The sequence below is a fragment of the Hirundo rustica genome, chromosome 3, assembly GCF_015227805.2.
Source record: "Hirundo rustica isolate bHirRus1 chromosome 3, bHirRus1.pri.v3, whole genome shotgun sequence".
Taxonomy (NCBI): Eukaryota; Metazoa; Chordata; class Aves; order Passeriformes; family Hirundinidae; genus Hirundo; species Hirundo rustica.
In genome coordinates this window covers 10,782,478-10,904,459 of record NC_053452.1, presented here as the reverse complement: position 1 = coordinate 10,904,459, position 121,982 = coordinate 10,782,478, and the positions used below count along the sequence as shown (strand labels likewise).

Below are 121,982 nucleotides of genomic sequence, written 5' to 3'. Positions count from 1 at the left end.
GGACACCCCCTGCCTGCGGAGGACAGCCCACCGCGCCCGGCTTCCAGCCATCAGCGCCGGAGCTTCCACCGTTTGCCCTTGGGGTTTTTGGTTCTGTTCTACTGTTGTTATAATTGCTGTTGTTTTTTGTCTGTCCTGTTATATTTACTAGTAAAGGACTGTTATTCCTTTTCCCCATAGCTCTGACTGAAAAGTTTTATTTTTAATCTTCCAAATTATAATAACACGGAGGGAAGGATTCAAATTCCTCATTTCCTAGAGAGGCCTGCCTCTCCTTAGCAGACACCTGTCTTTTCAAAACCAAGACAGACGAGAAAAGCTGTTGGAGGTCAAAAGGAACTATAGGATTCCCTGATAAATTTGCTTTTAAAAGGTTGAGAAAGTATTCACTTTCGTGTCCATATTTGATAAGAGCTTTGCATAAATCCAGAATCGCTTGTTGGGGGAAGGGGTCCCAATCACCATGGACAACACCCCCTCTTTTTGACCGTCGATATGGGACAGAGGTGGCAGAAAAGCCGGGATCGGTTCCTGCTTCCAGGTTCCTGGATCCCCACGCCCCTCCCTTCCCAGAGGGGTGGGAACTGGGATTGTGGGCGAGGAAACAATGGGAACTAGAGGCAGGGAGGGGCTGGAGGCTTGACTCACACAGGGAAGGGGTCGGAGGGCAGAGGTTTGAGGGTAGGGGGTGCAGTCAGAGGAGAGGGCGGTGCCGGGGGCGGCACTGAAGGGAAGGTGGGGTCACAAAAGGGATTGTGGGAAGAAGGAGGCGCAGACAAAGAAAGAGGCTCCTCATGTTTCGGGGGCATGCAGCTTTGGCCATTTTGGGGAACAAAGGAAAAAATGCAGCATGATCTCTGCCATCTTGTGACCCCCCCCAGAACTGAAACTAGCTTGGGGATCACTAAAATGGGGATTTTGAGCACTCAAAACTGTCTGCAAAAGTAAACCAAACATGGGATTTACAAACTGGGAAGAAGGGAGGTTTGGGGAAAGTTTAGGGGTTTTTCGAGGAATCTGGCCAGAATTACTCAAGCAGGGGAACTCAGGAATTCAGGGAAAGCCAGGGGAGCTGCAGCTTCCCTGCCCTGTCTGGTGGGCTGCTTTCCTTAGAATACCCAAGCTCGGGGAAGGGATTTTGGGGTCAGGAGAGGGAGAAACTGAGGAAACTGGGAAAGAATCAGAGAGAACTGGCTGTTTCCCCCCCTCATTTTGCTTTTGAAATGCAAGCTGAATTTGCAAGCTCCAGAGAGCAAAATTTGCAATTTCTGTATCCTTAGGAGTGCCTGGTTCAGCCAATTTATTTGCAACAGCCTCCCAAAATTCCAGGAAGCTTATTTGTTCTAATGATACATGTGGATAGTTATAAAACAACCAGCGTATATATTTCTTCAACTGTCTCTTTGAACAATGCGTTCCCCCATCATCCAAGGCATTAAAATTTGGTAAAAGACTCTTTTTTGAGACACAGACAGCCTAGCACCCATTTTTGGCTCCAATTTTGTTTCTATGTCCCCTTTAACGGCAACTGGGAAGCCGAAAGAAAAAAAAAAACCACCACCACAACAACAATAAAAACCAACCAACCAAACCAAACCAAACCAAACCAAACCAAACCAAAAACCAACAAAAAACCAACCCAGAACTTCGCTGGAGAGAAAAAAAACGGAGGAGAAACTGTTACTTTTTCCACCCCAGGGCTGCACAGCCTAAACCGAATTGCTTTTAAAAGCACCCTGAAGGTTTGCCCTGAAGTCAAGAACCTTCCCCCAAAGGAAAATACCCCTCCCTGAGGCTTAAAGCCTCTGAAAGATTTTTCCTAAGATTCCCAAGGCGGGAATATTTACCAAAATCCAGCGTGGAGACGAAAAACTTCCCTGTAGCTCCTCTGCCTGAAACTGAGCCTTTTGGTGCAAAAAGAGCTTCCAGTTTTGGTTCCCAGGTTCAGCTGTCCACAAACACGTGTTCGCCTTCTCTGGGAGCAGCCTGCTGTTTGGGTGGGGCTTCTTCAGAGAAATCCAGTGGGTATTTTAAGTCCAAAGGAAGACCACAGCCTCTCTCTGGGGAGTCCAGAGTTTCAGAGACTCCACAGCGAATGCCAAGCCTGACGGGTCTGTCTCCCTGCGAGGATGGGGCACGTTTTTGGACTCACGTGCCTGCGTGAGGTTCCTCTGCCACGTGCTCCATGCATGGTTCTTCGAGCCTTCTGGGAGCCCCTTGTAGCTCCGGGCACCACACTTGGGTGTCACCTGCCGTGTCTCTCTCTCTCAGAGCCCCGGCTCCATTTGTGCCTCTGCTAGCCTGAGAGAGAAACCACAGCTGGAAGGATTTTTTTCCTCAGGGCCTGAAAGATCCCAGAGAGGCTGCAAACCTATTCCTTTAGAGAGAGCAGGCATGTGTCGATGGCAAAAGGAAAGAGTCTGCCCTTGGTCCAGGGGGAATCACAGCTTTATTCAGTCTTTCCCCTGCCCCCGCAGGGTCCGGAGCAGAGTCCAGTCCCCATCCCAAGAGCTAAGAGAAATTTCTTCATGTGGTCTCCTTGCTTTTATCCAGGGATAATGGGCAGGGACAAGCCAATCAGGGACAAGGTGGGAGTGGAACAGAGTTGGATTACATTCCAGTGTGGGAGGATGGGTGGGGAAAAGGAGCAGGGACAAATTTCGTGATACATTTCCCAGGGGAACAGGGTGTTACAGAAGAAACCATATCAAAACCCAATATAAAAATGAAATACAATATAAACCCAAACCTCAGACACCGCGGTGTGGAAAGGTGCGGATAGCTGGCCACGCCAGCTAATCCAGTCCTGTGGGGTCTTGGCTCCCATGCAACGTCGGCGGTAGGCACAGGTGGTACAAAGCAATGAAAGCGGAGATAGAAAGGCAGACTCTACTGAGCGGGTCACAAGAATTTACTGGAGCCCCGGCACAGGACCTCCACACCTCCAGGTAACTGCCCAGGCAGAGCCACCCAGGCTGCTTGCCAGCAGCTTTTATTTGGGTGGAACAAGGAGAAGAGGCAAGGGGTGAGCAAATCAGGGATCACCAGGGAGGGGTCACACTGGTGAATGATATTTTCATAAACCAAGCATAAATGATAAGGAGGGACCCCCTCTGGGTCTGACCCATCAGTCGATGGCCTTGGAAGAACTTTCTAGCTCCAGGGGAAGGCCCCGAGAGGACAGGCAGACTCTAGAGGAGGGGAGAGTGGGGGATTGACATAAAATGCTTGGAGGGGAGAAAAACAGGGAAAGACCATTGGGGGGAACAAACAGGGGTACATAGAATGAACCATAAATTAACAGCACATACAATAAAACAAAAACAAATCCCACACCACTACACCCAAGTAATGCAAAACAGCAATTCATGCTGCTCTTTGCAACATGGCATTACAATGGAGCCACCTACTGACATGTTTGGGGGACAATGGACACAAAATATCCTGTATAGTCTAAAGTTTTCGACCTCCATGTGTTTAGTCATTGCAAACAGCCTGGGCAAAGAAACAAGGAGAAGTGTGGCCAAATCACGAAGCTTAGCTCCTTTGCAATGTTACACAGATCTGGCTCAGAGGTGTCTTCATTCACAATTTCATAGGTAAGATAAGGACGTGTGTTTCACTGGGAAAAGATGCACTGCTTTGGAAAAGTCATCTCTATGTATATTTATGCAGCACAGCAGTCCAGCTGTGCTCTTTGCAATGTGTTTGCAGAAGGATGAATGGGGGACTTTGAGGTCGATAACAGGGGACAAGGGTTCCTCAAATCTGTGCCGCAGCTTGGGTGCCATTCAGCCCAGGGTTGTGGCATCATTTGCTACCGTGGACCAGTGCTTGCCAGCATAATGCATTCCTGCAAGGCTAGAACAAGCAATTCTTGTTCTCCAGATCACTGACAATGCTGCCTTTCCAGAAATGATTCCACCGTTTCCTTTCATGGTCATTTGAAGCTTTTAAGCTTCACAGTTCAATTTGATTTGTCTTAGGGAAAAACACTTCTGGGCCCAGTGCAAGCTGTAACCTTTGGACAGCAAAGGCCTCATGGTTGCCAGCTTCTGATGTTACAGAAGAAAATGCATGTGAATGTGTGATTAGGTTTTCTGAAGGAAAAACTCCATGTCATGTGGCTGCATGTATTTGCTTAGCTAGGGGTCTAGTCGTGGCCTAGTAGAGGTCCAGGCAGGGTGGCATGTTCCAGGGAAAACTAGTCCGTGAGCTTATGGGGTTGCCATCCCCAAGAGAGTGAATGTTGCCTTTGGGGATACCTCTGGAGACAAAATTAGGGAGCTGTTCCATGCTGCAATATTCTCTTAGATCTTTCTAAAATATCCTAGAAAAGGCACTGAAACTTCACATCTCCTTGCACACTCCCTGTTTGAATAGGGGCATTTTTGTCCCTCCTCAAAGTCATTGCTCTTGCACACCAGAAACAGGAACATCCACAAACAGCAGTGATACAAGGTCCTCCTGCTGGTGCTTCAGAGTACTGGGAAGTGAAGACCTGCGTAGCTACCAATATGAACACTTAATTCGCTTCTCATGCTCCTTCAAGATATCCCAATCTCAGGGCTTTTTCTTTCACAGCAACCGCTGTACCGACTCTAGGGAAGAACAGTAAACGGGAAACAGCCACTGTCAGCATTGCAAGAGTGTGGGGGAAAACCTGAAGTGTCTGTGTCCAAAGGTGCATGGGAAGAGAGCAATTGCCAAAGCCAAAGCTTCACTAGGATAGCAGGATCAGTTCTTTACTGCATGTTTGCAAGAAGATCATTAGAGTCCTTCTTTTTGTATCTCATGAAGGAAAGGAGCTCTTGGAAATATCTTACTACTTAAAAACAGATTGGGATGTAGCTCTCTAGTGGTTCACAATGAAGCAGATTGCCTGCTTTGGCACTGCCAGCCCTGGTGACTCCGTGAGGGACTGTAGTGTATAGTGTATCCCACGCCTGTTTTGCCTCCATGAAAGGCTGTAGTTTGCTTATTAGTGTGGAATAAATACAAGAGTAATAAAATGGACAATTAAACTGGTCTCTTTGGAGGAGACGCTCATGCTTTCGCATGTCAGCCCTGTACCTCATGCTCCCAAGGCTTGTTACTCATCATGAAACATTTTAAAAGAAAAAACTCAGATCCCATGTTCCATCTGAATGAAATTGCTTTAGATCAGCAAGCATTCTGCTGGCAGGTACAGGACCAAATCCTTCCGACACCCACGTGCAGTTGTCCTGGATTTCTGCCGCCCTGTGTGAAAAGCTGCTGTGGGCAGAGTGTTTGGAGTTGGTTTTATGGCCTTTATGAAAGATGTGTGGAACAGTATGCAGGGCTCTCGAAGCAGAAAACTGTTTGACCAAGCCCAGGGACATCGTGCTGGCAGAAGTGAAGCTGTATGTCTAACCAGAGTGACCTTGCCACCAAGAACTTAGAAAAGCGAGGAGAGATGGAATCCATAGCACAAGGATCTGCATTGTGATTCATCCACAGGCCTGAGGAAATGGCCCACTTCCATTGGGCCAGGCTTTTTACACAGCATCAAACTTCATGCTTCGGATTGTGGTGGTGAACTCCCCCGGCCTTGTCAGGCCGCAGTGGGATCTGAGAGACGCTTGTTAGGCCTCGGCCTTGCTGAGCAGCCCCTGGGCTCCGCTCCTCTTGAGCTTATCAGAAACACTGAGTGCTCCCAGGAACTTGGGCTGTCCAACGAGCTCCTGGGGTTTTCTGGGAACGGCCTTGGAAACGACTTCTCCTGCCTCAATGGCATAACATCCTTCTTCTCACACTTCCAAAGACAGAGTGACAGGGTGCTGTCCCAAAGTGCGGCCATGCTGAAGCACTTTATGACTGAGGCCCACTCTCGTGTGGCCCATCAGCAGCGGTCCAAAAGGAGGCCCTGGGAGCTCTCCTGGACCACAGTGGCTGCCAGCAGCAACCTCCCTCTGAGTGGGGCCTGTCAGAGCCAGCGAGCTCTCAAGTTTGCTGCACTCGCAGGATCAGCGATCAACAATGGATCCTGGGCCGATACCCCCACTCCTGGAGTCTCCAGTTTAACTACTGTTAAGTTTGAGTGCTGTTAAAGTTTTAGGCCGTATCCCTTTTTAGCCTTGTCCTTTCTGTCCCTTTGTCAAACACACCTAAACACAAACATATGCACACACACACACACAAAAAGACAGTTCTTGGTTCATTTCTGGTTTGACTGACTGCATTTTGTTTGCATGGTTTTTTTTCCCTTGTTGTGCTTTAACCAGCTAGTAAGTAATAGTGTGGATATTGCCAATGAGTCTTGTAGAGCTGTTGCTTAATATTCGCTCTGATTTTTCCTGATAACCTTCCTGGTGAGTTTTTAAGCAGTCTCAAACACTTGTTTGTAAGAAGCCTGGGGAGCATGAGGTACAGGGTTTGCATTGGAAAGCAGGAGAGTCATTCTACAGTGACAATCTTAAATGCCCATTATATTACTCTTCTATTTATTTCACTCTAGTAAGCCAAGCCAAGCTTTTCTTGGAGGCAGAATGTGTGTGAGATGCACTACAATATTATCCCATAGTTCTGGGCTGAATGGCATCCAAGCTGGAGTAGAGATAGATTTGAGGAGCCCTTGTCACCTGTTATTGACCTCACAGTCCCCCATCCATCCTTCTGCAAACACGTTGCAAAGAACACAGCTGGACTTCTCAGCTGGATAAATATACATGCAGATGACTTTTCCAAAGCAGTGCATCTTTTCCTATGACTTCTACTTAGCTTTGAAATTGTGATTGAAGACACCTCTGAGCCAGATCTGTGTGACATTGCAAAAATGCAAACCTTTGTGATTTGTGCACACTTCTCTTTGTTTCTGTGCCCCGGCCTTTTGTGAGCACGAAGTACATTGAGGTAGAAAACTCTATAGACTAAACAGGATGTTTGGTGTCCATTGTCCCCCAAACTTGTCACTAGGTGGCCCCATTGTAATGCCATGCTGCAAAGAGCAGCACGAATGACGAAAGAAAACAGGGCAAAAGAGGAAGAGGGGAGGCCGAATGAGGAAAGAATGTGGTGAGACATTGCCACATCGAGTGAGCTGCACATCATAACCCCGGCACATCTCCTCTAGGCTAGCAGGTCCTCGTCTCACATTCTCCACTTGTTTTTTTCCTAAATTTAATTTATTTAATTTTTCTTAAATCATCAAATAAACTATATGCAATTAAAATATATCATCAAAAATAAAAAGATACAACTAAAACACATTTATTCAAACCTACAGCTAAATATTAGAACATATGTACATCTCTAACTATAAAGCCTAATCCATAAATCCTATTCTTCAATCACTTGTTGGGAGAGGCTGCAGCTTCTTCCTGAGCTTGGAGGAAAGAGAGCTCTTCTGGACGGGAGCCAAGGGTTTTGTGTGTAACGGCGCATGGGAAGTATGCAGAGAAAACTTCTTGGTAAGAGTGGAGCCAGTCAGGTCTGCAAAATGGAGACACAAAATAGAACAGAGGTTGCAAAGCAAACCTAAAGCATCAGAAGCTCCATATTTAATGGGACACATTTCCTGGAAACTTCTAAATGGCTGCCCAGGGAAACATGCTCCTGCTGGCAGTCACTTAAGGCAGGCCAGGAAGACACCGTGACCCACTTCCAGAGAGCTACCACAGCAACAGCCTGGCCTCTGGGCTGCCCTGGGACAGCAGGGATCCCAGAGCCCTCGGCTTTCCAGGAATGGGTCAGCTGCACATGCACCCTCCTGCTCCTCTCCCTGCCCCACAGTGGAGCAGCCCTACAGCCACACGGGGCACTGGGAGCAGCACAGCTCATTGCAGGGGGACATACCAGGCAGAACTGTTCCCTGGCAATGTGCACAGGCTCTCTGGGCTGGCACAAGACCCTTCCTCCCACCAGAGAGTGGCCCAGTTCCCCCCCTCACCTCTTGGTGAGGCTGAGCCATGCTCGGCCTTCACCTTGTCCTCAACTTGAAGTTGATTCAGGCCCCCCATGCCACGACTAGGAAGGGCACTGGAGAGAGTAGGGGCAGATGCACACCCTTCTGTAGTATTTCGTCGTTTTTGGCACGGCCAAAAAGTTAAACCCAGGCTTTCCTGTGAGAGAAGTATTTGTAGAAGGTTCTTAAAGCTTGACTGGAAGCTCACATAGTTTTATACATCTGTATGCAAGCTCTGAGATAAGGTCTGCTGACTTAGAAAACCATGGAATAGAGAAGGTATTGTTGAGACAGAAATTTTACTGGAAACAAGTTTCAAATGATGGCCTTGCAAACAGACCGATTATTTTGGAGAATCTGAACTGTGGAAGATGCATTGTAGCAAGACCACGTAGGGTAAAATAATAGGTGATTTGTGTTAGAAGTATTAACAGCATTGTGTAGCAATACCCCCTCATTACCAAATACCTTCCACTGCTTAAAAGCACTGTCTAATTTTCAAGGCCAGGCTAATCATTCTAAATTTCCAGAAAGCGTTTTGCCACACTGAAGCCGTGTATTTTCATTTTGGGTGATGGTGGTCAGGAGCAATCAGACCAAAAGCCTTGAATCCCAAGTGTCTGAGTGTGTGCAGATTTGGGGGCTCCCAGAGGTGAAGAAATATTCTGCGGTACAGAGGTAAAAAATATCCCTGCAACAGTATAACAGCAGTGGAATGGTTAAATTAAAATAAGAATATGCTGCGGTGGAGGATGTGTTGTGGTGCTGTCCAAAACCCATTGAAAAGGCAGAATAAAGAAGGGCTGGAGGTGTTCCCCCTTCTCCAAAATGTGCTTGAACACTCAGTGCTCAAATTCAAAATAACCTTGTAAATACAGTAATAGCGGATAAAAACCAGAATCTGGAAATTTTATGAATGTTTGGGTTTTTTTTTCTTGAGCTGGTTAATGCTTATCCCAGTCTGGGGAAGGGAAACATACCAAGCTACTGGACTTAACATTAGCAAATAGGCTGGTTTAGGGATTTTGGCCTAGGTACAAGCATCAAATTATGAGAAGATGAATAGTGACTTAAGTGCATTCTTTTGTGCCAACAAGCTGCGAGCTTTGAGACATGTTCCCATTACCTAGGTGCCTGCAGGCAGGTGGATTTGGGTGGGATGTTGGTACTAACTGGATCCTCATTTCTTTATGTATCATACACCTGTAGCAGGTATGTGTGAGTATATTCTCCTTCATGAGAGTTTTATCTGCATTTTTCTTTTCTGTAATGTCAGTGTGGTGCCTCTCCAGCTTTTCTTTGCACTTGTATGCAACAGCCTTTGTGCAAAGCACAAAGTGAAACTTCACAGGAATGTCACTATGGCCTCTTAGGTCACCCCAGAGAATGCAGGTAACAAATTTTTAAAACCAGTAAGGAAACATATTCCTGCAAAACATTTACTTGTTAGAACTGGGTAGCTTTCAGCCTGGTGTGGTTGATTGTCCACGAAATTTCAGTGCTTTATTGGAGATATTCACTGTACAACTCAGATCTTTCCTCCTCAGCATACCAGAGCAGAGGCAGAAATCTCCTGACCCCATTAAAGTTTCATGTTACTATTTTGATCCTCATGGTTCAGTTTTTAGTACAAAATCACAGGCCTTGCAGGAGTTCTTGGCAGGTTGGTTCATGTTCCTCTGCCTACCTACCTCTGCCAGCTTGTAGAGCTCTCATGAAACAAAACAGCTCTACAAAATTTTGGGGGGGCAGTGTCTGACTGACCCTGGGTTGCAAGATTGTCTGAAACCAGGTTTATTTTGGGGAGAGAAAGCAGCAAATGCAAATCTGTTTTAATCATGCCAAAGATCAATTCATGCCTAATTAGTGTGTGCAGAAACCGGTTTCCTGGAAACACCATTATCTGCAGTGCTCTGGTTCCTGCTGCCTTCCCCCAGGCAGTGCCTTTAAACTGGGCAGAAGTGAAATTTTTCTCCCTTGAAGGTGATTTTTTTTTTTTTTTTTTTTTTCCCCAGACATTTGCTGCTGGCTGAGTTGGCTTTGATGCAGGTGTGGCCACTGCTGAGCTGGGTGTGATATCTGGGCACAGAAACCGGTGTTGGCAGCAACTACACAAAAACCTCACTAATACAGGCGATGGAGGCAGCACCAGCATGATCTGTGCAGGCTGCTCCCTTCTTCTTTTGGTGGGATTTCCAGGTTTTGGGCATTTGGCATCATAAGAGCTGGTGCTGACAGCAGAGCTCCTGGCAAGGACGTGCAACAGCTCTGGAGCTGCCGATGGCAAACTGGAAATGCTTTCCCTGTGCCTGCGGGTGCCAGGGGAATAGCTCCTGTCCAGGACAGCCACGTATTTAGTGGCTCTTGGGAGGCTTTGCTGTGAATGTGTGCAGTTAAATCTCAGCCTGGTCTGGTCTTTAACATTCCCAGCATCTTGCTGTAAGAGGGGACAAGACTCAAGCTCCAAGATGTGTTTATGCTGTAGTGCATTTGCACAAGTGTGCAAAGGTTCAGCTTCATTCCCTACTCTGATCCCCAGTTATTCCTGGTGCTGGATTAGCTTTGTAGAGTTGTGGTTTCCTCTTTGTATGGTCTGCCATAACCCTGATGCTCTCCTGGGAGATGGTGGTCAGTGCAGAGGCCTTTGCTGTTCAAATAAAGCTGGGATAACTTCCTGCATGTGCATCGCTTTGCGTTTATCCCCTTTGGTTTTATTTGGCATTTCCTGCTCAGCATTCAGAGCACTGTAAGGGCTCGGTTCTCCAGAGGATGCTCCTCTTCACCTGAGCAACTGAGTATCATTAGCAAAATCTTCTGTTCCCCTTCTTTTATCTACTCCTTACTCTGGAGCAGGTCCTCTGATATGCTGCCTGTAAGAACAGTTCTGGCACAGTGCTCTTGTGACAAATTCCTCCTTCAGACATGCAATAGAAATTTTCACTTAGGTTGTTTGGTTGGTGTTTTTTTTTTTTTGTTTTTTTTTTTTGCCATGGAATTATTGATTTTTGCTGGTTTCCCTAATGTGTGGGTCCCCCCTTGGCCCCATCAGCCTCCTGGGATATTCCTTTTGCTGTGATTGGGAGAGTTTTGATTTGCCAGTGCAGGCATTTGCAAGCTGCTCCTTTGGCCTGCCGTGTTTGTTTTCACCCATGACCTTCCAAAGCTCAGGAACATTTCCATTTGCCTTGTTCATGTACAGCCTCAGCTTCTCAGAGAATGACTTATTTTAATAATGCCTTTTACCCTGCTGTTTTGGTATGTTGGCTTCTCCTCTGCAGCCCTTGCTCCAAGCTTCCAAAATTTGTTTGTTTTCCTAGTTTCCATGCCGCCTGCAGGAATTTTGCTCTTTTGACTTCCCACTTGGGTGTTTGTTGTATATATTCTGTATAGGAAACATTCCTGTATGTTGCACAGAGATACTCCAGAAACACTCTAGTGCAAAAAGAAAATGTGGCCCTCCAGAGGAGGTGGTCACAGGTTCAGATGTTTCTGGAGTGGCACTGGCAGGATTTAAACCTTGAGGTGCCTGTGTAACTTCCACGGCTGTGGTTTCAGAGTTTAACAGCATAAATATGTTGCTTTTGTCAACCCAGCTGGCAGGCTGCTCCATTTGAAAGCCTTTCAGTGTGCTTGTTCAGGTGTATGGATGGGGATGGGTCATGTCTTTGCTTTGGGAGTTTTTGTGGACCTGCATAAGTTTTAGTGAGTGTCTTAAGGGTTGGGGGAAGAGAAAAAAAACGAATGTTTTATGACAGCAGCAATGAAGTGCAGCAGAGTGTGTTTGCAGGGCAGGAGCTGCTGGAGTGCTCAGCTGAGAGCGGCCCCTTTTGAATGTTTATCCTGTTTGAATATGTATGTACTATGTGGTTATGTAGAAATTACAACAAATATTATTAATATTGAAAATTTTTAATGATGAAGATGCATTTCTGTGAGGGAGCAGGGATGCAGAGTGCTGATGTCACTTCTGGGACCATTGTGATTGGATCAGAAAGCAAAATAATTTATCTCATGAGAAAGCATGTGATTGACAGAGTGAATGCATTTGCAAACAAAACCTGGAGCTCACCTGATTCAAGTATTTTAGTCTGCAGGAAACATTGTTGAGTATCTTGGTCCCCCATCCAGCATCAAGGTGGTTGCTGAGATAGCAGAGAATAAATCAGGGGGTGCTTTCAATGCTACCTTGTCTTATTTTTGTGACATGATGTTTGCAGTTTTTTTCTGCTGAGCAAACACATACTGTAAGTGTGAGGCCTTAAAGAGTTAACTTTGAGGTCACTTATTTAAAAAAAAAAAAAAAAATTGTTCTATGCACATAATCAATATCAATATAAGGACTTTATGTCTTTTCCCTTGCAAAAATCACAAAAGCTGTTGTACTGCCCTTCAAATTTGCTTTGGCAACTCTAACCCAACCCTGTTTTATTAAACAGCTCTCTTTCCTCCTAATATATACAGAAATGTTTGCTGTATAAACATCTTAACTAGACATCTGCTTTTCCCCAGATATAAAACACAGTTAACTTTTTGCCCTGTTCACTGAGGCTGATCACTTTTTTCTGCTGGACAGATGAAATAAAATTGGGTTTTGCAGCAGATGCAGCCCAGTTCAGTTTTGCATGACGCAGGTGTTCCCCCAGCTGGGAAGCGTGGAATTGTGCCATTTTGCTGAGATGATGGGGAGGTTTAGATATGTGAGGGCGTTAAAAATAATTCTCTGTGTTAACAGTGGGCTTTGTCCCTGGTGGGCTCCATATGCTCAACAGCTGACTGGGGCAGCAGCTGTTCTATATTTTATTAGGAGACTTATAAAGTTAGAAACACGGATGATCCTTCAAAACACAAGCAACTCTTTGCAGCCATGGAAACGGGATTCAACAACAAACTTGCATTTGTGAGCCTTCCAAGCAAAATAATCCCACTGCACTGTGTTCAGGTGGTCCTGGGGAAGTGAATGAACTCGCATTTTGATTTTCTTAAGTTCTGTTTACTCAGTCCCATTTTTTTTTTTCCCCCTCTCTTTTTCTCCCTGTTTTCTGTTTTTGAGGATATAGTAAACTTTGCATGTGATCCTGATTTAGATTGTTCTCCAACATTGAAAAATTTATATGAGAATCCTTCCTGGAGTGTGCTCTTGGTAATGGTCACGGCAGTGGGATACAGAAAAGGCTGAGCAAACACTCTGCTCTCATATAATTGTTTGTGATTTCAGCGTCCCGTATAATCCAAGTAGCTCTTCAAACTCTTCTTGAATGTTTGATGCACTTCCATACAATTTGCAGAAAACAGGTGAAGCTCGGCTTGCCTGGAGAATTGGAGGACCTGTAGGTTTCCCTCCTAAGAATGCACAGGTTTTTTGGCGTACAAAAGCTCTCCTTGTTCAGGCTCTGAACCATCTTCTCCTTCTGACTGTGGGCTCATTTCAGGCTCAGTCATGTACCCCACCCCTACCCAAAACAAAACCAACCACCCCCTGCCAGTTTTTGCACAGCTCAGCTCTGCTCCTGTTTTGGTTTGGAGGGGCTGCTGTTATTCCTGCTCCTGGCTCTCATGGAAGTGCTGCCCACACCCAGTGATCGCCTTCAGGCTCAACCAGCCTGCAGAATAATGACAAATGCCTGGATCTGCACTCCTGAGCTGTGTGACAGCCTCTGACTCTGCCAGCTTGGGCTCTCAGTGGTTTGCTGAACACCTGGATATTGCAAACAGAGGGAGCAAGGCAGCAGGACTGTTGTGTGTAAATAAAATGGATTGAGCCAAGTATCTCGCAGAGGTGTGCAGGACTGTGCAGGCTGAGGATGACCTGGGCACATTTGTGAGGTACAACTGCCTCTGCTGCTCCTGCCATTTGAGAGGTGTGTAAATATTTTTATATATAATGATCAGTTTTGGGTTACTTTCAGAGGAGCAGAGATTTAAAAGGAAGGCTTAAAAGGGCTGTTGGTGAAACTGATATAGAAACTGGTAGAGTAAATCCTTGGAGCAGAGCCTGGTAGCTTGAGGACTTCAGAGATAATTTGTGGGGTTTTAATTTGAGCCAGGGACCAACCTGATACCCTTCAAGTCTGGGGTCCTAAGGAGGCAAAGCCACTTGAGCCTCCTCTGGGCCCCTCTCAAGAGAGAACTGCCCATTTTAAACTTAAAAGCATTAAAACTGATTTTCTTGGAGTGGGCAATGCTGAATTGCACAAACTGGAAGCTAAAAGTTAGTGTAGAAGAACAGTACTGATGTTGGTGGTAGAGGGGCACAGCTCATTTGTGAGGACAACCTGCATTGAGGGAAAAAGTTAATTCAAGGATGTGTAGTGGTGAGCATGTGCTGTTTGCCACAGGAATTGCATGGAGGAACAGGAGGCTGGAGACATCTTGCTTAATGCTTGTGTCGAATGAGGAGCTGCCTTTCAGACCAAGTGGATTTGTAGTGATGAATTGGGAGGAAGGAGCTCCCTACTAGCCAAACTCTGTAGCAGAGACTTTTCACCATGGCAAGTCCCAGTTAAATCCCACTACAGAGCAACTGGATTTGTCCTGGTGAGCACCTCCCTGTGGGGAGGGATGAGGAGTGCCAGGGGTCTCACCCCACTGCCCTGAGCCCCAAGCAAAGAGAACGTGACCCAGCATCAGCACCACTTTCTGGCCTGTGCTGCAGCCATGTGCTCCAAGTTTTTTGGCAGATGAAGGGTTTGTTTAAAGCCACAAATGGCTTCCTGAAGGAATGATCATTGGACAATGCGGTCCTGCTCTGCAGTCTGCTTGGGCAGGGGGCATGTGTTGCCCTCAACCACAGTGGTTGTGGCCTGTTCTAACTTTTGTTCTGGAGTGAAGTTTTGCTGTCATTAAAACTAAATCTCAGTGGGCAGCAGGCTTGTCCTTCTGCAGAGGAATTGTGTTTTTAGTCTGCCAAGAACTCATCCTGTACGGGCTGAGATCTGGATCCCTCTGACTGTTCAGACCTCAACACGGCTTTGCCAGCTCCCACAGTACGTGACAATAACGGCAGTAGTACCAAACTAACTAAAAATAGACCAAATACAATATGGTAAGAGATCTTTATTAAAAATTTTGTACATCAGAGGATTAACTACTACATTTTAAACAAGAAATAAGATTTTACATATTACAAAAGATGTTATTAGTTCTTGAATTAGAAATAAATTTTATGAACACTGTACATGATATATCTGAGTTGTACGAGCAAGAACAGGACCGAGTGCCTGAAAAGGATATAACTTAATAAGAAAATGCACTCAATTCTTAGTATACAACACAGTATTTCTGGAAAAATAGTATGTTAACTTCAGTCTGAAAATGCTGCATCCCTCTGAGCAGTAACTACCGACAGTGTTCTCATGGACATTTGTGCCCTGCCTGGTGATTTCCCATTTGGAGTTTCTTTCTTTGTTGGAGACATTTTCTTCCTGTGGTCTATTTTTCTTGGAAAGAACATAATGTTATTCCATGGTATGGTTAACACAATCTGCATACAAAAAACTGATGCAAAGCACTTCTCACAATGTCACTTAACCTCCAACCCAGATTAGAAAAACCAACTGTGATAGCACATATATGTCTACAGAAGTAGATTTTTATTTACTGTTACCTTTTGTTACAAAGTAGTTAAAAATAAGAAATATATTTTAGCTTATCAGATAACCGTTACTTTCTGTATCATTTGTACTACATAATTTTTTTCTTTTTGAGATTCAGTGTAGCTGCATTAGAATTTAAAATAGAAACAAAACAGAAGATCACTTTTAAATTGCATGACCTATTTGGCTAGGAAGGGTATGTGAAGTTTTACAGGATAGTATGAACATACAGTTCTCATATAAAAGCATAGTATATATCTAGTCCAAGGAAGGTAATAAAAAAAGATTTAAATCTTTATACAGAAAGTGACAATGCCCATGTTATACTATGGAACACATCTACTAATTTGGAATTACAGGTGTAATGTGTGAATAAGAGATATCAACTTACTAAACAAATTCTTTTTTAAAAGAGAGGAAAATCTATAAATAAAAATAGTAAGTGCTTTCTTTCTGATAAAAATTCTTTGGCTGCTGCGAGTGCCAGTGGAGGGTTACTGCAAACACTAAAAGGCGTAAGGTCCCACGATGATCGTTAACCTCAGCACCGAGCTCGTGCGGTAATTCAGGCTGTTCACTGTCAGCATCTCCAGGTCCACAATGTGCTCCCGGGGGCCTGAGAGGGACTTCACCAGCACCAACATCGCGCTCACCGCGCTGGTTTGCTGCAACAACACAACAAAGCCCAGCTCAGTCCAACCCACAGCAACTCCCAGCGGCATCCGTGCTGCTGTGTCACCACGCTGTGCAGGGCTCTGTCTAAGCACAGGCATGCACCAGGCGAGGGTGTTTTGAACACTTCCAAAGGGCCATGACTAATCTCACACCTGGCTGTGCTGCAAGGAAAACTCCACCTGATGAGGCCCGGAGGAATAAACTGCGCTGCAAAATCTATTCCTGGTTTTGCTGACTCCCCCAGAGGATGTAAGAAGTGGTAATCTATCCCAGGATAGTCTTTGTTTTAACCCCGTAGTAGATGGGATTTTAAAATAGAGAGAGAATAAGTAAAACAGGGCCTTAATGTGTTTAACAGTGAGGTAGTTTGTTCAGTGGAGGGAAACTCAAAAGTCTCTCTTCTGTCTCGTGGCCCAAACTTCAGAAGTTGTGCTGTTCTTGATAATGCTGGGAAATTTTGTTACTAGTGTGTGCCCATTGCTACCCCCCCATCTTGGTCTGCTTCAAAGCTCTTCCCAATCTGGGGTTATGCTGCTGGTTTGTCAAACAGCTTTGTCTTTTCCAGATGATGATAAAAGTATCAACTCCATCTCTCCCTTTGCCTACTAAAAATATTTTCTCCCTGTGTCACACAAGTTGGGTGCACAGACGAATCCAATCCATCTGCTGCATCCAGGAGCCAGCTCAGCATTTTAACTACAACAGTAGGAAAAACTTCCAAGTAAGCTTTTGTTTCCCACAGTCCCCTGGCAGGAATTAACAAGTGCTTTCTTATTTAAGGCCTGTGATTTCTTGTTGGGTGGCAACAGGAGATGGGAATTCTTACTCCAAGGGTCAGCCTGAGCGCCACACTGGGGTCTAGCCCAGTTGGGACCTGCAGTAATCTTGTTTTTTATTTTAAGAAAATATCTGTTTGTATTTTGGGGGTAGTTAGGGGGTTTTGATATGTAACCTGTCATCCAGTGCTTTCCCCTGGATTTGTTATGTCACAACAAATGATATATGGATGAGTAGTTCCTTATACCCACCTTGGGTAAACATGGTATAAATGGCAATACCACTTGTTGGATGCACTATCAAAAGACCATAATCTCCAGACTTGAAGGAAAAGAATTAAACATTAAAGCCTCACAATTACTGTATTTCTGATGTAAGATTTTTGTGCTGAATCTGTTTTACTGAGTGTAAAGCCACATACAAAGGAAAAAGGATTTCCTGGGAATTTGTAGATATTATAGGGGTTCAAGAAAATGAGACTTCTTCCCAAAAAACCCCTTTAAAAAGCAGATGTTCTAGACACTTCCATTCATGTGTATCTACTTGGATACATCCCACTAACAGGAAATACTGCTATCTCAAGTATTTTGAACTTCCTTGGTTTTTATTATGGGAAATAAACGTTTAATTATGTCTCAACATAAAACCACTGTAAGTAAGCTGGCCTGAGCTTAGCTTGGGATAGGGCACAGGTTTCTAGAATGGTGTTATTGATTTCTTTTGCAAAATCAGAAATGAAATTAAGGTAATTGTACAAGTTAGGAGGAGTCTTTCTATAATTGTGTCCTAAATAGATTTATCTAAGGTGTTGATACAGAGAGGGGAAGACAGGGAGTTATTTCATGTGAATCTGACATTGGTGTCCCAGGATTGCTAAATATTCCTGAGCTGAAAGGAAGAGTTGGAGTCACAGTTTAGGGTTTTCAGGTAGTAAAGTAGAAGGCTTGTTAAAAACTGCACACTTAGTAAGGAAGTGCCAAAAAGCTGCTGAACTTTGGGGTGTTGTGGAAGCCTTATGGGGACATTTGAGGTTGTCACAAAGACAGGGCAGTGTAGAGGCAGGATTTGAGTACCCCCAATACTCACCCTCAGGTAGAACTCTCCGTTCTCATTACCAGACTTGATCCTGAAGGTGTTGATGGTGTTGGGGTAGATGGTGGTGGCCTGGATCTGGAAGATGTCGGAGGGCACGGTCCTGTCAGAGCGGATGCTCATGTACTTGTACACCACCGAGTAGGGCAGCTCCCGGCAAATGGCGTTGGACACCGGGCACACGCAGCGGCTGCCACACAAACAGGGGTAAGAGCACAGGAAAAAGACATTAAAATACCATTTTCTGGTTCATTCCATCATGTCCTCTCTTGAGGATGAGCCTAAAACCACAAGATTTAATTTTCTCCTTACTTCTCCGATGTAAGGACGTAGGGCTCTTGGCAAGGATTTCTGGGATAACAACGGAACCCTCCATGGTAATTCCAGCAGATTTCATCCTCTCTGCATTCATTAGTGGTCTCACACTCGTTTATATCTAAGAGGAAGGAGGAGGGACCGTGTCAAAGCAGATGGAAATGGGGTTGCTACAAAGATACTACAGAAAAACCTGCTTGTCTGTTGAAATCCATCAGCTTTCCATGTTTTTTGTCCTTGTCTTGTTTTCTGGGGCCCAGCTATAAAGGGTTTCTCTATGCAGAAGTGTAATAAACTTGCTTATTGGATGTTAAGCAAGACTGAATGTTTTTAGCTGACTGGAGATGCACATTAATCATATACAATGCAACTGTGGAAAATCTGTCAAGTTTATAATTAGCAAAGAATGATTTTACAGCAGAAGGTGTCCTAGAGACAGAGGAAAAATGTCTCAAGGAAGAACTGTGATTACCTGCCTTTTGCAGTTTCTCAGTTGTTATAACCTGTGTTTCATTGTCCAAGGTGCTTCATTAATGCCTACATTTTCACCAAAATAGCTTTAGAAGGAAAAGTCATTTATTGTGCAAAGCACCACTTCTTTTGCCTGGGAAAAAAAAACCCTGAAGGGAGGTGGGGACTGTGAGCCTTGCACTGTATTAATGCTCTATTTCCTCTCAGTGCCAGAGCCCTACTGTCTACCCACAAGTCTCCTGAATTTCACACAGGCACTGAAAGGCTTTATCCAAATGTAATCTCTTGGAAGGCACAAAAAGGTTTTTAGATGCTTAAATCAACCATCCTGCAATGCTCAGTGTCAGCTGCTGCTCTTCAGAAGGGAAAGAAGTTAATCAGGATTTTGTAAGACAAAATACTGAGAGAGAAGAGTTATTTTCTCATGTTTTCTGCCCCTAATTATCACACCTCTTTATTTCTAAAAATACTTACTGCTAAATCAGATTCCATATTACAGAAGCAATAGTCCTTGCACTTAATATACTGTTCTAGAGTATTCTCTAATAAGATGCACAGACTTTTAGCACCAGTGAGAAAAAAGTCACAAACTTAAAAATCCTGGCATTTGGTGGCACCTGGCCAGAACATTTATTTTTCTATACATGAATTATCTAAGCTGCTGAAGGCTTGCATTTTCTTTTTTTTTTTTTTTTTTTTCTCTCCTGTTATCAGAAGAAACATATCTTTAATTTCTACTGTGACTGGATTTAGGAATCTATTTGAAAAGAAACATGATATAAAGTCATGTTTCATGTCTGTAAAAAATGACCCAGATTTATTCAGGGATGCTTATTCTCAAATTTAGAGCCACTACCTTGACGTCGAAGACAAGTTTTACCTGCGGGTTGCAAAACGCGAAATTTTGTCCTAGGAATTGGAGTTTTGAGCTGAAGGATTCAAATGAGATTAGAAGATATTTAATGATTCATCAAGTGCTTTATCAACATGTCTTCTGCTATCAGCACAGTAATCCTGTCATGCAATACAACCATTTAGCTAGCAATCACCCTTAGCCTTGCCTGAAGTGGTGTAAATAATTCAGGCTGAGCCTGCCAAGGGGAGGGCACTTACCTTGGCATGTCCTGCCTCCTACTACCTGGTATCCTTCGGGGCACACACAGGAGAACTTCCCTGGCTCGTTAACACACTGGTACTGACATAGGTAACTTGAGGTTCTGCATTCATCAGTGTCTTCAGAGAGCAAAAGAGATTCGTGTTATTGGCTTTTGAAGTTTACCTTGTTGCAGAACTAAATATAACAGCTAAATGCTTGGGGGAAAAAATTCTAAAAAGAATTATCCGAAACCTGAAATGTGCTGCTTAACACCTTGAGAATGGAAGAGTGAGCTCTATTGGGATTTTGCTAGTAATCCTCCACAAGAAGAATTTTGGATTTGAAAAAGCAGAAGATACATTAGACTTCAGAACAGGTTTGGGAAAATAACTCTTGAAATTGTGTATACTTGCAGTGTTCCAAAATGTGATGACTTTGAGGAAGAAAACCCCACAGCTGTGAAATTAGTTAGTAAGGCAAAAATGTTGCCTTTGTACTTGTGCCCTATGCTCATGGAGTATCTCTCTGGGAAAGAGGAAAAGGTATTTTTTTGCCTTCTAATAAAAATCAGTGGATACCATTCTCCTGCTTTTTTATCCTTGTGTATCCATCAGTCCCTTGTCAGGCAAGCCTGTATGAAACAGAACTGAACACTGCCATCACCAAGAAATGAATTTAAACCCATCAAGAGGAGGGCTTGGCTTGGAAAGCACAGAGCTCCCTCCTCCTACCTCTGAGCTGAGCCCAGCTCTTGGGCTGGGGTCAGGGATGTCCTTGGAGGCTGCATACTTGCTGTTCCCTGTTCTGTTCAAATAGGATTAGCTTAAGCAGCTTGGCTTAGCAGAGGGAGCATCTGTAACAGCTCTTCCAGCTCGCTGGGGAGGGCAGTGGTGAAGCAGGGACCTCTCTGGCTCCAAGGCTGGTAGAAAGGATGTGGGCTCTAAGGGTGAGGTCATCATGTGTCCAAAAGGAGATTAGGGCACCCCTGTGGAGCCTCTGGCAGAGGAAATAAATTGTTGATTGTATAATCATCAGAAGACATGCTGTTTGTGTACACAGGCTGCAAAGCACCTCAAAAGCCCACTTGTTGCTCCCTTAAAATCAGAAATTGGAGGTTTTGTTTTCAGAGGAGCCTAACAACACACAAAATTGCCCTTGTTTTTGGTGTGCATTCCTTTCCGATTCATTTAATGATCATCAGCATTAGACCACCCACAATTCCAGGGAGTTTGTGCAATCAGGGTTCAGAAGCCTCTTTCTTCCCGCTTGGGATCTGAAGTGCGGCAGTCTCTGTCCTGTTTTGCACTTGCTATAGAGAGACCCATTCCTACCTGTACCTGAAAGCAGCTGCAGCTACTCAGGTGTGAATTAGCTCCCTTTGTACCATAAAAAATAAATATCTTAAGGATTTTGGCTACAAACTCTACCCGCAGAGTGTCTCCACTTCCGTTCTGTCCCTTAGTTCACAGAAAAGCTTCTGGGAAAACAAAAACAAACTAAAAGAAAATGCTTCTCCAAGACAAAAAAAAATAGTCCCACCTTCACAGTTGATTCTGTCACTGCTTAGCTCAAAGCCTGGATTACACTGGCAGATGAAAGAACCCAGGATATTGTAGCACTGCTGTGCACATGGGTTGTTGGCATCACATTCGTTTATGTCTGAAAGGAAAAACCAGATCTTTATCTTGTGTAGGTGGTAATTAGGCTTGGTGGATTAGTCCTTAGGCTGGGCCTGTTGCTCAGCAGAAGCTCAGTTGGCTGTATCAATGTAGATCTGCAGTCACTGGAGCAGTGTTAGATCTGTGCTTTACATTCCATGCAAAAGCCAGTATTTTTCCAGGAATGAGAGTTATTCTAATGTGTGATGAATTCTCCCAAAAATGTTTAATGTGGCTATTAAACTCCACATTCCGGCGCCTTTTTTTCAGGTATGAAATGCCAAGTCTCTATAAATAATTGATATAAGGAACACATACTGATAAGACCTCTCAGCATGCAGTGGTTAAGATTTATTTGAGCTATTTATTACTCTGAAAATTTGTTCTTTTAAATTCCATTGCAATTATAACATGAGCCTTTGAGGCCAGTAGAGTTCTGCAGAGCTCTAAGGCCTAGACCATATTGGGGGAAGGTATTTCTCTGTGCTACATTTTCTGTGGTGCTGCCCATCCCAAGAACATTTTGAGGACACTGGTATGAGAAGAGAAGCATTTTTTTAATGAGAAGTTTATATAAGTCTAATCATCTCTGGAATCTATAGCCCTTGTTTGGCACAGACTGTTGATTAACTGCTGCTCCTGCCAGTCTGTAGATTTTAGTGTTTTCCCTTGTATTTCCATCCTGCATGTTTTCCATTCATGTTTGTGTTTATCAGATATCTCCATGAGTAGAGAGCTGTGCTTGGAAAAAAAACCCTTTGAGTTCATGCCTCATAAGTGTCAGCAACACTGTAAATTTACAGATACACCTAAAAACTGACAAAGATGAGGCACTCAGAAAAATGAAATCAATGAAGAGGATATGAATTCTCTGCATAATGAACCACCTAATACTGAAAATTAATGATTATAGGGGAAAACTCATAGCGAAGTCTTTTTCTTCCTCTGAGTTAATTTCTGGCAACAGTGCAGAGGATGTACATCATTCCTCCTCTAATACTACCAGGAGGAATTGAATTAGGTGGCCAAAGCCCCAGTTCTGTTCATTTTCCAAGAAATATTGACCCGTTTTCAATATAGGCAGAAGTCATTACACAAATGTAATGTGTAAATGTAAAGTGTTACTGTCAAGTGTTGCTGTGGCAGATGTGAAAATTTATCTTCATGCAGCAACCATTCATGTATAAAACTTCTCCTTAAGCTTTCCTCCCCTCTACCTGGTAGAAAGTTGCCTGATGAGGCCAGAAGGCTGGAAAGCCAGGGAAGGGTGAAATGCTGAAAGAATCCACCTTCCATCTGAGCCATGGAAAGGCACAAATAAGTGACTTTTGTCACATGGTTCTGTTGTTTCCATGGGCAATTTTTAAAATCCTGTGATTTGGTGAGAACCAAGCAATTCCTGTCTCAGTTCAGAGCTGTGCAGCATGCCAGGGTGCTTGATGAGGTTTGGCAATGCTTGGAAGGGATGGTGGAAGCTGGAAAACGCAGCCTGATTTTTCTGTGTATATAATACAGATTTTATACACACAAATTACATCTATAAAGAACTGACCATCTCCATCATCAGTCTCTTGATTTTCTAGCCATTCTGTCTGTGCTTCTGCAGACAGGGTTACCTTTAATTATTACTCCCATCCTTCTAGAACAGATGTTACGATTTCAAACTTGACATCGGTCTTAAAGTGTTACTGCGCAGCTTCCCCTTAGCGTTTTATTTTTAGGGAAAACATCACAGCTGAAAGATCACTCTTGGTGATCCTTGCTTCAATTTTTAACTTTTCCTAGATATTCAAATGTGACCTAAGGACTTTCTTTACCCTGTGCTGAGGGTAATTACCCTTAACTGCAGAGGTATGGTATTGATTCCCTTGATTCCCAGTTCTGGCCTTTGTTGTGTGAACTGGGAATAATATCAGGAAAGCCAATAATAAAACAGAACTGAAAGAAAAATTAAATCTGGGATTACATACTGAATATAAGGCTTTAGATGTTCCTTGGAAATCTGCTATGCCAACAAAATAGCGGGCATTCAAGAAAGCTCTAAATTTTTCTCCAACCCTCCCGTAATTCTCGGATCACCCGCAGAGGAGCCTCTCAGCGCAGTCACTTTTTACTTCCTTTCAGTTTGCTCCCTGGCAGTTGTGTGCCAGTGTCTGTGTGTCGGGGGGAGCTGCTGAGGAGTCCTTACCTACGCAGGTGTGGTTGTTGGATGCCAGCTGGAAGCCAGCATTGCACTGGCAGTAGTAGGAGCCGGGGGTGTTCACGCAGCGGTGGTGGCAGTACGGGGGCAGGGTGCACTCATCGATGTCTGGGGCACCAAAAAACACCAGTTAGTTCACACGGAAGCACAGCACTTCCTTGCTGCTCTCTCCTGTCCAAGGAAACTTAATTGCCCTTGATTAAAAGCAGGAGGAAAGCTTATGTGAGCTGGAGACTGCCTCCACGGATATTACAAGATATACTTCAACTTTTCCTGTAAATGACTATTTTGTAACAAGCTTTTATGGTCCTCATCTTCAGTGTGCATTCCAACTTTATTTATTGACTCAGTCCTGCAGTAGTGCTTGGTCTGGTTTATTTTGTGTAGGTAAAACTCGGCGTTTTGTTCGGCTTTCCCTGATCCCTCATGATCAGACACGATGCTGACTAACACAGCCAATGTGGCTTGGAGCTCATTTTCCCAAAAACTTGCATGCAGCGCTCTTGGCACGTACTAAATCTTTTCGGCTCCATTAGGAACAGTCCAGATTTTCTGTGCAAGTACAGGGGAATGGCAAGGATGAAGAATTAGCGTGCCTGAAAAGGAAACAGGTGGTTGTGCTTCTGCAGGGACCCCCAGACCTTGCCTTGCTCCCCAAGGGTTTCCCATTGCTCCCATTCCCCTGGCTGCCTGTCCTGGATAACTTCCCACCCAGCAGCACCACACCTGGCTGTACCTCTCAGGCACTGAGAGCCTTCCATCGCCTCTCCTTGCAGGTCAGCCTTGCTTTTGAGGTGGAGCCTTTCCAAGAGTCAGCATTCCTGGTGTGCATTGGAGCAGGGCTTTCACCTGCCAGCCACACAAAATGTGCACCACCCCATTCCCTTACCCCTCTGCATTTTAAAAGGCTTTCTTGGAGCCTGGAGGAGAGAGTGGCTCTGATTTTGCCTGGAAAACACGTTTTCTTATTCCGTTATCATGTGTGTGTGCGTGTGGGTGCAGTGGCTGCCTTGAGCCATGGCCTGCTGGAGCTTGGTGAAGAAATCCACCACCGTGCTCCAGGCTTGTACACAATGGGACATTTCAAAGGATCAACACTCACACAAATCAGACCAGTATTCACTGGAACAAAGAAAGGCACTTCCCACATCCATGCCAGATCTTGAGTTTCCTACCTCCAGCTGTTTCCACCATAGATGTGTTTAAAAAGAGGCCAAGACTTTTTTTTTTTTTTTTTTTTCCCTTAATAATGAGGAAAGTGTTTGTTTTAATTTTAAGTGAAAAAATAATCTTTAGAAGTTAACCCTTTCTTTGTCAAATTTAGGGCTGAATTTAGTGGAGTATTTTGGATGATTCTGAATGAAAAGGCTTATGCTGGAAAATTCCTGGCTATCCATACAGTAGCAATTGTCATTGTAACTCTTGTTGCAGAGAGAAATTTGGAAGTGGAAGTGGAATAAATTAAGGAGGCACAGTAGATTTCCATCCTTGACTTTTACAGGATTAAGCTCTTTTAAGTAACTTTAAAAAAATAGGATTATACATATAAGCAATGCTTTGGTACTTTTATACACATAAAGGCTTTCAGGATCTGGCTCTTATTCAGTGGGAATTTTCCTTGTGGGATTAGGCACATCAGCTCTGGGCAGGTCTAAGGGCTGCGATTCATCTGATCAATTGGGCCAAATCTGTTTGAAGTGACGCTGGAAAACAATTCATTCTCTCTGCAGTCATGCATTTCAGAGAAGAATCATTTGGCAACATATGAACAAGCAAATTAAAAAAGAAAATTAGAAAAAATGTCAGAAATTGTTAGTGAATTTAGATTAAAATCAACCAATTGTTAAAAATGTGTCTTTTTTTCTCCCTCTACCTTCAAGCCAAAATAGTCTGGAAAATTTTCTTTCAAATTTGAGAAACATTTCCTCCCATATGGAGAACCTCTATCAAGATCTGGCCCCAAGAACATTTTCTGGCTAAGCTGTTATAAAATCCCCAAAGACAGGCTTTATTCTGAAATGCTGACAGTACTAACTGTTGGGATGTACTTGTAATTTAGGTCAGTGTGTAATATGTAACACAGGTGTTATTCTTGGTTTTGACCTAAATAGGAGAAGAGAAATTCCACTTTCCAGACATCTTAATGGATAGATTTAGATGCATAAATGTGTTCACATTTAGGTATAAGTGTCTAAGAAGTCTAATTTCTTCTCAGTTCTGTCCTTTTTTTCCAGTGAGACTTTCATTTAGGATCATGGGTCTTGATATCAGAAGTGCTGTTACATGGTAGTAATACAATTTACCTGCTTATAAAAAAAATCCAAATAAACCCCAGATATTAAAAAAAAATAAATCCATGACCTTCCAAATCTATTCCTCTACCGACATTACAAATTATTCATCCTACTCCTGCACAGAGAACTGAGAAAAATCAGATACACCTGTGTTTATACCAATTTGACTGTTTGGAGCCTGATCTACATCTCTTAGGAAAGAGGTAAGAATTTTTGAGTTTATTTCTACAGCCCTTGGTTTGGAATCCTGAAGAAAGAGCCATGCCCAGAAATTGAAGTTATTCTAGGTGTGTACTAAAATCTCCTCAGTTTCCTACCTATGGCCTTAGCAAGGCTTTCCAAAGAGATTAAGAATAAAAATTTTAAAAATCTTATATACTTTGAAATGTAGGATCCCTGAAGGAGGAAAACCTTGAGTTCTGTTGAGGAAAAAACCCCAAACCCTTTTCTCCTAAGCTGTATAAAACCAGTGCAGTGTCTTAGAAACGGCTATCTTGAATATCACCTCCTGATGTGTAGATGTGACTCCCTTCATAGTTGCTTTTATTATCTGACAAACCCAAGGCATAAGGCTGGAGTGCCTCTAGAATCAATTTATCCATTGAAATGGTGATTAAAGAGGTGTGAAATGCAGGCTGAAGGAACAGGGTGATGGCATTTTGGCATGGTGTCCCCACCTGAGGATGGGACAGGAGAGATGCAGTGTTTGCCCTGCACATGGATTTAATTCCATGCTATGCTTGCATGGCTCCCAAGGGTGCCAATAGTTTATCTTGGCACAGAGAATAAAGCCTGCTGGGTTTTAGAGGCTGCAGCTCTCCTGTACCTGCATTCAGAGTTTCTATCTCTTTCATTTGTGCTCATAAAGCTGAGTCCTGGAGCAGGGCTGGGGGAGGGAGTGGTGCGTCCCACAGACCCAGAGTTGAATCTCAGGGGAAAGATGTGCTTTGCTGCCATCAGGGACTTGTGGCAATATCTGGGACACTGGGCAATGCCCCAACACAAGCAATCACATAATGGGAACTATTAGCAAAACTCAGCTTGTGTACTCCAAGTGTTGATTACCCTTAAAATAGCTCCTCATCCCATGTTTTAGTGATTTATTACTTTGGTAAAGTGACTATTCCATTGCATTCCAAAGGAGACAGCTGTTTCACACCACACATACCCATCTACTCTATGACCAATATGAAGTTTGCAGCTGTAGACAATGAAAGAAAACCGCTGAATGGAAAGTGACACTTACCAACACACTGGTCCCCTCTTTTCTGGTAGCCTGGAGGGCACTGGCAGCTGAAGGACCCTCTTAAATTGACACACACTTGGTCAGCTCTACAATTGTGGGTTCCAGTTGCACATTCATCTATATCTTTATAAAAAAGAAAACAAGTGCAATATTAGTGGTTGCATTTACTTAAGGTATTTATCCTGTGGAAATGCTTTACACATCTTCAAGCTGCCTATAAGTGCAGGCAGAAAAGTTTAAATGCACTTCCACGATGTCATCTCAACACTTGTAACTATCAGAAATCTCATAACATTTTGATTCTTGTAAACTGCCTTCGTAGATTTTTTCAGATATGGTTATTTTAAACATTTGTTTGTCAAATTCCATTAATATTTTAGTCTAGAATTTTCTGTAAACTTCTTGCAGCTTCATTATATTTGAATCACTTGTCTGTTTTGTTTTGCTTTGGGTTTTTTTCCCAAGCTGGTTGGAATTTTCATGCTGAATTACTCCAGAAAATTTCAGCAAATGTAGTTCAGCTCTTTCTCAAGAAGGAGAAGAGTTAGAAATATGTTGTTTTGCTGGTACTAAAAGGACTCTGCTGATCTCTTGCATGGTTCCTGTGCTCCATGCTTTGAACAGGGACTTGGAACTTGGTATGTAGTGGCCTTCTCATCAGGAAGAGATTGGCCTGTTGTCATTCCCATGAAAATTCCCCTAATTCACTCAATCTGTTCAAGTCTCTGGAAAGAGTTTACATATGTTTGTATTTGCACAGTACAGCTAAAACTGCAAGTTCCAGCCCGATACTTTTCAGAGTAATTCAGGCAGCTTTTAGTTTGCACTCAATGCAGGTTTATACAAGTATAAAAACAGCATTTTCATTTTGCCTGCTAGTTATGACTGCTGGAGGTACTTAATTATAATTAAACTGCACGTGCTGACAAATGAATTACAATTTGCTTTCTCATCTGAACATTCAAAACGTTGGAGAGTTTTTATTGTAACATGACACAGTACAGTGAGATGACTTTTTAATTTTGGCATCGTACACAATTTGGAGACTCTAGGCTGAATAAACAAATTCCTTAAAACTTATGATCTCTAGTTTACAAATCTCAGCTGACCTCTCTATTTGTATAGGCACTCGGGATGTTAGAACATCACCAGTGGCAGATTCTGGGTGGTGCTTTGGAAAAAATGATGGATTCTTTCTCATAACAAATGAAAACAATTTCTACCACAAGATTCAACAAAAAATAAACCATCAACAGTTTGAATTAATTCTCAACATTTACCCTCTCCCCAAATGTCCAAATATTTTACATACGTCTTGCCTTTATTGGACAGGGAAGCTAAAGGCCTTTTATATTAGTCTGCTCTTTGCATTTCAGCAGCATCAGTGCTGAAGCCGCTGTGCTGGTGCAGGATTTGCTGAGATCACTGTTGTGTCCTGACACGGAAAAGCATGTTCCCAGGTGTGAACACTTTCGGGGATTACAACTGGCTACCTCCTGCCACCCCAACATCGGGCAGCTCAAGGCAAGCTTTTGCAGGGACCTTGTGAGCTTTGTACTCCTGGGTCCTACAAAAGCTGGAAATAAAATACTTGTACAATTACAGTCCTCTTTGTTGCAGACTGTGCCAGAACAAAGAAAGTTTATTTGGTCTTGAGAAGCTTCATATATTAGTAAACATGAGTTGCGTTTTAAGATGGATTAGTTAAAATGCATTGAATAATAAGCTACTCCAGCTAAAATGATTCATGGATTTACTAATGTACTCATGGTCTTTGGCTGTTCTTAACAGTAAGTTCAGCTGGACAGAAAAACAATTATTCCCAATTATTGCCTGCTCGCTGCCTCCCCATCAGGAAACCCTTGGAGGGTTTTGATGTTCTGGCCAAGACTTGGGTTTGTAAAAGGTGGGAAGTGAGGGCTGTCAGGAGAGCAGCCTCCTGCTTTCCCTAGGGAAGGGTGGTAAGGTTGCCATGCTTGGAGTGGGTCTTCTCCCACCTGTGCAGGGAAATCAGTGCTGGTAGAGCATGGCTGGTGGCCAAAAGGTTGTGTTTCAGGGAAACACAATGGGGGGAGAACAGCAGGCACCTGGAATGGTTTCAGTGCTGGCATCTCCAGTATTGCAGTAGCTACAGATGTGTCCTACTGTTGTGACTGATACAGGGGTGAGGAAGTGAGCGAAGATTCCCATGCTGAAAGCAGTGCCAAATATGGATTGTGTGGTGCAATCCCAGAGCAGCCCAGCCCTCGTGGAGTATGGGAAGGAGTAGTGGTGGATTGAACAGTGATGCTGCAGCTCTGCCTGTGAGTGAGGCCAGAGAGAAGTCTCCAGCTCCTGGCACTCAGTGTGACCCAGATCACTGTCCATTGCAGAAACAGTCTCTTTCCAGAGAGGTACTGGAGGAATAGAGGTGTGGGAGTCATCGGAAGGAAGCAACATCAACACTGGACTTTCCTCGGCATGTCCAGAGCAGCTCCATTTCTCTCTGAGGTGGCAGAGGCAGTTATTTACCAACATACACCTAGTTCTCTGCCCGTGGGAAATGGCACCGTCCCACACTGGGGACTGGGGATTGATTTGGGATTCCCGCTAAGTGTTTGTGGCTCTTGAGTGGGTAGATTGTCTATCTGCAGCTCTTCAGGGTCTCACCAAACTCAAGTTTCCAGATTGTTTTCCCACTTATGTCCTCCCTGTAGGGAAATCATTCACTCCCAGGTTGACATTCCATTATTATAAGGACTTATTTTTCCAGTTGAAATCAGACTTTTCCAATCCATGAGATTCCTAGATTTACCATAACCCTCGCAGTACCCTCTGACCTGACAGTGATTTTGATGTTCCATCAAATCCTGCTTTTAGCCTGTATCAAATTTGGGAATGAGATGGAAGTTACATGAAGCACATATTCTTCCCTAATTCTACCACCACATTCCATTTGATATTTCTTGACAGAATCCCTGGGCTTAAGTGTGAACAGTAAATGAGGCATCGGGAATCCAAACTTTTGGTTTCTGCCTGGTGCAGACATCCATGGCCATGATTTGGTCTCTGAGAAGACACTGCAATCTAGGGCAAGGGTGTGATACAGGGACATCACAGAGCTCACCAGCTCTAATCCTGAGAGCAAGATAAATTTATCTGACCTTTCCTCTCTAGCACGAATGTTTAATAATGTGTTACGTGCATGTGCATTTATAATAATTAAAAAAAATTAAATCAAGGCTCTCCACTGCACACACTTGTTCCTCTGGGGAGAGGGTGAGAGAACAAACATGTGACAGATGTTTGTCATGTTGCTTAATGCACTACTGGAAAGCACTCAAGATACCACAGTGATGAGTGCAGTATAAGAAACAGATCTAGAAAGAAAATATGGGGCTTTTACAAGCTCATTCTTGAGTATCTTCCCTCTACATCCTCTCTTCCAAATTTAGTGTCATCATGATAAAGTTCATCTCCAGAACTGTTTCAGCAGCTCATTCCATAGCTGAGGCTTCTGCCCTAAGGAAATATTTTGCCTGATAAGAAAACACCTGAAAACACTCCCAAATCATTCCTCATCAGCATGGTTTAAATTTCATTTCTAGATGTTGTACAACCATTTGTTTGTCCATGTAAGCCACATAAATTATACCAGTAACTAGTAATGAAAGTGATCTGCTCTTTCTTTTTTTTTTCATTTTCTAATCTCAGCTAACATTTCTAAAGGTTGTGCTGTTCCCTGCACATAAACAAGGGCTGTAAGTTTGTATTAGGTAGTAAAAAAACCTGAATGGCCTTTGATTATTGATGCATGCAACCTGCAAAATACAGATTAGTTCTTAAACTCTCTGAGTCTGATCAATGATGTTACTCAGATTTTTATTCCCAGACAGATTTCTTCTGGACAGTTACATCCTGTGTAGGTGGCAAATTCCTTTGAAATGGTCTGGGTATCATTAACAATCCTTTTGAAGATCAATCTTACTGGAAATTGGAGCTGGGTTACCTTCAGTGTCTTGATCATCGTAATAACTGAACTCAGATAATTATGTAGTCTTTCAGTAGGCCACTTAAAATCTAACTTATTAAGGAATTTATTTGTACTTTGGTTAGAAAAAATATTTTCAAAATGGGTTTGGATTGAGTACGTTCATTTCTTTCTTTTGCTTGTAAGTATTACATCCAGAATACTGCCCTGAAAGGATGTGACAAAGCACAGAATTCAGGTTCTCTGAACACTTGAATTCAGATCCATTAAGCATCATGACAGAGTCTTTAACCTCACTCTGTTTTTCCCGCTGGCTTGTGCTTGATCACACCTTGCTGTGCCCAGAACTGGTTGAGTGGTGTGGGCCTCTACCAAGTTGCTGTATAAAATCCTTAAATTAAAGTTCAGGTCAGAGTCTAAGGAGAAGTGGGGCAGAAACACAACAATTAAGGACACCATGTCTCAATTAAATGACCTGTGAGCTCCACTGCTCTTCCAGAAATGCGGATGGAAGTCCTCAGCTGTGCTGTGGTAAATAGGGCCTTCAGACCCCAGTGATTCACTCTGATGTAAACAGTGCTGTAAAATTTTGCAGCAGTTTCTGGGGCTGTTCTAGAAAGCTCCTTTTGGAAGACTTTGCCCATCCATAACTCTCTGCAAGTTAAGGGGATGCTCTGAGTTGCACAGGCAAGTGGTCTGAGGTTTGCAGGGTGCTACAGCCGTAGTGTGAGAACCATGGATGGCAGCAGAGTTTGCTCCTGTATTCCTTCAAAATATAAATCAGCTTGCATTTCACAGTTTTAATTCCACAAGCCTCACTAATAGCTGTACCCAGTGATTCCCTCATTTTCCAAAAATGTGCCCGCACTGCCTCTTGAAGTGATTTACACAATTCTGTCCCTCCACTGCTGACTTTGGCAGCCTGCTCTGTATTTCAACCACCAGTTGTGTACAAAAATTTTGCCTGACCTGCTTTTTAGCTATAGCTTTCCCAAACCCTCGTGCATGGCTCCCTCTTTTAGAGGTATTTTTTCTGCTTCTCTCCTGCACTCCATTCCCTCAGGCTCTTATCTAGATCCTTAAAATTTTCTTGCTAGTCTCTCTTTCTGAACTACAACCCTGGCTCCGTTCCCTTCCTGCTGTGACTCACTTTTCCCAAACCCCCTGACTCATGCTGCTCACTCACTTATGCAACAGCTTAATCTCTGTAATTTGCTTCATATCATTAGAAGCAGCACATAAAACCAGGAGATGCATTTCACCCAGGCTTCAGATTTTTAGAGAAGAAATGCTATCCACATCCACCTTCATCTTTTAAAAGCACTTGAAGCTTTTATCCTCCTTTCCAGCACATACCTGTATGTTGTGCTCAGAGCTGGAGAAACATTTTCTTAACTAGCTCAAGTGTGTATTACTCCTGTGACTGAAGCGTTCAGCTTGTTGCTGCTCACTGGCTCTCAAAATATTGCAATATATTTACAGCATCTTCTTGCTCTCTGTGTACATCCTCCTCTGTCCAAACAAAATGCTTCCAGGTTGCTTTTCTCTATCCTGGTCCATAGCAATCTTAATATTCAAGCACATAAAAAAGAAAGGTCTTAAAATATTTTATGTTATTGAAATTCATATTTCTGTCCCCACCGAGGAGCACTGCTGGAGCAGCTTCCAAATGGTTCACAGAAATCCAAACCCATGATGGTCCCACCGATGTCAGTGTTGCACTTGTCATGGGCTGCAGCGAACCTGTTCTCAATTTGTTTTGAATGTAAACCATAAATATTTTACTTATGGGTTTATATTTTTTGAGTTCTCAGTGTGAGCGAGGTCAGAAAATTACTTGGTCTATTTTTCTAATGGATTCATCTGAAGAACGAACATCAGCTCTCACATCAGCAATGGCACCAGACAGTCTGTTATCAGACACACAATGATCTGCATGGTGCTGCATCACCACTGGCAATTTATTTAACCTCAGTGTTCTGTCAAAACTTCCCCTTTCTGCTCATTTCACTAACTTTTATTCTGTCTTTAAGATGTTTTATACTGGCATCTTTCAGAAAGAACTACCTGAAGATAACATACTTGGAGAAATTTGACTTCTACAGTTCATCCATGGGTATGGGCTTTTTTATTTGACCAAATTAAGTATTCTGTCCCTTATTTATGTTTCTTATATTGTTCTTGCAACTGAAACCAAGCTCACTGCTATGTCGTTTCCTGGATCCTCCCTGATCCTTTCTTACACATAGGAACAACATTAGCAACCTCCAAATTCCCTGGTTCCCTCCCCAGCCTTAGCAAGCCATCAACAATTTCTGTCAAAGGCTTTTTTCTATTTCCCTTGCTACTTCCTTCAAAATTTGCGATGTTATTCATCTGGGCTGGATGCCCAGACAGCTTTTAACTCATTGGTGTTGTGAAGCTGTGGTTTGTGGTGGTAAAGCCCAGCATAAAATCTGTTACATAATATCAGGGCAGGAGGCAGCAGGAGATGAAGTATCCGGAGAAATTTCCCATTCCTGGAGTGGCAAAACCTGCCAATGCAGAGACCTTCACTCCAAGTGCTGTCACTGCCCAGTGGTATCACGAGGGACCCTCTCTAATTCTGCACAGCTCTGCAGCAGCCCAAAACCTCTCCTTTTTTTTTTGCTGGTTTTTCCCTTTTAAATTTTCCTTTGCCCTTTCATGTGAGGTATATTGGACTGATTGCCCTGGTAACAAGTTTTCACAGTTGAGCGAAAGTAACCTGCGCAAATCTTGTTTGCACAGGAAAAAGAGATGTGAGAGCCAAGACCTACATTTAAGCAAATAGGTGAGGTAGAATGTTTAAATTAATGAGATTTTCCTGAAAAACGGCACGACTCCTTTGGTGAGCTGAAACATTTTTCCCTCTCCAGTTTGAGAGTGCAGCAAAGCAAGTTCCTTGTGGATTCATCTCTTACTGCTCCTGGATGTCACGACAGAACACAGGAGAAGCAAAATATAGATGCGGTAAATGTGCAAAAAGAGAATTGGATACACCGCAACTCATTGTGTGATGTTTGTATTTGGACTGCAAGCGTGTGAGCAACCTCTGTGGATTTGGGCAAGCAACCCAAGCATGGTGATTCCAGGAATGGGAAGGTACAGGAAAAGCATTCTTCTATTAACAGAACAGAGTTAACAAGCTGTTGTAAGTGAGCCTGCCCTGCAGTTTTCTGTCACAATTATCTATTCTTTGGTATGTCCAAAGCAAATTGACTTGTCACACGGAACAGCTCAATAAAGGAGCGAGCCATAGATTTCAGCACTAGAACATCTCCCACATGCTTGCCAGTGGCAGGCAGCTGAGAGAGGAGAAAAGAAAAATGAATGAAGCTTTGAACTGATGCATTTGAAAATGCATTTCTTCCTTTCTCCTGCTCTTTCCCTCCGTGTGAGATGCTCCTTCCCTCTCCAGCACACACCAAGCACTCTGGGAGGTGCATTGCACACGGGAAATGGCTCCTAATTCCAAGATCCTTTGGAATTAGATGGATACACCTCATTATCCAACCACAGACACAGTGAATTAAATGAATGTGACACATAAAACATTGGTCAGGTGACACAGGAATTAAAATGATCACTGAGAGTGAGAGTGGTACAGCTGATAAGGTGTTAGTCTGATACAAGGCCACAAACTATTCCCAAAAGGGTTTTCTATCCAATGTTACTTCAATGTGTATCATTAAAATAAGAACATGGACAATAATGTGTCCTTGTGTTTAAAGTTTCTCAAAGGGAAGAGCACTTTAATCCCCCATTAGAAGACCACATTGTTAACTATTAGTCTTCCCACTCATCAAAAAGAAAAGTATTCCATGCTTTTGATGGATCTAGATTAATTTAAAATTCATATTCTTGGCTTTATTTTTGCTGGAGCCATAAATGGAGTCATTACAATCCACTAATTCAGAGCAATGTATCTGCGAGTCTCTTGAGTGCTTCAAAACATGAGTTGTCATAATGGTAAACTTTTTGATTTACGTTTTGCAATGGCTTATTTTTACTTTCACTAGAGTATTTCCTGCTGTTGCTTTCTTGTGATTTTATGCTAGAGGTCTAACAACTTGTGCTTTTTGTTCATGCCTGCCCAAGTGAGGATCACCCACCCATGATGACCAATACACTTGGACTGTGCTCAAAACCAACAAGGGTGGATTAAACTATTCCATTATTGCAGATGAAAGAGCTCTCCCCGACATCTGGCATATCATCTTCAAAACTGATATGGAACATTTCCATAAATTCAGCTTAACATTGTTTTTGTGAGTGTTCCAAAGTATTTTTAACATGAAGAAATTGCATGCAAACTAATTTCCTATTTGAAAGTAAATGTCTTGTTCTTATTTCTAATTCACACAGTTATTAAAAAAAAAAGTCTTAAAAAAGGAGGAAAAAAAGGGAAAAAAAGAAAAAATGTTCACTTAACTTGAAGCATACTGGTTTGTTTACTTAAGTTAATGGAAAAGCTAGTCAGTGTTTGATGTAAAGCTGCCCCCTTGCTTGAAAGGAAACCAAACAACTGCTTATGAATTATGAATATCTCCTAATACTTTCCAGAATTATCTGAAGGATGTATTTTTTTCTTAATTGCGTACACTTAAAAGTTCCAAGTTCCCTCTTCATTTCCATTTTGTTTATTTCTCTCCTTGGAAACCTCATAACCATTTTCCTTTAGCTAGGCTTGACTGAACAAAATATCACTGCTACAACCTGTAATATTGGGGAAATCAAGGCCTGAAAGCCCATTGTGGTTTTTAATTAGGAAGTTGAAGCTCATTAAAGCTCTGCAAGCCTTTTCACAGCACTTACACTGGCAGCTGCTAGACCTCTGTAAAGGAAAATATAAATATCTACCCACAAAGTAAGTTCAGGGCACATTTCAAAAATCAACTTTCATTCTGACACAGCTCAGAAAACAGTTTCTGCAAAACATGTTGCTTATCTTGTATGCTGGCATGTTTTCCACTGGTTTAGTCCCAGTCAGAAGTACAGGAACCTGATTTGGGGGGTTTTGTGGTAGTGGATGTGCAACTGATCAGAGCGGCTCTGCTGACACAAGAAACAAGGGACCTTTAGAAGGAACTTCATATGTAGGACAAGTGACTTAGAATATTTGATATGAGACCAATTTTATCAATACCATCTCATTCCCCTTCAGCTTTTGCAGGCTGAATGAGCCTTTTTAGGAATTTCAGTTTCCAAGCAGAGAACATTTAAGTTCAAGCCGAGTTCAATAGCAACTCTCCGAAGGAAAGGGCTTATCTAAATGATGATATTGTTTTTAGCACTAATCATCCTATCTGTTGGCAGTACCAACATGCTGCAATCTCCACAGCTCCCCATGTAAATAAGCAGATTCCTGATGCTGTTCCAGCTTCAGAGATGCCTTTGAAGGCATTATTCAGTTCTGAATTTTTCCTATGTGGTTATGTGATACGTTTAGCATGTGGCTGGATGTACCGACAGATGCCTTGTTTCATAGAAATGTACCTAAAATGTATTTAAAGTGTTATCTTCAGGCATGATGGGCCGTGAAATGGTTAAAAGAAATTCTCACTTTCATGCCTTCTACAACTTTTGAATGATGGAAGAATAGAAGCAAATTATAGAAATAGTACTTAAAAAAAGACACATCAGTTGATTTGGTCCAAAATATACTCTAGGGATGGGAGGGGACTGGAAGAGCTGGGATCGAAAAACATAATGTTCAGGTTGCACAGTTCAAGTGAAGTGAAAAGATGTGCAGAAGTTAAGGTTTCTGTGGCAGTATAAATTTGACTATGCCAAAACCAAGCAGTGTTAGACAGTTCTGATCTAACAAAACCACCAGGAGCTGGATTTTAGAAATTTTTGTCTGTCTGTTTTGCCCTAAGAATTCTTGTTAACTGCCTCCTCCTTAGAACTTGAGTGGAAAAGTCAATTTTCCATGTAATTCTTCACATGAAGAGGGCTTAAAATTGAATTTGAAGTTTTAAAAATTCTTTGTTTGCAAGAGAATAGATACAAGAGGTGAAGCCAGGCAGAGGCACCAGGGAAAAAACCCAATTCTTTGAAGGTTTTTTTTAAAAAAAAAAAAAAAAAAAAAAAAAAAAAAAAAAGGCAGTATGGATACTAATGAAGGAAGGAAAATGAACATGGGAAAACCAAGAGAGGAGCCATGGGGAGGCTGTGGAAAAGGGGAGATGGACGAGAGGGGTAACTGAAATAAGCTGAGGGTGTGCAGCCTGCTGAAGTTTGTAAGTAAGAACAGTGCTTGGGAAGTATTTCATGTTCTTTCAAAAACCTGACAAAAAAAATCTGAAAACTGAAAATTATTATTATTTTTGGCCCTACTCTAAAATTTTTCTGGGGTTTAGCCACATTTTTTTTTTCTGTGTTTGGGAACAAAAAAAGATTAAAAAAAACCAAAAAAACCCTACTTTGTTCTTTCAATGAGTCAGTAATAAATAAAGATGAACCTTCTGAAAACCAGAAGTTTCCCTGGGAAGAGAGAGCTATTTTTTCTTCCAAATTTCCTTTGCTTTAAAATTGGGATGTGCTCTGCTCTCAGGCTGAGGACCTGCCTTCCCAGCTGCCTTTAAGCAATCAAGTAGAAGTAGCAATTGGGACAGCTTTGCTCCCTTTTTTTTTTTTTTTTTTTTTTTTTTTTTTCCCCTGGTGTTTGGCTGGGAAGTTACATGGGTTTGCCTCAGAATAGATGCTGTGCTACCATAATCCTGGCACTTTTCACTGAAACTGAGATTTCAGCAGTGTTTCCTAGAGTAAGTGGAGAACTCCTGAAGCATCCTGAACATCCAGCTGCAGGGCTGGCGGGAGGGGGAAGTGCAGCAACCTGCTTTGTTTGCCTGAGCATGTGAATTTTTTCTGGTGTTTTTGGTGTTTGTTCTTTTTTTTTTTTGTTTTGTTTTTTTAATACTTTATGATCTTCACAGACTCCTGGCGAAGCTTAAAAGGTTAGTTTGAGAAGGGAGTGGCTATCATTTGTTTAGAAAATAAATAGCAAAAAGTAGGCCAAATACCAGTAAAGTTCCAGTTTTAAAGTATTAAACTAACACACAACACTGCTGACCTGGAAAGGTCACATGAAGTGGGAGAAAGGATGTATTTAGAGTGATTGCCAGGCAGGACGTGGGATCTCTCACTGACTTGGCAGTAGATACTTCATCTCTATTTGCTGTTTTTAATGCTCCTTATTTGCTAAGTTCTTAGGTTTGACAAGATCCATGCTTTATTTGTCAGCATTTACATGGTATTAAGCAAGTGTGTAAATCCATTCAGAGGGTAACCAAGGCCTGCTTTTCCTGCTTCATCCTTGGATATAGACAGGATGCTCAGAAACCTGGAAAAAGGGAGGCTTGGAGGGGGTTTTCATTTGGGGAGTGAGATCAGATAACAAGGTTATTTGTGACAAGTTTAAACTCGCTAAATCTGGTGGAATAGATTCAGTGCTTCCAAGTCTATCAGTGTGAGAGTGAGGAAAGAAATGCCTTCTGAAATGACAATAGAGCTTTTAGAATTCCTTCAGAAGAAGCAGGAAGATTTAATGGAAATGTAAAGATGTCAGCATCCCTCTCTATGGCCTGACTTTAGGGCTCTTGGCAAGCGTGGAGAAGAAAACCCAACGCAGCAGATAAATAATTGCTGCCACATCATCCCAGCACATCATCATCACTGCTGGATGAGATGAAAGGTATTTACAAACCAGAGGCTGCCAGCAGAACACAGGCAGCCCTAGCTTGATCCAGCTCCAGCTGTAATCAATAGGAGCCTTCAGCTAAACCAGAGCCTGAAGAACAAACTGACTGCTTTTTGAAACGTCCTACATGGTGAGTTCTGTAAGGCAAAGCTGGAGCTCAGCGGGACTGGGGCATGGAGGGATGCAGTGGAGTTTTGCTCCACACATTGTTTAGCAGGCTTCAAAGCTGTACTTTCCACCAACAACTGAAGCCTCATTTTTCATTCTCCCCCTTAAATCTCCCACTCTTGTTCTGTTTTCCCTTCCCTGTTCCTCTGGGTTCTGCCCTTCTAATTTTTCAAGGCAGAGAATGTGCCTTTGTTTGTGAAGTGCAAGGCGAGTTTATGGCACCCTATTCATTATATTTATGAATCATATCTAACTGATTTTTTCCCAGAGTCCAAAGGTGGCTGATTGCCTAAAGGCACTGCTCCTAATGCCTGTGTTTTCTATTTATAAGGTGTATTTTAGTTTACATCAGAAGCTGAGGGAAAGACTTCTGCTTGATATCACTTCTGCCAAACGAAACCCACAGAGAAACTGTGGCCAAAGGAATTCTGTACAAAAGTTGTCCGGACTCTGTAATTTTGTTCACGTGGGTGCATGGTAGTATACACCAGCTGCCAATAAAAACACTCTAAAATAGATACAGCCCTGTGCAAGTCTCCAGATGATCTTTAAACGTACAGAACACAGGTAAGGGAGCACAGGGAGACAGCCAGGCTTTGTCAGGACACAGCCTGGTGAGAAAATCAGCTTTTGCAAGGTGGTTGTGAGAGGAGAAGCAGCTCCTCCAACAATCCCTGCTACTCCCTGTAAGTTGGTGAAATTCCTAAAAGAGCACTTTAGAACCAAATTAAAGAAAATTGTTGCTTTTGAAGCCATTTGTGGTTGTGACCAAGTGCAGGCACTCCCCAGAACGTGTTGATGTTCCGTGAGCAGCAGAGCTAAGGACAGGGAGAAATGAACCCCTCCAAGGAGGGAACATTGGTCTGGGCCACTGCTCCACTGCTCCAGCAGCACAGAGCCCAGGACACAGGGAGAAGACCTGTGGGACAATCATTAGCATGGATGCCCATCCAAACTGAGCTTTTTGCCTCCAGAGAGCAGCAGGAATAAAAGGAATTGGCTTTGCAGCAACCAGAGGGACGGAACAGGCCCTGACAGATTCACTGGACAAGTTTTTTAATACTTTGTGGCTTGAGATGTTTCTCTTGCTTCTGGCCCCAGGAAGAAAGATGAGTGGGAAACTTTAGAATCATAGAATGGCTGGGGTTCGAATGAGTCTAAAAGCTCATCTAATTCCAACCCCATTTCATTGGCAGAGACACCTTCCACTATCCCAGGTTGCTCCAAGCCCTGTCCAACCTGGCCTGGAACTCTTCCAGGGATGGAGCAGCTGCAGCTTCTCAGAGCAATCTGTGCCGGGGCCTCACCACCCACACAGCCAAGAATTTTCTTCCTAATATCCGAGGTAAACCTACTCTGTCAATGTGAAAAAGTAGATTGTAAAAAATCTCTAACTTTCTTGTAGCCATCATTCCTGAAAAAGCATTGAAGGCTTTCTTCATACTTTTTTTTTTCCTTTCTTTTTTTTTTTTTTTTTTCCCCAGAAGGTTCTTTTCCTGGTTCTCTGTGTGTTCTATTCCCCTCTTTAAAAGGCATGAGATCCCAGATCCTTATGCTCTTGCAAATGGAATGTATGAGCCAAGTGCCAGGGATGCCTGTCTGCATCCTGGCACATCTGAGGGATGCCCAGGACATTGTCAGTACATTATTTGGCACTGTCTGGCTGTCTGGAGTTTTAAGCAGACAGCCATGAATGTGTGATTAAAATCCACTGTAGAGGTTAATGGCTGGGCAGGATCCACAGGGAAACATGAGGGACTCAGATGCTGCTGAACACAGGCCAGTGGTGGCTGGTCAAAAGAAATTCTGCTCATAAATTCTTGTAGGATGGGAGAAGAGATTTCTCAACTTAGACTTTCATCAAAGCTATTGGAAAAAGCTGTCAATCACACTTAGGGTTCTCAGAGATGCCTTGCTGCCTCAGATGCCTTCCAGATGAATTTAATTCCAGTGCATTGATTGTCCACTCAGCTTTGCAGCGGAGCAGGTCGGGGCAAGTCCATGCCATCCTCACTGAGCTGCTGGATGGCAACCAAATTGACTGGTGGCTCTTTCCTCATGGAAGTGCAGCCTTCCAGGAACTGATGAGGCAAGAGGTGAACTGGCAGAAGATGAATCTAGGAGAGGCTAATTATATCCAAGTAATTAATGCCAAGAGCAAAGAGAATGAAAAGGTGAAGCAAGGAGAGATGTAGCTAAGTATTAGGAAGATGGTCTATTTATAGCAGAGAAAGAATAAATATCTATGAGCACATTCATTTCTCACCCATAGGATAAAGGGGGAGGGGTCACTTAAAGTTCTAAAGCCAAAATGTTTTAAAGTAGTTTTTAAAGTAATTTACTAATCTTATTATTTATGCAATTATGGTTGTTAGCTGGAATAACCCAAACCAATGTTTAGCATTAAGCCTTATCCCAAGCTAATCAACCTCAAATTCACTGAGAAAATTTGGGAGATCTAACCTGGATTTCTCTGTGCTCTTGGGTTTCAAAAAACTCTGGCCGTGGAGAAGGATTCCCTTGGTGTTCTGCTCCTAAACCCTGAACCAAAACCCAGGACCATGTTCAAGCAGCAGAGAGGAGAGAGGGGGGCATTTCAGAGGACAGCAAGGACCAGGTAATGAAAGTTGTGCATTGTAAAGATTTTTTTTTTAAAAAAAAAAAAGCTTTTTCGAAATACAAGGTTTACAGATAGAGACTACTGAAGAGGAGGGGAAGTTTTTTAGGAGACTAAAAACATGTGGGCTTCAGTAGCTTGAAAACTTTCATAGATAGCATTTAACTAACTTCCCTGATTTAGAGCCTGGGTTTAATTAATTAGATGCTACTGATAAATATGCAAAACACCAGTGGAAGGCTAATGATAAAATTGGTTTCTAACAGTTAATTGAACATTCTCAGTAGTGAGATCTTTATCTAAATTTATTTAGGACCTAACAGACTGTGGGTTTGCTTTAGAGATTTCATGCACAGGCAAAAAAATCAGCATGAAAGAAAAGAAATAATGTCTCAGCTAATAACCAGAAGATTTTCTGAAGGGATTTCAGAGGTTCAAAAACACCTCTGACAAATGAAATCCAAGTCATGAAGGTTCTTTTCCCCTTTTATTTTCTGGACTGGGAAATGTTCAGTGTGTTTTAGGATCAAGTCCAAATGATTTTTAAGGAGTTAGGTCTTGTTTTCAATAAAAGGAAAATAAAAAGGAAGCAAACCATAATAGATAAGCAAGGCTAAATACATATTAAAACAAAAAATCTTTTCAAAGCAAAGAACAATGGCCTCTTATCTACAGAAGTTTCAGCAAATAGATTAATTCTTCATATTGACTTAAAATTCTTCGGCTTGATTTATTATTCCCCTTATTTGTGCAGGAATTTTTATTTACCCCACAAGGCTTCACACTTACTGCATGTACGTGTGCTTGCCCAAAATGTTCAGTGGTGGAGAGCAAAGGCCCTTGAGTCAGAAAAGGAATCCAAGAGGTTTCTGGAAAGATCTCTGTGGATGCACAGTCACATGTCATTTTGTCCCCAACCAGCCCCTTCATCCATCTACTCCTCAGAAGGGACAGAACAGATCTGGACTGAAGATCATCAACAAGATGGAAATTCAACTTCCAGAAGGGATAAGATTTTACAGAGAACATACTGAGGAGCCGGTTCTCGTAATCAAGCCAGGTCTCATTTCCTAGAGAAGTGGCACGAAGTATTTAGTGAGTAGAAGTGACAGCATGGCTTCATCTGGCACTGCAAACTCACAGTCCTGTTCGGAGTCACCATAAATCATCAGCGGTAAAGTATCTGGTTTCCTAAAGGAGCAGCTTTATTTCATTAACATTTTGAAAGTGACGTCGCTAATTGTACCGTAATTTATCCAGGACCACAGTGTGAACTGCTGTTTTCAGTCAGGTTTTGGCCCTCCTTGCCAAGAGTTTAAGTACAGAAAAGAGGAAGGGAGAGCAAGGAATTAAAGAGAAACAAGAATTGAAGGGTATCTAAAAGGGGCAGCAGTGGTAGATGTGAGACAAGCTGGGATTTTCATTAGAGGGATCTGAAAACTGTCCCAGCAATGGAACTGCAAGCTGAGTAAACAGCCAATTCCTCCAGGTCAAGGCTACTCCCTCCGATACTCTCAAGTATTTCCTACCCACCCATGAGCAGGATCAGCCTGTGCCTGGTATTGCAGGCTTGCTCTGGCAAGTTTTTTACTGAGGGGTTTTAAAATAAAAGATCCTAGCAACAAGGTGAAGGACTGATTAAGGCCAGCAGTGAGCAGTTGTGTAAACTGAGGCATGTGCAAAGGTGTCAGGGAAAATACTGGGATCTAAGTATGTGCTTTAAATGCTGGAATGCAGCTGAAGGTGTCTTAATATGACACTTCAAAGTACAAGCAGTGGTTTTGTTTATTAAAATCAGTCTTGATGTTCTCTCACTACTTTGAGAAGCTTGGTGGGTACTAGTTATGAAAACACCTGCAGTTATTCAGAGTTCAAGTATGCACAGTTACGGATCAGTGAAACTTCACTTCTCTCCTTGTGTGTGGATGCACATTGATTTTTTTTTTTTTTTTTTTTAACTGGAAATTAAAAACCTGCAGAGATTCACTTGTAGTGGGAGTTGGGTCATGGGAGGTTGGAAATGACATTCAGACAGTCTGCTCCTCAGGAAATGGTTTTCATTCAAACCTAGGGCTGCCCAGAATTGTTACCTCCCTTTATGGAGAACATTTCCTTACCTATGCATTTGTAAGAAAACAAACCCGTTTTACCCCAAGCCTGCATTTTTAGCACATCTCTTTTTTCTGTGTCAATCCAGAGTGAAATGTAAAGAGGGGTTCTGAGTACTGGGAAAACCTTTTTCACTATTAGGCCAGTCAAGGTGTGGAACAGATGCCTAGAAAAAGTCTGTGCTCTCCTTCCACGGGGTTTTTCAAGCCCTGACTAGATAAATCTCCCAGGTCTGATCTCAGAGCTGAGCAGGATGTTGGGCTGGAGACCTCCCAGGATCCCTTCTCACCTGAATCATTCTGAGCTGCTGTAAACATACTCTAAGCCATAACCAGAATGGAGAACTCTACTACCTTTCTTTCCTCTGACTTTTTATAGTGTTCTTCAGGCAGGAATTGAGTGCAGTGAGGTTTCTGATTAAAACTTGTGGAAACTGTCACACAACTTCTTTTTTAATGCAACCTAAGCACCAAGCTAAATAAATTCAGCCCAGCTGTGAATTAAGAGAATAACCGTAAGGAAACCAGTTGGTCACCACTGGGCTAAATTGTGAAATTAGTGCTAAGAATAGTTAACAATGGGACATAAGCATTTAATTTTTCAAATTAAGGACAAATGATAGGAATGGAAAAACCTGCATATTATCGTTCCAGTTTTTAAGGGCTGTTGTCTGTGCAGCCCATCCCAAGTGCATCCCAATGGGACAGTAATGCTGTCTTGAAGCTGGCTTTGTGTGACAGAGGCAGTTCTGGAACTCTGGGCCGTAAAGCCGAGTGCGTGTGTGTTGGTGTGTTCCGCGGCGATGGGTTCCATCCAGGCAGATCCCACGGCTGTCCCGCTCGGAATGTTACAGCCAAATTAAAAACCCTTTTTTGGTTTGTGCTGCCTTTTTGCTGTTTTTCCTGTTCTTACACACTTGGGGTTGTTCTTGCTGGCTGAACCCCCCGATAGCCAATGAGTACGTGAAAATCCCGACCGGTCCCTTTTGTCTCTTTAATGCTTTCTTTAGGTTGCTGCTCAGGGCTGCAGCAGGAGTGGGACCCCACCCTGAGGACCAGGCTGTGCAGTGGCTCCTCAGCCCCTGCTTGGTCACACATGAGGCATGTGAATGGAGCCCCCGGGGCTTCCTCAGCCTCCACCAGCCAGAATGTTCTGAGGCCATTTTTTGGCTGGCTTGGACATGACAGATACTAAAACAAAGAATCAAATGCAAGGAATGATATAAGCTGCTTGTGCTGCTGCTTTTGTCCCAAATGCACCAGTGAACACAGCAATAGTGGGGCGTGATGTGCTGGTTAAGTAACACATCACAGAATATTCCGAGCTGAAAGAGATCATTGAGTCCGACCCTTAAGGTAGGGAAGTGCATGCCCCATGAGGCTGGTTTTAGTGAAAGACAGTTCCTTCTCTGTGCACACGTTGTTCAAAAGAATGGGGCCTTGGGGGGCCCCTGGAAGCTGTGCCAGTACTCAGTGTCACTGGATTTCGGTATTGCTTGCTCTACCCCACAATAACAAACCCTGACTCCTACGATGACAAGTTCTGGTATCAATACCTGATTTCTTTTTGACATAGAAATGGATTTGACAGCTAACAATCAGATTATTTACACACAGCTCTGTCAGAATTACAGAAGCTTTTGTCTGAATTTCCTAGTGGTTTTAATTTTTAACAAAACTACACTGGTCTGTGCTCTCCCATAAAAGGCTCAACCCTCTGCAGTCTGTAGGGTCAGGAGTGGTTCCATTATGGGACTGAAAAACTGATGTCCACCAGGCTGTTTAGCCAGAGCTTTGGGGAATTGGCTTTCTGCTCAACCCAGAGGTAACAGCCACCAAATCCACAATGATGGAAAACATACAGATTCTATATGTTTTTCAAATTGCACTCAGAGATACTTCAGGAAAGTATAGATATCACCAATCTGCTCTTCAACAATCAACTACATCCTGACATTCATTAAGATCTGAGGATTGCCCTAAGCATAAATTAGGTTTTTTAATATTTTTAAAAGTTGTTGCTTTTTAACTTCTGCTTTCACTGTATAAAATGTCCAGACCTTTGATCAATTTCCTAAACTGTTGGCCCCAGTCCTAATCCATGGCAGAGATTTTGGGAAGCGTTTCCTTTTGGGGGCTTCTCCAACCATACCACCTTCCAGCATCACAAATACTCAAACTGTGAAGTTCAAAGTGGGAAAAAACAGCTACAAACATGCCTTCATTATTTCTGTATGGTTTTGCTACACTTTTATCTGCTGTTAAAATCTCTCTTCATCCCCAAGCTGCTGCTTTCTCCTGCTGCTCCTGTTTTTCAGTATCCCTCTGTCCCAGGCTCTACAAACAGCTGCCCTGCTCCTGAGCTGTTTGAGAGGGAAGGAAACCAAGCAAGTGAACTATTCCTGCATCCCAAACAGCCCCTGCATGGCTCCGGAGCTGGGGAATCCCCCAGGAAGCTTTCAGGAGGGTGGAGAAAGGAGAGACGAGATCAAGACCAGTGCTCTAAAGCTGTGGCTAGGAGAAGAGCTGAGGGTGTTCGAGGGTGTTGCTGGGTGGATCTTCTTGGCTGGTTTTGGGGTTTGGCTCTCTTACATGGCTGTGCTTTCAATTTATTTCAAAGGTGCCTGGAGCCTTATAAATCTGCATACATAGTAAGGAAGAGATTCTCCTCACAGTGGATACTGAACTCTGAGTGTAGCCAGAATGGAGAGAATGTTTTGATTTAAATACATAATGAAGGAACCTTTTCATAAATATATCTTGTCTAGAAATGGGGAATTTTCCTTTTTATAGGCATAGAGAGCCACAGTTTCTAACAGGGGAATACTTTGTCCTGGAACACAAACAAAAAAGTTTCCCCTTCCCCAAAGTCATCTTTTTTTCACATGCTGATTAATAGATTAAAACCTGTTAATATAGTTTCTGGATTGTTTAAGTAATGGTCAGTTTTTAAAAAAGCAGAAAATGGGTGGGTTTTTTTCCTGCACCCAAATGTTTCTGCACCCAACTTTTCCTGCACAAATGCTATCAGAAGTGTGGTTCTAACTGTCTTCCACCTCAGGTTAACTCAAGCTGTAAAGTTCTCCTGCTCCTGCAAACACCAGAAACCCAAGAGGTGCTCAGTGGTTTTAAGTCTATCATTTCTATCTGCTTATACAGTGCTTTCTGCTCCAGGGAAAAAGCACTGGAAATGTCAGCAATATCTTTGGGTATTGCAACCATCCACATATTATTTTGTACTCCAGTAACACGTAAGGAGAGAGTGGGAAAGAAAATCTGTCTTGATGCTTTAAGTTAAGCCAGATAAGACTGAGGAAAGTCTGGATGCAGAGTACATACAGGCAGGATGATGTCAGAGAAGAACACTTTTTTTTCTTTCCCATTGGGAAGTGGGAATGACTTTTGGATTCTGCACTCTTTCCCGATTTAGTCTCCAACAACTTCTGGGAGGAATGAAGTCCGGTGTCATCCGCAGCCCACAGGGACAGAGCAGGGGCTGCTCCAAAGCACTGCTTATTTCTGATGTGATTTGGTACTCACTGCCCTGTGAAATATCCCTATATTCCTGCTTTTAACACTCCAGGCGTGACAAACAAGTCCTTGTTTTACCCAGTTCTTGTTTTATCCTCTCAAAGTTTCGTGGAGAACTGGCTCCACAGAATAATAAGAAAGTCCCTTGAGAACAAATTCATTTATAAAGAAAGTGCTTTAAAAACTACAAGCATTTGTTGCTTCTGAAAGTGTTATTTAATTCCACCTACTCTGTATCCCAGATGCTCAAAATTTAATTTACTAACTAGTATGTAATATTAGTATTTAATTCCAGCTACTCTGTATACCAGATGCTCAAAATTCTCCCCAGAGTAAGTGTAGACAAGAAAGAGATCGTTTCTCCTGGTTTTTATTTTTCTAAGATAGGCCACATCAGCTAAAATCACACTTGAATTTCTGCTCTCTTTGCCATGTTTGATTCCTTTGCTCTGTGCAAGATTGTTATTAAATGTTTCCTTATTGGCAACCTCTTTAAAACGACACAGAACACTGTTACCTGTCAAAAGTCCTTGTGCTTCCCTATTTTAAGTACTTCTGACAACAGCTGTTACAGGATTGATAAGGATTTCTTTCTAAATTCATAATGCTAACAGATATTCAGGAACTGATTGTCCAAATTACTGCTTTTCTGAAATTATCAGGGTTTATATCCCATAAGATGCCTTTTTTTTTTTTTTTTTTTTTTTTTTTTTTTTTTTTTTTTTTTTTTCCCCTCCTTGAGTTTCTTTAACTCTGATGAATTTTAATTGAAATTGAAACTCAAACTTAACTCTTGGTATAAGGCCCAGTTTTGTACATCAATCTGCCTGGTCAAAGTTTGTCTTTGGGTTCCATCTGATAGTGGGATTTGTTTGACTGCACAGGTTCTGCCCAGCTACCTGCTCACAGGAATCCCACCCGTGCAGGTAGATGCACGTTAAAACCCTGGAACAAGCTCTGCCTGTACTCAGGAATCTCTATGGAACATCTGTTCAGGCACGGGCTGAACATGCTCACGTGCAGTGTCAGATTTGCTCAAATCATCTCACACCGCGTCGTGCACCAGACCAGGAGTTACCTTCATGTTAAATTCAGCTTGTAAAGGAAGGCTCAGCAATATCTTCTCCTCCTCAGAGCTGATCAAAACAGGCTCAGCTAATTAATATGTCTACTCAAAGTCATGGATATTTAAAATCAGGAGTTAATAAAGCCAGATTTGGAGTTTCCCAAAATAAACATCCCTTCACACGCTGAATTCTGTCATTCCATTAAAGTTCTTTTTCTTTAAAATTATTTATTTAAGCCATTCAGTAATAGCAACATACAAGAGGCTACAGAATATCTAATTTTAAAAATGCTTAATTAAGAGCTTGGGATACATTTTTCCAAAAAAGGTCTAATTAATTTCTGAGCCTCAAGAACTTTCTCTTAGCACTGTAGCTTATGAAAGTGTGTAACAAATATTTTCTTAGTCACTTTTTCCAGCTTTGATCATACAATTATACCTAAAAAAATGAGACATTTCTCTACTCTGCTTACAACAGGAGCAACCTTTAACATGATTTCAGATTAACAAATAAGACACAAATGTGAATGAGTATTAAAGGTATTTTATAATAACTATGCATGTGCTAAAATTCTCCAGAGCTCTGTAATTTGCAAACCCCTCTTGTATTTTTGGTAAAGTTAAAAGGTAGATGAAAGAAGGCACTAGCAGCGTTCTTGGTGGATTTTTTTTTGTTTGTTTGTTGTTGGTTTTTTTTTTTTTTTTTTTTTTCCTTTTTTCCCCAAGTTAATTTTTGCTGTCTATTGAATTATGACAAATAACTTTCTCTCCAAAACTGTTGCTTTCTGGCTGCTATGAAAACAGAACTTAGCAAATTAAAGGTGAAACAGATATTTCTTTGTGAAATTTCATGCTTTTTACTCATGAACTTTATATGTCTGATTACCTATTCCAGATAGTCTTGTCATACAGAGAACAGAGATCTTACAAGCCCAGTTCAGATCTTCCATCCTTGTGGACAGAAGTGTCTAAACTTTGACAGGTATTTGGCAAAATTCCCTTTGATAAGAACCCTTCAGCCCAAAGGAGGCTTAAATTTCATGTGACTTATTCTAGACCATGCATAAATGATGATAACTCAGAAAAAGTAGCTCAAGAAGCATCACAGAGGGGGGAAAAATAAATATTCTTGAAGTGTTATGAAAGGAGGTGGTCAAGCTCATCTTACAATAATCCCAATTAACACAGACACAGTACAAAGGGGTTGCCATGACAAAGCGCTGCACAAGAGGGGTTGACTACACCACAAAAAATGTGGAATGTTTAAGATGCATCGTGGTAGGTGAACTCAAAACTTACGCTCTCCTTGTGGTTTCTACCAGACCAAAAATATCTCGCCATAAGGGAGTCCTCTAATACACCCACTGTCTTTGGCAGTAGAAAAATGGCAAACCAGCAAGTCTAAACACCACTCTGAATGAGTTCCCACGGTGCTGGGGACTTGCTTGGCTGTGGGGCAGCAGATGGGATTCCCTAGAAAAGGACAGGGAGAGGAACACAGGCATCCCTGGGTGTTGCAGGGAAGAATCAAACAGGCCTCTGCTGCCTTTGCAGGAAGTTTTGTTCTTCCTGTAGGGCTGTTTTGGCACACAGAAACAGCAGCTAGCATGGGAACGGAGATATCACTTGGAAAGAGAATAAAATTAGGAAAATAAGTTTCAAATTTCAGCTCTTGAATTAGTTTTCCAGCTTCCTAAATTTGTGTCCCATCACTGGAGGTGCTCAAGAAAAATCTTGGACCTTCAAAAAAATGTGTCTGCAATGCTGACGTCCTTTAGAAACAGGATCTGGCAAAGGTGACTCAGTAACCCAGACTGCAAGAGTGAAAATAAAGCATGGGTAAGAGCATTTCCTTTATACACTAATTAATCTGAAGTAGGAATCAGGTTTGAATATGGAGGAAAAAAGTGGTGGTTGAGAGAAAATCATCCTGAGCAAAACACTGGGGAGAGGAGGAGCACAGAGCCTTTCTCAAGAGGCTGATGAGTGACTGTGCAGGAGACTGGGAGGAAACAAGTGCTCAGGGCAAGCACAATGAGAACATCCCAGTGACAATAGTGTCACTATAAAATTACCTGAGAGAGGTGCTAAAAGCAGCTGCCAGTGTGCCTTGGCACTGCCTGGGGAAGCGCCTGTATCACTGCGATGCTGTGGAATATGATCCTTTGAGAGCAGGTTTTGGCACAGGGAGCACAGCCCATGCTGCCCCAAGTCCTGTTCGGTGCCCTCTGGTGCTGCAGGTGACACCCCTTACTCCTGGTGTGGTTCTCCTGACTTGCAGGGTCTCAGATCTGAGTGTCTGCAACAGGTACAGGAATTCCTCGAAGAGAGAAATAAGTGCTCTGAGCTGTTTAATGGGGTGCCAAGTACTCTGGGATGCCAAGTCAGGATCAGGCATAAGCACATTCTTCCCCTTTGCTATCTGGTGTTATTCCTGATTGCATTGTGGAAAAGACCTCCAGCTTAGAGGGAGGAATTCTGAAGGAGGACAGATGGCTGGAGTTTGGATTTTCTTCAGGCCATGTGCCTTCTGAATCCATTTGCTGTGTTTTGTCTGTCAAAACATGAGCCTCCTCCGAGCTACTAAGGCAACAGGCTTTAAAATCAACAAATGCAGCCCACAAGGATGACAGCTGAGGTGACTACTGTGTGATCCCATTCTTCTGCTGCAAGAAGCCATGAGAACTGCTAATGAGTTTACTTAAACTTGAAGTCCAGTGCTTGCCTGCATAATCCCAATTCAGGAAGCTAAGGTAAATACAACTCGGGGAAGCTTGCTTGCCTCTAGTACACTCAGCCCGATGAGCATATGGGAGGAATCTTTAGCTGCAACACACTGAGAGTACTCCTGCAGGGGTCAGGACAATGGGAAAGCAGTCACTAACTCAGGAAAGGAAAGCAGCTGCTAGTATTTATGCTTGTGATGGATGTTCACAGTAAAATGGTCAGACAGAAGAGAGAATATCTCTCCAAGGTCTTGACTTGACACCCACAGCTGTGCAAATAGCACAGATGGGAAGATGATTCAGAGCGGCCCAATTTAAAAAAAATGCCCCAAACCAGGCCCTCAAAATAAAATGGGTTTTTGTGAACACCCCTCTAGACCCTCAGGGCTACTAAGGAGATGCTGCTTTGCAGGAGAATGCAGCAGTTTCACAGGTTAACAGCTTGAAAGGTTGGTTCAGGATGGGCTGATGAAAGATGATCTCTGCATGATGTATCTGAATGTACAAGGAATTAAGTGGAAGCTATGAAGCAGTGAAAGTGTCAGCTTGTGTCCTTCTGTGGTTCCTCTTAGATCTGCAAAATTCCTATGTCCCAGTAATGAGTATTGAATGACATGTAACCAGGTCAGTCTCTTAGAGTGGCTACAGCTGGCAACAAGTGTTCCCCAATTGCTGGAGTGCTGCACAAACACATGGCCTGAGGGAATCACTTTGAGCTACTGCCTTCCTAAACCACAGAACCGGGACTTATTTTTCCTGCCATAGGCTCTGTCCTCATCCTATCCTCAAACTCAACAGGCCTAATGGTGTTCACAGAATCATAAAGTATTTTGGGTTGGAAGGGGCCCTTGAGGATCATCTCATTCCACCCCTGCCATGGGCAAGGACACCTTCCACTATTCCAGGTTGTTCCAAGCCCCCATCCAACCTTGCCCTGGATATTTCCAGGGATCGGGCAGCCACAGCTCCCCTAAGCAACATGTGCCAGGGCCCCATCACCACCACAGAAAAGAATTTTTTCCTAATAATTAATCTAATCCTACTCCCTTTCAATTTAAATCCATTCCCCCTTGTCCTGTCACTGCATGTCCTTGGAAATCGACTTGCCTTGAGAGGAACAACTCTGGAACTAAACTCATCACACCTCAGGCTCTTTTACAAGCAGCCCTGAAGCATTTTTAGAAGCACTTCTTACCTATAGGAAGGGGTAAAACTTGGGATGGTGCAATATTTTACAAAAAGCTCTCCAAAACATTTCCATGGCTAAGGAACTTCCATAGCTGTATTTAAGGCCATGTCTGTGTTAGAAAATGGGTTGAGCCCATACAAGCGAAGCCCAGTTTGGTGCAGAGGCTCCAAAATCCCAGTCCATGTACTTCTGAGGCTCCCTGGAGTCTGAGTGCTCCTTAATGGTTGTGGCACATTAGTGGCACCCCTGGGGTGCATTTCAGGTTGTTTCAGCTGGGCTGGAGGCAGCTGCACGTTCCAGGAGCTCTTGGGGAGGGAGATCAAAGCACAGTCAGTGCAGCTCATTAGGAGCTGCAGTGCCCCAGCCAAAATGCCAGGCAAGAACCTGCTGCCAGAGCACAGCCAGGCTGTGCCAAGGGCTGCCAAGTGCACCTGCACGCACACACCTTTTATATCCTTTATAGGCCAGCTGCACATCCTTGACATATGTAAATATATATAAAATAAAGTGATTTTTCTATGGAAAACAAGTCATCATGAACTGCTCCCTCTTGTCCCTCCCTCATTAACAGGATGACAACAAAAAGCATTCTACAGACGAAAAAGTTGCCCTTATTTGACTTATTCACAATTAACTTCTTGAGATAAAAGCATCGCTTGAGTATGATAAGTTACTTTGAAAAGTACCGGAAAACAAAACAAACAAAAACCCACCTAACCTCTACAAGTGTAAAGGTACCTAAAATGATCAGGAGGAAAAATAACCACAGCACAGAAAAGAAATTCATTTGTTTTCCTCCTTCCGCAGAAGAGGAAAAAAGGCAACCAATGTCCACCAAGTCTGGGCAGAACTCTGGAAAAATGTTTTTCTCCCACATCAGCAAGCACTGATCTCTTGTACTGCAATCTCTCTCCCCCCAGTACTTGACACTGCAGCAGCACAAAGGGTTTCAAACAGGCTGGAGAAATAGCAAAAGCTAATCAACAGGGGAGCAAAAATGTTTGCTTATTTTATTGCTTGCATTGCCAGCATGATAAGAATTTAGGAAAATTAGTTCTTTTCCCTTCTCAAGTTTACAGGTTATTTGGTACTTTTTTTTTTTTTTTTTTTTTTTTTAAATTCAAGTGTTGTTAGCATTCTAGGAGAAGCCAGTACTTTCTTGCAGACCAGGTTTGACAAAATTGAATTAATTGGGTGATATTCTTTTGAAATCAATAGGAGCAGACTCAAATCACAGAGAGCCTAACAACAAAGTAAAATACACCTCAGTCCTCTATGCAGGCACAGAGTACAGCTATTTATAGTTTTTATCAGAAAAAAAAATCTGGGAACATGAGTTAACTCAGTAATTTGCTTCAAATTATTTCTTTGTTTTTTTGCTCTTCCCCATTACAGTGATACTCTCGCATTGGCAGGGCTGAACATCCCAGTGGCTTCCTGAAAGTGTGACCAGGTGCCACATATGGGAATCTCCATTAGGGACCAAATTTAGGAGTGACAATGAAGCAGAAATTAACTGGGATGGGGAGGGAGGGGATTAGGTAAGGTCATAAAATGAGAATTTAAACTACAGTTCAAGTGTTTACACTGAAGCACAACTTTTTCCACATCAGAGATCTTCCTCCAGAATAACCTCCCTCATCCTTGCTTCAGTTTGGGGGTTCCTGGCATCACTGCTCATAAAGAGTATCTTAAGAATGTCCTGGAAAATGTTTGCTACCCTCACGTCTAACATCAATGTGGTCACACTAGAAGATGTTTCTGCTCACTAGTAGTTATAAAAATGTGCATCAGCACATCACTGGAGTGAAATCCACCAGGATCAGTGTCGTTTACGGCCTTTTATTCCAAGCACAGGAGCCAAAGGAGCGTGTTTGGCCTGTCGTCCCCCCACTATTCCATGCTTTAAAAGGAAGGGGACATTTGTGTTGAAACAGAAGGCCCCTCACACTGCAGCATGATGTCAGTAATTCAGCTCCTCAGAGCATGTTATTGTTTGAAACAGAGGTCTCCACACTTTCACATTGGTTATAAAATACTTAGTGCTGCTGGACTGGAAGGAAAATGTCATACATCTGCAAACGATTAGAAGGAGCTGGACTTCATATTTGATTTACTAAACAATAAAACAAGCTTAAGTGTGACTATATCTGTAAGTTACACTCCCTAGGAGCCTCAAGCAGTTATCATAGCAAAGTCTTTTAACCATAATTAAATAAATCCGCAGCGGGACAATTGCTGATCGAGATTATCTTTTATAAGATATTTTCAGCAGTGAAAAGCATGAAGATCACGAAGCTGAATGCATGCTTTAAGTGCTCCAAAACTCTTTTATCCTTCCTTTCAAGCACACTGTCCACTACCCTTCTTCCAGCTGGAATGCATTCAGTACAATACATTTCAGCTTTTAAACACTAATATTTCCATGCTTTCTGCATTTAGATTGAAATTTTGGCATGAGGAAATGAGTAGCTTGACTCAGTCAAGCCCAAGATTTCCCCACAGTTTGTGTGCCTGCCGGTTAAAAGTTCTGGTACTGTAACAACACTTAGTTGTTGCTATAAATTAACCGAAGATTTGGGAATTGAATAGAAATATTTAGTTGCAAGTTCCAGGAAGCCAGAGCATGGTGTAAAATAAAAGCAATATATCACCACCAATTTCTCCTCAACAGAACAGAAACCTCAACCAGTTGTCAGTCTCTAAGTTAAACCTAGTCCAGAACCTTTGTTTGGACCACAAACTACGGGTACTAAATGCTGTCAAAATGCTCTACTGTATCCCAAATTTATACACCTAAAGCCATCATAGCAAAAGGGATGGTCATGTTTTGAAAATTTCTAGCATGACTTGCATTTTTTATCAAATAAAAATGTTATGTGCTGAAGTTGGAAGAGTTTGCTATAGTTCTTCAGTGAAGAGTAGTGCCAGCAGCATCACCTGAAGGAAGGAGTGCCAGACCAAACCCAGCAGTTCTGCTCCTGGTTCTGCTGCTGCTTTGCCAAGTTAAACTAAGGAAAAAGCCAATTTTCCATCCTTAGCATTGATTTTTCCTTGATGACCCCTAGTGAACGCCCAGGGTTAAGGAGATCTGACCTCCTGTGGTAGGTTCTGTACTTGACATTCTTGAATCAGAGTGACAGAAATCTTGGACATGAGCAGATAAGCCAGAAATGCAACTCTGAGGCTTTGCCTACAAAAATAACTCCTCCAGTCTCCATGATGATTACTGTGCTCCAGAATGACAGGGAATTTACTTACTAGTGATAAATAATGTCCTGTGTACATGAATACCAGGGAGAAGGAAACTACCACTGTGTGTTACAGCCTGCCCTGATTACAGTCCCTCAAGTACTATTTTATGTGATTATACTGTTTCAGGCCACAAAGTGGAAAAGATGAACCATGGGGTCAAGTTTTGCCCCCTCTTTGCACGGGTGTCCCTCCAATGTGCATGAAAAGCAAGTTTGTGAGCAAGGGGTAGAATGCATTTCTATGAAAGAAAACAAAACAATGGCCTAAACATTTGTTACTTCAGCAAGTAGAAGAGTAAACTATTTATATAAAATAATAAATGAAACAGTCTTAGTTTACAGTAGTGCTTGTGAGGCTCTTTCCTGAATGCATACAATTAACATTGCTAATGCCCTGAGAATTTTTGGCACTGTGTGTGGTGTATGTACACTCAGATGAAAGCTCTTCATCGCCATAGTTTCAAAGAGTGGCCAGGCTAGGACTGGAAGTAAACTGGCAGGGTCTGCCTAGGGCTACTTCCACAGAGATCAGAAGAGCACAGGCTGTTCAGAAGTTGAGTTCCCACTGCTGGAGGAATATTCCTTATTCACAATAAAAATACAGGACCCTTCTGCGCTGCAGCCTGCTCTAAGCAAAAGCTCATCTTGTGGTTATTTTTTGTTCATTCAGCATTCCCTTACTGAAAAATACAGAGTTCTGCAAACCTTTCCAGATTGTTTATGCCTTGATGCATTGCCCACTCTTCAGAGCACTTTCTTTCCTAGACATACTTAATACAACACAAAATGCTTCACTAGAGTTGTTTCAAGACTTTTTTCAGGAGCTACAGACAATGGAATTAATTCAAGTTTTTAGCCCAAAATAGATGGAACAGACTTCAAGGCTGCAACCAACTGCACGTTCTGATACCTTGAACAACAACAGTGACATTCATGTATTTTATTTTTGTATCTTTAAAGGTGTTAATGGAGCAATAGCCCCTTCCAGTCAGTGCAAGAGCTCGAGTCTGTCGTTCCCCTGGGTCTGGGGTCGCCCACACTGCGACTGCATCGGAAGCAGACCCGAGGCAGGCACTGGCTTACCTTGGCACACGTTGTGGTCACTTTGCTCATACCCAGCTGCACACTGGATTTGGTGGGTTGGGTTGGGAGGGACGCGCTGGGGGTCAGCCGGGGTCCGGCGAATGACGTTGTTTCGACCACTTGTGGATTCAGCTGCTGCTTCTTCTCGCTCATTTACAATAATTTGCGCCGTTCTGGGTAGACAGAGGTATCCTCCATAGTGGTTAACACATTTCATCCCACCTTTACATGCATCTGGGACTATTTCACATTCATCAATATCTGTGGTTAGCAACAACACAAGTCATGCTTTTAACAGTCGAACCTTCTGCAAGAGCCATTAACACAAAGAACACGACGAGACATGCACGCACACCTCCGTGTCCAAAACAGGGGTGTGCAATGAGAATACTTAAAGAATACCAGTGGCAAGTCTGTCTTTGAAAATTATTTACTGTACCTTTGCACCGTTGCCTAACAGGATCCCATTCATAGCCATCTGTGCATTGCTGCGGAGAAGAAAAGAAATAAATTTGATTACTCGGGATTCTTTGTTTTGGAAAAACAGTTGAGTTATTCAGTGAACTTGAAGCGTGGCACAAAGGGAATGCAATACCTTGGTAGGCTAAAAAAAGGGCAATTGGTACAGTACTGCTATGCAGGAACAGCAAAACTTGTGGGCCCTTTCCCACTTGGAATGCTCTATAACTCTGAGATACACAGAGACCCCCTCTGTCTTGGGAAGTTCCAAGATGTTGCCTGTTGTGAACAGAGTGAGAAAACCATTGCTTTCTCCTAGCCTTGTTCCTATGCCCTGTGTTATACCATCTCTCCTTGGCTGAATCCTTGGATGATCTTTGGCATGACCAAGCTGACCAGAATGAAAATCTTCTTATGAAAAGCAACAATTTCTTCTAAATTTGGATCTCATTCCCTGCCTTCCAACAAGTGGACCCCTTTCATCCCAGACTCGGTTTGCCAGAGGGACTAAGAGGACTCTGTGCCCCCAGACTTCATCCTCCCTCCCATTAGCACTCTAGCAATGGGGAAGGATCCCATAATAGCTGGAAATTCATTCACACAGTTTTTAATCATATGACTCCAGTCTAGGAAGGGCAATTTATATTGTGAGACACACAATAAATGATTAGAGTTTATAGCAGCAGGACTACTTATTTATACAAGACTTTGCAAAACTCAAACAAGGCTACACTCAGCAACTATTCATATCAATGCACACCAGCAAGTTCAGGAAAAATTTTAAATAGTATGCTCTGCATCTTCATTATTCCTCTGCCCAAAAACATTAAATTATCCAGAGGGCAGTCATTTTAATCGCAGGTCACGGTTACAAAGACTGATCAGCAAAATATCATGGTGCTACCAACTGCAGCAGAAACATTTAAAATATTAAAATATCATTGAATCAACCAGGCTGTGCTGTGTAGGTGCATCTTGGGCTTCTCAGGGTATTACTTTAATGGCCCCATACAAAAAAAGAATGGAACTGACTAATGTAATTAGTCACAGTCAAGCAAGCTAAATCTTATTGCAACTTGTCTGCTCCTGAGGGACTTACAAGTGACAAACTTGACTTTCTGATGCCAAGATCCACTTGTTGCAGGTCCTGTTCTCAAGTTATTTTGAGGGACTCATTACTGATGGACTCTGACTCAGCAGGAGGATTGAAAATATTTTCCTCTCTTGCAGGTGACACCAGCGATTTGTCAAATGTGGCAGCGAGTTGTAGCTTGGAAGGGTTTTTCTCCCCAAGGGGTAAGTGGACACTCTCTAAAGGATTGACTGCATGCTGAGTTGACAACTCCAAAGTTACTGTAGCTACGAAAAGGCAAACCCAAAGGAAAACAGCTAATTCATGCATTTACTGAATCACCCAATTCCAGTTAATGCACAACAGAAATACTGTCTGTTTAACTGCAAGGAGCCAAGTCCATCTATTACTGCAGCCAAAGGCTTTTACAATAGCACAGGATTTGGCCCTCCGTGGATACAATGTGTGCACGAGAAACAGTAGCATCCCAAGAGCAAAATCTCCCAAAGCTGGGGTTTTTAATGTTTCATTTTACATGATCCGCGTTGAAGGATCAGTGAAGCACCTAAAGTCTAAGACCTCCTCGAAAATGGAGCATAGGTTCCCAAGCCACATAGGTTTGCTAGAAAAGTTCAATTGGTATAATCAGAATTATGTGAAATGCTACATAATTAACCCACCCCCACATAATAACAGTGGGGAAGGAGGAGGGTGGGATCTCTGTTTAGTCCAGATTTTCAGAAGGTACTTACATCTTCAGTTCCCACTTACATATAGGAAAAAAAAAAAAAAAAAAAAAAAAAAAAAAAAAAAAAAAAAAGAAAAAAAAAAAAAAAAAAAAAGAAAAAGTAAATCACAGAAGCCTCTAAATAAAGCTACTCCCAGCTTTCAAAACCCTAATGCTTCTAAAGCTCAGTGTTAAAGTATTTTATTACTGACTTCCTGATGCTCACTTGAGACTTCTTTAAACCCTGACTTCTACAAGAAGGTCCAACTCTGCAATATTTACTTGCTTGAGCCATCCCACTGACTTCAGTGGGATTACTTGTATAAGACACAATCCCGGGCTTTGGCTGTGGTTCTCTAACTTTTTGCATGTGTGCAGAATTTTCTGCTTGTGTGGCATTGGGCTGATGTGTGTGCACATATCCAGAGGTCCACCCATATGAAGCAAGTTGCAGGGATTACAGCTGTAATCAGATGTGAAAATGCGGGTTTTTCCCCAGCCCTAGCCGGGGTAATTGCCACTCCTTCCATGACTCGCATTATGCAAGCCAAGCACTGAACACAAGCCGATGGAAGAGAAAAAGGCTGACAAAAAGACCTTTAAATCTCTTAGCCTGTCACTTGGTTGCAAGCAGAACCTATTTCCAGTATTCTTGAAGAATTTTATCAAGCCATGCAAAACCACTGCTCAAATCCAGCTCAGAAAAGAACAGTCCCATGATCATCCCAAGATTCAGATGTTTCATTAAGAACCCCAAATTTGGAAGTACTTACGTTTTCTTAAAAACGGCTTGAAACATCCATAAGAAAACACAAAGGAATGTTTGACCTAATTATCTGTCAAACTCCATATATTTCAAATGAAGGTTCTAGGGACTCTGCCTTTCTGAAAATGGATTTAAAAAATATAAAAACTTCCTAATTTTATTCAGTCCCTCAAACGGAGCACACAGAGGAACTTTTCCAAACAAGCAGTTGTAATGATTTTGCTCAATCTTGTCAACTTGAACTTTTAAATACTGTTTTAATGCAGGAACAGCTTATTTTATGGTTAACATTCAAACTCAGCAACCCCTATAGCACATGCTATACATTGGCAAGAAACTCGATTTTTCTTAAGGGTCATCTAGCAAAGAATCCCCGCAAAGCACTAATTATCTTCAAGTCTATTAAACTTACCGTGTACGTTATGGTTTCCTCAGTTTCCTGCGAATGTACTGTAATAAGAATGAGCGCAGCCAAGAACATAGCTGTCAACATCGTGAACCTTAAAAGAAAGGAAAAACAAATCAAGCAGGAATGCTTTTAGCGGTCTCTTTTGCTGGAAGAGGCTGCAGCACCCCTGGGACCGGGTCCTGCCGGGAGCCCACCCAGCCCCTACCTGGGAGAGGCGGTCGGGCGCTGCCCGCTCGCTCCCGCAAGGAGAGGGTGAGGCTTGGCCGTGCTTCCCAGCCCGAGGATTTTATCCAGCTGGGAGAGAGGGGCGGAAATACTCAGTCAATGGAGTTTAAAACACACCAGCGCTCACCGGGAGCAGCGCCGGACAAGGCGCACGCTTTGGGGCGGAAAAGTAATTCTTCGGTCAAAGCAAGGCGTGGGGGGCACCCCCCACCTGCCGGGCTCAGCCGGGGAGCGGCTCGGGCAGAGCCCTGCCCGGGGTTCGGCGGGCACGGACCCGCCCGCGCTGCCCGCTCCTACCTGCGGGACCGGGCGGGCGCCGCCCGCTGCTCCCGCCCGCTGCTCCCGTCCGCCGCCTCCGCTGCGCTGCCGGCGGCCGCTCGCTCTCCTTGCCCCGCTGCCGGTGCGGTGCCGGCGGCCGCTCGTTCCCTTTCCCGCGGTGCCTGCGCGGTGCCGGTGCGCTGCCGGCGGCCGCTCGTTCCCTTTCCCGCGGCGTCGGTGCGGTGCCGGCGGCCGCTCGCCGTCCCTCCCCCCGGTGCCGTGCGGCGCCGGCGGCCGGCCGTGCCCGTTCTCCCGCTGCCGGCAGCCGCGGTCCGTCCGCGCCCGACGCCCGCCGTTCCCCCGCCGCTGTCGCTGCGCGCCCGGTGCCGGCCCCGGGCTAAATAGAACGGGCGCCTGTCCCGCCGGCGCCGCGCGCGCCCCCTGCCGGCCCCGCGGGCGCGCGCGGGGCAGGTGCGGCCCCGCCGCCATGTTGGGGCCGTGAGGGCAGCGCCGGGCACGGCCCCGCCGCGGGCACGGGCAGCGCGGCCCCGCCGGCCCCGCGCCGGCAGCCGTGAGGGGAGGGCGGCCGCAGCCCCCCGAGCCGCTCCCTCATGGCAGTCGGGAGCGGCTCGGCGGCTGTGTCCCGGTTGGGATCTTCAAGGGAGCGCGGCACGGCCATCGTTCTGGGGTCGGTCGTGAGTCGTACGATTATAGAATCGTTAAGGTTGGGAAAAAAAGGACCTTTAAGATTATCGGGTCCATTACCGCCATGTTCTCAATTACAACCTCAACCAGATGTGGAAGTGAGACTGAAAATCTGGGTTTTTCTCCGGTTCAAACCTTTGGTAGTTTCCTCTCCTTCTATGACGTGCATTATGCAAGCCAAACACCAAACACAACTTTTTTACTTTTAAAATAAAATAAACTTACAAAAATGCCTTTTGATCTCTTACCTTTCGCCTGGTTGCAAACAGAACTTCCAATATTCTTGCCCTCCCATCGCACATCCACACATTTTTGAACATTTCCATGGGCGGTGACTCCACCACTGCTTTGGGCAGCCTCTTTCAGTGCCTTGCAACCCTTTCCTTGAATTTTTTTTTTTTTTTTTTTCCCCGTATTTTCTAATCTAAACCTCCCCTGGAAATTTAAAGTACCAGCAGCACTGATGTGTTGTGTTAAAATTTCGGTAAGATGAAAGCCATGAGGAGCCCTAGGAAGGGCTATGCCTGTTCCTCAGACACCACCTCAGTTCAGCAATCATCACTTCTAAAAACCCTTCCAAGTTGTGAAATGCTGTTATTTCCCCACCTAGGGGGAAATTTCATGGGCAGAAGGAAGGATGAGGAAGCATTGTAAGGGTTTAGAAGCTTTGGTGGGTTTGGGTGAGGAAAAGGTATCCAGGAATGTGTTCACCGGATCTTTATTTAATTCCCCAGCTTTGTTTCTGGCGGCCCTGTGACACAGTAGAGCAGCTCTATTCTGTTCCTGTAGTTCAATTTTGAACTAAAATAAGTTTTTGCCTCCTTAATGTAGACCTTGAAGGGCCTAGAGAACTGAAAATCTGAAAAAATATCTTACTAGGCTGCAGACTGCTGACACTGCTGGCCTGGAGAATGGCTTTCCTATACAATCCCTTAAATTCTTAACATTAAATTATAGTTGATCTTGCATAAAGCATGAGTTCCTTTTTGGACAGCCATACAGTGCTCATTAATTTTGTCTCTGAATCAAATAGCTTCTTATCTGTTCTAGAATCAGCCAAGCTGGTAATTTTAGAGTACTTGTAGCTGCAACCATATGTTGCCTTTTATTTTTTAGGTGGTTTTGAGAGAAGGCAGGATTTTCCCTCCCTCACTGCAGTTTCTATGCTTACAGGTGAGTGGGACTCCTGAAAACCTACTTACAGTCCACACAGCTCACTGGTAAATAACGAACAGAAGCAATAACGTGGTGTGAAAAAGAAATTCTAAGTTGACTACATTTTAGGACATTTTGCATGTACTTTCATGTGCATATTTGTTTCATATTTAACAGGCTATCTTTTAACATGTGTTTTCCTGCTCCAAAATGATTCATTTAAACCCTAAATTTCATTATTTAAGAATACAGCTTCACAGTGTTAGATGAGCTCTGAGCTGTTCACTTCCGTTGGTGTAAATCCGATTCCTATTTGTGATATGGTCCCTCATATATTTTAAACTTTATTGTTTCTTTCTTATAGAAAGAAATACAGCTATTTCTAATAACCTAATGAATGTAAAGTAGCAGCATAATTGCTTTTATCTACTTGGCAAGACTACTTAGTGAGTTTTGAATTCTCATTTGAATTGTGGCATTGTCATCCATGCCACACAAAGAGAAGAGAATTTAAGTTGTTGGGTTCTGGATTAAGTAAAAAAATTAAAAAGTCTTGTCTTAAGCTACCACAAGGGAAAACACTGCCTGTATTACAGGACTGCAATTGGGTTTTTCCCTTCTGGAAAGATGTTCTGCAAAGCTGAGAACAGCAGGAACATAATTTTGGAGGATGGCTGAACTCTGGCTGAGGAGGGATCCTCTTCCCTTGGCTTCAGCCAGTGTTATACATTTGCTGAAATGCCCCGTTCTGCCAAGGATCGCTGTCAGCCCTTTAAATGGAGGTAGGAGGCTCAGTCCATGATTTGGTAGTTCAGATAGTCCCTGCTGAGACAATTGGAAACTTGCCTGGTGTGGGAGAGCAGAACTTAAATGCTTGGAAATACTGATGGGAGTGTGAACGAGCTGAAGGACGACTTATTTACATATCTGGGGTGTCTGGAGATGTCCCAGTGGTCAAACCATCCCTCCTTCCATGCTGATCACGAGCAGCTTGGCACTGCTGAGGCCAACCCCTGTAACAGTTGATGAAGCCCTGTCAGGCTGGTCCCTAGTTTTCCTTTTTCCCTTACTTTTGGCTCCTTCTGAATACTGTGCACTGTACTCCCTGCTGCTTTAGTGAACTCTTTGTCACATCTCAGTTTTTGCTTTCTTTAAACCTCACAGTTTTCATAAATTCTTTAGCTTGAATGTGTTTACGACTTCAATGTTCGCATTTTTTCTTCCTGGGAGAATGTGTTGCCACCCCCCATTGTCCTCAGAAACCCAAGGATAGGTAGGCTGGAGGAAGACTGTGTGTGGTTAAAATGTCACTGCACTCCCAACTAATTCTGGCTGCTAGAATTGTCCCTGGGGGCAACAGACAGCTGGACATAATTTAGAGCAGGCTGAGATTGATACTAGAGGCTAGCCCGAAAAGAAGGAAAACAAAATTGCAGTTTAATCTCTTCTACTCCCAGATCTGACCCTCTTTTCCTGTTTCAAACATCGCTCCCTAGAACAGAAAATGAAGCACATGGAGAATTTAAGCAACTCATGTTTGTCAGCTTGGGGGACCATCGGTGTCAATTTAAGATGATTTCTGTCCCTGAGTGTGTCACATCGAGTAACACTGGAGTTGTCTAAACTCAGAGCTGGAATGGTGGAGATGTTATTTTCATGTTGGACTCACAGGAAGTTAAGAACATAAATTATTTTGATAACATGGCAGGCTGCCTTTCTGCCATGCTGCCTGCAAATGTCAAATTTTTTCCATGTTTCAGCTTGGAAGTAACATAGTGTTGGTGAAGGATAAATTGTGAAGAATTAGATGTCTGATTTTTTTATTGCTGATTAAACATGACAAATGTTAAACTTTTATTTGAGGTAATATTTTACAAGTTATTTATCTTCAAGGGAGGTATCCTGAGCATATTGTAGGTGCCATGAGGTGTTACTGTACTGTAAACTTAATTTGAAAGAAGGTCTGTGTTAGGAAATTGCTCTCACTTTTCATAGAAAGCTGACATAGAGGTAAAAATTCACCATATCAGTTTCTTATCACAGATGTTGAAATGACAAAAAGTTAATAAGGACCAAAATGTCAGTAGCAAGGGACAGAGAACAAATTCTCTCCTTCTGCTTAATCCTCACATTCAATCTAAACATTTATTTATTGTTATTCTTTATTTATTGCTTTGCAGTAGAGTTCATAGGTGACACATGATTCAAACACAGAATTAGAGAAAACTGACGAAGAAAAGACATGAGAGATGGATTAGAAAAATCTAGTAGTAGAATTTCAGCCTTTATTTTCTTCAAGTTATCTCCTTTATGAGAGATCTTGCGTGAGTTTTGTTATGCTGAGGCCTCTGGCTAACTTGGGCTAACCCGTGCTTTCATTTTTAGATGTCTAACAATGCTCTGAGGAGTTAAAGTATAACATTGTTGCGATTTTTTCTTTTGATTTTTGCTAAAGATCAAGCCTGTGGTCTGCATACAATTTGTCAAGCATGCAATTTGCTTGTCTGCTGCAATTTATGGGGATGTGATCCCGTGTTTTGTGTGTTTCTGTGGACTCCAGCAGAAATCTGGATGCCCAGATAAGGTGGTGACTATTCCCACTGGAGTCCTTTGTCATTAAAAAAAACATGAGAGAGAGAGTGAATGAGTGGGAAAGGCATCTCCCAGAGGTTGTCCATCTTTTTTGTTGGTGCAGTTGTGTAGCCCTAATAAATTGGGAATTGAAAGGCTTTGGAAGGGTGAGTGTGAAGGGTGAGTCTTCAGGTACAGCTGAACACAACACAAGAAATGAGGGTGTGATGGTGTGGGGGAAGGATGAGCCCATTTCACTTCCCATGTGTTGTTCATCACCTCTTGCATCTCAGGGAATAAGGATTTTCCAGGACTGCAAACCTCTCCTGGTGATACTCTTGGGTGATGTTGATTTTAGGCTTCGCTTTGGGTAATGAGAGAATATGGTTAATTGATGTTTTCTCAGTGTTTTCAAGGCTGTAACTTTGAGGTCTGTCTTACACAAGTTTACTCACCAGAATATCTGGTTTTATGCCTTAACCATACAGGTAATGACCTTTTGATGTGGTAAGAATTTCAGATATGGCAAATCTGGGCTGCAGCTTTAATTGCACTGTGATGATTTGCTTTTGCTAGAAAATTGCACCTGCAATTTAAATATTCCTCCTCTCTTTAGCTTGTATTTCTGACTTTTTCCATCTTTTTATAGTGTGCAGCAACTCTTTCTTTCACTATCAGTGATTTTCCTTTTTTTTTTTTTTTTTTTTCCCCCCTCATTCTCATGTCAGATAAGAGAAACAGCAGCCCAGAAAACATTCATCAGTGTAGATGTGTGGTTTTTGTAACACTGGAGTTGTCATTTCTTCTCCTTTTTCTTCTGGAAAACCAGCATTGCTGTGCATAGGAGTTAATGTCGGATGCTCCACTAGGTTTCAACCAATTTGGTTAATATAAGAACTTGTTCCCAGAAATATAACCCATTTGAGGAGTAGGCAGCCTTTCCGATATTCAAAATCCTATCTGGAATATATAGTGTTGTTCTGATTAAACCGTGTCAGTGCAATTCCTTGCTCTGGCTAAGAGGCAAAATAGAAATGTCAGAATTCAAATCCAGTATCACCCAGAATATGCTGGAGACAGCTGTCAACTCTAGTTTTGGCTTCCTGTGAAGCTTTGTGCAAATAATTTAATCTATTTCTTTGTATACTCTCTATGAAATGAGAAAAAGAGGTGTCTCTTGCCCAGGGAAGCGGGGTGGGTGCATTCACTTACCTGTCTAGGATTTCCAAAGATAGTTGATTGTCTTGGATACTCAGATCCCATTCAAAGTCCAGGAGTTTGGAAGCTTGTCTGTGAGGCTGCCTTCAGCCATGCTATGGGTACCTCAGCATCCCCTCAGCTGGAAGGAGAATCAGGCAGAACTCATCTACTGCAACATTCATGGGTGTGGATGAGTAAAAATTATGTGGCCTCTCTTTATCCTCCCCTCCATGTAGGAAATCCATTTCCCTTCCTGTGTCAGTTCTGAGAAGGGTAAATGTGGTGATACATGGTATGAATGGAAAACCTTTGTATGACCAGCATGAATTTATGATCGGCAGCTCAACTCCAGCAGCTTGTTCAAGCCTTAGTTTTCATTTTTGCAATTTTCCAGCTTTGTATTTAGCTCCAGTTTGAATAATTTAACCTTTCTTAAGAGAACTTAAGAGTATTGCTGGTTGTCAGAAACTGCTAAAGACATTCAAGGCAGACATTCATGTTTGAAACCCTTAACCCAAAGCTTTCTGCAGAGCCTCTTGGGCCTAAACCCGAGTGTGATAGTGCTGTGATCTTCCAGCACAACCGAACTGAGACCTCTCAGAAATGCTGTGGTGAAAGAGAACCGTAGAGGAACTTATTCATCAGGCAGAGCTCTTGCTAAGGACTGTTCTGCTTTTTACAATCTAGGAACATCAAGATCAGTAGATATATTAAGCAATAATTTGGTTCCATAAGCATCTTCTGAACTTTATGAATTTTCCTTTCTTTCTCTTTTGAGAAAAAAGTTAGTAATAGGGGAAAAGCAGGAACATTTCGTGTGGGGGTGAATTTGGCAAACAACCTGCCCAGTTAACCTATTAATTATTGTCCAGAGACACGACTTTTTTGCTCAATATCTGTTAATACTACAGGATGTATATCAGAGCATTTGAATTCCCTGGCATATTCAGCTTAGTGCTTGTCTTTAAGCTGTCATACAGAAATCACGATCCAAATACCAGCAGGGATTTTCCTCTCTGTGAGATTGACGGGGTTATCCTCTCACCCCTCTTTGCAGATACCTGTGGTTGAAAGGGATCAAAATTCTGGAAAAGGCTGGAAGATGATACCACAAAAAGCTGGCACAGAAATGTCCATAACCCTGTATGCTCCCAAAATATACTCTATAGGAGTTTAACCACATCAGGGAAAAATTCAGTTCTGGGAGTGAGGCAGTGAGAACACCACATCTCCAATCACTGAGGTGGAGAGGCTGCAGAGCAACCCCAACATGTCATTTGTGTCATAAACTAACACATTAGTTACTATATATTAATTTTAAGTCATGTGAAAGATGGGGATCCTTTTTTAAATTAATCAGTTCTAGTTCTCCTTCCCTGGAAGCCCAAAGCCCTGCCAAATTAATTCCTGCTCATTTACCCATTACTGTGCTTGAACCGTTGTAATTTAGAAGTGATAAAGGCCCAAAATAACCTGATGGATACAAAAAAACCCCAACCCCCCTCTCCACCCCAATGCAGAGCAGCCCAGTGCAGTTGAGTTCACTCTCTTACGTCACTTCAGAAACCCCAGAGCTCTCTTTGGCCAACAGTAGCCTCAGTGTGTCAGGGGCTATGGGGCCTCTTTGGCACCACAGCTGCAGGTCGTAAATGCAGTTCTGGAGATTAAGATATTAAAATGTGCCTCTCTGGGGGCTGCACAACAAGGCCTGAGGTGTTGCATTGTGTCGTCAAGGCAGCCTAGTGGCTCCCAGGGCTGCCAGGTGCTGCAATGGAGCACACGCCAAGAGTTTCCCACGTGAGGATCTGTCCTTAGCAGTGGCGTGGTTTGCCCTTTCCTCTGCCAGCTACGGAGTGTTGGCTGCTCCAGGCTCCCACTTCCTGCAGAAGGCTCCACAAGGTTAGTGACCGAGGTTTGCTTGAGCGGGAATTCAGTGGACATCAGGCAAAGGAGATGTAGATCCTTTGAGAAATGCAATGAATGATTTGTGCAGACCAAGCTGGAGCCCTGCTGTGTCCTCGTGGCTTTCCATGCATTTATAAATCCCAGCTAAAAGAGCAAGAGGCATGTGGCAAGAGTCACCTGCATCAGTGCGTAGAAGAGGAGTGGATTTACCTACCCTGTGTCTTAGTAGCACTTACTTCTAAACTTCATAGTTATTACTTTTAATCCCATTTTATGTAGAAAAGGTTTTTGATTTTCAGCTCAATCTTGGAAAAAAAATGCCTTTCTGTCTCGGTTTTGAAAGCCAGTTGTCTGCCAAGGAAATCTAGAGCTTCCCTTGGAATGGAGAATGTAAAGCCCTTCCTTCCCAAATTATTATAATTTTGCAATTGGGGGCTTTCAGGCAAAGATATGGAAATAGGAGTAACAGTTCTTTACTAGGAATATTAAAAAAGGAAAATACAAATGTAGTGGCACAGAAAAACAAGCAAGGAAGCAAACAAAAATCCTGGAAAGACCCTGACAGAGCCAGGGATACAACCTGACACCCTGAGGCCAGGGTGTTGGAAGCAGTCCAAATAAGTCCTCCTGGGGTAACAGATGTGGTTCTGTGCAGTAGAGATGGTCCTGTATAAAGTCCAGTGGTGATGAGGTGGGTGTGGTCTTCCTCCAGGAATCCAGTGGGAAAACCGTATCCCTAGTGGTCTTCAGTCCCAGTTTTTATCTAGGTAGGAACAGCTGTCTCCTCCCCCACTAGGTGGAGCATCTCACAATGGGCTGATGGAATGTGTCATGTCACTGGTGGGCCCTAATGGTCCATTATCAGAAGATGTCCCCCTGGAGGATGGAGGGGTGGTGAAGGAGATAAGAAACACTGCCCCACCTGGTTCTGTTCTAACGGCTGTGCCATTTTCAGGAGGCATCCACCCCCCTCCCCCCTAGAGTTACAAGAGAAGGAAAAAAACATCTCCCAACAGATAAAATAGAATATGCATTTTTAGGTTACATAACCCAAGGCACTTTCTCACTGTAATGTTTGACAGCACTTTAAACAGTGAGTTGTGGCTGTAGAAATTTTGACTTCTAGGGGCAATACTTAGAATGTGTCAGAGTTTTAGGACTTAGTCATTTCTGCTCGCGTTCATCCTTCATTTTTCAGATGTAGATCTCTTAATATAAGATATTTTACCACAGAAATTCCACCTCTGCAAGAAAACACCAGAGCAGAAAAAGCAGAATTGATTGAGCAAAAATCAAAGGAGAGCCCTTGGTTCAACATTTTGTCAGTAAATTGTGGCTGAGTTATTAATTATCTGTCTCATTTTTTAAGTACCTGGAATCTGTAAATCTTTCAGGAAGGCCTTTAATATACAAATCTCTGCATGTTACTGGAGCTCCTGACTGGTATCTCTGAGGAAGCTGTGGACACATGGAAATATGCCATCCTGAAGATGGATGATTTAAGTCTGTTGAAGATTGTTTGATTGTGTGATTATAAAATAGCTTTTTTGGCACTTGTTGCTGTTGGACTAAGGGTCAGATTCTTTCTCTGCCTTGCACTGAAGATGCATCAAAACTTGTGTGGTCTGACTGCAGTGGGTTGGGAGCCTGTTCCATTTTTGTGGGTAGCTGTGCATGTGGCATGTGCGTGTGTCTTTTTGGGGACAGGTCCTGTAGTTGCTGGTAAATTTCTTGCTGCTTTAAAAGGAAGGGCACAAAAACAGAGGCGGTGGCTGTGGTCTCAGGACCGTGGCACTGCAGGTATTAAGAGGGCCTTTCCATGTTTTTCCCATGCTTTCCTTCAGGGGATTCAAAAGGATATTAGCTAAAAGCACAGAGAAATAAAATTTTGTTTCTCTGAAGGTAGAAGATTGTGGGAGTTTACAACATTCCTTTAGAGCTAATAGTGATTCAAAGTTTACAGTCACATAATATGTGACTTGAATGTAGAGAATGTCAAAATACACATTTTTGGATAGAATTACTCCAGATTCTTCATTCAATTGACTTTCATATCCAGCAGGGCTGTCATTATTTAGTAAAAGCCTTCTGCAGTGCAGGAAATGTACCTGTGAGGAAGGCCTGAGGTGTGGCAAGGTGTGGTGTTCAAAGTGGGTTTAAAGTTCTAGAACACACTTCATTGTGTCAGTCAGATTTAGCACTGAGAGGTGAAGGGGAAGGACAGGATCATCTCCACTGCAAAATAAAGCTTTACTTGGCGTGGATTGACAGTTTCTCACTGTTAGAAATTTGGGATTTTTAGTGAATCTTAGGAAGGGAAAGAAGCATTATTGCAATACTTCATTTGGAGTCAGGAAGCCTTCTTTCACTGCACTGCTGCCTTTTCAGAATTACTTTCAGTGTAAAAATATCATGGAGGCATGGAAGAAAGTGGAATGGATTTATTTGCAGTAACCTTTATTAGAGAAAACCTCCTAATTTTCCAGGAGGAAGTAAGTTCACATACATTTCGATCACAAAAAGGTAGGGTTGGGTTTTTTTTGTCCACCTGGAGATCTGAATGAAATCTTTATTCCCAGTTGGCAACGTGTGACAAAGCATACCTTTGGTGACAGACTGCAAAAGGGATTAATCATCCAGTGAATTTATTAGCAGCATTAATAAATTAGAGCTCTCAGGCATCCTCAGTGATTTTACTAGCTTGAATTTAAAAGTATGTGAATGGTGTAAGTTAATTGCAAGATAGTACTAACTAGAGACATTTGCTCACAATTGAACAACTACTTCTGAAGCTATTGGTTGTTTATTGGTCTGGACCAATTAAGTGCTAAAAGGTAAATACTGTGAAATGTTAAACTTTGATGAAAGATATGAAGACAGAAACTGTTTCTTTTGCCAACACTGTGGTCAACAGCAGTGCCCTGACCTGATTACTAAGCTTATGTTTTTCCTAAGTCTGTCATGAATCAGTAATTATCAAGTTTTGCAATACTCAATGATTCTCTTGTGAATAGCAAAATTATTTGTTATTGTTGGTTGGTATTTTCTAAAAAGAAGTGTTCAACTCTTGCATCTGCAACCTCTATACAGTATGTTTTGCGCACTTTTTTTTTTTTTTTTTTTTGCCTGGAGAACTGTGGACTGCCACGACAAATCTTCTGAAGAGTTTCACAAAATGTGAGGAGAATTCAATCTGGTCTAATCTGGAAACGACCCCTCTGGTGTCTTATAAAATAAACTTTCGTGTCAGCGTGTTTTTCCAGTCATGCTTGGAAGATTTCCAGTACAAGTATTTAGTTATGGGGCTTGACTTTTAGGGCTTCTAATAGGAAAAGGAACTTGTACAACATATTGTTTTTGTTAGTGGGGTGTTCTCATAGCAATTTAATATGGCAGTGCCAGAAAAAATTCCCTTTTGCCTTGCACCAAGTGCCATGCAGTTGTGTGAGGTGGGTGTGCATGGGGTCAGAAGTGGGACCAGGTCCCTGAATGAAGCTGGAAATTCAATCCATGCTTCCCTAGATTGTGGTGGCATAATACTAACAGCTGGCTTTGGAGCCCCAGTAATCCTTGCAGCCCCTGGCAAAGTTTTCCGAGAAATAAGAGACCAGAGTTAGGGGAATTTACCAGATAAGGTAAATGAGGGATGTGATAACGTGATGCATTCTCTGTTTAGTCATTTCAACAGAAAAGGTGGGATGGCAAAACCTCTGTGTGGAGCTTATTTGGTGGATGTTTTGGACTCTGTCCATGCACATCTGTGGCTGCCCCCTCCTGTGGACATGGAACTGCACTTCAAGCCATATGTGAGGGCACTGTGGAGCTGCCATCGCTGGATCCTTGTCCAGGGAATGCCACTGAGGATGTGGTGAATGGGACTGTGCTCCCCGCTGGCAGCAACCAGGGGAGAACGTGCAAACAAGCAAATCGCAAAGCAAATGTTCATGTCTAACACTGATGGAGATTTATCCAAATGATAGGGGGAGTTGATAGCAAGAAAATGAAAAATAAGAAAAAACGGAGAAAATTTGAACCATCCAGTTCTTTTCGGGTGAAAATTGCTTAACTTAGATTTGTGGTTTTAAGTAAATGTGCACATTAACAGAATGCTGACCTTTAAAAATGTGAATTTAGATGATTTGCTATTGTTGCTGGTTAAAGCATATGCACTTACAGGCAGCAGAAAATACCATAAGATTGGAAATGCACCATGGAAACAAACAGCACCTCGGCAAAATAGAGAAGTTTCCTCAAAGGATTCCCATTAAAAAGCTCAGCAGAATTCCTTCTGAACCCTGCGTGCAGGGATACTCCAGACTTCTCAAAGAAAAATGCAAAGCGAAGTGGGGAATTAAATGGTATCACCGTGCTTTGTTATAAAACAAAGAAGGCTTTTATGAGAGTCTTGAGCCGAAGTGATAAGTTGTGGATCCATTGTGTTGGAATGTGATGAAATTAATTCCTCTGGGAGATAAGGAAAGGTATCTAGAAATGTAGTGCTGCTCTCTAGTGGCGGTATGAGGGGGTTTGTCTCCAGTGTTCGCAGGATGTTGGCTGAAAGGCAAACAGAAACGGGCAAATATTTCCGAAAGGACTGGGTAGTTACAGTTCAAATGTCAGGAGGGCAGTGGAGAAGAAGGGGTATGAGACATAGCCGAACTTGTCTTACTCTGGAACTGCTGAATTTGTGGCTTTACCCAAAGTTATTCTCAGCCAGAAGAAAGAACTCTTCCCTGCATGCTACATTAATCCTCTTCACTTCTAGTTAGCAAAGTCTTCTGCTCTAGTTCATGAAGAAAGGAGTGTTCATGGATGAAACGAGCCAAAATTATGAATCGTCTGAGCAGACTCACCTTAAAAAGGGAGATAATGTCTTTGTGGAGATTGCCAGCATAGTCTAACATATGCAATTAAACTCATTTTCCTCTCGTTTAAACTGTAGTAATAACTGCCCTCCACACCCCTTAAGTCAGTTTGCCTCTTTAACATGGCACGAGAAAGAAAAGAATAAATTATATAAGTGATGTAGCAAGCTGCTACCTACAAACATTGTGTCCTGTGTGAGGCTTCAGCTGTTGCCTTGCCAAAGCAATTACAAGTCCCTCTATGATATTAGGGAAAGCACAGGTAGCACAATATTAGGGAATGCCTAGAGAGGTATCTTTCCTTGTGATCTTAGCAGCAGGCTGCAGGGCTGCTGAGTGAGGGTTAAACTTTTCTGTCCTGGTATGGTGTTTTCTGAGGCTGCTGCCCTATCTTCATCTTCCATGCAAAATATGGTTTCTGTTTCTATTTGGTTAAAGTTGTGTAAGACAAATTTGGGAAAAGAATCCAGGCCTGGCAAGACTAAGAGTACAAAATACAACCATTTGTCTTAAGGTTCAGGTTCAGGGAATACTGGACTGTTTCAGACTCACAGAGTGAATCACAAGGGAATCTGTGAGGGGCTGGTTACTCCAGTGTGTCTTTTGAGATGCCAGTGGATACAGATGACAATGGATAAACATGAGGGGAAAGAGCGAGATCCAGAGGGGAAGGGTATGAAAGGCTCTTGTTGAAAAGTTTCTTTGTGTGTATTAATAACAGTGTAGATGAAAGGAGGAGTAAAGATAACATTGATGGCAAAGAGTTTTGATCAATGTGCAGAGTCTTCAAAGACCTAAATGAGAGGGAGGACTTCTGCTGGGGAAGTCAGTGTAATAGGCAAAGTCTAAGGAGTACTGATGAATCAGGCTTCCCTTTATCCATGCATATCAGGCACATCTCCTTCCTATTCATGTTTCCTACAGTCTCTTTTGTTCTACTCTTAAAGAAAGCAATGCTGCTTCGAAGATAAAAATCAGTTTCTGTGGGTGCAGAAGCCCTGGACATATGGACAGACCTATGGACATACACATACCTGCACACACACACAGAGCAATTGCAGCTGTGTGAGGGCTTTTCTCGTGGCACCTGCTCTGTTTCCAGAGATTTCTCTGTATGATACACAAAGCAGGTGCTGCAGCTCATCTCTGGGATTAGGAGTTAGGAGGAGCCCCTTTGAACCCAGAACCAAGAAGTCAGAGCATGGTGTTGGAGGCCACAGTCAAAGACCTCACTCCAGAAAATCCTGGCCTTCTCTAAGTTGCTGTGAATGAGGCAGAATCTTTTCTGTGGTGGGCTGATGTTTGATTCAGCTTGATGACTGTCCCCTCTCCAAGGGATACTCTCTTCTATTGAGGTACGATTAGACACTGTGGTTCTGTTCCATTGGTCAGGGTATTCTTTGGTCTGTCCTGAATCTGGTTGAATTCAGAGGCTGACTGTAGTATCTGATGCTGATTTTTGATGCAGGGAGATGCAGATGCTCTGCAGAAACTGCTTAGTGATTTTGTAGACACTTGGAGGCAAGTTGAATGGAAACTTCTAGGGGTGACTAAGTCCAGTTATCCACAGGCAGGGAGTAAAATATCATGTCAATTCATATAGATGTTAATTCATATGGATGTTAACTCATAATCTACTATGCTGATGTACATGTAATATTCTTATAATGACAGCCTGAGGCTTTAAACCTTATCAGACTTCTGAGCATAGAAGATTAGACAGAAGCACACAACAGCTGAAGCTGTGAAACAACAGTGAAATAGTAATTTGTTAATATTTTGTTACATTTGTCCCTTCATGTCCCTTCATGATATTTTCCTTCCACATCACTCAGTACAACTTATTCAGTAATAGGTGCTGTTTTCCTTGCTTTTCCTGTCTGTCCCATCCCCGTAACCCCACCTGGCTGTTCAGTGTTGCCCCTGTGTTACTTTGGTTCAGAGCTTCTCATTGATTTTACTTCAGCAGGTAGTCTGGGATATCTCAAACTGAAGAAAAACACACAACAGAGGAGCAAACAACTGCTCTGTGCTTAGGGACATTTTCACCTTTCATCAAGCCTTGCAGAACTGCTCCGAGACTGGAATGAGAAGTAGTGGCTGGCTCTTCTGGTGTCTGTTTTATAGATACAGATGTTCCCCAGACAAGGATGTTCCCCAGACCACCTGTGGAGGTTAATTTGCATGAGAACCACACTTGCAGCATCCTTTAGGCATCGGGTAGAATACAGAGCAGTTGGATCTCTCAGAAAGTTCCTTCTGCCCTGTAGCTATAAGGACATAACTTTTCTTCCCAGTACAACCACTCTCTCTCCTGCTCTGAGGAGGAGCGGAACCCCTGCAGCGGAGCTCTCTGTCAGTTCAGGAGCTCAAAGCCGGGAACTGTTTTCCGACGGGCTTGGCAGATCCCCACGAACACCAGGTATCTGTCGAACTTAATTTGCCAGTTCCTCCAGCTGCCCTAGGGAGCTTGTAAGTTCCTTGAGCCTCATTCCTGCCCGCCTGGAAGTTATAAGACGTGACTGCACTGCCAGCAGGGCTGGTAAATTCCAAGAAGCCCAGATACTGGATTCACAGAAATTACAGCCCTGCTGACCACACTGGTCGAAGCAGAAATGTTTTGGAGTTTCATGAGCCTTAGCTGTTTCTCCATGTCATTTACAAGTTCCAATTGTGCATCTGCGTAAAGGGCTTTGGCACAGGCAGCCGGAGCTTTCCGTGGCTGCAGTCACAGCCAGCACAGTGTGCAAGCGGCTCTTGCAGCCCTTGCAGTGCTGATGGATTCTCAGCAGAGCTTCTAAACCTGGTGGTTTCTGGCCAGGGTTGTTTGGAGTGTGTCCCTCCTGTTGATTTAGCAACTTCAGGGATGGGATATAATCCAGCACATCACTAATGACCTTGTACTTTTATTGGAGCCTAAAATTAATGATCTGGGGAGACAATACATCCTACTTCTCAACCAGCAAATCTGGAAACCTCTCTGTAGTATCTTGATGTGGAAGGAGATTGGAAGTAGAAAAGTCAAGTTATCAAATAACAAGAATATGATTTTTAAAATTTTTCTACAGAAATATTTAGATGACAGCAGTTTCTAAATTCTGTCAGTGTTTTCCTCTCGTGAGAGACCAGACACAATGTATTTGGATGGCAAAGAGAGCGGTTTTTAGTTTTTTAAAATCTGGGTAATGGCTAAAACCATGTCTTACCCTCACGTTTTGTCTCTCAGAATTTCAGAATTTACAAGTACCCTATCAACTGTAGGTACTGCACTGAGAAAGAAAAAAACAATTCAGTTTTCTTAAAATATCTGACATTTAGGGAATTTGTTAGAAAATAATATAAAAGTGCTGAACTTTTTTTTTTTTTTTTTTTTTTTTTTTTTTTTAATGGATAGCAGGCATTATATTACATCAGCTATTTGGATCCAAGGGTTCTAAATAACCTTGACGTCTTTCCCCTTCATGTTCTGTAGACACCACTGAGGTAGAAACAACTTTTTTCCCAAGTGCGTAAAATGTAGAAGTTGAATCTTGCCACTTTGTGACATTTGGAGCTTAGACTTTGCAACTTTAACGTTCTTTCAGCATTGTTTTTTAGGGGTGTAGTTATAAATGTAAGTGTTCATCTATAATATAAATTGATGAGAACCAGTAGAATATATGATATATATATATAAAAATAACATGGCTCTCACAATAGATGGGAAAACGGCAGGAGAAAGAAAAAAGAAGTTTGTAATTGGTATTTATATGGTGTATATAACAAATAAGCAGAGTAAGAAAAATTGATCCAGATGGGTTATTACTTATACCTATGTACATTATCACCTGAAACTGTGTCTGTGCCATCAGGGAAACAACAGTAATGATGGAAAAGGAGATTTCTAGTTGGTTCTGCACTTCCAGTGCCTTCCTTTGTGTTCCCTTTGCAAACACAAACAGTTTTGCTCTGAGGGTATCTCAGTACGGTGGGGAGGTCAAAGAAGCTGATCAATCATAGAAAATATTCTGGAAATGCTTCCCCTGGTAGTTGACACACAGGTTGTTAATCATTCCCCCTTCCCTGAAAAAGCGAGCATGGCAATATATCTTTATGTCAGAGAAGTTTTCTGTGTCCAGGGTCTCCCATTCTGGCTCTGCGCATCACAGGAATCATGCCAGAGTGGCGTCTTCCCTCCTGATGTAACTCTTCGTTCAGGATGTTGTGGGCAGCTCCTCTTCTGGGTGGCTCTCTGCACATGTTTTTTCCATTATATTAGTAGCAAAGTTAACTGGCACTTGTGAACCTTATGGCACCCTGCCCCCCCTTGACTGGCAACTCTGCCTCTTGTAATTAGGCATTGAATAGAATTTACTGGAAGGAGCAAGAGGGCAGATTCTGCTGATTTGAAAATTGGCCTTGATGTGTGTGACTCTAAAGTTAATTTTGTCAAAGCTATTGATAAATAAAACTTTCCTCATGTTTTCCCTTTTTGAATGAAGTTAACTCCTACTTTCCAACCTTATTACTCGTCTTGTGTATATCTCAAGTATAATGGTTGCAGCTACTAAGAGAGTAATTAAACTTCAAAGCTTTGTTATTAAAGACTCAGCAAGGACACCAAGCAGAAGAATTTGCAGTTAAGACCGTACAAATCCGTCCTTAACAAGTCCGTAGTGAATAGGGATTATGTAGCACAAGAATAGCATTTTCTGTATGGAGGATCCTTGCAAAATCTGAACATAATGAACTGCATGGAGTACAGTACACAGCTGAATGTTCCAGGATTATGATTTTGGGATTTTCTGTATTTCTTTTAATAGACATGGCTTTGCCTTGAAGGGCGTAGCTGAAAATCATTTCAGATAAGCAGGACTCTGCAGTCCAGGATTTTGCCTTGACAGTCATCTGTAAAAAATGTTAGTGGATATTTCATTCCAAAATAACGAACAAAAGCCTTGATTCTGCTGTTAGATTTGGGTTTATGAATCATCAAAAAGTGCATTAACCTATGTGTGTGGGTGGCTAAACTGCAGCCTGTGCCCCGAGCTGTTGCTCCATCAGGAGTGTGGAGTCATCCAAAAGGGTGGACAGCTTTGTGCTCTTCCCTGTCTGTGCTGAGGAATGGGCCAAGTGGGAGGTGGATTAACCAAAACTGGGAGCCCGTGGACCTCCGTGCTTGTTACTCAAAGCCTGCTGCCTGCAATGGGCACCTCTGGAGCACAGCTTTGGGTGTAACTGATTGCTTGAGCCTGATGGAATAAATATGGCATCTAAACATTTCCAAGCATGCTGTCAGGGGACAGGGAGGGCTGTCATTTAAAACATCCTTTACTTGCTGAGGTACTTGGGCCGAAATTCAGAGGATGTGTAAAGTTATCTGGAAGTCTTCTTTGGGTCCTTAAAGGAGGAATTATAGATTCTCTCTTTTGATACCATAACCTGTTTCACCACAGTCACCTTATTTTCTTTCCTCATTGCCAAGGCTTCCTCCCCCCACCAATGTTTTGTTGTTTCTTTGTTATTTCTCCCATTTCCAGCAAGAATTATTGAATAATGTGGTAAAATTTACATGATTTTTTGGGAAGAATTACTGTTTTTCATATGCACACTCAGTTAATAGGTTTTCCGTTAAGGTAAAGCTTGAAGGAACCCCAAAGCAGAGGTACAAAGAGAAGTGGCTCTCCATTACTACATGTAGTGAAACTGTAGTAAGTAAGTAATACCTTGCCTCAGGTATTATGGATGCTGCAACTCAGGTGGGTTTGCGGAGATATTGGACAGGTTTGTGAAAAAAAGATTTGTTAGGGATGCTAAGCGCATGGAAACATATGTCCTAGGGACTTCATGAGCCACAAATTGTTGGAGACCATTTGGGAAAATACCACTGACTTTACCATGTGCTTGCACTTTGTTTTAGTTGCTGCCAGGTGAATTAGTTGAATCTTTGGTCTGTTATCTTTAAGATAAGTTTTGTTGTAGGGAATGCCAGCCTCAGATAATTTTTTGTTTGAACAGAGAATTCCTAGGAAATACCAGTCTGGTTTCAAATGCAGTGAGAGCAGAGGGGGAGATCAAACACATTACTATTTAATTAATGCCTTATCAAACGCTTCCTCCCTGTTCTCTCTTAATTTTTCTCTCAGGTTGTTCTGTAGTAAGTAAATGTGGTGCTCTGTGGTTAAGGTGCAGCATCTCATTTGCACAGTGTTCTCTGGCAGAGGCTGAACCAGGGAGTGGCAGCAAGTGATGGAAAGGTAGCTTTCCCTCTGGGATGGCAAAGGAGTCCCGGGGCAAGAACTGGTGAATACTCTCTTGGCAGTGAGAATAAAGGAAGTGAGGAGAAATACAGTTAATGCCATTTTCTTGTGGTCCTCACTGCAGGCTTATTAAACAGTAGCTGAACTGTGAAAGAAGTGTGAAAGGTGAGGAAAAAAATGTGGAGGAGTAAATGGTCCGGTTTTTGCCTCTATCCTTTTTCCAGTGAGGCTTCAGTAAGGGAGCTCCAAAGCTGGCCATGAGCATTCAGCAGGGAGGAGGGAGACAAAGAAGTTATAGAAAAACCAAGTGTGAGGACCCCATCACCTTCTGAAACACTCTGCCCTGACATTTCACTGTGAAATGTCATTTTCAAGTGGTGTTTCCAACCACGCATCTTTCTGTTTATGTTTCTTCCCGTCTTTCTGCAAATCCTCCCTGGAGAACGCATGGACATTATTGGGGTTCTGAGAAGCTCAGTGATTTGTTTTCCCTGCAAAGCTGTTCCCCTCCCTCCCTGAATCAGCTGCGTTCCCATGCGAGTAGGCTTCCTTCCTCCCCCTTCACTGGGTTGATCTCTTTGGGCTGTGGCTGCTCTCAGCCTGATGCCGCGCACTGCAGCAGCCGTGGCTCTTCTCTGCTGCAGCAAGTGCTGCCTCCTGACACTGCCTCCCCTGGGGGATCCTTAGCAGGGTGGAGGCTCTTTACTTTCCTAGAAACAGGAAGAGGAGAAGAGCCTGAGAGATGGGAGGCCTAAACAATCTAGAATTAGATTACAGTATGAACTCCATGACATCAGCTCCCTTCAGTCTTCCCACCCATTGGCTTTCTCACGGCATTTCTACTTAGGCTGATGAGGTTCTGAAGATATCCATAATAAAATGCTAATTCTTTTGTGACTCAAAGGGCCAGAGCTGCCAGTCCTACTCCCCATGACTGACAAGTTAGGAGTATGGAGAGCTGCATGTTGAACTGTACATGTAACTGCATTTATCTAACAGGCCAAAATTAGAGCGCTTCAGAACTACTTTCAAGTGATACAATCACCTTCAAGTCTAAATTGAAATAAAATCTACAAGGAGTAAGACAGTTTCTCCATCCTTTCACTATTAGCTCCTTTCTACAGTAGTTATTCCTCACACTTTGTGTGTTCTTGGTGTATGGAACTATGCTATTCAGTCATGAATGGTATGCTGGATGCATTCTTGGCAATAGTAAAGGTCAAAATAAGTAAAGCAATAAATAAAAATGTTTGGTGTATTTCCCCTTTAATACAAGTATTTAAAAATGATGGGCAATAGCAGGGGAAAAAAATTAGTGAAAGAGCAGTGTTTCTAGGTCTTGGCAGCCTTGAATAATTTTCCCAGGATGGAGAAAAAAAGGGGCTAAGAAACCACTTCAGTTTCCTTCGGAACCTTAATGAAGGCTGTGGATCTCCATGTGCAGGAATCCAGGTTCTGTATGGATGTTGTTAAGTCCCAGTTCCATGTATTCCCAAACAAACCAAGATGTGGATTCTCTGGAGGGGCTGGAATGAGTTCGGTGTCACTGCATGAGCTGCAGTGCTGTGAAACTGGCACTTACCTTTCTGACCTTGTAGACAACATCTGCTTACTCAGGCTCCTTGTCTCACTCCTGGAATTCCTCTTGCCCCCAGCCATGTTTCCTGCCTCTGGAAGGTGCTCCGTGTCTCTGCACGTTCAGTAGCACCTCTAGACAGCTTTGGAATATGCAAATTCCTCTCTCTGGGGAATGGTTCACTCTGAGGATTTAACCTGTGCACCTGTGCCAGCAGTTCTCCTCTCCAAATACATAGATTGTGTATCTGAATACCGATTTAACTTCCTGCCAATGGAACATAATGAAACACGCCTTTGGCTCAAAAAATGCCGACAATTTGTGGGATGGAGATGAGTTCCAGATCCTCGTTTCAGAGCTTGTGGCCAGACTCATTTCTGTGTAGAAGAAATGGGTAAAACTCACATGGAGACAGCCAGGAGGTTGCATTAAGTTTTTGAGCTTCAGGTCTGAATAGGAATAATGAATAAAACAATGTCAGTTGACTCTGCTATATCCTAATTATGTTCTGAGACATCCCCTTGCCCCTCAGAGAGCTGTGGAGGTGGTGTTCTGTCTGTCAGACTGCAAGACTTTTGGAGCAGTTGATACCCACAGGTTCGGTGATAGAGTTGATATCTTGCTGCTTCGTCCAGCCTCAAGGTCACAAATTCATGTGGGCTGGGATGCTCAGAATGGAGATATGAGACTTTCAACATATCCACAGGGGTACTGGAGTGTCCAGGTGCTTTGCTCTGAGCCAATGCTTAGCTGGAAAATTGTGGTATGAATAGAAACTGTGCTGTTGAGGTCTGAGCTCTGCATGTGAGGCTCAGATTTCTTTTGGAGCCACAAGAACCCAAAGGTCTGTCAAATTGATGCCTTACACTTGCCCAGGTGTCATACCCCATTAAAATGGGATAGCTTTGTTCAGTCCCTGAAGGAATCATGGGGTGTTAACGTTACACACTGCCCTTTGGTGTGCTCCAGTTCCATGTGGCTTCTGCTCCATCAGCAAACAAAGGGTTCCCCTCTGCTTTTCCATTTGTCTCATGGAAACATACCTACAAATCCATAGATGTATTTTTGTGCATATGTTATAAAAATACAAAGCAGATTGTAAATCATTTTGTAATACTTTGAAATAATTACAAGTAATTTGGAAATCCCTTGGACAGAAGTGACTCTTGCCATTATCACTATCTTTAAATTTTAGGTATGTCTTGTAAGTCTTGTATGAAGAGAATACATTTTTGAAGCAACCACCTGAGGTGAGGACACAACTCTTTTCCTTCCCTCTTTTTTTTCTCCCAGTCTGGTTCTAATTGCAGCACCCTAATCTGGGAGGGAGCGAGGTGTCCCACTCAACAGCACCAGTACCTTTAGATTTCCCCCTCGAGGCAAGGCTGTGTTTTTATAGGAGAACTATCAAGGTTTTGGTGGAATGGCATTTAGCTCCTGTGTCACCATCATAATATTGCAGCTATTCCTGTTAGGAACTCCTGGATGCTTGTTTAGATGCTGAAGGCAATGCATTAGGAACTGATGGTGAGTGATTATGATCCAATCAGTTCCTGATGCAGTATCTGCGACATCAAAAACTCTGCAGTGGTTTTTCGTTTTTAATTTTAAACTGTTTTTAATTTTAAACTTCAAATGTTGAATCTTAACACGGTCAGTGTACTAGGAAGAAAAACCTCCAATTTAATTACACCACTCAGTTTCTTTTGGAAATTTATACCTTTTATCTAAGAGTTGCTAAGGATAAATATTACCGAGAATCACTATAGGTAGCACTGCTGGATAGCATTATGCATCTTGTGCAAGTTTTACTTTTTAGTTCTTCAAACCTGTTGTTTGCTGGTTGAGTATTTGAACACAAATTAGTCAGCAAGTGTGTTCTGCTGCTCAGAAAGACAGGAAATTATGTAGGCCTGCAGCAGGGCGAGTCTGCAAATTTACTGTATGTGAGTTGTGAAATTCAGGAGAAACTCCAGCCCTGTGCCAGCGTGGGTGGGCTTTCTGTTTGCAGCACTTTGGCAGTGAGAACTACAGACCAAATGTTCCTGTCTCATTTCTCACACTTGTGCTGGATCTAGAGAAAATACTGCATTGGAGAGGAATAATCTAGTTCCAGACCTGAGCCTTGAGTGTCCTCTGGATGGGTGTGGGGCAGGGATGTTTGTCCATTTGCTGTAGGTCTGGGTGTACTGAGAGCAAATTGCACACCCCACTTAAGCAGCATATGGTCATCACAGCCCTCAGGCATCAGGATTTCTGCTTTTGCCCACTTCTGTTTGAAAGTCAATGATTTTGGAGACAGTTGGGATTTGTATTTATGTTTCAGGCCTAAAAACAAAAATATCTGAAATGTGTCTGACTCTCTGACTGATTTAATGAAGCTGCTCTTCCCACAGGAGTGCCCTGGTTGTATTTAACTGGTAACTTGTTTTGTTACTGCTTTCATGGCCCACATGGTTTGTCCTAAAATACTCTGCAATCTGTGTTGCGCAGATATTTTCACTAACTTCGAGTATGGAAGACAGAAGCGTGGACAGAAGAGTGTCAGGTGACATGTAGTGACTAATGAGAATGAGCGCCAAATCCATATAAGTGCCCTGCACGATCTACGCTTTTACCTCAGGGGTACTTCTGTTAGCAGTTCCTGGGGCAGCAATGGTGAGCCTTGACCAGGGTTGTTTCAGACAGGGTATTTTATCTCAGAACAAATTTCTTGTAAAATTCTACAGGACTAAAAAGAATTCAGGTCATACGTGGTATTGTTGAACATCAATGTCTGTACATCAGAGTGAGCCATCTTTTAGCAGGTTCCTTTGATCCCTAGTGTAAAACAGGAATATTTTCTGGTAGGCTACAGATGCTCCCTAGAATCTCACACATAAATAACAATTAGGGATGTATCTCTAAGGATTGGTCATCTGGAGCTTTCAGACACAAAACTGAGGTGTAATAAATATTTTTTACGTGCTCTGACTAAGTATAATATTTCTTTCTGCAATGTATCCATAGGCTGTCTAGAGCCATCTAATGTTTATGGGAATCTTGTATTGATTTCTGCATCTTTGCATTGTTCCTCTTGGGCAGGGGAACTTCAACTGTAGACAAGTGACAAGAATCCTGATTGAGAGGATTGAGGTGGGACGTTACCAAGGTCATAAACATGGGAAAAATGGATTGCAATTGTTTTGGGTCATGGAAAATTCAGCATAAAGGATGGTTCTGGTGGAACAACAATCTTTGAACTTGTGAAAAGTCTGGACACAGAACTGTGTGTATCTTAAAAAAAATTTCAGATGCAAAGGGTTAAACACAGGAAAGTCATTATCAGCCCTACAGTTCAGGGCTAAATCAGTGGCTTCAGGAGATATTCTGACAAGTAACAGTTTCAGTGTGGTTGAAATGAGACGTGACTTCAGAAAAAGTTGTGAACACAGTTAATGAAGAGGTTGTTCTGCTGCTGCAGGATGCTGCACCAGGGAAGCTGGGAAAGGCAGGAGGTAGCAAGGCAAAGCCTGGAGGTCAGTATAAAGTCTGGATAAAGCCATGAGGTTCATCCTGCGTGCATGGTGTGTTTGGGCTTTGTGCACTGCAGAAGTGTCTCTTGGGTCTGTGATGAAGGTGCCACGCAGGTCTGCTAATCCATTAGAGCAAAGAAATTGCTGTGTTTAGCGTAATCCCAGCTACAACTGTGAGAGAGTTATTAACTGCTCACAGTTGCCAGCTGAGATTAAGCCAACTCACAGCCATCCAGGTTAGGCCTGCAAGTGGGTTCATGTCAGCTAAATTTCTTCCCTGAATGTCCTACATAGGAAAAAATGTCATAATTCCACAGACAACACCTGGTGCTGTGGATATCTGTCATTAAAACATTTAGGTTCTCTCTGCATCTTCTCTGAGAGAACTATTATTAAGCAACTTGCTGAATAAGCCTAGGTTATTTGGTGATCTTTGGCATACTCCAGTCTGGGTGTAAACTGATAAAGCAGACTTGTTCTTTCTGGTTCAGCGTATTTGGCTCCCCTTGTACAATAAGGAATACAATAAAATACCCATTCAAGGGAGCTCTCTAACTTCTGAACAAACACCATTTATGTAAAACATCTAAGAATGATGTGCCTGTTTCTTCAGCTCCTTCACTTACCTCCTTTACTGTTCCTGGAACTCTGCTGAGCAGCACCCTCAAGCCAGGGTAGCACACCTGGGGAGGGAGCTCTAACCAAGCCCTGCTCTCCTGTTGGGCACTAAATCTCGTATGTTTAGGGATAAAGTGCCAGAACTGCGAACAAGAAAAGAATCAAAAAAAAAAAAGTTGGATGTACTGGAGACATCTGATAGAACAAAAGCAGGTATTGAAAGATTGTTGTGAAAAAAGCTGTATGAAAGTTTTCTGGAAGATGAAGTAAAACATGGAACTGTTTCCTAGACCTATTGACCTGCAGGACATGATAACAAGATCCTTCCCTGTGTGTTTTATCGTGGTTTGCTGCAAGAGCAGAACACTGAAGCCAGGAGAACCAACTATTCATTCCCTGCAGGAAGTCTCTGGCTGCTAGAGGGGCAACTGTGGGCCCACAGGCAGTTCCAGGGAAATCCTTGCCCTGCCCAAGCCCTCCAGCAAACAACAGGTTATGTGCTGGGATCAGGGGTTTGTGCAAGGTTGAGCTGCTTTCCTTACCTTGCCCACTAAAGCCATGAGGCCACAGAGCAGAGCCTGGGCCATCACTGATGAGCTGTTGGGTTATCTCTGGAATAAATTCCCAGCAGCCTTGGAGCCTACTGGCAGGGGAGCCACTCAGAAAATCCTCAGGAACACCATGCTTCCACTGGAACAAACCAGAGGCAGGCGTGGCAGGTGGTCTGATTATGTTTGCTCAGCCAGTTTCACAGTATTTGCCAGTCAAAAAAAGGCATCAGGTGGTACAAAAAGTCCCAAACAAAGGTCCAGATGAACACAGACGTGACCAGACTTCCTCATCTGTTGCAGATCTGGGAAGGTGAAGGGAAAGGAGAAGGCACAAGGAGCAGGAGATGTGTCATTTCTGTTGGTTCTTGTGTGGCAGGCTACACACTGCACTGAGGAGAATTCTGATTTCTTTGTGTTTCTTTTGTAGTGTTTCAATTGTTTTCCACCAGTGACAGGAGAATTACAATTGTGTGGGTCAGTTCCTGTAGCTGCTCTTCTTGTTTGGTGGTTTTTGGCCAGTGTCCTTTCCTTGCTGCCAGCCCTGCATGCAGTGCTGGCTATCAGGAAAATACCACTTTGGCACAGCACTGAAAGCAGAGTCAGTTTGCTGTGAGTGGAGGATGGCTCTTAGATTGAGATTTTTTCAAATCTAGGCCTCCAAATGTATGATCATGGAACTTCTGTGGAAGCAGAGACTTCAAAGGTGTAGGAGGAGACCATTTCTAGAGAGGAATTTAGACAAGCCCTATAACAACATGGTAAATAGATATGGATTAATAGTACAGAAGGTCCCTGCACAGGTTAGATGTTTTTCCAAGGCTTAATATCCATTTTCTGCTTTTTAGCTTCCTTATGAATGAGAAGGTGCTTCAAGTTCCTGAAAGGTTGGACTATCCTTTCCCTTATCTCCGGTGAATAAAAGCCTTATGGTAAAAGAATGTTAGTCTTGCCCTAACTCATGTAATCCTGTAATTTAAACTCTGTCTCATGCTGTAGAGGCACAGAGGGGACAGAGCAATTGCACCCAGGCAACCTCAGCCCTGGCATTTTAATTTTTCATTGCTTGATTCTTCAGCTCTTCAGCCTTGATGAACCCATGGCACAGCTTTTTCTTTTTTCTTTTGTTTTACATGGATATAATAAAATAATGGAATGAGTGATTAAAAAAGAATTAGAACTTCCAGCTCAAAGATCAAACTATGACTCTTCAAATTTTTTTTTTTTTTAATATTGTAATTTGCAGTGCAAACTTTTAATGAAAAGTTTGGACATGATGAAGGTTTGCTTACATTTGGAGTTGGATAAATAGAAGGTGGTGCTCCGACTTTACATGCTGCTAAAAGTGAAGATTCAGACTTTTTTTTTTTTTTTTTTTTTTTTTTAAATCAGTATTTAAGAGATTATCAATGTTTGGAATCTGGGCAGCTCACCATGAAAAGAGCTCTCCATTCGCTGGTGATTTGCTGCAGCTGCAGGTTTGTGTTACCAGATTGCACACTCTCCTTACTGCTAGAAAGTGTTTAAGAATTTTCTTTCTGTTCTGCAAAAAGGGATTTTTTTCAGTCTGTGCTATTTAATTTTCCACTACTGCAGCATGATGGGTTCCAAGTAGTTCCCTAGCTTTAGTGCTCGTTTGTATGTCTTGTTTAAAAAGATTTGCTCGTAAATAGGGAGATGGGAAGAAGTCATTAGAGGAAGGATGAAAGGCTTCTGGAATAATCCCATGGAAGACAATGCAAAACATGTCTTGATATAACTGAGGCAGGATTTTATCCAGCAAATAATAAGTGCAAATTATTGTCATTGGTATAATTACTACAATTTTTTGATGAATTCTTGAAACTTGCTAAAAAAATATGTTTTTCTCTTATTTTCTCTTGTTTTGGTTAATGCAATGGCAGCATTCTGAAGATGAAGGTGTGAAAGGTAATTCTGGCATGATGACAAGAGAAGAAGTATTTAAAATTATGTCAGAAACTTAAAGCACACAAGATGAACCAAAAGAGCCTCTTAACCAGAGCAGTCATAAGAAGAAAATCATATAAAATAATCAAGGGATTAAAATTTGAGATTAGCCTGGAGTGATTCTAGCACTGATTTGAGTCAGTGCTTGAAATTAATTTTTGCTTTCTTTCTGAGGACTGGATTTGCCAGCATAGCTTCTTTTTGGGGCTTTTTTTGTCAAGCCAAATGGAAGGACAGGTTCCATCTTATTCATCAACAGCAGTTTGGGAAATGTGTGGCACTCCATGTCTCTCATGGTAGGGCTTAGGCTGGCTGAATAATTGAAGAGGGATTTAAAATATTTGAGTGGAAGTAGAAAATTTTTTAGAAATCATACAAGGTAACTGATTTTTTTTTTTATTGCACAGCATTTTATGACTTACTCAAGCAATGAAGACTCAGTAGGCAAGAACAAGTTGGCTCAATAAAAATGATAAATTGTAAGGGTCTGATTGGGGACAATGCATTTGTTCCAGCTGCAATTTTGCCTCCAGTCCAGAACTAATACATAAAGCTTATGTTGAAACAAACTTGGTATTGAAATGAGTAGGGCTTTGCCATTGTTTGGAGTTATTCTGGGATGTCATGACAGGTTTTATTTGCAGATCCTGACAAGTCAATTGTACCCACATGCACAATTATCAGCTGTAATCATGGTATTGCAAATGCATGCCCTCATCATTTGTCAATTAACACTTGTTTGAGAAGAACAGATTAAATTCATGGCCTTATTTCAGTCTTTATATACATTCCAAACTAAAATAAAGGTGGTAACTTCTGTAAGAGTAGTGGTTTTCTGGCAAGTGCTGGGAACTGGGAAACTGGGAATGTAGCAAGGGTATGCAGACTAAGGATATATTTCTTGTAAACAGGGAGAACAGAGGAGATGTTAAATGAGGAAGTAATAGAAAGTGTGGAAATCGCCGATCCTTAATGGTGAGGGGTGGAGCACACCTGCTGGATTTTGTGGAGTTTCGTAATGAGAGCCCAAACCCTTCCAAAAGCACTATTGTGCTCCTGTCTGTTATACCCAAGTAGAATTAGGAATAGTTCTGGAATAACGCTCCTGCACTGGAAAACACCCATGCCTTCTCCACTGCTCCCTTCCCCTGCAGCTGCTGGTAGAGCCACAACCCTGCGGAAGAAGAAGCCTGGCTTCCCCTGTGAGTTTGGCTTCCCCAAAGGAGCTGAGGCACAGCCTGGGTGGTAGCTATTCATCCCAGGGAGATTTTTGACTTCTCAGCAGGAAGCAAGTGCATATGAAGGCTCTTCAAAGGGACAAGTGTTGTCTGAGAGTCCTCCAGAAGAATATTAACTGAGAACATCCAGGTCTTCCACTTGCAGCTTGGTAAAATTGTAATCCTTCTTCTTCTGTCTTCTTGCACAAAAAGCTCAGCATCACCATTCATGTCCTTACACTCCAAATTGTCCTTCTAGCCAAAATTTGTGTAGGTGATGTTCAGGTGGAGTGAGTTTCCTGGAGTGTGTAGGCTCAGGTTCTGGTGCAGTGACTGGGAGCTGACCTGGGAATGCATTTCTGAGCTGGATCAATGCCTGGATGTCTCAGGATCAAACATCTTTCTGAGCCCTGATAAATATTTGTCCAATTAATTTGTTCAATGTCATTGAAGTAGGATGAGCTAAAACTTCATGAATATCAGTTCTAGGAACATTTTTAATGACAACAAGAAAAGTTGCTTTATTCTTCCCAAGAAGGCCTACATTGCTGGATATTCTCTTCTTTTAAAGTGGCTTATTCTTGCTTCCATCCTGTCCAGAATTTGATATGAGAATGTTCGTCAGCCGAACAACTCTTCAAAGCATCATCACTTTAAAAAAGCTGAACTCATCTAGTGCTGCATGAACTGATCACCCATGAAAGCCCACCTGTGATTCAGCTAGTAGTAGGTGTAGCCTAGGAATGGAATATTAAGCCCCTTATAGTTGAAAAATAGCCTATAATGACTTTGTTCTTTAGTATTTTTCCAGTTGGTTAATTTATGTAGGTTTTATGCTTTTGTTTTCAAATTTTGACTCATGAAAATTATTAAGTAAAAAGCTTGCAGTCAGCTCCATGCTACTTAGGCAATTTGGATGGAATTCAGCTCGAATCAGCAGAGGTGCAGAGGCTGAAGAAGTGAGTAGTTTATAATTACTGTGCATGAAAATGCCAGATTGTAGAATCTCTACAGGTAATTGTGAGATTGCTATAAAGACATCACACTTGCCTGCAGAGATTTCCCAGTCTGTGACTTCTATCCAGGTTGAACAAGAGAAATATTTCCTTTCTGCTATTCCATGTAATATTTTAAATTGAATTTTGAGTAAGAAGTTGAAGAAGATTCTGTCATTGAAAGATCAGATATAACTCAAGAAAACTGGATAATAATATTAATAATTTCAATACTGTCAGGATCTGACACTGCATTCTCAGTGGAACCCTGGCCTCCAAAGGTTGCATTTTGGATGCCTCCCAATCAGCTGGGATGAGAACAGCACCTTTCCTCTAAACTTCTGTGGCTGAGTACTTCTTGCCCAACTCCATTACTTTTGTTTGGTCTCTACTGGAACAACTATAATTTTTCCCTTCACAACACATATTTCTAATCAAGTGGCAATGATTTATCTTCTATAACCTCTTCTCTCTGCCCCTTTTTTCGTCTAATTGTTAATGCTGAGAAAGAAAGGTGAGAAAATTCAAGTGTTCTCCCCTGGCCATCACCATCCCTTTGGCTGCAGCCAGGAGCAGTTTCTCTGGAACAGACCTCTCTCCTTCAGTCCATGTAATTCTCACCTTGTTTATGACTCTCCCACTTGTTTCGTCTTGTGCATTTTTACATTTACATTGGGCATTCTTTGAGGAACAGATTGTGAATAGACTTGTACTGTGCAGGGCTTTAAAAAAGAGGAAAAATACAAATGAATGAGAGGACTGTAGAGTTTCTAACCTAAAAAAGGAAAAAATATCCTACTTTAACCTACTTTAATACTGTTTTTGTGAGCAGCAAAGGAGGCTATAAAAGCATCAGATTAATTTACTCATTTCTGGTGTGAAGCTTTCGTTGTAAGAGATTTGTTTTTGCTAACGCTAAGTAATCCAAAGAATTTAAAGGATGAGGAACAGATCTTTAGTGTCTTTTGCTGTGAAAAATCTTTAATGTGCTTTAGAAGGAAACTAAAGACCACTATTTGTTTCCCTTTGTCTTTTGGAAGTGAAAGGATGTTTTGTAGCAAATTCTTTTAAAAGCCATGCAAAAAAAAGTCTCCCTGAGATGTGACTCACTGTGACTGCTTGTACAGTATAAACAAATGAGAAACAGCTTGTGTCCTTGCTAAGCAGATTATCAGGAGAGGTTGAAAAGGTTCTTTCTAGAGAACAAGTAATTCTCGTCATTTTTTGTAATGCTCATGGAGCGCTAGGGAAGGGGAAATGAACACCCAGAGCCACATTTTCCCCTCACCACACCCTGTAGCACTAGAGGAATCAGCTTGTATTTAAGAGAAAGAAATTTAGGGTATGGAACATCTCAGTTTCACTGCGACTTTTGTGTGTTTCTTGTGCTCGGCCTATCAGTCACCTCATCCTGCCCATGCTGGGAAGGAACTGCACTATTAATGGAGCTGTGTTGCGCCTTCTGCATGGTTTTTTTCAGCACAGCAGCCTTTAACACAGCCAGTAATAATCCTTTTAGAGTGAGCAAATAGATAAATATAGGAGAGAAAAACTCCTAAATACAGAAGGAAATCTTGCTGCTGCTGCTGTTACTGAGAGCTCTGCCCTGGCTGCCTGGGATCGAGGGCTTGATTCTCCCTGTTTCAAACAATCAGGCAAAACCTGCAGAACACCCTTGTTAAATGATGCACTCTGTTCTGCAAATTAATGAGTGTACTCAGCCAAATTCCGTGTTCAAGGGAATGAAAATTTGCACTGCAAACTCTGGTGTTGTGTTTCCAGACAAATGAAATTAACTATTGTGTGGCTCTGGAAAACCTTATAATGAGTGGGAGACCAATCTGTTGCTGCAACCCTTTGATGTAAGGAACAAAAAATGAGCTGTGCATGCTGATTCATTTCTAAGCACAAAGAGTAACTCCCATCCTCAGGCTCTGAAACTTTCTGAGTTTCTAACTAACTTTTTTATAGTTAATTACTCACGTTAATATTTGCCACTAGTGACTTGAGGGGATGTTGTGTTAGAAAAATCACCATCCTAAAAGTGCACAAGGCAACACATTTGTGTGTATTTAACCAGGAGCTGGTTTTAGTATCTTCCCTGTCCCTATAGGTTGGTTTATGTTATTCTTCTGTCATTTCACCCCCATGTACCTCTGGCAGTGAGCAAAATAAAACTTCCACAGGGCTTCTCTGCTGCCCTGACTGTTATTTCCCAATGATCTACAACAATGGTTATTCAGTAACAGCTGGGCCATGTCTTCTTTAGACAAAGCCACTGTGGGGCTGAAACCTCCCATTGCTGGAGCATAACTGTTTCCCTGGAAACGGTTAACTAGCACGTGTTTTATTGTTTCCAACTGCTTTCCTGGGGTATTTGCAGGTGGTAGAAGATGCTTTCTTAAAGAGGGGTCATAACCTCGTGAACTTTCAGATGTTGCAACAAATTAGGGGACAAAAACATTTTTCTGTCTTTCAAATGGATTAAGTAAATCTTATTATCCAGCCTTTGCGAGACAGACGTAACTCACAGTTTGATTTTTAGCATTATATCCAGATGCTGATACAAGCATTTCTGCTGTCAAAATTGTGTCTTGGGAATGGGAATCAAGACCCTATTCCAATAAGATTTCAAATAATCCAGTGAGAACATGCAGACATTAAGATTATTGTGACTTTCTTTTGTCCTGGGTTTTTGTCAGCTGTTGTTTCTTTCCCTGTATGTATTTCTGGTGAATTTGATGTTTCAGGGATTTATCTTAAAAATGCACTTGGATCTATCAGAATTCTTGGGTTGATAGATCTCAGGATTAATACAAAATGTGGAAATTATGGTAACCATGAAAAAATAACTTGCTTGGTATTTTAAGTTGAAAAATATGAAAGTATACGTACAATGCAGACACACGTGCATTTATGTGTGTGTCAGTAAGTAGGGAAGCAGAATTTCGTCAGCAGGAATTACATCTTCATTTTTTCCTGTACCAAAATTAAATGTGCCTTACAGATGTATGTATTGAATTTATTAAAAACAGACAAACAAACAAACTCCACCCCCAAAAAACCCACCACAACAACAAACAAACCCAAACAAAAAAACCCCCAAACCAGTGAGCAAACATTTTCCTATGGTACACAGGAATGTTTGAGCTAGAGTGGTTTGTTAAGAAGAGACAGTCCCAGGACAAAAGAGGGACAAGTAACATGTGACACAGTAAAAATATAGTTAGATTTTAATAAATTCAGCAAAATCCATTCCTAATCAAGTGGGATGAAGAGAGAGCTCCCTCTCCTGTCTGTTAGATAAAATTTATAGTGGCTATTTGTATGTTTACTTTGGGGTTTAAATAAAGATAATGTTTCAGTGACATGCTGGGAAGCTTGTAATAAAAGGCTTCATTTCTCTGGAAAGAGTGAACAGACAGTTAAAGCTGATCTAACCATTTTTTTGAGGCATTCTGAAGCTCTTCTCTTGCATTGGTAGCGTGAAATCGTTTTGAAAAAGGTACTGGCTGTGTAACCTGATTTTATAGTGTGCTCTGAACTAGGCACAAAAAAGCTCCCCCAGCTTGGATGAGAAGCTGTCCCAATTTTCCTGAAATTAACTCTCAGCCCAGTGGCAGGTTCAAACCCTTAGGATCGTGGTAAATAATTAATTTTTTATTTCTTGTTATCTGGGGAACAATGCAAGTATTCAGGACCTTCCTTCATGGAATTTGTTTAATGGCACATTTTTGAGATAGAGTTTTCTCGAAGGTACAGCCATGGTAGGTGTTGCTGGTCCAGCCCATCTGCTGCCTTTGTTACAGAGCACATACCTCATTCGTAGCTTAGATACGCCTGGGCCCGAGCTGGATCCCAGGCACATGTGGAGAGAGTAAGGACAAAATTTCTGCTGCTCAGAGCTGAGCTTTTCCCAAAGATTTGCAACAGATCCAAGCAGTGAAAAATTAAAGGCTACTGGTGACCGAGTGGTGCCATCAGAAGAGAGCAAGTAAGTCATATCCTGGCTAAAATGCACCTGTGAATATGACTTCAAAGAAGTGCATCTTCTAAGACTGATTTTACAGAATGTCAAGTTTGGGGTTTTTTTCTGATTAATCTGGGCATTACTGTATAAATCAGTGACCAGTGTGACTTGGTTGCAAGCTCATTTTATATGGAAGCTTAATGCAGGCTCCTTCTTGTACCTATCCATGAAAGTTCTTTGCTTCTCTTCTCTCTGTTCCACATCCCATCACTGCTACAGCTTTTGGTTTTTATGGGCTGCTCAGTCCCATGACAGCAAGGATCATCATCAGTTACCCGTGGATGCATCCAGGGGTTAAACCCAAAGGTCAGGCTGGTAAGTGACCACAGGACTGGACAACAGGTCCGTGCCCTGAGCCCTGACTGGCGAAGTCTATCCCTGGGACCTGCCTTGGAACAGCGGAAAGAGCAGGAAAATGGCTTCTGGGCCAGAGCATAAAGCAATTTGGCAGAGGGATGTGCCAAGTCCCAAGGGATTTTTAGGCAGCACCTGGAGAAGGCTTTACTGGGAGCTGTGGGGAGCTCTGTACCTGGCTGCACTGAGCCCCAGTGGCAAGGACAATTGTTTGTTCCCTGAGATAGCTGCGTGGGCTGTTGGGTTTGTGCTGAACAAGGGTGTGGGAATGCCACCTTCTGCAGGGATACATCATGTGTGCCTTGAAGTGCTAGGTGAGAACACTGCTCATTTTCACACGTGTTTCAGAACTATATTGCTTGATGGCTTCCTTTGCTTGGGCTCGTGACTGACTGCATGAAAACTGAATCAAACTCAATTTTTGGACAGATCCATTTCCTGTCATGATTTCTACATGATCTGTTAGAAGATACTTGGATTGGAGAATGGAAACTGAACTGAGGCAAGAGGAGGAGAGAGAAAAGCAACAGGTTGTACACTCAGCCTATTCCCCCTCCCTTTTTTGAAGGGGAACAGCGTTAAATAGGTTAGCACTTAAATAAATTAGCCTCAGGCCAGAATGTCAAGGAAGAATGAAAGAATTATCCTTATTGCCTTACTGAAAACAAGTTTTTAATTCACAAAACAGGTAAAAACTTCCTGATATACAGTCTGCCTCATGCATGCCTTGAACTATATTCTTCAGGGGCATCACACTGGTTAGGGCTTTTCCCTGAGATTGATGTGATATCAAACAATAAAGAATTATTATAAAGTTTTTGCCCACATGCTTGTTCTGCTGGAGGTTTTCTGGCAGCAGAGTAACTCAGACTAATCATCTGTGTGCAGCCACCCCACTCTGCTTCCCTGCAAACCAGCATGGATTCCTCCCCTTGCCCTCCTTAGCACCAAACTAGTTTTAAGTCTGTTATAAAGCAACTTGGATTCCAGACACAGCAATGAACCCACATTGAATTAATTATATTCTGTGAAGTTCAGAACTCAGTTAAGTCATTTCATTTTTCATAGTTCTGAACAAAAAGCAAATGAGGCAATGACAGAGGCTTGAGTGTTGGCAATAATAAGATTGTATTTTGCTGTATAATTACTATCTCATTAATTCTAACTGTTGAAGAGCAGCTGCTGACTGTTGGTACCAATTCACTTTATGACTAAACCAATGGTCTTGTTCAATAAATGAATTGACATTATTTTCAGGAAGAAAGCATTAGGAATATTTACAGAGCTATAGCAGTGATTAATAACAGGAGTTATTTACCATCTCCCCTCACCCTGAATTTAAAAGTCCAGACTTACCAGAAAACATGGCTACAAGATGTTCACCTTTCAGCTGTGTTTCTGCAGACTCCAGTTCTGCTTCCAGCCTGCTCACTAACATTTGCAGTCACTTCAGACACCCTGTGCTGGGATAGATGCTGCCGGATGTGAGCTTGAAATCACTTAAAAAGAAAAGCCTGGTGAGCGCTGCCTTACACCCAGACCTTTCTGCCTTTGCTCCCAGTTTGCCACAATTAGTTGCTAAAACGATTCCTCAGGCTGGGGCAGTAATCTAAGAGCAGATTAATTTGTCACTGACTGCAAAACGAGGCTAGTGGAGAGGAGGAAGAGTTCTCTCCCTGCTCTCAAATCCCCTCTGAGGTCCCCAAACCGCGGCGCTGACAGCGGCACGGGGGCACAGCTTCCACGAGTCAGGCCTACTGTGCCGCCGGCTGCTCCCGGCATGGCAGCTCCCAGCTTACTTCTCAAACAGAAAAGCATCTGCTCCTCCAAAAGTTTCAGAAGCACCGGAGAGATAGCTGAGAACTACAAGGAAAATACAAGTTTTCTATAGGAAACAGCCTGGCAGTCCACACTTTGTTATTCACTTGATAAGCAGAGTCTTTTTGACAGTCCTAACCTTCTAAACTATAGGTCCTGCTGAGCCCAGCATGAGTCAAACGCTGGGTACCATCTGTCAGAGCTTTAGTGAGGGGGTTTTTTCCCCCCTCTCCTCTTTTGCAACAATCTGCTAAGAGGGGTGCGGAATAGAGGTTGCTTTCCTACCCTTAAATGAGAAAGCAGGGAAATTCAATCAGAAGCATTAAAGAAATCCTGCTGTTTGCAAAACCTCGGGAGGCACTGGGCCGGAGAACAGATTATTCTGTGTTCCTAAAGATTTTAAAAGCAAATATATAACAAGTATATATGCCTTGACAAGTGGGGAGAAAATCTGAACCCCCAAATCGAGAAGATGATTTTGGAAAAATGAGTTTATGTGAACTGTGGTATTAACAGGAGTTTTGAAGTGATGCACTGTTCAGATGTTTCAGCTATTTTCCTAAAGGAACACTCTGAAATGATATTCCAAATTTCCCATTGATTGACATTTAATAAGAGGAGCTGGCAGAGAAGAAATGCCCCCCTGCTACATTGGAAAAGAATTACTAAAGGGACATTTTTATGATTCATTAGTTTATATTCAGCCCTAAATTAGCACCTGTCCTGAACTCTGTCACAAAGTTTGCTGGGACTTTAGAGAAACAAATGAGTATTTCTCTTTAATATGTTGCTAACAGAGGGATTTGGGGTTATTGTAACACAGGTGGAAATGAGAATATACAGATTCAGTGTCCTGATTTTCTAGAGCTGAGGGCTGTGTGGGGTGATGTATCTGCAGTCACCTGGGTTGGTCTGCAAGGTGCAGCCAGGTTTTGCCTTCTGCCTGCACAAGTGGCAATTTGAGAAGCAAGTCCCCAAGAACCACAGCAGTTGCTAATACTTGGAATAAAGAAGTGGAAAATTCTTTCAAGTCATGGATTTTTGTTGTACACCAGCCTGTGTTTTATAGGGTAATGTGGGACCGAAGCTGTTTTGTGTTAGACACTGCAGTGTCAGCAGTGTTAGCTCCACACCAGTGAGACAGCCCTATGTGTCACAGCTGCTCCTTGGGGGACTTTTAATGCCTTTCTTATCTTTTCTCCCTCAGCTTTATAAACTGAAGGAAAAGTTTAGCCTTCACAGCTGGGTTTGTGACTCCACCTGGACATTTGTGTCAGTAGTGCTCAGTTTTCACTTGAAATGATTGTAATCAACCACAGAAATTCAGGGTATAATTGTGCATGAAGTTTTGTTTAAGGTCTGAATTTTAGAAAGCAGAAACTCTTAATTATCTTTACTAACATGCTTAGGTCTTCTTTTACTGCATCACATTCCACCTCTGCTGAGTTACATCACATTTCAATTTGTGTTAATTTAGCAGAAGAGATCTGTGGCTAACTGTGAGCACAGATTGAAAAAGTTCCAATGCAATCTTACTGTTTCTTTAGTCACAGCAATCCTGTATTGCCATTATAAAAGGTCAGCAGTTTGATTTTAATGAGCAGTTCTGGTCTCCTTGCAATTTTATACTCATGCAATTTTGTTTAATACACACAAGCACTTGTGAGCGCTTGTGCTGGTTACACAGGTGGGGAGGGAATCAGTGAGATTCAGAACTTGGTGTTTGCTTTGTCTCTTCTTGTGAGCAGAGGTATTAAAATGTACAATTTGGGCACAAGCAGGTGGTTACAAGAGTTGTGGTGTGTGGCAGAAGCAGTTTGCGTGGAGAAATGGCTTTAAAGGCGTCTGTGTGGATAGTTGTACCTGTGGCTGGTGTCTTTGGGTTTGAAAATAGGATTTGAACAAAAGGTGATGTTGTGACTGTCCATGTATTGGGAGGCAATTGTATGTACAGTACATATTTGTCCAGATTCCATTTTCATCCTCCTTGCCTGTGTTTGCTGTGGCAACGGGCAGGGACAAACCAGAGCTGTGCCCCTTTGTCCCTGGGGCTGGGGAACACTGCTCGGTGGAAAGCCCCCTTCCTGAGGGGCATCAGGCCATGCAGGCAGGGTGCAAAGGAGGCAGAAAAGATGGAAGAAGGGCAAACCAAAACTGTCCAGTCAAAGCCATTGTTTTCAATTGCTGTCTCACTAATAATCTGTATTTTTTGAGGGCAGTGTAAAGGCTGTGTTTCTCACTGTGCTGCATTGGTGCAGCAATGCTGCCATACAGGGTGCTTCTGTGGCCTCTTATTCTGTTCAATGTCCTGCTGAGCAACATTTAAATCCATGTGCTTCTTTTTGGGATGAATATCTTTGATTTAATGCTGTATTCTGGACTGGGAGTCTCACCCCTACAGTCTGTGTCTGTTCCAGAAAAGAGCCCGCCTGGTGTTTAGGTGTGAGGAGGCACAGCGCCTGCCAGGACCCTGTCCCAGCCGTGAAGGAGGGCAGGACAGCTCCCAGGTACATCCCTGCCTCCGAGGGGGAGCACAGCCCGGGCTGTTCCCGCTCCACATGCTCCACAAAAAGCCGGAGCACCTGTTCTGAGCATGCTCCTGCTGGGCTCTGCTGTTTGTGTCTGTGCCACTGGGGTCCCACGAGGGGACTGGAGCTTTTTAATGGAACAAGGAAAGCTACGAGTGCATCAGATGTGCACTTTCACAGCAGTTGTCTCTCTCTTCTTGAAAAGACCGGTTTTGAGGTCAAATCACATTCTTTTGATGTAATTAATAAAACTGTGCAAGAATTAGTTGCACTTCATCTTGCCAGGCTCCAGGTGTGAATCTGAAGGGCTTTTGTAGTTAAACTGCTGGTCTTTGTGATATCACATTATTGAATTTGTAACAAATTGTGAGAGCACATTGAAGTGCTTAGTGGAGCAGTCACTCAGGGATATCTGGTATTTTATAGATATTTAGGAAGTGCCATGTACTTTAATGAAATAACATTTACGTTCCATCAGCATCACTGCTGGTGTTGGAGGTGTTTGTGAAGTGCTGCTCATTTTCTTCTCTTTTATTAAAATAGTTATTTAAATCAGTGACTTTTGTTGATGAAAAGGATGATGTGCAGAACACAAAATAATTTTATTCTATGTTGTATCTCAGGTGATACAAATACTGTCATGTCTAACATTATATCTGAACTAATTAAAAATGAGCAAATAGACGTGAGTTTTACACCAGCTTATTCTCTCCTTTGTCACATGAAAAAAACTTTCTACATCATTTTGCTTCATAAACTTATTGGCTTAAACGACTGGTTTGACACAGACCCATTTAGAGGGTATTATTTATTACTATTATATTAGAATGGTGGAAGACTTCTCTTTAAATTTTAAATACTGTAGGAAAACCTAAGTCAGTCCTGATCCCAGAGCCATTAATTTTAGTGGCATAGCTGCCATTAATTTAGTAAACCCTGAGGCTTTGTGCTATAGATATCAAGTGATGTTTTTAGAAAATGCAAAGTGAAAATATATTTTCAGGAAAAAAGCCACAAATGTGCCTTCCTCTTTTCAAAGCTAAAATTACACCTCAAAGTTGCCACAAGTTTTGTGTAAATATAAATATTTCTGAAGTGCAGTCCAAAAGGAGAGTTCCTTTTCATTTATAAAAATCATTGAACGAGTAGGTAACAGCACCTTAAAATTTGCTGTCAGAGTAAAATATGTTTTCATGGCATTTGTACAGCACAGATGTTTGTTATGTAGTGTCTTGTGTTACTTATATCCCTAAGCCCAATGTGCTTGATGGGATTTCTCTACATTTTTCACGCTGGCTGACATAAAACTGCTGTTAGAGCCATGGGGTGATTACATTTGCATATGACTGGGGGAATTTATACTGATATTTGACTTTCAGTCTTATGCAAATTACTGGCATCCAATTTGCAGAAGTAAAATTCCTGACCTTTGAAATGTTCATTTTCAAGTGTCCAATGGGATCCTTATAGGCATTGCTGTCTGTGTTTTATACCACTGTTTAATATTTTGAATAGCTTGAGCTTCTCAGTTCCTTCCTATGGATATGTGTAGATATTTTCCACTGCATATGAGAGTTGCTTATTTGTGATAGTATTTTATAATTTTCCATGTTTCTTTTCCATGAGTGGCCTAGTCTTCTTTAGGAAAAGCCTCTCTTTTACTTGTAAATGTCCCTAATTAAATAATGCTGAGATGATTTTATTTGCATATAACTTTCAGTCTTGTGATCCGCTCTGGAGGGGTCTCAAAAATTTAATTTGAGAAGGGACTCCTCCCAACAGCCTGAAATTCTTCCTCATATTCTAAAAATAAGCAGAAAATAAGAGCCCATTCTATCTCGCTGGTAAAAAAGGGACTGCAGTCATTCAAAACACAGTTTGAAGTGACAAACTTGTCACTTACATGCTCCCTATTGGAATTTAGGAATAAGATGGAATGAGAGGCTATATATGTCTGACAATATTTAATAAAAGCAAAGTTAATAGAGCTGAATACTTCTAGAACTTTTTGTTTCAACTATCTCTGCTGCCCAGTTTTAGTTCTGTGAGCATCAATTTGCTGCTCAGAGCCCTGTTATCTGCTGGAATACAGGATGCGCCCCAGCAAAACAACAGGAGAGAGTTAATAACACTTAAAGTTTGACCCACCCTTTATCCCAGAATTTGTTCTCTGTGTCTTTCTATTGATCTAACTCATGCAGCTTTTTGTCACCTGGGAATCAACAATTCAATGGTTTATTTGACCATTTATCTCTTTAGCAAAATTGCTGCAATCTCTTTGACCTTTTGCAATGTTTATGACAAGGTGTTTGCAATTAATTGCACTCGTAAAAGAGTAAAGCTCAGACCAGGTCTAACATGTGCAAGAAGCCAACCAAGATTCCTTACAAAAATGTTCTAAGATCTAATGTGAGCTTTTAGTTTGTTTTCAGTATTATTATTGTTATTAAAAGAAATAAAATCTCACTTCAGGCACACCACTGAATTGTTACTCTGGTATAAATCTTATCCTGCCAGTGGAATTCATGTGCTGCTCCTGATTTCCTCAGCTGCTGCACTGGAAATTGGTAATTTGGAAATGACTGCCCTCAGAAAGCCTTACAATTATTTAGTAAGAACTGGGAAAAAATTACTTCAGTGGCACAGTGGTGTGAAATTTCACAAAACAGGAACAAAACCTCGCTAATACCAATACTGTGTAAACCAAACCAGTCATCGGAGAATCCTTCAATTTTTTTCTTGACTAGTGAAATATTTTGCTGTCTGTTCATGAGTGAGTAACTCCCAAAGTCTGTTCTTTCCCTGTGTGTCCCACTGCTCTCCTGTTATCAGAGTCAAATGCAGGTTTGCTGCTTTTCCAGCTGTGCCTTTCCCACAGCTCCGAGCACGTTCCCTGCACTTCCATGTAATTTCCAAGGCCTCGCTTTTACCGATAAGGCCTGAGGTGCTTGGCTTATTCACATCTGCTGCTTTCCTGGAGGTCAATCAAACAGTTCTGCATTCAAGGAGTAATGGGGTCTTACAAAGGAAAACAATTATTTCACTTGAAATCTATTGATCTGGTTTCTGTGGTTCATGTGGTGTTTTGGGTGCAGGACAGTTGCTTGAAACAATTTGAGATCAATTCAAGTGTAACTGAATCAATAGATAACCATAACTGAAATGCAGCTCTTGGTTTTTATAAGTATAGAGTTTTTGCTCCTGACAGTAAAATGAGAATGCTAAGAGTGGGCAAAACAGTTGGAATTGGAAGCTGCTGTGTATTAATGACAATTACTTTTTAGTAGCATTTGCCTGAATTTCAGTCTGAAGGAAATCTCAGACATGAACAGCGACATGAATGCAGGGATTTGTTATTTTGAAAATAATTTTTATAGATGCTTCGCAAAGAGTTGGGTTAATTGCTATTTTGAGTATCAAATCACCCAAAGATAAATTTACTAGGTTTATGATAGTGTTCAGAATGTTGTCACCATTACATAATTTTGCTTCAAGGAGTAATATTTACATTTTTAAATTAACTTGCTTTCACAATAAGTGCTGGTGCTAGAGATTGGTAATTTTATTACTAGGTCTCCTTTCTATATTGCCCACACGGTTTGGTTTTATTTAACTAATTTTTCTGTTTGCTCCAGTTCTCTTTTCTGTTGAGAGTTTATTCAGGCAGAAAATTTCTGACCATTCAAAAGAAGTTTGGAAACAATGGATGGGGAAAGGACATCGGGGTATCAGAAGATGTATTTTGACATTAACTCTTTGTCTGCTGCTGGAGCACAGGCTGGCAACTAAATTAATGGAGCAGGGGAAGCTTTTGTTAAGGCAGTTACAATCACTTCGTCCTGCACATGGAAATTGTTGTTTTGGAAATCTTTCCTGTAAAATGTTTAGTGGTGATAGAAATCTGACAGACACTAAAATAGGCAAGGCTCTTTTTAGTTTAGTTTAGTGGAGTTGGGAAATTACTTTTTCTGCAGGGATAGGAACATTTTGGGATCCACAGGATGAAGATCATAACTAATTTTCTGATTCCTCTATTATTATGGGCAAGGGCAGCAACCGTAACAGAGTAATACCTAGTTAATAATGAATAAAAATGTGTGACAGGCAAGAATTATAGAAATCTTCTAATGCTTTTCTGAAATTTATTTCAGTTGAGAAATTTGTTTCAGTTGTTTTCTTGCATCTTGCTAGTTTGCTTTCTTAACGTAATTTGACAAATGGTTGGTAGTGGATATTAGGACAAATCTGCATCATTACAAATATACATAACAAGAGATTTCCACGAAGCACCATTAAAATTGTAGTGCATTTTAAGCAGCTTTTGAATGCCGAATTGTCCCTGGAAAGGTCATTTTGTGTGTGTGTGATGCTGAAATGTTCAGATAAACCTGTTGGTTTTGCAGAAGTGCCTTTTGTAGGCAGAAATACATAAAGCACGGCACAAGGAGCTGAGGTGGATTCAGGCCTCTGAGCCTGGGTGTTGTGAACTGCCCTAAGCAAATTCAGTGAGACACTTCACATACTCTGATATAAATTTAGTTGTTAGGTCTTGCCTAAAATTACTGATTTCAGCAGAATATTCTAATAACATAGCGGCAAGAAGAAGCTCTAATAAAATACTTTTTTTTTAGAGTCTTCTGGATCTTCAGACTAGTGATTGTCTTGTTATACAGAGAATTTGGTATTTTTAAAAACCTCTCTTTACAGGTGTTGTACAGCAGCCAGTGAAGGCTTTTTACTATTGTTCCCCAAAACTCGGAGCTGTAAGAGTGCACAGTCTGCTAAGTACCACTGATAGGAGTTGTGCTGTGCCTGGGCTGCATCAGATGATGCAACCTGCATGAGAATAAAATAAGTTTTATGCTGTAATAAATGGCATGAAGAGGATAAAATTTCCTTCATTAGTGTTAAAATTGGAAACTGAAAACTAAGCTCAGCCTTTCTGCTGCACTGGATGAAGATGGAGGTAAATAATATTTATGATTTGCTGCTCAAATTTCTGTTGCTGAAGAGCATCACCCTGTCCAAGCTGTTGGTGCTATCTTTCTCAGAAGGGTCAGTGGGAACAGTAGACAGAACTTTTGGGTTTTTTTCCAAAGCAGATACTGTTCAAAGCTTCTGTCAATGTCCAGCCTTGCTGACTGAGCAGCTCCAGAGGTTTCTTAGACCCTGAGCTTCTGTTGGACAACCCCTGGGGTACTGAACAGCTCAGGACCTGCTGGGTGCACTGTGCTCTGACCCTGCCATGGAAACCAGCCCTCAGCATCCTACACCTCACATGTCAACCTCCCTCTGGAGGGAACTTGCTCTGAATTTAGGGATAATCTTCATTCATCTCTTACCTCTCGGAGTGTTCTGCCTGGTGACTCTGCAGCTGCTGCGGCGCAGGATGGAGCTGAGCTCTGCCTGCGGGGTGGGGACTGGAGCTGGCCCCGGAACCTGCCCTAGGCTCTGCCTATCTCGTGTGCAGACCTTCAGCCCTATCTCTAGGTAACAGATCTTCCCAATTAGGACTCCTAATCTGAGGGATCACTTTGGAAATGAGAATTGGAGTTAATATTCAACCTGCTTTTTTTTTTTTTTTTTTTTTCCCCCACCTTTTTTTGTTTGAATGTCGAAGTTAAAACATGCTGCGCTCAGAACTAAATTACTTTACTGTGAAGTAAATAATGCTAAGGAGAAAATGTAATGTTTGTTGGTGATTCTCATTTAACACACCAAGTGGAATATCACAATTCATTTAGGTAACAGACTGCTACAGAGGCTAATTAGAGACTGTGAAAGTCAGGAATTATAAAGAGTAGTGAATCTTCTAATTAGCTGGGGTTTAAAATTCTGGCAGAAAATCAAGATACAGAGGGTCATTGCATGGAAAGGAGAACTTGTCATGGGTTAACAATGATGTGCTAGGAATGTGCTTTTCCCACATGTGACAGCCAAAGAAACACCGATCCCACAACCCATTTGCCACGTGCCCTTATGGCACAAGGGGTGAAGTGGAAGAGGTGACTTAGAGTAACACTGATGTCTTTCTCCCTTGCCTGTTGTAGGAGAGTTACCCAGTCTGGACGTTACAGCTCTCACCTTGCTTATGCCATAATCCTGAAGGGATGAGGAGGGTTTGATGGAGGAGCAGTTTGTCCTCTCGCTAGTCTTACCATGACATGGGAAATTAGGCAAGATTGTGCAGTTCTGAGATAAAGTGGACTTGCCATTTTGTTATATTTGCACATTTTCCAGTTTTATCATTTGGGAAACCTCTTTAACTTTCCTTTGTATTACTTGGGGTGCCACAAGTTTTCTGCAGGCTCCAAGATAGGTTTGCTAGGGTATTCTTCCCCCCAGTGCTATTGGTAATCACCTGCAAAGGTATGTGCAGGTGGAGCTGTGTTTTTCTGGTTAAGAAGTGTGACATCTAAGTGTCTTTTGCTTCAAGCACCATTAATTGCACTCTTTAAAAGCCCAGGTTAAAAGCCTCAGCTCTACACTACAATTAGAAAATGCTTATCTTTGTATGACTAATCCTGAGACCAGGAATTATAAGAAATCTGAAGGAAATGGATAAACCATCAGGAAACAGCTTCAACATTTTTCCAATTGTTCTCTTCACCTAAACCCCATATAGTTTTGGAGCTCCATGAGCACAGAGTGACCAAGGCAGGCTGTACTTTGGATATGAGAGTATGATTTTGAAGCGTTGATGGTTTTCTGAGTGTGTTTTACAGTGTCTGTTCATTACAAAGCAACAGATTCAAAAGGAAGATTCCAAAGCAACCAAATGCCTGTGAAGTTGGACTTTTCCATGTCTGTGCCATTTTCAGTCAGGTTTTGTAAATGCAAAGTGTATCCAAATTACCATTTATAAATCATTAGTTATTGGGGTACCCTACCATAGATTCGCTCAAGTAAAAAGAAGCTAAAATTTATATTTTTAGTCAAAGGGTTTGCTATTTCTGTCTTTAAATCTATAAAAATGCTTCTTAGGTGTATCATGTCACTGTGGCTTTTAATGATTCAATAGCAATCAGAAAGCCTGCATTTGGCTCTAAGAATGTTACTGGATGAAATATATTCTAAATATGATGAAAAAACAGTGGATAAATGTTCCTTGGCTCTCTGACCTGCCAATATCAGCACTTTGTGGCTCTTGTCATTGTTTACAAGTCCTAAGGAAGCAGGTTAATCCAGGACAGCTGTTTGAATTTCCTTGGGGCTTCCTTGGATTTTTTGTTTTGCTCTGGACGTTTATAAGTTCTCCTGAAAGCACAGTTTTCCCAAAATAGATGGGACAGAAGGACTTCTACTACTACATTGGTTCCACCCGTGGCAGTGGGTGAAACTGGATCTACTTTAAGATCTCTTCCAACCCAAACCATTCTATGATTCTGTGGTTTAGGAAGAAGCAATGTGGTGTGAGTGGCCCCTGGGCATTGGTTATCTGTGCTTTTTGCTGTCTGGGGCTGACACACTTCCAAGTGAAAGTTCCCTTTCCAACAATTGTAGCAGCTTAATTAATTTAGTGACATGTAAGACTGCAAGTTCAGAACAAGTAGTAACTGTGTTGTTGCTGTATAGGGTCATTTCATAATGGAATTAGGTTTGAGAGCCATTAAAACACAGCTTTTCCTAGTGCAGTGTGTTTGATTCTCTTACATGTTGCAGGTGCAAGTTTTATCTGAAACTGTAGCACTTAGATTCCAGTATTTGAAGCTCTTTCTTAGGGAATGATCCCATGATGCACTTATCCTAAATTTGATCTTGTTTGCAATTCTGGTTAACATGATTTCTGTTTGGGAACTGGTATTTGAAGTCTGAAGACAGCAGTTACTGTCCCTGGGAAAAGGGAAATTTCTGAGCAGACAGATTTGCCCTTGTTCATGCTGGAGGGAAGAAACTTTCTGTGGCCCTTTGGCTGTGTCCCACAGGTGCTTAAACAGAGTCTGATAATTGTTGTTTATGAGCATCTGTTTGTCCACCAGCTCTTTGATATGACAGTGCTGTAGCAAGTGCTCAATAATTTACATACTGTACAACACAGCCAAGTATAAATGATGCATTATTCTTCCATTTAGCCCCATTTGAATTGATTGATTACCAAATCTTCCATTTGTCATCTATCAGCATTGGGATTATTTATAACTTGTGCTGAGCTTACTCTGTAATGCATCAATCAAGAAGCTGAGTTGCACTTCCCTGACTCATAATGGATATTTTAATGATCAGGACTTGATCCTTGTATTATTTATTAATTTTACTTTGTCAACATTAAGCTTGAGAAGAGAACCCAGATGGCACAAAACTGAGACGAAGGTCGAGAAGGACAACACCCACCCCTTCTTTTTCCCCTTGTTTTGCATTATTGACTTTCACTGCTGCAATATTTACTTTAAGGTGTACCAGAAAAAGTAACCCAGGGCTGTTAATTTTGGTAATGAGAGCCGTGGTGCCTGGGGAGCCACAGGGGCCTTTCAGTTTGTGGCAGGGAAAGGAGCATAGCAGTGCCTGGCTGTGAGTGCTGGTGCAGGGGCTTCAAGCAGGGACACACTGGCTCCCAGTGCTCCAGGTGCCACCTGCACCTGTCACCAGCCCACAAGCCTGAGATCCAGCCGGATTTACACTTAAACATCAGGATTGTGTATGGACTGGATCTCTGTTGTTGGCAGGTTCACAGTGTGAGTGCATTTCCACTTCGTGTAGCATACTGCTATGCTACCAGACAATTTTCCTTCCCCCAAATCCATGCAAACCCCTAATTTACCCAAACCATCTCCCTGGCTTTTCCTGCAGTTCAGGTCAGAACAGCTGTCTCTCCTCCATCCCCACTAGGCTCTTGCCTTGATGGCTATTCATGGGAAGCTGAAAGAAGGAGCCAGGCCTGAGACACTGAGCACTAAAATCTTGCCTAGTTAAAACCTTCAACTCCAGCTCATTCTTTTGAGTGAAGGAAGTGACATTAATGATGGAACAGAGGCCACTGAAACAGAATATGGGGGTGCTGCCTCTCCTAAAAAAATCTTATTTGATTTGGAATATTGTTATTTGACTAGAGAAATTCCAGAACAGGTCCTTTTTTGGCTATTGATAGCTTTCACACTTAATCACTGTGCAGCCTTTTGTGGTCTGGGCTTACCTAAAGGCATTTTTGTTCAAAACTGCTCAACCAGTCAGGAGCAGAACTGCAGAGTGTGGAGCTGCAGAGTGTCCAGCTCGCCAGGCTCTTACCCTCTCTGTTTCCTTATTAACATTTGCTCTGCTGAAAGAAAGGAAGATTGAACATAAAATCCTGAAGGTCATCCATACAGTTGTCTCAATAGCAATCTGTGTGACTTTAACCCTGTTGAGGAAAAGTAATTACCCTTTGGCTTCTGGTGACCTCAACTAACCTTTGCTGAAGGACCAGAGAAAATAAAGGCTGACCAACAGCCTGCCCTTCCTGCCCTGTGGTTAACCCGCTCTGGGAATGAAGAACACCCTCAACAATAGAAACTGAAAATGTTGCCATGGAAATATCATTGGAAAAAGAAACAAAAATCTATTACAATTAATAGTGTTTTATTAGGTGACTGCTATAGAACCGTTTAATCCATGGAAGTTGCTCTGTCTGAGGATCTGGGGTGAGAAAATTTCAGGCAGAATGAAAGAGGACAGAGGAAGGTATCTGTTTAAAAATTCAGGAGCTGTTGACAGAGCTGGGGAGGTTTGCATGAGATAAAAGAATCAGATGTTGTGCCTTAAGTACGGGAAATGATAGCAAAGAATGAATGCAATTAAGGTAATTACAAATGATCACTGCTAGTTCTCCAACTGCTCGGGGGGCACTGATACACCAATACTTGGGGCTTGTTATATAGCAAATATCTGGGCTCAGTTTCCCCTTTGGATTTTTTTCCTAGCACAGAGGCCATGCCTGGATAACACTGGGTTGTTTTCAGAGTGGGTGCTGCTTTTGTGATCCAAGCACTTCCAAAATCAGGGCCTACAATGCTTTTGGGTTGATTCTTTTCCCCCTTTTTACTGTGTATTAAATCTGACACCTAGCAGACACTGCATTTCTTTTAAATTCCCTCTGCTTTGTGTTAGTCAGGATCTTGGGCTATTCATTTCCTCAGGAGCTGGCTTCAGTTGGAGCTGACAGTGCTGCACTTTGCAGAAGTACTTTAGCAGTTTCCAACAAATATCGATGGTCCTTTGACCAAGACAAAAAATTCTGAAGACTTCAAAAATCCAGATGTTGCTGCTCCACAGTATCTCAGTTTTTACAGCACAGTAAGGCATTTCAATCTGTGACATCCTGTGACGTTTCCTTATTCATGGGACAAACTACAATACTTTAACATCAGAAAAAGTTGTGAATGCGTTTCCGTAGGTGCATCCCTAAATAATTTTAAGTTTTAAAATAATTTTAGGGAAATGAGAAATTTCTGCACATTCATTTGAAAACAAATTAACACACAGTGGTGCACATATATTTCCTGGTATTGGGAATCAATTAAATATTACAAATTTGTTAAAGTCACACACCCACTTCTGTTTTTCAGTTGTTTCCAAAGCACAAATAGTAAAAATGGCAAGAAGATATCAACAAGAATAACGTAGTTTTACTGATAATCTCCCCATTAGTGTAAATGGGAGCAAGCCTAACTGTGTATTTCTCCTAGTAAAAGCTGAAATCGTGCTAAGGAAATGAATTGCAGTAAACATCAGATTAAAATATTTTCCTTTTAAAATGATAAATAAGATTCTTTCTTATCTAATATTTTATATGTCAGCTTTTAAAAATTCAGCTGTGGATTTCATCATGTTCTCTTCAACCTCAGTATATTTTCAGATGGTGATTTGCAAAGAAAACATCATGTGCTAGATAGAAACAGACATTTATTGGTACATGTGAAACATTAGGATATTTTTTTGTATTGCAGTTTCAATAATTTCTGTAATCTTTTCCTAATTATAACACACTGGTTCAATTTCTGAAGTTCCTTTGCCATTCAGAACCTATGAGCTGAGAGAACAGTGCAGGACTGCATGAGTGACAGTGCACCTCTCCTTTTGTGTAGGAGATGTGGACCTGTGTGGTGTTGCTTTAAAATGGACTCTGCTGCTCTATTCAAACACCAAAAGAGGCTTTGCTCAGGTATTTTAACTGCACAACCTTGTGCTTCAAGTCATCAAAACAGTGCGGGGCCAGGAGAAAGGAAAATGCTTTCATTGATTTTCAACACAAATTCCCACATCCCTGCCTCCAAAACATTGTTGGCTCATGTAACTCACCTGGCCCTGGTGCTGTGCAGAACCAGTACCTGTTCTGCTGGCTCTTCACTTCTTCCATCAGGCTGGTGCCAAGCTTTCCATGCTATTCCCTCTCCACCTCCAAAGGGTCCATGGCCTTATGGCTGAAGCTCAGGACTCAACTCAATGAAGTCTATCATCATCTGTGGAACTTCTGTTCTGTTTATTGAGAGAGAGAAAGCAGGAGGAGAATTACAATTATTGCTCCAAGGTAAGCCTTTCCATACCCTGTTCCGTTCCAGGACTTTGGGCAGTTGGAAAAATCCTCTTGAATTGTTCACATGATTTCATTTCTACATCAGAAGTTGCTACTATGGTGTCTTCTTTTGTGGATCGTGGTCTGTTGTGCTTTGTTTGGCTCATGGGCTGCATCTTTGTGCATTGTATCCTAACATAATTTAAAAATGTTTAAATTTATCAAGATTCTAATCTGTGGGATGAATAAAAAGAGAGGGATGACGGATCTAGGAACACATAGTCAGATAGTTGTTACTGCTGTTGAGTGTTTGCCACCAGAATGATTTTCTAACTGAATTAGGAATGAGCTGTTTATACTTATTCTGCTTTAGAACATGTTTCATACTTCCATTCTCTGAAATTTATTGTTGCCAGCTGACTGGGAAATCAAATACCAACTCTGTTTTCACGGTCTTATTTTCCTGCTTTTTTGCTATGCCCATACAGGTATATGCTCTGTTATGCTAAGCACAGTATAGGTAGGTAATAGCAAAACAAAATACTCTGAATTTTTATAATTCAAGTGCAAAGTCTGGTGACATGCAAATACGTTATTTAGAAAACAAAAACCTATTTATACTTTAAGTAAATTTTGTCCCTATATTCATTGATATTTTTGCCATAAAACACAATTGTATGGTAGTTGGTGATTAATCTCTTGAGCAGATTGTCATAATATGGTGTGGGAAGGCAGAATGGAAATTATTTCTGTTCTCTTCTGACCTGATAAATTCCCAGACACCCATAAAATTCAAGGCTTTCAAACATCCCCCCATTCTTAAAGCTTTAATTGATCTAACATTGCCAAACTAGTGTATATAACTGGTGGCCTCCTATTGTTCTACAGCGTTATTGGAAGTATTTTGCCTTTCAAGAGAGAGACTGAAAATACCAAGGCCTAAATGTTGTCTAAATATTATAGGGAAAAAAAAAAAAAAAAGAGAATTGATTCAGTCATCAGTGGTAACTGTGGCAGAAATATTAATTATAACAAGATTACTTCATGGCAAACTACGATATTGGAAGTCCTGAACAAACACCTGATTCTGCAAAATGTAAATACAGACCGAATTCCGAGGAATTGCAGGAATGTTTATGAATTATTTTAGCACTTGGCACAAACTACACAGGATTTATTTTTAATAAAATAGTATGACATTTCTGCAGCAAATTACTCCCACTTTAAAGTTATCTATGAGCTATTTATTAACAGTACAGCAATAAAACATTGAATATACTTTGGATAAGTGTTTATTGCTAGCCTACATCACACAAACAGACAAGTAAATCTTTAGCATGATGCTTTTGTTTTTAAAGCAACAGCAGAATTAGATATCCTAAAAGTTACCACAGTCATTAAATACCTTATGGTGCTGTGTCCCTGGTAATCCAATTTACAAAACTCTATTCTCAGCAGAAACTCCTGGGTATAAGTAGTTCTCTTCAGTGAGCCCTTCCTGCTTTTCCTTGTCATGAAGCAGTGATGGTACATTTTTATCCTGTTGATAATTTGACTCTCTTTAAACTATTTCTCGTTGCCCCACTGGGTTGCTCTTTATTAGGGTGGAGGTAGCTGGAAGCATGAAGGACTGCAGCCCATGTATCGCTCTTCCTTTTTTACTGTACCTCAGTATTCAACATAGCATCATTATTCTGAGGCAAAAAGAGAAAAGCTGGTCCAGCATATATTCCACACATTGCTAGTCCTTCCTCCACATCCTGCAATGCCAGGGAGGGGGATTATTGCTGCAGGAAAAAAAAAAAAAAAAAAAAATCTGGCCATAGTGGAGGAATAATCACTGCAGTCCAGCTCACCCCCACACCTCTCTTTCTCTCTCGCTCCTTCTCTCTGTGCCTGTGTTTGAGGCCCCAGCTGATGCAGTCTGCATCCATCCATACATAAATCATTGCCCTTATTCTATTGGTTACATGGTACATGGCAAGTATTGATTTTTTCCGTTGCTGGAGAACCCATGGTTTTTGTGAGACTGAAAATGCAAAAATTTTTTGCCTCGTTGCTGGAGAACCCATGGTTTTTGTGAGACTGAAAATGCAAAAATTTTTTTTTTTTTTCCTGGAGATCTTGTCAAGGGACAAAAATGACAAGCAAGGAGGGTGCTCTTTTAAGGTTTGTGTAAGTTAAAAATCTTTGTCTTCTCTGTTCTACTCTCCATTTGCCTGGGTCCCAAAAAGTCGTGGCTTGTTTAATCCCCGCTGCTTTAGGTAGGGATACTGCCTAAGCTGCAGGGGAATAAGGAAACAGAAACAGGGCCTGGCCATTCTCAGGAAGGCATTGCGTAATTGTTAGGAGTTTAATTATCATCTGAAACACTAAAAAAAAAGAGAAAAGGATAAAGAATATAATGAAAATAACGCCATTTTAAGGGAAGAAATTACTCCTAGGCACAGGATGATATATATGCTGTGGAAAAATGGACATTTGTTTCCTTTTGACATAACACAAATATAATATTGTGCTTAGTTATTGAGACAGGTCTTTGTAACATTTCAAAACATGTTTAATAACCATTTATCAGTGAGATTTCTATATCAAAGTAATTTTGCTCAGCATTCAAAGCTGCCTGAAAATGTCTCATAAAAGATGACACCTTGTTTCCTCAAAAAAGTATTTTTGAGGATCAGAAAGAGAGTTCTGAGACAGAATCTGAGACGTTCTCCTTCTGGAATAGAAAATTCCCTGGTATAAGACTCTCTTATGAGGAGCCTGACCCAAACCACACTGGAGTCAACAGGAATGTTTTCATTGACTCCGTAGGTGCTGGATCAGCCTCAGATCACACAGAAATAGATATTTGCCTTTATTTGGATACAGTTGCTTTCCCTTGTTTTGAAGAAGCAGTGAAATGGGTTAGGGCGGGTGGTTTATAGACAGGTATAGAATATTATTATATTTAATCTGACCTGATTCACATACCTTTAAATGAGATGTATTGAAATATGTATGTCCTTTAAAGTCTGTAGTGTGAAATATGACCCATTCCTTCCCTGTGCCATTCCCAACTACTGGATTTTGTTTCTGTGCTTTTCTGTGTTTTTCTGTGTGTTTGAAAACCACTGTTCATTCTTCCTTGGACCTCCACTGTTTTTAGACCCCAGTCTTTCATTGAATATTGACTCTGTGTGCCATTTTAGCTGACTTCTTCCAGAGCAGGTGGTATTTTCTATCTGTTTGCATGCAAACCTAATACCTTGAACAACAATGCAGCTTTAGAGCTTTTGTGTTCCTGGGGCTGTAGAAATTGAGCATCAAGCTAAAATTATCAATAAGAAATCCCAGCCAGACTCCTCCACTTGCCATATGGCACCTAAAGGAGTGGAGAGCACAACTTGCGCTGGCCCTTCAGTTGAGAGCCAGGGCTTGACCACGCTGTCAGCCTTTCCTGGAACAGCCTTCAAGGATCAAAACCTTGGCTCATCCTGGAGTGAGCCATCTTCCCCAGGTGTGAGGGCAAACATCAGCAAATGGGCTTCTTCCTTCACCAGAAATACAGTATCTCTAAAAAAAATGTGCCTATTGTCTCACTGGAAACCATAATTTTTCTCCTGGTTTTGTATATACACAGCCCAGATCTTCTTTCTCCTTAACAGTAATTTTTGTAGTGATTGAAAGGGGAACAGTTCTGTGATCTTTGTGACAAAAAGAGTTTGTTACTTGTCAGTCTGTTCCTCATTCAAACCAATTCTCTGGTATCAGTTCACTCCTTCAATGTTTATTAGTAAAACATCCTTGGCTAGCTGAGATGTCCTTCGGTTTTTAGTGTGGCTTGAGGAGTTCACTGCTTCCTGGTCAAGGGAATAAGCTGAGTCTGAACATGGTAAAATTCCTGTCAGTGAGGCAAGAATTGGTCTTGGTCACTGGGATTTTAGAACTGGCTGCAGAAATCCTCCCTGAAGGTTCCTGATGTCAGCTCAATGGCTCTTTAAAGCTTAATACTTCCCAGATCCCAGGTTATTGTATGAGGGCCTCAACAGAGGGACACTTTTGATTTCTTCCCCTTGAAAGGAACATAAGAGAATCCTTCAAAGTCTTTCTGGTGTGTTTGGGAAATTAAGTGGCATAGACAGCATGATCCCGGGGCAGGGACGAACATCTCTCTTCAGATCCACAGGGGGAGGAAGATGGGATGATTTTCTTTTTGCTGATCAGAGGCCCCTAAGAAGGGAACTGGGCTGCTACCTGCCCTTGGTGGGTGCTCTTGCTGACTGAGGCACACGGGGGTGGCCACTAAGATCCTTTGGGAAGCTCCACCAGGCTCCCAGCCTGGAGCCAATGCTGAACATTCCCTGAGCATCTGGCAGCCCAGCTCTGACCACGGCCCCTTTTCTGTCCTGCTCTGTAACAGCAGGATGGGGTTAGTGCAGCCACCTCAGCCAAATTCTGTTTGCACATCTCTTCTGGAAGAAGGCACGTGTTGATTTATTGTAATTTCCTTGAAAATGGACATGAAAATTACTCAATAATGATAAGGTAGCAACTAATAAAAATATCTTTGTTGAAAATGAAGATTGAGGATTTCACCCTCTAAGGCTTTCATAAATAAGGTTACCATGCAGAAAAATAAGTCTTGCCAGTGTCTGTTTCATAGGTGAAGAAATTGCAGAGCAGTGAGAGCTGAGACTGAAGCTGAGGCTCTGTTTGAGCTCCTGCTTGTGACACAGACATAAGGAAACTGCTGAAGGACTTTGTGTCCATGTGGGAGTTTGACCCCTACAATGCTGCCAAGGGCAGTGAGAGCTGCAGTGCTTAGCACAGTGAGCCTTAGGCACAAAAGCATCTGGCTCAGCTCAAACCTGCATGTTGCAGTTTTTAAATAAATAAATAAATAAACAAACAAACAAACAAACAAATAAATAAATAAATAAATTTCCTACCCCCAAAAAGGAAAATAGGAACAGCAAGTCCCTTTTGGAGCAGCACCTGCCCCTTTCTCTGTTTTGCTCGGCTTGTTGTTGTGTGAATCACTCTTCTGCGCCCAGCAAATGAACAGCACACTCTGTAATGTGTTGTAGAAGCCTGTTGTCTTTTTAAATAACAGTACAATATGATGCCACCTCATTTAACCCATGCTAAATGCTTCATGAGATCCCAGAAAAGTTATTCAGCAATATTTTTAAATCCCATTCCTGGGAAGAAAGGAAAGGGGGGGGGGGGGGAATAAATAAAGAGCACAGGACTATACAGTTGGAGCCTGTAGTTGCAATAAAATCCAGGAAAAGGTTATTTTACCTGAATTTATCGCTTAGCAACCAAGAATCCACCTCCTGAGATTGCCGTTCCTGGGTTACCAAGTAACTGCCTGTGACAATTACCAAACAGCTGTCCCAGGAATCTACATAGCCTTTAACCCCCGTCAGCTGAAAGATGGGCTGTTGACAGCCAACAAACAATAGAAACACACCCTAATATTTTATTTAAGAGCTGAGGGAAGCCACAGCTGTATGGATCATGCATCCAGCTGGATTTAACTGCTTCAAACTGCGTGGCCTCACTTCAGGAAACTGCACTCTGTGTTTAAAGATGCATTTGGGTCTTCATCCTCCAAACTTTGGGTCAAATAATTGAGTCCGAAGTCTCAAGACAAGGGTTGCTGTTGTGCAGGAGTGGCTAATTAGCTGTTGTGCAGGAAGTGGGCTAATTAGAGAGTATGGCAGTGATTTACAAATTTTTCTTATTAATTAATTGAGTTTATCTTGAGTTTTTCTAAATGCAACTGCAAACTGCTACGCTGATTATCACTGAGAGGGAGAGCATTAATGTATCCAAATAATAAAGGAGTGATTTAGAACAAAGGAGAAGCATAATCAAGACTGGTAAGATAAAAGTAATGAAAAAAGAATACTGTGCATGGATATTGAGATAAGCTTCTTGATAATGAGCTGGATTATGTCTGGTGGTGGTATCCCATAGGAAACGCAGGAAACTCCCATCCACAATGTATGGAAGTGAGCTGGAAAACAGAGTATTGCACTGGAAATGTTTGATATATTAACCCAGGTGTCTGACTTGAGCTGTGCCAATTGTGCCTTTTCCCCCCTCTTCCGCTTCCACTTTCTGTATTTTAAAACAAAATTACAGATTTTGTTAACAAAGAGCAGCAGCAACAACTTGCAAGCGCAACATTTTCCGCTGCTGCTTCAGATGCCCCGAGCCTGGTGAGCTTTAGAGCTGTGCCTTCTGCAAGTTCTGAGTTGCTCCTTTTAGTTTAAAATAGAAACAGGAAGAAGGGTTTTGGAAGTTAAGGGCCCCATTCACATTTACAAATCCCAGGCATGCGAGCTGGCTGGGATGGCAGCAGCTCCTTTCTCCCTGCAAGCTCTGTTCAGGTATTCTGAGAGGGAACACTGGGAAATCAGCTGTCTTGCTCCTGCAGCTTTTCTGTAGCATCTTCTATTGAGGTAACAGAAACCACTCTGCTACAATATTTTTTCTTTTTTCTTCTTTCTTTTCTTTTTCCCTGATATGTTCCATGTGCCACAATAGTTAGAAGCGGCTCAAAAGGGTCTCCATGGGCTTTCCACTGGCAGCAAGTGCACAAAAGAAATTTTCCCTGTGCCACTTGTGGGCAGAAACCACCTCTTTGGTACTGGAGGATTCTTTAACCACCTGGGCATATTAGACTGCATTAATTTAGCTCCCTCTGCTTTTTCTACATAATTTTAAAGGCAAAATTGATAACATTTACCTTTTCTGTGCACAAGTATAATAACTTTTCAGGCACTCAGGCTGTAGAGGAATTTCTGGCTCCTGGAAAAGGTTAAAACCTGCATAGCCACATCAGCATCATTTCCACTGATAAAGTGACATCTCTCATGGATGGGACTGTCCCACTGCACATACAAACAGCTTTCAGTCCATGCAAGAAGGAAATGCTGAAGACTGGGACGTATCTGCAGGGATCAACTCACACCTGTGCAATGGGCTGTCAGCAGCAATGCTTCTTCCCTTACAACTGAAATTAAACCTTTTTGTTATCAGTGATTCCCTGTGAGTGATGAGGAAAGTGCAATTGCTTAGAAAATGAGCAAAGATCTTGGAAATATTTATTAAAAAAACCTTCAAACATAATTTCTTGTCAGTATTAATGACTTGTCATTGCCATCACTGCAATGCCTTAGCACGTCTGCTGTGGAGGTTTGGCCAGGCTTGTAACCCTGTTAATGAGATGTCTGAGGAAAGCAGCTTCCTGGTCATAACCAATTGATGTTTTGGGGAGAACAGTACTGTCTCAAACTTGTCACTGCTAGGAGGGTGGTTCCTTTGCTAAATACCAAAGGGGCTTCCACTCCTAAGCTGAGAATTGGCTTATTTGTGTAGGAAGGGAAGGGATCACAGCAACCCTTCCTTGCATCCTGTCCTGCTCACCTTTTGTCTCCATGTGGAATTTGGTATAGGGAGGCTGTGCTGGGGCATTGGTTCTGTCTCTCAATGACAGATCACGGTTGTCCTATTTTCTGGCTGGTTACGTTGACAGATGTTGCAATGATTCCTTTGGCAATGTTCTGTTGTGCTGACTGTTCAAACAGGAAATTCATCTTTTAGTATTTGCACATGTTAAATGTTTGTTTTAGTAGGAATCAGCTCTGACAGCAGACTGGTCAAACTGTGTGTTTTTGGAGCAGCAAACTCTGGAATTCTCAAAATCCCTATTAGGATTTGGAGCCCTGCTCCCTGAAGTCCTCAAGGACTGACTTAAGAAGAAAGGAGACTTTAGCTCTGGGTTGCTGCTGTGTCACTTTTTGGGTACCTGTGAATTCTTGATGGCCCTGAGTCCAAACCATTCCCTGGTGTGGTGTTTTCAAGGTTTATTGTACGGCAGAGCCTGTGCTGCCTTTGGTTTCCCTTGAGTTTCTGCAGATTTGGTTACTGAGCTGGCCTCGTGTCTGATGTGATGCAAGGGAACAGCAAAGTGGCTGTGGCTGGTGCTCAGCAGCAGAATGAGGACATGCTCAGGAAGCACAGCAAGAAGTGCTTCCCTCCACACCAAGACCAGCTGGAGAACTTGACTTGAGAAAGGTGAACTTCCATCTGAATCTCTGGTTGGTTGATCCTATTTCAGGTGACTGCTTTTTGACCTTGGCAGACAATTTCTTCGAAGAACAAGCTGCTAATGCTGGCGTGATTTTTATTTCCTACATTTTCATTAAGCAAAATTCTATGAATTATTTATTTGAGGGATAACAGTGTTTCCTGTGTGCTGTGGCATTGGAGAGCCTCAGGCCAAGATCTGTTGTGTTGTCCTTCAGGAAAAGTTCATCAGATGTCAGAAATTACAATATTTACTTCTGTAAGTCTGGTGCCAAGCACGTTATAGGATGCAGCACCACAGAGACTTCTGGCACATGTGTGGAGCAAAGGCTTAATCTGGTCCAAACCTCCCCAGGCCCCTCCACTGTCACGTAGTGAGAAACAAGAGGCTTCAAGCCACATGTGAAAGTTGCTTTGTGTCTTGATGGTCTTTTGGAAATCTTTCAGAGCTATTTTGGGTAATGGAGCTTGGAGGTGGAAAAACAAGTGGCAAGGTGGCAGATGCATTTCTGAGAAACACATTTGGTTCATAGAGGGTTATTTTTGTGTCATTTGTCAGGACAGAACTCATGTGGAGGAGAGCTTGCTCAGGCGAGGCAGATGGCAACTCACAGATGTATTTACACTCAATTCTATGGACGATGTGTGCATATATGGCAAAAATGTTTTCTGGGGTCTTCTTATAACAGTCCAGGCACAAAATACACACCACTCCTGAGTTTCTAAGGAAATCAGAACAGTGAGGTAGCAAGAGGATCCTTGAAAATATTACACCTGCAAGAAGGGAGAAGAATCCTTGGGAGTCCAGTGCTGATCAGCATTGATGAAATAAAGGAAATCCAGTGAAATATTCAAAACCTGACATTTGGGTATCCTGGTGTTCGGAGTGATATTATCAGTTGGGAACTTACACTGATTGTTCATTAATTAGTTACATTTTGAACATATGTGGTTTTTGAAGATCATGTTTTGAGGGCTTCCTGATCTCCAGGATTTAAAATGCTATCTTCTTAATTTATGATTTTTCTTCTCAAATTTACCCATCTTAATCCCTGAGTAACAGCATTGGTTCTGTAAGGGGCACACTCTTTCCAAAAGAAATTTGTAAGTACTTTTATGTATGTCGGGTGAAAGTGCAGTGCAGGAAAAGGCACTGTCTTTTAACAAAGTTTGGTTTTAAGCACAAAATAATCAGGATTTGGATGTTATTAAAATAACATTTTTTGTGAAGAGGAACTGGATTTATAAAAATGAACCAACTCTTCAGCCAGACCTGTTATGAATTGCAAAAGCAGCTGGGAGATTTGGCCGAAAAATCAAGGTTGGGGTTTTTTTCTTCGTCAGAGTTTGTAAGATATTTGGAGGGACATAGCATTTATTTCTTATTTCTCTGAGTTTCAGGCCAGGTCTTGGAAAAACCCATCTGACAGTGAGTTTGTTTGTATATTTTACATTTTTTCCTTAAGTATGCTAGGCTCATTAGTGAGCCTTGGAAAAGGCATGCTTTGTTAAAGTGAGTATGGAAAACAAGATACTAAGGGCTCAAATCTGTCTCCAGAATATAAATAAGCATAGGTTCCTTTGGAGCAGATTCTGACCACAGCTATACTGGGAGCCTTGTTCCAGGGAGAGCTGTGAATGTGCGTTTGCTCGGAAATGCTGCACCTTCAACAAATTTCCTCACAGTGGTGGCTGAGTTCCTGGCTCTGGGAGGTGCCATCTACCTGCAGAGGGGCTGCAGGGCATGCACAGCGTCCTGGAGGACAGGGATAGCACATGGGGTGTTGCTGGGTGGGAGATCCCTGCCCAGCAGCAGTGGGGGAGTCAGGGCTGTCCCAAATGCTGAGAGTCCCTCACTGCCTCACGTAGCTGGCCAGCAGCAAGCGAGCACTGAATAGTCTGTCGCTGGCTGTGGGCTCCCTGGAAAAGTTTCCTCTTCCTGTGGATCAAGGGAAAACAAATACTTTTTCCTTGCTTTATGTGGAGCTGTTCGGTTGTGGTTTTGCCTCCAGCAGTGGGGTTGGTTCTGCCCTTGCACCCACCAGAGATGTGGCATGGCAGCTCAACACCCAGTGCCTTAACTCTGGTTTGCTCCATCCAACACCCACTTTGTAAATACTACAGGATGACCTCCAGTGTGCTGACCAAAGAGGGCACTGCTCCAAACCATGCTTCAAAACCTTTAATGAAATAAGAAAAAGATGTCTGTGGCACTGGGTGAAGCAGTCATCTTCAGCTGAGCATCTGAATGTTTTATGGTCATGTTTTAATGAAAAGATGGGATTTGAGAAGTTTGTACGTGTGAAGTATCTGTGGGAGCGCTGCTTAACCAGTTGGCACAAGGTGTATGTATGCCCTTCAGACATAGTTTATACTTCCCTGTTAAGCCAAAGTTGTTCTATTCACTATCATTATCCTAAGCTGGGTCCTTTGGTGATCTCATAATTCTGAAAGTACAACAGCCAAATAAGCCTTGATTAAAGCAGTCCCTGTTTTCAAGCCAAGCATATGTTAACACTGGAGAATAAAACAGTGGAGCTGCAGTGGTACTGGAGAATTTGGAATATCCTGAATTACTGCTTGAGTTTCTTGTGGCAGGGTGTAAAATTTTACATTTGAAACATACTCTGGAGATCAAGTCTCCTCAAAGGATAAGATTTATCTGGTTCTTGAGTTTATCACCAGCAGAGTATTTGTATGAGCCCAGGCATGGCACCAGGTGACACTTTTTAGGTCCCTGAAGTGTCTGAGGCTGCTGTGGTACCATGTGGCAAATTCTGTGGAATAATTTTGAGGAATCTCTGTTCTGGCTGTAAGTGTATTTTTTTGCTGTAAACCATCTGTGCTAGCAGAAACATCTTCATCTTCAGAGAATATTTATTTTTGTCAGGTTCATCAGCTTTCCCTGCTACTCTTTATCTGAAATCACCTTTTGGAGCATTGCTCTGGAGAAAACAATATTCTGTTTATGCTGTTAGAAGGCCAGTTAGATGAATGCTAAAAGCTCTGCTTTTGGGCAGCAATTTGACATGGTGGGGAATTATGCCTTTTTTAATATTCTTCATACCCTATGTTTTGTGTGACAAAACTACATTTATCTCAGTAGAGCTCCATAGCAGCCCGTTAACCTTGCCCAGCACATGCAGTTTTCCCTCACGAGGTGCAGTGTCAGCTCTCTTGTGCTGCAGCAGCACATGGTTCTGTCACTAGGTGGGATTTAGTAGAGGAGCAATCCTCTTCCAGCTGGAGGAGATGGGAAGGAAAGTATTTTCCCATCTGTGCAGACTTGAGAGCAGCTCTGGAGTGGCAAGAGAGCAGGGCTTTTAAAGCAGGACTGTTAACAGTGTAGTTTAACACACTACAGCAGGAGGACTCCCTGAAGCTCTGGGACCAGCAGAATTTGCCTTCCACTTCCCTCTCATATCCTCTCTGGCTCAGGCCAAAGCAAAGAGAAGTGTTTTCAGAGCACAGGGAGCAAATGCTGCTAAGTGAGCAGGTAGGAGGAGGAACAGTGTGCTGAGGTATCTGCTCAAGCATTTGGGGAACACTGAGTATTTGATTAAAACTTCCTGTAGTCAGCAAAGCCCCTTGTGAAGGCACGTGCAGCAAATCATTCATTACTTCTGGGCTTTGCTGCCCAGAGAGCAGCCTGCACTGGGATGCAGGGCTGCATCTTTCCCTGGATAACTTGAAACCTACATTTCTGGGATAAGCAGATTTCCCAGTCAGCTGGCAGCTCTGTACTCAGCTCTGTAACTTACACCACTGCTACCCTTCACCAAGGCACTGGTGCCTTTATTTTCCTATCAGGATATTCAAGTGTCATTCTTGCTATTTTTTAATTTCGGAATGGAATTCAGGGAAATTGCTCAAGTCTCCAGAGAGGAAGGAGCCTGGATCCCATAGCATTG

General features: G+C 42.2%; 1 protein-coding gene and 2 long non-coding RNA genes across 4 annotated transcripts; 1 reads left to right on the top strand and 2 right to left on the bottom strand.

The window, feature by feature from the left end:
* Positions 1–14,957: 14,957 nt before the first annotated feature.
* Positions 14,958–60,798, bottom strand: EFEMP1 (EGF containing fibulin extracellular matrix protein 1). 2 transcript variants are annotated; one of them, XM_040059419.2, is made up of 12 exons: positions 60,731–60,757; positions 60,414–60,502; positions 60,212–60,299; positions 57,215–57,263; positions 56,776–57,036; positions 27,341–27,463; positions 23,789–23,908; positions 21,482–21,601; positions 19,960–20,079; positions 18,373–18,496; positions 18,055–18,250; positions 14,958–16,181 (listed from the first exon to the last, which is right to left on the bottom strand). In XM_040059419.2, exons 3-12 carry the CDS (start codon positions 60,290–60,292, stop codon positions 16,023–16,025), a joined length of 1,353 nt encoding a protein of 450 aa, XP_039915353.1. In that variant the 5' UTR covers positions 60,293–60,299; positions 60,414–60,502; positions 60,731–60,757; the 3' UTR covers positions 14,958–16,022. The 2 variants fall into 2 exon arrangements, with proteins under 2 accessions (XP_039915353.1, XP_039915354.1); XM_040059420.1 differs by lacking the exon at positions 60,414–60,502 and having other exon boundaries at positions 60,731–60,798.
* On the top strand, positions 41,190–43,703 carry LOC120750574 (uncharacterized). The gene is made up of 3 exons (XR_005700052.1): positions 41,190–41,375; positions 41,715–41,818; positions 42,740–43,703. It is a non-coding gene; the product is annotated as an uncharacterized LOC120750574 (long non-coding RNA).
* Positions 60,799–87,215: 26,417 nt separating the features above from the next.
* On the bottom strand, positions 87,216–95,713 carry LOC120750573 (uncharacterized). The gene is made up of 4 exons (XR_005700051.2): positions 95,509–95,713; positions 92,664–92,747; positions 90,390–90,490; positions 87,216–89,365 (listed from the first exon to the last, which is right to left on the bottom strand). It is a non-coding gene; the product is annotated as an uncharacterized LOC120750573 (long non-coding RNA).
* Between the last annotated feature and the right edge of the window lie 26,269 nt (positions 95,714–121,982).

Coding starts and splice junctions, on each gene's coding strand:
- EFEMP1 (XM_040059420.1), bottom strand. CDS start 60,292: ATGTTGACAGCTATGTTCTTGGCTGCGCTCATTCTTATTACAGTACAT. Junction 57,037..57,214: donor TGTTAGGCAACGGTGCAAAG/GTACAGTAAATA, acceptor TGCTAACCACAG/ATATTGATGAATGTGAAATA. Junction 20,080..21,481: donor TGACAGAATCAACTGTGAAG/GTGGGACTATTT, acceptor TGCTCTCTGAAG/ACACTGATGAATGCAGAACC.